At 50.9% G+C, this 139653-nt stretch overlaps 5 protein-coding genes across 8 annotated transcripts; 1 reads left to right on the top strand and 4 right to left on the bottom strand.

Moving 5' to 3' along the window:
* Positions 1-31047: 31047 nt before the first annotated feature.
* TNFSF14 (TNF superfamily member 14) lies at positions 31048-38182 on the bottom strand. Of its 2 annotated transcripts, none has more exons than XM_010367162.2 (4): positions 37852-38182; positions 35383-35419; positions 35084-35125; positions 31048-33326 (listed from the first exon to the last, which is right to left on the bottom strand). In XM_010367162.2, the coding sequence occupies exons 1-4, from the start codon at positions 38068-38070 to the stop codon at positions 32902-32904; spliced, it is 723 nt and encodes a 240-aa protein (XP_010365464.1). In that variant the 5' UTR covers positions 38071-38182; the 3' UTR covers positions 31048-32901. The 2 variants fall into 2 exon arrangements, with proteins under 2 accessions (XP_010365464.1, XP_010365465.1); XM_010367163.2 differs by having other exon boundaries at positions 37960-38182.
* A 9185-nt stretch (positions 38183-47367) lies between these two features.
* Positions 47368-89557, bottom strand: C3 (complement C3). The gene is made up of 41 exons (XM_010367161.2): positions 89398-89557; positions 88245-88437; positions 86878-87043; positions 86725-86795; positions 82694-82788; positions 82508-82590; positions 82335-82425; positions 81603-81705; positions 81382-81508; positions 80705-80820; positions 80455-80604; positions 78952-79161; positions 78605-78811; positions 77615-77773; positions 75069-75198; positions 74733-74804; positions 74348-74545; positions 72589-72697; positions 72244-72329; positions 65930-66072; positions 65622-65834; positions 64452-64518; positions 64238-64324; positions 63246-63449; positions 62550-62625; positions 62060-62219; positions 59686-59784; positions 56206-56362; positions 55584-55747; positions 54390-54548; positions 54179-54238; positions 53964-54054; positions 53793-53844; positions 51903-51990; positions 51702-51791; positions 49584-49689; positions 48956-49045; positions 48673-48756; positions 47908-47991; positions 47687-47822; positions 47368-47556 (listed from the first exon to the last, which is right to left on the bottom strand). The coding sequence occupies exons 1-41, from the start codon at positions 89469-89471 to the stop codon at positions 47415-47417; spliced, it is 4992 nt and encodes a 1663-aa protein (XP_010365463.1). The 5' UTR covers positions 89472-89557; the 3' UTR covers positions 47368-47414.
* A 9990-nt stretch (positions 89558-99547) lies between these two features.
* Positions 99548-107126, bottom strand: GPR108 (G protein-coupled receptor 108). Its single transcript, XM_010367159.2, has 18 exons — positions 106959-107126; positions 106100-106219; positions 105413-105463; positions 105131-105213; positions 103700-103824; positions 103527-103576; positions 103366-103434; positions 103043-103147; positions 102648-102781; positions 102468-102543; positions 101937-102010; positions 101724-101841; positions 101486-101616; positions 101353-101396; positions 100935-100984; positions 100598-100681; positions 100387-100511; positions 99548-99877 (listed from the first exon to the last, which is right to left on the bottom strand). Exons 1-18 carry the CDS (start codon positions 107076-107078, stop codon positions 99805-99807), a joined length of 1632 nt encoding a protein of 543 aa, XP_010365461.2. The 5' UTR covers positions 107079-107126; the 3' UTR covers positions 99548-99804.
* A 2038-nt stretch (positions 107127-109164) lies between these two features.
* On the top strand, positions 109165-121843 carry TRIP10 (thyroid hormone receptor interactor 10). 3 transcript variants are annotated; one of them, XM_030936291.1, is made up of 15 exons: positions 109165-109293; positions 110504-110619; positions 110719-110775; positions 112734-112881; positions 112961-113023; positions 113262-113366; positions 113463-113591; positions 114306-114452; positions 114552-114746; positions 115779-115946; positions 116202-116311; positions 119940-120072; positions 120307-120446; positions 120526-120647; positions 121389-121843. In XM_030936291.1, the coding sequence occupies exons 1-15, from the start codon at positions 109270-109272 to the stop codon at positions 121535-121537; spliced, it is 1806 nt and encodes a 601-aa protein (XP_030792151.1). In that variant the 5' UTR covers positions 109165-109269; the 3' UTR covers positions 121538-121843. The 3 variants fall into 3 exon arrangements, with proteins under 3 accessions (XP_030792151.1, XP_010365458.1, XP_010365460.1); XM_010367156.2 differs by lacking the exon at positions 115779-115946; XM_010367158.2 differs by lacking the exon at positions 115779-115946 and having other exon boundaries at positions 121360-121837.
* Positions 121844-122492: 649 nt separating this feature from the next.
* On the bottom strand, positions 122493-138131 carry SH2D3A (SH2 domain containing 3A). Its single transcript, XM_010367154.2, is given in 11 exon segments — positions 122493-123088; positions 123785-123970; positions 124641-124752; positions 124840-125014; positions 125206-125321; positions 125421-125899; positions 129970-130046; positions 130896-131166; positions 131169-131244; positions 134212-134348; positions 137988-138131. Coding segments are annotated over 10 exon segments (1722 nt in total). The 5' UTR covers positions 134281-134348; positions 137988-138131; the 3' UTR covers positions 122493-122927.
* Between the last annotated feature and the right edge of the window lie 1522 nt (positions 138132-139653).

Genomic DNA, 139653 nt, shown 5'->3' with positions numbered 1-139653 from the left:
AAACGTATTTACAAAAACGATAGAAAAATTCTGGGGTCAGGCGTGATGGCTCATGCTCATAATTCCAGCACTTTGCAGGGTCGAGATGGGTGGGTCACTTGCGGTCAGGAGTTTGAGACCAGCCTGGCCAACATGGTGAAACCCCATCTCTACCAAAAATACAGAAATGAGCTGGGAGTCGTGGTGCACACCAATGGTCCCAGGTACTTGGGAGACTGAGGCATAAGAATCACTTGAACTTGGGAGGTGGAGGTTGCAGTGAGCCAAGATTGTTCCACTGCACTCCAGCCTGAGCAACAGAATGAAACTCTATCTCAAACAAAAACAACAACAAGCCCCCCAAAATTTCCAAATCTGGAAAGGAAAAAATGAATATGAAGATCCATGAAGCCCCAAAAACCCCAAATAGGGTTAAGGTAAAAGAACTTCATTGAGACACATTATAACAAACTTCTCAAAAATCAGAGATAAAAAGAATTTGAAAGCAGCAAGAGAAAAGCAACTCATCATATACAAGAGAACCTCCATTAGGGTATCAGATGTTTCTCAGCAGAAACATTCCAGGCCAGGAGAAAGGGGGGTGATGTATTCAAAGTGCCAAAAGAAAACAACAACAACAACGACAACTGTCAATCAAGAACACTATAACAGCAAAGCTATCCTTTAGAAATAAAAATAAATAAATAAAAACTTTCCCTGATAAACAAAAACTGAGGGAGTTCATCACCACTTAACCTGCATGACAAGAAATGCTAAAGGGGTCGGGTGCAGTGGCTCACGCCTGTAATCCCAGCACTTTGGGAGGCCTAGACGGACATGTCACTTAAGGTCGGGAGTTCAGGACCAGCCTGACCAACAAGGAGAAACTCGGCGGGGCGCGGTGGCTCAAGCCTGTAATCCCAGCACTTTGGGAGGCCGGGACGGGCGGATCACGAGGTCAGCAGATCGAGACCATCCTGGCTAACACAGTGAAACCCCGTCTCTACTAAAAAGTATACAAAAAACTAGCCGGGCGAGGTGGCGGGCACCTGTAGTCCCAGCTACTCGGCAGGAGACTACAGGAGAATGTAGTCTGAGGCAGGAGAATGGTGTAAACCCAGGAGGCGGAGCTTGCAGTGAGCTGAGATCCGGCCACTGCACTCCAGCCTGGGCGACAGAGCAAGACTCCATCTCAAAAAACAAAACAAAACAAAACAAAACAAAACAAAAAAAAACAAGGAGAAACTCCGTCTCTACTAAAAATACAAAATTAGCCAGGAGTGGTGGTGCATGCCTGTAATCCCAGCTACTCCGGAGGCTGAGGCAGGAGAATTGCTTGAACCTGGGAGGCAGAGGTTGTGGTGAGCCGAGATCCCACCATTGCACTCCAGCCTGGGTAACAAGAGCAAAACTCTGTCTCAAAAAAAAAAAAAAAAAAAGAAAACATGTAAAAGTATAAAACTCACTGTAAAGGTAAGTATAGAATCAAATTCAGAATGCTTTAATACTGTAATTGTGTGTATAGATCATTTTAAACTATAGAATAAAAACAAAAATATTTAAAAACTATACAGTAATTTGTTAATGGAAACAAAATATTAAAAGCTATAAAATGTGACACTAATAAGCTAACATATAAGAGGGAAGTAAAAGTGTAGAGTTTTTTATGTGATCAAAAATTAAGTTGCTAGCAGCTTAAGATGAGTGTTATAAGATGCTTATGTAAACCTCATGGTAACCACAGAGAAAAAACCTGCAGTAGATACACAAAAGAGAGGAAGAAAGAAATCAAAGCTAATCACTACCCCAAATCATAAAATCACAAAAGACAGTAAGAGAGGAAGAAATGAAGGAACTACAGAAACAGAAAATGATAAGGAAAACAGAAATAGTAAGTTCTTACCTATCAATAATTATTTTAAATGTATGTGGATTAAATTCTCCAATCAAAATATGTAAAGTGGTTGAATGGATTAAAAAACAAGAACCATCTATATGCTGCCCACAAGAGACTAATTTTACTTTTAAGGACATATATGGGCTGAAAGTAAAAGAATGGAAAAAAGATATACCATGCAAATGGTAACCAAAAGAGAGAAGAGGTAACTGTATTTATATCAGACAAAATAAACTTTTAGTTAAAAACTGTCACAAGAGACAAAGGAGGCCATTACGTAGTAATAAAGAGGCCAATTCATAAAGATGATTTGCCAATTATAAATATATTTACATCAACATTGGAGTTTCTCTTATATAAGAAATAGGAAAACAATTCTAAAATTTCACCACAAAATACTTTGAATAATAAACGCAATTGAGCAAGAAAAACAAAGCTGAAGGCATCAGTTCTGGATTTCAAACTGTATTATAAATGTATGGTAATCAAGATAGTATGTTACTGGAATAAAAGCAGACACACAGACCAATGGAACAGAATCAAGAGTCCAGAAGTAAACTCACGCATCATGCATGTACGGTCAATGAATCTCAGACAAAAGTGCTGAGAACTCACAACGGGGAAAGGAGAGCACTTTAATAAATGGTGCTGGGAGAAATAGATACCCACACACAGAAGAATGAAATTAGACCGTCATCTTGTTACTGAAACACCAGGGATATGGTCTGGGTCTGCTGCTTGCCACACAGAAAGCCAATGACTGAGGTGATGAGTATTGCTGGGGAAGAAGGCTTTAATTGGGTGCTGCAGCTGAGGAGATGGGAGATAAGTCTTGAATCCATCCCCTTGACTGACTAAAATTAGGGGTTTATACAGCTGGGAAGAAATGTAACTATGTGTGTGAGAATGGGAACTTGGGAGGCATAAGGAAGCAATCATGATGAATGAGGGGTCTGGATGTGATGATCTGGTGAGTTTCAGTTCTTTGATATTTTTTGAGATGCCTGGGTGGGGGTGGGGGGATTCTTTCTTGAGGAAGAAGAAATTCAGATAAAACAAACCTAAGTTTCAAGGTTTAAGACCGCAAGTGTCAATTTCTATTTATCAAAAACAACCAACCAAAAAAGCCAAAATAGTCTATGGGACTATTGAGTCAGTTTTGGTCCCCTCTTTCGAATTTTTTTAAATCATGGGAAATCAGGCCATCGATCTTTCTGGCTGCTCCATGCTGAGGAGGGGCGTCATGGGCAGTTCCATACCATGGGTGACCGTATGGCCATCTTCTGAAACACATTCTCTCTCCAGCCACTGCTGCCCCCACCAAAGACAAGTCACAGCAGGATGAACCTACCTGCAAAATAAGCTTTGGTCCATGGCTGGGCATGGTGACTCTTGTCTGTAATCTCAGCGCTTTGGGAGGCCAAGGCAGGTGGATCACTTGAGGCCGGGAGTTCGAGACCCAGGAGACAGAGGTTGCAGTGAGCCAAGAACATGCACTGCACTTCAGCCTGGGTGACAGAGTGAGACTCTGTCTAAAAAAAACAAGAAAAAAGAAAAAGGCCAGGCACAGTGGCTCACACCTGTAATCCCAGCACTTTGGGAGGCTGAGGCGGGCAGATCATGAGGTCAGGAGATCAAGACCAGCCTGGTTAACACGGTGAAACCTCATCTCTACTAAAAAATACAAAAAAAGTAGCCAGGCATGGTGGTGGGCGCCTGTAGTCCCAGCTACTTGGGAGGCTGAGGCAGGAGAATGGTGTGAACCCGGGAGGTGGAGCTTGCAGTGAGCCGAGATTGTGCCACTGCACTCCAGCCTGGGCGATAGAGCGAGACTCTGTCTTAAAAAAAAAAAATTCAGTCCCATATACTTGGCCTGATTACCCACACAAAATGCAGCAAAAATCGTTGTCCACATAAATTCTTCTAAATTGGCCTTGCTGGAACCTCTCACTGTGTTCCATTATAAAAGAAAATTTTTTTTATTGAAACTATGCCAACAAACACATTGACATATCAGAATTGTAGGACTCTCATACAATCCTAGAACATATATTAACAACTCATCCATATAAATTTAACCCTAAGGGCTGGGTGTGGTGGTTCATGCCTATAATCCTAGCACTTTGGGAGGCCGAGGTGGGCAGACCACGAGGTCAGGAGTTCGAGACCAGCCTGCCCAATATGGTGAAACCCCGTCTCTACTAAAAATACAAAAATTAGTCAGGCAAGGTGGCACGCACCTGTAATCTTAGCTACTCGGGAGGCTGAGGCAGAAGAATCACTTGAAACTGGGAGGCAGAGGTTGCAGTGAGCCAAGACTGAGCCACTATACTCCAGCCTGGGCGACAGAGCGAGACTCCGTCTCAAAAATAAAATATAACCCGAAGGAAGCTAAATACCACCTTGGATCTGACAATGTTTCCTGCCTAATTCCAACATAACAAATAAGCCTAATATGTCTCTCTTGGACTTTAGGGAACCTAATATCCAAAAAAAGTTAGTTTGAGGTCAAAAAGACTGAATTTAGACCTTTAAATTGTGCTCCTGGAAATTTTGCCAATTATAAAAATTTTAAAACACTTGAAGTCACAAAACACGATCACAGGTCACAATAAAATAGTCATTTACTACCAGGTGCAGTGGCTCATGCCTGTAATCCCAGCACTTTGGGAGGCCGAGGCAGACAGATCACCTTAGGTCAGGTGTTCAAGACCAGCCTGGGCAACACTGTAAAACCTCATCTCTACTAAAAATACAGAAATTAGCTGGGTGTGGAGGCACATGCCTATTAATCCCAGCTACTTGAGAGGCTGAGGCAGGAGAATCACTTGAACCTGGGAGGCAGAAGTTGCAGTGAGCCGAGATCGGGCCACCGCACTTCAGCCTGGGTGACAAGAATGACATTCTGTCTCAAAAAAAAAAAAAAAAAAAAAGTCATTTATTTAGCCAAAATGATAAAACAAAAATGCTTACGTTTTAATAGGAGATGTAGTTTCTCAAACAATAAGACGGCATGAGACCAAACAAATCTCTCTCCACTCCATTTTTTCCCTCCAGTTTACTTAAAAGGTAAACAAAACTACTTGATCTCTTATTAATATTACACAAATTTTGTTCAAAAGAGAAAACCCAAATTTTACCTTTATATGGTGTATTTATTAATGTTAAAGCTAATTTTAATAAAACCTTATGAATAAATCTATCTAATTTTCATTGGCTTGACCACATGCCTTGGCCTCCCAAAGTTCTGGGATTACAGGCATGAGCCTCCACGCCCAGCCTTGGTGATGATTTTTTGGATTTGACAACAAAAGCACAGATAACAAAAGCAAAAATCAGTGGAACTGCAACAGACTAAAGAGGTTCTGCCAAGCAAAGGAAGCAATCGAGGAAATTAAAAGGTAACTTATGGATGGGAAGAAAATATTTGTAAGCCATATATCTGGTAAAGGGTTGATGTCCAAAATATATAAAGAACTCATATAACTCAACAGGAACATAACAAATAACTCAATTTAAAAATGGGCAAATGGTCTGAATAGACATTCCTCAAAAGAAGACATACGAATGGTTAACAGGTGTATGAAAACATGCTCAACATCATTAATCATCAGGGAAATGCAAATTAAAACCACAGTGAGATATGATTGTGCTGATCATTTCAGTGTATAGGTGTATCAAAGCATCACTTTTTTTGGTTGTTGTTTTGAGACAGAGTCTCGCTCTGTCACCCAGGCTGGAGTGCATCGGCGCGATCTTGGCTCACTGCAACCTCCACCTCCCGGGTTCACGCTGTTCTCCTGCCTCAGCCTCCTGAGTAGCTGGGACTGCAGGCACCCACCACCACACCCAGCTAAGTTTTTGTATTTTTAGTAGAGACAGGGTTTCACCATGTTAGCCAGGATGGTCTTGATCTCCTGACCTCATGATCTACCCGCGTCAGCCTCCCAAAGTGCTGGGATTACAGGCGTGAGCCACCATGCCCGGCAAAGCATCACATTTTCACCTTAATTAAATATGCACAATTTTTATTTGCCAGTGATGCCTAAATAAAACCGGGGAAAATATGGGAAATAATAAGAGTTGGCAGAATGAGAAACAACAGAAATTCTCACATATGGCTGGTGGAGATTTTTTTTTTCTTTTTCTTTCTTTTCTTTTCTTATTCCTTTTTTTTTTTTTTTTTTTTTTTTTTGTGGAGACCGGGTCTTGCTGTGTTGCCCAGGCTGGAGCGGAGTGGCACCATCATAGCTCACTGCAGCCTCAAACTCCCAGGCTCAAACCATCCTCCCTCCTCAGCCTCCTGAGCAGCTAGGACTACAAGTCCATGCCTCCATGCTAGGCTATTTTTTTGTAATTTTTTGTAGAGATGAGGTTTTGCCATGTTGCCCAGGCTGGTCTTGAACTCCTGGCCTCAAGTGATCCTCCTGCCTCGGCCTCCCAAAGTATTGGAATTACAGGCATGAGCCATCGCATCCAGCCATGATTTCTTAATAAGAGTTTCTTTCCTCTAGCTTACTTTATTGTAAGAATACAATATATAATATATGTAACATACAAAATATGTGATAATCAACAGTTTATGTTATCAGCAAGACTTCTGGTTAACAATAGGCTGAGTTAGGTCTTTGGGGAGTCAAAAGTTGTATGTGGCCGTTCGACTGCTCAGGGACTGGTGCACCTAAGACCCCACGTTGTTCGAATTTCAACTGTCTATGGAATAAAACGTTTACAAAACATCTCACTTTGGCTGTTGTATGAAGAATGGCCTGTAGGGGGAGCCAGTGGCTACAGGGAGACAGGGTAGGAGGCTTTTTGCAGAAAGAGATTTAGACTCTGATAGATTAAATATGTAAATTAAAATCTTTAAAAGTATAGGAATAAAATGTATAATTTCTGAACGCAAAAGAAAAAACTGGAATGAGAAAAAAATCTGAAACAAGGCAAAGAAGGAGAGAAACAGAAATACAGAAGAGGCAAATAATTCCTCCAAAAAATTCAAAATGTATGAAGAATTGCAATTAATGCAGATGGTCCAAATCTGTGCTAGTCAATACCATGATATTCCATGTCAATAGCCATATTTTACTATACGGCACTTGGAATGTGGATCTGAAATGAAATGTGTTGTTGTGGCCGGGCATGGTGGCTCATGCCTATAATCCCAGCATTTTGAGAGGCCAAGGCGGGTGGACCACTTGAGGTCAGGAGTTTGAGACCAGCTTGGCCAACATGGTGAAATGTGGTCTCTACTAAAACTACAAAAATTAGCCAGGGTATGGTGGCGCGCACCTGTAATCCCAGCTACTTGGGAGGCTGAGGCAGGAGAATCTCTTGAACCTGGGAGGTGGAGGTTGCAGTGAGCCGAGATGGAGCCACTGCACTCCAGCCTGGGCGACAGAGCGAGACTCCATCTCAAACAAACAAACAGATGAACAGCAACAATAACAACAAACAAAACACACATTAAGAAATGCTTATGGACCAGGCGCGGTGGCTCGTGCCTGTAATCTCAGCTCTTTGGGAGGCTGGGGCAGGTGGATCACTTGAGGTCAGGAGCTTGAGACAAGTCTGACCAGCATGGTGAAACCCCATCTCTACTAAAAATACAAAATTAGCCTGGTGTGGTGGCAGGTGCCTGTCATCCCAGCTACTCGGGAGGCTGAGGCAGGGGAATTGCTTGAACCCAAGATGGCAGCATTGCACTCCATCCAGGGCAACAGAGCAAGACTCCATCTCAAAAAAAAAAAAAAAAAAAAAAGAAAAGAAAGAAAGAAAGAAAAAGAAAAAAGAAACACTTAGGGATCTGGTAGGAATGTAAATGGGACAGCTGTTATGGAAAACAATACGGCACTTCCTCCCAACATAAGAATACAATTACTATGATCCAGCAATTCTACTTCTATGTATATACCCAACAGAATTCAGAGCAGGGATGAGAACAGATATTGTTACATCTGTGGCCATAGGAGCAGTATTCACAGTAACCAAGATGTAGAAACAACCCAAATGTCTACTGATGGTTGAATGGATGAACAAAATGTGGTATATCCATACAATGGAATATTATTCAGCCCTGAAGAGGAATGAAGTTTTAATATAGCCTACAACATGGATGAAACTTGAAGACATTTTTCTAAGTGAAATGAGCCAGCCACAAAAGGGCAAATACTGTTATGATTCCACTTATATAAAGAAATCATGGAGCAAATTTATAGAGACAGAAAGGAGAAAGGTGGGTGTCAGGGGCTGGGGAGGAGGGAATGGGGAGTGAGTGTGTTTAATGAGTAGAGTTTCAGTTTTGTAAGAGAAAAAACGTTCTGGAAATGGACGGTGGTAATGGTTGCATAACAATGTGAGTATATTTCATATCAGCGAAGTGTACACTTAAAATTGTTAAAATAGTACATTTTTGTATTTTTAGTAGAGACAGGGTTTCGCCATGTTGGCCAGGCTGGTCTCGAACTCCTGACCTCAGGTGATCCACCCACCTCGGCCTCCCAAAGTGCTGGGATTACAGGTAAATTTTATCTTATATATGTTACCATAATTAAAAATAGATGCATTTAAAAAGCTTAGGGAATATTTAGAAAAATTGGTCTTATACTGGGTGATAAATCACATCTCTATCAAAGGAATTGATATGATATAGGCTCTCTAAGTTACTCACGGAGGATCAGAGGAGGAATAAAAATATAATTATGGCAATATCTAGGATCTTAATTTATTTTTATTTTTATTTTTTATTTTTTTGAGACAGAGTCTCGCTATGTGGCCCAGGCTGGAGTGCAGTGGTGCGATCTCAGCTCACTGCAACCTCCACCTCCCGGGTTTAAGTGATTCTCCTGCCTCAGCCTCCTGAGTAGCTGGGATTACAGGCACCTACCAACATGCCTGAATAATTTTGTATTTTTAGTAGAGGCAGGGATTCTCCATGTTGGCCAGGCTGGTCTCGAACTCCTGACCTCAGGTGATCTGCCTGTCTTGGCCTCCCAAAGTGCTGGGATTACAGGCGTGAGCTACCGCATCCAGCCTAGAATCTTAAACGAAGCAGAGCCTTTCAGACTCTTTAAATAGGCAAAAAATGTGCCTGTATTTATCATCTAATTCAGTAGTTCTCAACTGGGGTGATTCTGTCCCTCCAGGAAACATTTGGCAACATCTGGAGATTTTTTTGGTTATTACAACTGGGGGTGCTACTGGCATGGAGGCCAGGGACACTTCTCGGCACCTTGCAGTGCCCAGACGGCCCCACCAAAGAGGACAATCTGGCTCCAAATGTCCACAGAGCTGAGGCTGAGAAATCAAAACTGACAAGTATTTGCTTTTTTTTTTGAGACAGAGTCTCGCTCTGTCACCCAGGCTGTAGTGCAATGGCACCATCTCGGCTTACCACAGCCTCTTCCTCCTGGGTTCAAGTGATTCTCTTGCCTCAGCCTCCCGAGTAGCTAGGAGTACAGGCACCCGCCACCACACCCTGCTCATTTTGTATTTTTAGTGGAGACGGGGTTTCCCCATATTGGTCAGGCTGATCTCAAACTCCTGACCTCAGGTGATCTGCCCACCTCAGCCTTCCAAAACGCTGGGATTACAGGTGTGAGCCACCACGCCCGGCTGCCTTTTCTTAGAAACAGAGATTTTAGTTTCAATGGTGTTTCCAGGGCAACAAATTAAGAAAATCAAACAGAATTATAGAGATTTCAGAGACTGACAGTTACTTTACCAGAACACACCATCTGACTGTGAAGTTCAGGTGTATAGAATATAGAAATCTTCTTGTATAAAAGAATGTTTGCAAGTCTAGTTTCATGGTGCAGAATAATTGTTTTTTTGTCAGCTGTAGGGGAAGGAGAAACATGTTTTTCCCCTCTGCTGGGAGGAAAAATATGCTGCTTCCTTCCTTCCCTCCCTCCCTCCCCTTCCTCCCTCCCTCCTTTCCTCCCTCCCTCTCCTTCCTCCCTCCCTCCCTCCCTCCCTGTCTCCCTCCCTCCCTTTCCTTCCTTCCTCTCTCCCTCCCTCTCCTTCCTTCCTCTCCCTCCCTCTCCTTCTCCGTCCCCCCCCTTTCTTTCTTCCTTCCTTCCTCCTCTCCCCCCTCCCTCTCCTTCCTCCTCCCCCCTCGTCCTCCTCTCCTCCTTCCTCCTCCCTCCCTCCCTCCCTTCTCCTCCTCCCTTCCTTCCTTCCTTCCTCTCCCTCCCTCCCTCCTCTCCCTCCTCCCTCTTCCTTCCTCCTTCCTCCTTCCTCCTTCTCCTCCCCTTCCTCCCTCCTCCCTCCCTCCCTCCCCCTCCTCCTCCTCCTCCCTCCCCCACCTCCCTCCCCTTCCTTCCTTCCTTCCTTCCTTCCTTCCTTCCTTCCTTCCTTCTCCCTCCCTCCCTCCTTACTCCTATCCTCCTCCCTGCCCTCTCCTTCCTCCTTCCTCCCATCCCTCCACACCTCCCCCCCTGCCTTCGGCCTCCGTCCTTCTTCCTTCCTCCCTCCCTTCCTTCTCTCCTTCCTCCCGCCCTCTCACTACCTGCCTCCCTCTCCTCTCCTATCCTTCCTTCCTTCCTTCCTTCCTTCCTTCCTTCCTTCCTTCCTTCCTTCCTTCCTTCCTTCCTTCTTTCTTTCCTTCCTTCTTCCTTCCTTCCTTCCACTTTTTAAAATTTAAATTTATTGGCCAGGTGCGGTGGCTCATTCCCGTAATCCCAGAACTTTAGAAGGCTGAGGTGGGCGGATCACAGGGTCAGGAGTTCAAGATCAGCCTGACCAACATAGTGAAACCCTATCTCTACTAAAAAATACAAAAAATAAGCCAGGCGTGGTGGCGGGTGCCTGTAATCTCAGCTACTCAGGAAGCTGAGGCAGGAGAATCGCTTGAGCCCGGGAGGCGGAGGTTGCAGTGAGCCGAGATCATGCCGCTGCACTCCAGCCCAGGGAACAGTGTGAGACTGTCTCAAAACAATGATTTATTTATTTATTGAGACAGAGTCTCAGTCTGCCACCCAGGCTGGAGTGCAGTAGAGCAATATTGGTTCGCTGCAACCTCTGCCTCCCGGATTCAAGTGATTTCTTGCCTCAGCCTGTGGAGTACTGGGATTACAGGAGCCCGCCACCACGCCTGACTAATTTTTGTATTTTTACTAGAGATGGGGTTTCACTATGTTGGCCAGGTTGGTCTCGAACTCCTAACTCCAAGTGATCTGCCTCCCTCAGCCTTCCAAATTGCTGGGATTACAGGTGAGCCACCGCACCTGGCCTTAAAAATAATTTTAAATTAAATTTTATTTATTTTTTGAAACGAGGTCTTTCTTTGTTGCCCAGGCTGGAGTGCAGTGGTGCGATCACAGCTCACTTCAGCCTCAACTTCCCCAGGCTCAGGTGATCCTCCACCTCAGCCTCCTGAGTAGCTGGGACCACAGGTGGGTGCCACCATGTCCGGCTAATTTTTTAGTTTTAGTTTTTGTAGAGACAGGGTCTCGTTAGGTTGCCCAGGCTGCTCTTGAACTCCTGGGCTGAAGCAGTTCACCCGCCTCTGCCTCCCAAAGTGCTGGGATTACAGGCAGGTGCCACCATGCCTAGCTAGTGGCCGTTATTTATTGAGCACCTCGTTTGTGCCAAGAACTGCTAAACTAAGCACTTGTGGGCTGGGTGCGGTCACTTATGCCTGTAATCCCAGCACTTTGGGAGGCCAAGGCGGACTGATTATCTGAGGTTGGGAGTTCGAGACCAACCTGACCAACATGGAGAAACCCCGTTTGTACTAAAAATACAAAAAATTAGCCGGGCGTGATGGCGGGCGCCTGTAATCCCAGCTACTCGGGAGGCTGAGGCAGGAGAATCACTTGAACCCGGGAGGTGGAGGTTGCAGTGAGCCGAGATCGCACCATTGCACTCCAGCCTGGGCAACAAGAGCGAAACTCAGTCTTGAAAAACAACAACAAAAAACTAAACACTTGTGCTGTCTTAACCATACCCGAGTAGCAGGGGAAAATATTATGAGGTATGACATAGTGGGGATGCTTTTATTCCTTTTTACAGGTAAGGAAACTGAGGCACAGCAAGGTTAAGTCAGCTGCTTAAGGTCACCCAACCAGTAAGTGAGAGAGTGGAGATTTGGATCAGAAGGAAGAATGGAAAAAAAAAAATCTTAAATTATTTCAAAATCATTATCCTTCCATGCAGGATCTCTTTGAATCTTCCCAGTGACTTAGTGAGGAATGAGCTATTTTTTTTTTCTGTATTGTACAGATGGGGAAACTGAGGCTCAGTGAGGTGAAGGGACTTGACCAGAGTGATATAGGAGCCCCCAAACTGTGGCAATTCAGTTTTCAGGGCCAAGTTTTAGTGAGAGTGTCCTGAAGTAGGGCGTGGGCGGGGTAAAGAGGAACATGGAGAAGAAAGCATGGGAGGGCCGGGCACAGTGGCTCATGCCTGTAATCCCAGAACTTTGGGAGGCCAAGGTGGGTGGATCACTTGAGGTCGGGAGTTCAAGACCAGCCTGGCCAATATGACGAAAACCCATCTCTACCAGAAATACAAAAATTAGCCAGACGTGGTGCTGGGCACCTGTAATCTCAGCTACTTGGGAGACTGAGGCAAGAGAATCACTTGAACCTGGGAGGCGGGGATTGCAATGAGCCAAGATTGCACCACTCACTCTCGCCTGGGTGACAGAAACTCTGTCTAAAAATAAATAAATAAATAAAGCAAACAGCTAGGCACAGTGGCTCACTCCTGTAATCTCAGTACTTTGGGAGGCCGAGGCGGGCGGGTCACCTGAGGTTGAGAGCTGGAGACCAGCCTGACCAACATGGAGAAACCTCGTCTCTACTAAAAATACAAAACGAGCCAGGCGTGGTGGCGAGTGCCTGTAATCCCAGCTACTCGGGAGGCTGAGGCAGGAGAAGAATCACTTGAATCTGGGAGACAGAGGTTGCAGTGAGCCAAGATTGTGCCACTGCACTCCAGCCTGGGCGACAGAGATAAACTATCTAAAAAAAATAAAAATTAAAACAAACCAACAAAAACAACAACAACAACAAAGAAAGGGTAGGAAATGAAGGGAAGCAGGTGCAAAGGGCTGGATTTGAAGTCCTGGGATGATACGCCCAAAGGCTCAAAATCCTTCTGCAAACCCTCATCTGAGGTCACCCAGGACCTATGACGACGGGCCCACCTGCACAGAAAGCATAACACTGTGAAGCAGGCTATGTGCCCATCAGTAGGAGAGCAGATAATAAAATGGGGTCTATGCATAGGCTGGTACCAGTCCATATATCTACCCAGAAGATATAGGTGAGATCCTTCTGAAGCCAGAAGGATCTACCACTTCCTAGATGAAGAACCTTGCACTAGTTAACCTCACCCCCTCGTGTCCCCGTTTCCTCATCTGTAGTTAGGGGACAATCAGAGTATCAGCATCGTGGGGTGATGGTGAGATGATCTGGGTCAAGCGCTGAGCATACGGAAGTGACTCAGTAGATAAGGTGTCAGCAAACTTTTCCTGTGGATAAGACCAATGGAAACCCCTAAAATCGCTTTCCTTGTCACCTCTCACCGACCAAGACAGTAAATCAAATGCAAGGTTGAGCTGGGCACGGTGGCTCACGCCTATAATCCCAGCACTTTGGGAGGCCAAGGTGGATGGATCACCCGAGGCCAGGAATTCGAGACCATCCTGGCCAATATGGTGAAACCCCGTCTCTACTAAAAATACAAAAATTAGCGGGACGTGGCGGCAGGTGCCTGCGGTCCCAGTCACTAGGGAGGCTGAGGCAGGAGGGTCACTTGAATCCGGAAGCTGGAGGTTGCAGTGAGCTAAGACTGCGCCACTGCACTCCAGCCTGTGCTATAGAGTGAGACTCTGTCTCAAAAAAAGCAAAAGCACAAACAAACACAAACAAAAACATAAACAAATGCAAGGTTGCATCACAGTGGAACAGCAGAGATTCATGTCGCCCTTAAAAGCCTAAAGACGTGGTGAGCAAGGTCTCAGATCCCTCAGGGATGAGGATCTAGGTGACTCCACCAGGTGAGCCACCTACACTAGCAGAAGGGTCCCTGAAGATGAAGGGACTTTAGAAGGGACAGTGGGAGAGGGGAAGAGTGAACACTCACGGAGGCTGCTAGATTCCGCTCCTGCAGTGTAGACTGTGGCTCATCCCACCAACCTTCATTTTCTGGCTGGCATAGAGACCAAGAATGCTAAGTAGCTGTTCTCAAATGTAGTCAGTCTCTTTTTTTTTTTTTTTTTTTTTTTTAAGACGGAGTCTCGCTCTGTCGCCCAGGCTGGAGTGCAGTGGCGCGATCTCGGCTGCAGTGAGTCTCTTTATAAAACAAATGAATCCGGGCCGGGGGCGGGGGATCACACCTGTAATCTCAGCACTTTGGGAGGCCGGGTTGGGCACATCACCTGAGGCCGGGAGTTGGAGACCAGCCTGGCCAACATGGTGAAACCCCATCTCTACTAAAAATACAAAAAATTAGCTGGATGTGGTGATGGGCGCCTATAATCCCAGCTACTCAGGAGGCTGAGACAGGAGAGTCGTTTGAACCCGGGAGGAGGAGGTTGCAGCTAGCCGAGATCGTGACACTGCACTCCAGTCAAAAAACAAACGAACACACACACACACACACACACACACACACATGAATCTGCGTGGCATGAAGGGTGGGCTATGGTGGATGCTGTGGTGTGCTACCCAATCCCCACCATTTTCCTATTGCTATCGTAACAAATTACCACACACTTAATGGCTTAAAACAACACAAACTGGTTGAGTACAATGGCTCACATTTGCAGTCCCAGCACTTTGGGAGGCCAAGGTGGGAGTGTAGTGAAAAGCCAGGAGTTTGAGACCATCCTGGGCAACATAGTAATACCCCATCTCTACAGAAAAAAAAAAAATTAGCCAGGCATGGTGGTGCACGCCTGTAGCCCCAGCGCTTTGAGAAGCCAAGGTGGGAGGATGACTTGAGCCAGGAGTTCAAGACCAGCCAGGGCAACATAGCGTGACTCTGACTCTACAAAAAATTAAAAAAATTAGTCAGGTACAGTGTGGCATGGGCCTGTATTCCCAGCAACTTGGGAGGCTGAGGCAGGAGAATCATTTGAGCCCAAGGGTTTGAGGCTGCAGTGAGCTATGGTCACACCACTGCACTCCAGCCTGTCTGACAGCCTGTCTCTTAATAAAAACAACACCACAAGTCTATTGTCTTACAGTTCTGGAGCCCAGAGTCCAAAATCAGTTTCACCAGGCTTCTTCCTGTGATTTTTAAAAATTTTATTTGTCACCCAGGCTGCTGGAGTGCAGTGGTCTGATCATAGCTCACTACAGGCTCCAACCCCTGGGCTCAAGCAGTCCTCCTGCCTCGCACTCCCAAAGTGCTGGGATTACAGACATGAGCCACCATGCCCTGCCCTCCCTGTGTCTTTATAGGATGGTCCCTTTGTCTGTGTCCCTGTTCTAATCTCCTCCTAGTCTTTTTTTTTTTTTTTTGAGACAGAGTCTCGCTCTGTCGCCCAGGCTGGAGTGCAGTGGCTGGATCTCAGCTCATGGCAAGCTCCGCCTCCCAGGTTTACGCCATTCTCTTGCCTCAGCCTCCCGAGTAGCTGGGACTACAGGCGCCTGCCACCTCGCCTGGCTAGTTTTTTGTATTTTTTAGTAGAGACGGGGTTTCACCGTGTTAGCCAGGATGGTCTCGATCTCCTGACCTCGTGATCCGCCTGTAGAGACCCTAGTCTTATTGAATTGGAGCTCACCTTAAGGGCCTCATTTTAAGTTAATTACCTTTTCGAAGATCAAATCTTCAAATACAGTCAAATTCTGAGGTGCTGGGGGTGAGGACTTCAGTGTGTGAATTTCGGGGGAACACAGTGCAGCCCATAACATGGAGGAAAGTTCCTATACCCTGCTTTTTAGGTAGAGATCTCGAAACATGGAAAGTTCCCCAGGGGAGTTTTGGAGGAACCCAAAGATACAATGGGCTTGGACTCTGCGCCCCACAACAGAGACCAGAGAAGCAACTGGTCTGCAAAAAAGGAAGTGACTTAATAGTGGCTTTGGGCATTTGAAGCCACAGAAAGCCTCAGAGAGTTTCCTGTGCCTCAACTCAGCTGAAAATCGGCCTCACGAGAAAGGTATAGGAGTAGAAAAGAAAGTCCTGCTTGTCTTTCTTTTCTTTTCTTTTCTTTTCTTTTCTTTTCTTTATTTCCCTTTCCCTTTCCCTTTCCCTTCCCTTCCTTCCTTCCTTTCTTTCTTTCCTTCCTTCCTTCCTTCTCTCTCTCTTTCTTTTTTTTTCTTTTTTTTTTTTTTTTTTGAGATGGAGTCTTACTCTGTCGCCCAGGCTGGAGTGCAGTGGCGTGATCTTGGCTCACTGCAACCTCCGCCTCCCGGGTTCAAATAATTCTCCTGCCTCAGCCTCCTGAGTAGCTGGGACTACAGGCGCCCGCCACCTCGCCCGGCTAGTTTTTTGTATTTTTTAGTAGAGACAGGGTTTCACCGTGTTCGCCAGGATGGTCTCGATCTCCTGACCTCGTGATCCGCCCGCCTCGGCCTCCCAAAGTGCTGGGATTACAGGCTTGAGCCACCGTGCCCGGCCTTCTCTTTCTTTCTTTCCTTCTTTCCTTTCTTCCTCCCTCCCTCCCTCTCTTCCTTCCTTCCTTCCTTCCTTCCTTCCTTCCTTCCTTCTCTCTCTCTCTTTCTTTCTTTCCTTCTTTCCTTTCTTCTTCCCTCCCTCCCTCCCTCCCTCCCTCCGTCCCTCCCTCCCTCCCTCCTCCTCCTTCCTTCCTTCCTTCCTTCCTTCCTTCCTTCCTTCCTTCCTTCCTTCCTTCCTTCCTTCCTTCTTTCCTTCCTTCTTTCCTTCCCTCTCTCTCTCTTTCTTTCTTCTTTTTTTCTTTTTTTTTTGAGACAGAGTCCCACTCTGTCACCCAGGCTGGAGTGCAGTGACATGATCTCGGCTCACTGCCACCTCTGCCTCTTGGGTTCAAGCCATTCTCCTGCCTTAGCCTCCTAAGTAGCTGGGACTACAGGCATGCACAACCACGCCCAGCTAATATTTGTATTTTTAATAGAGGCGGGGTTTCACCGTGTTAGCCAGGATGGTCTACATCTCTTGATCTCGTGATCCGCCCGCCTCGGCCTCTCAAAGTGCTGGGATTACAGGCGTGAGCCACCGCGCCCAGCCAAGGCGCTGCCTTTCTAAGCAACAAGGACAAGAAAGAAGGTCTGATAGTCCAGGAGCAGACGGATGGTGGACGCTTTATGGACATGCATTTTGAGAATGAGTCTTTTCCTCACCCTTAATGCCTCTGCACTTCTAAAGCTTCCTGGAACTTTGAAAGTCTTGGGAAAGCAAGATGTAGGAAGAGATGGTTTCTGAGGGACTGATGGCAGGTTCTTGGCATTCTGGTACAAAAGGGTCTTGAAATATAAATAACGTTACATTAATGAAAAAAGAAAGTTAACTTTGCACTCCTTGTGGATTGAGATTTAATTTTTTTTCTTTTGAGACAGGGTCTCGCTTTGTCACCCAGGCTGGAGTGCAGTGGCACGATCTCGGCTCACTGCAACCTCCGCGTTCCAGGCTCACTGGATCCTCCCACCTCAGCTCCCCAAGTAGCTGGGACCACAGGCGTGTGTCCCCATGCCCAGCTAATTTTTGTGGAGATGGGGTTTCGCCATGTTGGCCAGGCTGGTCTCGAACTCCTAATCTCAGGTGATCCACCCGCCTCAACCTCCCAAAGTCTGGGATTACAGGCGTGAGCATCATGCCCGGCCTGGATTGAGATTTATATAAACTGCTTTTGTGCCTTAGTATGAATTCCCATAAAAGTAGACCCTGGGGGCCGGGCGCGGTGGCTCAAGCCTGTAATCCCAGCACTTTGGGAGGCCGAGACGGGTGGATCACGAGGTCAGGAGATCGAGACCATCCTAGCTAACATGGTGAAACCCCGTCTCTACTAAAAAAATACAAAAAAACTAGCTGGGCGAGTTGGCGGGCACCTGTAGTCCCAGCTACTTGGGAGGCTGAGGCAGGAGAATGGCGTAAACCCTGGGAGGCGGAGCTTGCAGTGAGCTGAGATCCGGCCACTGCACTCCAGCCTGGGCGACAGAGCTGAGACTCCGTCTCAAAAAAAAAAAAAAAAAAAAAAAAAAAAAAAAAAAAAGAAAAGAAGACCCTGGGAAAAAAATGTGAGTGCAAAAGGTTTATTAGCTAGCTATTGCTGTGTAAGAAATTAAATTATCACGAACTTCGCAGCTTAAAGCAACACATCTTTATCATTACGTCAGTGTCCTCAGTCAGAAGTGCAGGTACAGGCTCACTCCTGTAATCCCAGCACTTTGGGAGGCCGAGGAAGGTGAATCACCTGAGGTCGGGAGTTTGAGACCAGGCTGGCCAACATGGTGAAACCCCGTCTCTACTAAAAATACAAAAATTAGCCCTGCATGGTGGCAGGTGCCTGTACTACCAGGTACCAGGAGACCGAGGCGGGAGAATCGCTTGAACCTGGGTGGTGGAGGGTGCAGTGAGCCAAGATCGCGCCTTGCACTCCAGCCTGGACAACAAGAGGGAAGCTCCTTAAAAAAAAAAAAAAAAAAAAAAAAAAAAGGAAGGCCAGGCGCGGTGGCTCACGCCTGTAATCCCAGCACTTTGGGAGGCCGAGACAGGCGGATCACGAGGTCAGGAGATCGAGACCATCCTGGCTAACATGGTGAAACCCCATCTCTACTAAAAATACAAAAAAATTAGCCGGGTGCGGCGGCGGGCGCCTGTAGTCCCAGCTACACGGGAGGCTGAGGCAGGAGAATGGCGTGAAACCGGGAGGCGGAGCTTGCAGTGAGCCAAGATCGCACCACTGCACTCCAGCAGCCTGGGCGACAGAGCGAGACTCCGTCTCAAAAAAAAAAAAAAAAAAAAAAAAAAAAATGTCCAGGTCCAGGGACAGTTTAATTGTGCACTCTGCTGAGGGTCTCATAAGACTACAGTTCAGATGTCACCCGCACTACGTTCTTTCCTGGAGTCTGGAGTCTTTTTCCAAGCTCAGCTGCTTGTTGGCTGAATTCGGCTCCTTGTGGTGGTAGGATCGAGGCCCTCAGCTTTCAGAGGCTTCCTGCAGTTCTGTGCCGTATGACCCTTTCCATAGGCAGGTCACAATTGGCAATGTGTTTCTTCAAGGCCATCAGGGAGCTTCTCATTCTAGTCTGATAGTCCTATATAATGTGACCTGATCAAGGGAGTGACAGCCCATCACCTTTGCCATCTTTTAAATTTCTATTTTATTTCTTTAAAATTGAGACAGCATCTCGTTCTGTTGCCCAGACTGGAGTGCAGTGGTGCGATCATAGCTCACTGCAGCCTCAAACTTCCGGACTCAAGCAGTCCTTGCACCTCAGCCTCCTGAGTAGCTGGGACTACAGGCATGTGCCACCATGCCTGGCTAATTTTAAAAATTTTTTGTAGGCCAGGTGCAGTGGTTCACGCCTGTTATCCCAGCACTTTGGGAGGCCGAGGTGGACGGATCACCTGAGGTTAGGAGTTTGAGACCAGCCTGGACAACATGGCAAAACCCTGTCTCTACTAAAATTACAAAAATTCGCTGGGCGTGGTGGCACATGCCTGTAATCCCAGCTACTCGGGAGGTCGAAGCAGGAGAATTGCTTGAACCTGGGAGGCGGAGGTTGCAGTGAGCCGAAATCACGCCACTGCACTCCGGCCTGGGCAACAGAGTGAGACTCTGTCTCAAATAAAATAAAATAAAATATTTTGTAGAGCCAAGGTCTTGGAAACTGGAATTGGGCTATGTGGGAAAACAAGGATGAGGTTGAGGACATGGAGCACCTACATTCTGAGTCTTCTTTGCTGCTGGAAAGGCCTCTACCTTCCCCTCCTTGGTTCTTTTTCTCTGGAGAACCCTGACTAACATGGGTGATTTGAATCTGGCTCACATCTGTAATCCCAGCACTTTGGGAGGCTGGCACGGTGGCTCACATCTGTAATCCCAGCACTTTGGGAGGCTGGCACGGTAGCTCACATCTGTAACCCCAGCACTTTGGAAGGCTGGCACAGTGGCTCACATCTGTAATCCCAGAACTTTGGGAGGCAAAGGAGAGCAAATCACTTGAACCCAGGAGTTCAAGACCAGCCTGGGCAACATAGCAAAACCACATCTCTACAAAAAATACAAAAATAAGCTGGGTGTGGTGGCGCGTGCCTGTCATCCCAGCTACTCGGGAGACTGAGGCAGGAGAATCGCTTGAGGCAACGTGGTTTTATACATACACGGAGGAGATATACCTTCTACCCCTTGGAGATACATTCAAAATATTCAAGGGGGGATGTTAAATGGGATGATATCTAAAACCATATCAAATTTAGAAAGAGGGTAGTTTTTTATACATACATGGAGGAGATATACCTTCTACCCCTTGGATATTCAAGGGGGGATATGAAATGGGATGTTATCTGAAATAATATCAAATTTAGAAAGAGGGTAGTTGATAAAGTCAGTATGACAGGACATTGAAACTATTGAATCTAAGTGATGGATTTATGGGAGCTCCTTAGACGATTTTTCTCTGTTCATAAATTTCGTATGTTCATAATTTTGTGTATGTTCATAAATTGCCCTAGTAATTTTTTTTTTTTTTTTTGAGATAGGGTTTCACCCCCATTGCCCAGGCTGGAGTGCAATGGCACAACCTCAGCTCACTGCAACCTCTGTCCCTGCCAGGCTCAAGTGATTCTCCTGCCTCAGCCTCCCGAGTAGCTGGGATTACAGGTGCACGCCACCACACCCAGTTTATTTTTGTATTTTTTGTAGAGACGGGGTTTCGCTATGTTGCCCAGGCTGGTCTTGAACTCCTGGGCTCAAGTGATCCACCCTCCTTGGCCTCCCAAAGTGCTGGGATTACAGATGTGAACCACTGTGCCCAGCCCTAATTTTTTGTAAAAATCTCTAGGCATTAACAATTTTTTTTTTTTTTTTTTTTTTTTTTTAGACGGAGTCTCACTCTGTTGCCAGGCTGGAGTGCAGTGGCACAATCTTGGCTCACTGCAACCTCCACCTCCCGGGTTCAAGTGATTCTCCTGCCTCAGCCTCCTGAGTAGCTGGGACTACAGGTGCCAGCCACCACACCCGGCTAATTTTTTTGTATTTTTAGTAGAGGCGGAGTTTCACCATGTTGGCCAGGATGGTCTTGATCTCTTGACCTCGTGATCCACCCGCCTCGGCCTCCCAAAGGGAATTAACAATTTTTAAAAAGTATTCTAATGGTCTTCCATTAGAAGTCTTCCATTACACTTAGAATAAAATTCTAATGGCTTGTACAAAGTCCTTCACCTCCTATCTCCTCCACCCCTCCAGCCACTGCTCACTGCACCCCGCTCTCCTCCTCGCCCATCACCTCTGGACTCCAGAGACTCTGCATTTCCCTTGATTCCTGGATGTCTTCAAGCTCCTTCCTACTTCAGAGCCTCTGCACAAGCTGCTGCCTTCGCCTAGAGCCCTCTTACCTCCACTCTTTGTTTTACCAACTCAAAAATCAAATGCCGGAGCTCTTCGCATTCCCACATCCTGGTCACAAGCCATGTTATCTAACCATTCAAGGATTCCAAACTCAAATACTTACAGGGGCCAAGTAATTGATATAAACATGTAAAGCAAGCTGGATTCTGTTTTTAACACTCATAGGCACACGCCCTGATTATTTAACATATAGAAAACGTTCTTTATTTGCCACAAAGGACAGTTTCGGCCAGCAGAATAAGGCAATTTCTCCCCAACCCCACACCTCAAGATGTCCACATCCTCCTCCCTAGGATCTATGGATATGTTTGTTCCTTTATACAGCAAAAGGCATTTTGTAGATGTGATTAAGTTAAGGACCTTATCCTGGGATATGTGGGTAGGTCCAACGTAGTCAAAAGGATTTTTGTTTTTTGTCTTTTTTTAATTTTTTTTTTTTTTTTTTTTTTGGTAAGAGACAGTGTATAACTGTTGCCCAGGCTGGAGTGCAGTGGTGCAGTCATAGCTCACTGCAGCTTCGGGCTCCTAGGCTCAAGCAATCCTCCCATCTCAGCCTCCCAAGTAGCTGGAACTACAGGCATGCACCACCACACCTGGCTAATTTTTGATTTTTTATAGAGACATGGTCTCACTATGTTGCCCAGGCTGATCTTTAATTCCTGGAGTCCAAGTGATCCTCCTGCCTCAACTTCCCAACTAGCTGGGACTACAGGCATGCACTTTTTTTTATTGTTTGTTTGCTTGTTTGTTTTGAGGCAGTGTCTTGCTCTGTCACCCAGGCTGGAGTGTAGTGGTGTGATCTCAGCTCACTGCAGCCTCCACCTTCTGGGCTCAACTGATCCTCCCACCTCAGCCTCCTGGGCAACTGAGACTACAGATGCATACCAGTACGACTGGCTAATTAAAAAAAAAATTTTTTTTTGTAGAGATGGAGTCTCACTATGTTACCCAGGCTGGTCTCAAACTTCTGGCCTCAAGTGATCCTCCCAACTCAGTCTCCCAAAGTGCTGGAATTACAGGTGTGAACCACCACGCCTGTTCTAATTTTTTTTTTTTAATTTTAATGTTTGTAGAGATGAGGTATCACTATGTTGCCCATGCTGGTCTTGAACTCCTGGCCTCAAGTGAGCCTCCCCTCGTCGGCCTCCCAAAATGCTGAGATTATAGCAGTTCCCAGTCAGAGATTCCTATAAAATGGAGGCAGGAAGGGATCAGAGTCCAAGAAAGAGATGTGATAATGGGAGCAGTGGAGGGAGAGAAAGAGAGAGATTTTGAAGGTGTTACACTTCTGGCTTTGAAGACAGAGGAAAGCGGACATGAGCTAGGGATGGATGGTGGCCTCCGGAAGTTAAAAAAGGAAAGGCGGGCAGCGTGGTCAAGCGTAATCCCACATTGGCCCGGCGGTCCGTCGGAGATCGAGACACGCCATGTAACCCCTTCTACTAAAAAAATACAAAAACTAGCCGGGGCCGAGGTGGGCGCCTGTAGTCCCGCTAAGGTAGCAGGAGAATGCTAACCCGAGGCGGAGCTTGCACGTGAGATCCGGCCACTGCACCCGCCCGGCGACGAGCTACTCGTCTAAAAAAAAAAAAAAAAAAAAAAAAAAAAAAAAAAAAAAAAAAAAAAAAAAAAAAAAAAAGCCGGGCGTGGTGGCTCACGCCTGTATGCACTTGGGAGCCGAGGTGGGCGGATCCAAGTCAGGAGATCGAACTACGTGTCTCTACTAAATACAAAAAAAAGCCGGGCGCCTGGCGGGTAGTCCCAGCTACTCGGGAGGCTGAGGCAGGAGAATGGCGGGAACCCGGGAGGCGGAGCTTGCAGTGAGCCGAGATCGCGCCACTCACTCCAGCCTGGTGGACAGAGCGAGACTTCGTCAAAGGCAGGAAAAGGCGGGGCGCAGTGGCTCATGCCTGTAATCACAGCACTTTGGGAGGCCAAAGTGGGCGGATCACCTGAGGTCAGGAGTTCGAGACCAGCCTGACCGACATGGTGAAATTCATTCTGTACTAAAAATACAAAAATTAGCCGGGCGTGGTGGCGGACGCCTTTAGTCCCAGCTACTCAGGAGGCTGAGGCAGGAGAATCACTTGAACCCGGGAGGCGGAGGTTGCAGTGAGCCAAGACCGTGCCATTGCACTCCAGCCTGGATGACAGAGTGAAACTCTGTTTAAAAAAAAAAAAAAAAAAAAAAGAAAGAAAGAAAGAAAAGAAAAAGAAAAGGCAGAAAAATGAATTATTCCCTAGAACTCCCAGAAAACAATACAACTCTGCTGTTACTTTAATTTTAGCCTCATAAGACTCATTTTGGACTTCTGGCCTCTAGACCTGTAAGAAAATAAAACAGTGTTGTTTTAAGCCACTAAGTTTGTGATAATGTGTTTCAGCAGCAACAGGGAACTAATATAATGATGAACTCTCATTTTTCTTAAAACTTTTGGTCATGTCAGGCTGTTATATATTTTCTTACCTTTGATGGAGAAGTGACTTAACCTCTCTGTGCCTGGATGTCCCCATCTGTAAAACAGGAGTCAAAACAGTCCCTCCCTGCAGCGTTATTGTGATAATTAAATGAGTTAAAGTGAATGAATATCACTTCCCACGGTGCACAGCGAGTACTCCAGCAATGTGAAGTATAATTAACATTACTATAACTTAAAAACAACAGCATGAGTATGATGATGAAAGACCACTGGCCTTCAGCCTCTGTGAGAGGCAACTGGGAGTGGTGGGGACTGTGGTGAGCTGATGAGGCCTTGCTATATTCAAAGGAGACAGCCACTATCCAATCTGGGCTGTTGTCACAGCCTCCACCTCCCCAAGAAAACCCAGAAATCTGGATTTGTCCATCTCCATGTGCAAAATTTTCTTTAATTCATTAATTTATTTATTGGAGATGGAGTCTTGCTCTGTCTCCCTGTCTGGAGTGCAGTGGCGCGATCTTGGCTTATGGCAACCTCCACTTCCCGGGTTCAAGCAATCCTCTTGTCTCAGCCTCCTGAGTAGCTGGGACTACAGGCACGTACCAACACGCCTGGCTTGTGAGTGAAACACCAGTAGGGTTTCACCATATTGGTCAGGCTGATCTTGAACCCCTGACCTCAGGGGATCCACCTGCTTCAGCCTCCCAAAGTGCTGGGATTACAGGCATGAGCCACCCATGTGCAAAATGTTCGAATGTTTACATACTGGCTACCAATTCCCATTTGAAAAACACACTAGAAGCCTGGGCGCGGTGGCTCAAGCCTGTAATCCCAGCACTTTGGGAGGCCGAGACGGGCGGATCACGAGGTCAGGAGATCGAGACCATCCTGGCTAAGATGGTGAAACCCCGTCTCTACTAAAAAATACAAAAAACTAGCCGGGCGAGGTGGCTCAAGCCTGTAATCCCAGCACTTTGGGAGGCCGAGACGGGCGGATCACGAGGTCAGGAGATCGAGACCATCCTGGCTAAGATGGTGAAACCCCGTCTCTACCAAAAAATACAAAAAACTAGCCAGGCGAGGTGGCGGGTGCCTGTAGTCCCAGCTACACGGGAGGCTGAGGCAGGAGAATGGCGTGAACCCGGGAGGCGGAGCTTGCAGTGAGCTGAGATCCGGCCACTGCACTCCAGCCCGGGCGACAGAGCGAGACTCCGTCTCAAAAAAAAAAAAAGGCCGGGCGCGGTGGCTCAAGCCTGTAATCCCAGCACTTTGGGAGGCCGAGGCGGGTGGATCACGAGGTCAGGAGATCGAGACCCTCCTGGCTAACACGGTGAAACCCCGTCTCTACTAAAAATACAAAAAAAAACTAGCCGGGCGCGGTGGCGGGCGCCTGTAGTCCCAGCTACTCGGAGGCTGAGGCGGGAGAATGGCGGGAACCCGGGAGGCGGAGCTTGCAGTGAGCCGAGATCGCGCCACTGCACTCCAGCCTGGGCGACACAGCGAGACTCCGTCTCAAAAAAAAAAAAAAAAAAAAAAAAAACCACTAGATGTGGCCTGTGAGTGTGAGGCCACTTTTGATGTAATAACTGAAAAGAATCAGACATTTAAATGTGCGCATGATTATAACATGCTTACCAAAAGAATAGCTACTAAGGATTCAAGAGCTCACCGTGGGCCAAGCTCTGTAAAAGTACCTAAGGGTTCAAGCCATGTAATCTCACAATAACCAGGGTAAGGTAGAGGCCACTTTTCATCCTCTTTTACAGATGAGGAAACTGAGGCCCACAGCTGCCAAGGATGAATACTAAGGTCACCCATCTGGGAAGTGACAGAGTGGGGATTTGACCTCAGGGGATCTGGCTTGTAAAGGAAAATAAAAAATATCAGAACCCTCCACCTCTTTGTGCAAAAGGGAAGGCTAAGCTTGGAGGCTGAGTTATTGTCACACCCTTATCCAATGAATAGCTGTCACTGGTTCCATGTATCAACTATATCCCCCAGCCCCAAAAGTCAATTCCGCAGGCGTCTATGAAGGTCTAATCCCTACAGATCTTTCCTCAGGAAATTCTTTGCTGGCTTCCTACAAACAAGAACGTGAAAATGTTAACCATAGGTCTGTAATCTAAAGCTAAAGTCTGTTCCATTTCACAGTGACAATGTCAATTACAAGCTTATCTTCCCAGGTGAAGAGCACAGACAAGGCAAGATTAGTCATTCCTCCCTTCCCCTTCCAACATTCACCTTATCTTATGTAAAATGTAGATTTACTGGGTGCTAACTAAAGTCTCATAAGAACGTAAGGGTTTGCCTTACTGTCTACCTGCCTCTCTTCCTCAGTGCCATTCCCCTCTTTAAGGAAATGTGTAGGCCGGGCGGGGTGGCTGACGCCTGTAATCTCAGCACTTTGGGAGGCCGAGGCGGGTGGATCATCTGAGGTCAGGAGTTTGAGACCAGCCTGGCCCACATGGCAAAACCTCGTCTCTACTAAAAATACAAAAATTAACCGGGCATGGTGGCGGGCGCCTGTAATCCCAGCTACTCGGGAGGCTGAGGCAGGAGAATCACTTGAACCCAGGGGGTGGAGTTTGCAGTGAGCTGAGATCGCGCCACTTCACTCCAGCCTGGGCAAAAAAGCAAAACTCCGCCTCAAAAAAAAAAAAAAGAAAAGAAAAGAAAAAGAAAAAATGTGTAAATACGAAACCTCCTGAAACTTCTCTGGAAAAACAGCCAGAGAGGCATCTGTGGCTGGTGATTTTCTCAGATGTGTGCTAAAGCTGGTTTAGAAAACCTTGGTGAATTGACTCTTGCCTCTGTCTCACATTCTGGTCATCGGACCAGTATAAGAACCATCCTGATTCTCTGCAACGATGCATCTCAAATGTTCAAATGCCGTGGCATTCAGCAGGAGGAACATAACATCCTACTATGAGATGAATAATATGTTTTCTCGGCCGGGCACGGTGGCTCACTCCTGTAATCCCAGCACTTTGGGAGACCGAGGCAAGTGGATCACCTGAGGTCAGGAGTTTAAGACCAGCCTGGTGAATATGTTGAAACCCCATCTCTAATAAAACTACCAAAAAAAAAACAAAAAAAAAAATTAGCTGGACATGGTGGCGCGCGCCTGTAATCCCAGTGACTCAGGAGGCTGAGGCAGGGGTATTGCTTGAATCTGGGAGGCCTAGGTTGCAGTGAGCCGAGATCTCGCCACTGCACTCCAGCCTGGGCGACAGAGCGAGACTGAGTCTCAAAATAATAATAATAATTTGTTTTCTCATCATGGCCTTTTCACTTCTACCACCTCTTGGTCTTGGCAAGAGATGAAGAGGGGGGAGGATTTCCTGCCCAGGGGGTGGGGGGTAGGGTGAGGACGGTGGACTTCAGGTCCTGAGGAAGAGCTGACGGTGGTGGTGGGTTGGAGGGTGCAGTGAGGATGCAATCTGAAAAGACGCTGGAGCCCAGGAGGCGAGAAGCGGAAATGAGGTAGATAAACTTCTCAGAAGTCAAAAGTGGGTTAGCAGCCTGGTATAGGAGGTCTCTGTTCCTATACTTCATTGAAGGTCAAGTATGGGTGTAACATCTCTTGTTGCACCAATCATTGTGGGGTTTTTCCTTGTTCACCTCTCATCTTTTCCTCCCCTCCCTGACTTTCCTTTCCCTCCTCTCTTTCCCCTCCATCTCCTTCCACCCCCACTCTTCCTCTGACTCTCCCCCTTCTTTCCCTCTCCATCCTCCTCCTCCCTCCTTCCACCTCCTCCTCCTTCACCCTCTTTCTTCATCTGCCCTTCCCCATCTCTTTCTATCCTCTTCCTCACCCATGTCTCCTTCTTCCTCTTTCTCCTGCTCCTTCAGGTTGAGAGACCCCTCCCAGAATGATTTTTTGGAGGCTAAACTTAGCAAGAGGTTCCATCCCCAGGCGGAAGCTGGTAGCTGCTGGTGACTTTTATCAATACATGCTCTTCACACCTTGGTTTCCTCATCAAAGCCACAGAAACAGAAAGACCATAATGAGAGTGAAGGAAACTCCAGCAGGGGTTGGGGCCAGGTACTGGGGGCTCTCCTACCTCCCACCAGCCCAGCAAGGGCAGGGAGGCAGGAAACTGCCCTGAATCCACGGCCTACCCTTGGCAGAGGTAAAGAGCATCCCTGCCTCTCTCGGGCCACAGTTCTGCATCTAAAATGTGCAGACAGTAACAGCTCCTGCCCGAAGCCAAAGGATGTATATAAATGTATAACTCACACAAGATGCCTAGGCCTTGAATATGCCGGGCGCAGTGGCTCAAGCCTGTAATCCCAGCACTTTGGGAAGCTGAGGGGGTGGATCACCTGAGGTTGAGAGTTCGAGACCAGCCTGGCCAACATGATGAAAACCTGTCTCTATTAAAAAAAAAAAAAAAAAAATTAACCAGTTGTGGTGGGTGCCTGTAATCCCAGCTACTCGGGAGGCTGAGGCAGGAAAATCATTTGAACCCAGGAGGCAGAGGTTGCAGTGAGTCGAGATCACACCATTGCACCCCAGCCTGGGAGACAGAGGGAGACTCAGCCTCAAAAAGAAAAAAATTCGTTTATGTTTCATACATACCTTATACACATAGACTGAAGATTATTTCATACAATAGTTTTTTTTTTTTTTTTTTTTTGAGATGGAGTCTCGCTCTGTCACCCAAGCTGGAGTGCTGTGGCCGGATCTCAGCTCACTGCAAGCTCCGCCTCCCGGGTTTACGCCAACTCCTGCCTCAGCCTCCCGAGTAGCTGGGACTACAGGCGCCGCCACCTCGCCCGGCTAGTTTTTTGTAGTTTTTAGTAGAGACGGGGTTTCACCATGTTAGCCAGGATGGTCTCGATCCCCTGACCTCGTGATCCGCCCGTCTCGGCCTCCCAAAGTGCTGGGATTACAGGCTTGAGCCACCGTGCCCGGCCCATACAATAGTTTTAATAATTTTGTGCATGACGCAAAGTTGGTGTACACTGAACCGTTTGAAAGCAAAGGTCACTGTCTCAGCCACCCATGTGGACAATCTGTGGTTGCTTGGCATTGTCATCATTCCTTTTATTTATTTATTATTTGTATTTTTTTTTTTTTTTAGACAGAGTCCTGCTCTGTTGCCCAGGCTAGAGTGCAATGGCGCAATCTCAGCTCACTGCAACCTCCACCTCCTGGATTCAAGCAATTCTCCTGCCTTAGCCTCCCGAGTAGCTGGGATTACAGGCGCACGCCACCACGCCCAGCTGATTTTGTATTTTAGTAGGAATGGGGTTTCATCACATTGGCCAGGCTGGTCTCGAACTCCTGACCTTAGTTGATCCACCCCTTCGGCTGGAATCCCAAAGTGCTGGTGTTGTAACCGAGCGAATTATAGAGAAACGCCACACTCTTAGACTAATTCGGGAGTCCTTTATTAGCTGGCGGCGACCGAGAGACGGCTAGCGCTCAAAATTCTCTCGGCCCGAAGAGGCTAGGTTTCTTTTTATACCTTGGTTTAGAAGGGGAGGAGGGAGCCTAGCTGAAGCAATTTTGCAGAAGCAAAACAGGCAAGAAAGTGAAAAAGATGAATGGTAACAGGAAAACAAACAGTTCCGGGTGCAGGTGCTTTAAATCTATCACAAGGTGATAGACACGGGGGCTTTGGGTGCTATGAACCGGAGGAATTCCTGGCAACTGCGGATATAGCTTGCCACAGTATCTTATCAGTAATTGCATTCTTGGATGTGTTGGGAGTCAGCTTAAGTCCTTTAAGGAAGCGGGTAAGTAAGGGGCTGTCAGTGAAGGAGTCAGAATGGACCCTGTCTGGCTCTCTCTGCTAAGGGAGAGTCAATCAGGTTAAAAATAAGGTAGGGTATCACATCGGGATTACAGGCGTGAGCCACCGCACCTGGCCAACATCACCATCATTCCTGACTCTGAATTTATATACTACTAACCAACAATCGCTTTCCTCCACCTATTCACACATAAGCACTTAACAGTAAAAGATGTGAGATGCCTATCTGGCATGTGAGAAAATGATAATAGCTACTGACGGGGATTTCCCTTGAGGATGCTGAGTAAACTTCGTGGTATGTGCCTGCATTTCCACTGCAACCTGTTACATGTGATGAGTTGTGGAATTTCCCATTTGTGGCATCACATTGGAGCTCAAAAAGTTTCAGATTTTGGAGCATGTGTTTTTTTTTTTCTTTTTTCTTTTTTTTTGTTTTTGAGATGGGAGTCTTGCTCTGTCACCCAGGCTGGAATGTAGTGTTGTGATCTCGGCTCACTGCAACCTCAACCTCCCGGGTTCCTGCCTCAGCCTCCCGAGTAGCTGGGATTACAGGTGCCCCCCACCACACGCAGCTAATTTTTTGTATTTTTAGGAGGTGGGGTTTCATCATGTTGACCAGGTCTGGAACTCCTGATCTCAGGTTATCCATCCACTTGGACCTCCCAAAGTGCTAGGATTACAGGCACGAGCCACCACGCCCGGCCTAGATTTTGAATTTGGGATGGTGAATCTGTACGGTTGTTCCTCTCCCCCCACAACCACTTTGCCGATGGGGAAACTGAAGCACTGAGAGGTGACGGAACTCGCTCGAGGTCGCATAGCTAGTGAGTGGCAGAGTGGACTCAGAACCCAGGATCATCTGATTGCAAAGTCTGTTTCCTTCATCCCTGTACTGTGCAACAACAGCAAGAATACTATTGACAATAATAACAACAGCCCACAAATTTTGACTTGTCATTCACGACAACAACAAAACAATAATAACAATACATTCACCTCTGGGGTCGAAACCCATATCCTAGAGTCCTAGGAACTAACGAGTGCCTCCAGCCACACTGTGGCAATGCTCATTTGCATAGACCCTCTAATTTGCATACATATCATTATCTGCCCCCACCCAACCCACCAGCTCCCCGTGTTTTATGCTTCCAGCTGGCTTGGCGGATTGTCACTCTGTCCTGGATGTGTCTAATAAGGGCGTCTTGTGGGATGTAGCCTCTACTTCCTCAGGAATTGCAGATTGGAGAGGAAGCCAGATCCAGACGTGAGGTCTCTGGTTTCCCCCACATTTCCTGCATGGACTTGAGCCAACTGGGTTCAGGTGCCTTGTCTGTAAAATGACCTCCACGGGTCATTACCTCCATCCCTCTGCCTCTAGGAGCCACCCCCTGTTGCTGATGGTTGCCCCCCTCTGACTCCTGCCTTTCCCTATGGGGCTCTTTCCTCTCTACCCTTCTTCAGTTTCTTCCCCTAAGAATAGACAGATCCAGGTACAACTATTTGCCATTTATTTCAAAGATCAGTGGTTAAGAGGCCCAGGGTTATGGACAAGGTCTGGTCCTCACCCCGAGATGTGTTAGTCTGGGCTGAGGAAGGCCCTCAGGCTGTGTGCATATGTGTGTAATGCTGTGTGTTTGTCATTGTGATGTTGTGTGCATGTAATGTGTGTTTGTCACTGTGATGTATGTGTCATGTGTGTTTGTCATTGTGATGTGCGTGTGTCATGTGTGTTTGTCACTGTGATGTGTGTGTCATGTGTGTTTGTCACTGTGATGTGCGTGTGTCATTTGTGTTTGTCACTGTGATGTGTGTATAATGTGTGTTTGTCATTGGGATGTGTGTGTGTCATGTGTGTTTGCCATTGTGGTGTTGTGTGTGTGTATGTGTGTGTAACCAGGTCTGACTATAACTTGGTTTCTCTGTGTCTGATCTAATGAGTATTAATTACCAAGGGTGACGGTGACACCTCTGGGGGTGGCTGTGTGGCTGGGATGCTGTCTGAGTTTTGTGTGGTTGTGTTTTAATATACATACAGTGCTGGGACTGTCTGTGATGCCGTCTATGACTTCCATGTGATTGTGCGGTTGTGCATGAATCTGGCACTTCGTGTGTATGAGTCTATAGCTGTGAAAGAATGGCTGAGATTACATAGCCATGTGACAGATTTCGTGGGATGCCATAGGTGTGACTGTATAGTCATTCTTTCTTCCTTCCTTTCAATCAGCAAGCATTTCCCGAGGGCCTGCTTTGTGCCAGGTCCTGGGCTGGATGCCAGGGACAGATCTGTGGTGTCCTCTTAGGGATGTCTATGCTTGGCAGTGATGAAATCAGCCACGGTGGCAGCATTGGCACCATGGAAATTGGCAAACATTACAAAGCTGTCCCCCTCCGAGGACAGCTGGTTGTTAAACATTTATGAGCACACTGCTGTGCCCACGTATCCGAGTGTAACTCTTTGTGACCAGGCTGAGGTGTGGCCACCAGTCTGTGGGTGGGATCTGAGTATGTGACTCTGACTGTAGGTGGGGTGGGCTGGACTCTCCATGATGAGTCCTGATGATCAGTCTCCCGCCCACCCTGTCTGTACTCATGATGAGAGGAGGGAAGTGGAGGAAGTTTCCCACCCCCAGCCAAGTCCCTGGAGTCCCAAGTCCCACTTTCTTCTGAATCAAAAGCATAAATACCCACCCCTCACCCCTTCTTCCTGAATATCAGGCAAATCAACTTTACCCAATGTTTGGGAGCCCACAGACCCCAAGTCTCGGGTCTTTGTCCTTAGTATTGTCCATGGCAGGGTCTGCAGTCTACGTGGGTCTTCTGAAGGTGCCTGCTGGGTCCTCAGCCCCTCGAGATGGCTGAGTTCTTGGTCCCTGGTGGTGCCCACTGAACTCTCCGCCTTCGAGTTTTGGGTTCCCTAGCATGTGCTCCAAGATCTGTTTCCTGAGTTTTCTTTTTTCTTTCTTTTTTTGAGGCAAAGTCTCTCTCTGTTGCCCAGGTTGGAGTGCAGCGGTGCGATCTTGGCTCACTGCAACCTCCGCCTCCCGGGTTCAAGCAAAATTCTCCTGCCTCAGCCTCCCGCGTAGCTGGGATTACAGGCAGGCACCACCACGTCCGGCTAATTTTTGTATTTTTAGTAGACATGGGGTTTTGCCATGTTGGCCAGGCTGGTCTCGAACTCCCGACTTCAGGTGATCCGCCTGCCTAGGCCTCTCAAAGTGCTGGGATTACAGGCGTGAGCCACTGCGCCCCGCCTCTGCTTTGTGAGTTTTTTTTTCCACTGAGGCACCCTCTGAGTTCTCCATATGTCAGACCCATGTCCAATGCACCACGCTCCTTCCTTCACACCATGAAAGCCCCGAAGTAAGACCGGGTGCCATCACGCAGTCGGACCAGGCGCTCATCCAGCACACGGACGACCACCTCCTCCCCAACCTCCAGGTGCACCACACCACCCAGGAAGCTGCTGTCCCACCAGACGCGGGAGTTACTGGTGGCCCGTCCGCAGGGTGACTGCTGGCTGACCAACAGCTCCAGCTCCTCGGGGTAGCGGGGCGTGCGCTTGTAGAGGCCGTGGGTGATGGTGCTGGCCAGGTCCTGTGGGCAGCCCACACCGCCCAGCTGCACCTTGGAGTAGATGTAGTAGTAGCCAGCCTTGTTGGCCACAAGGGCCCCATTGTGGTAGTCGAGGCCCCTCAGGAAGGCCAGGCCCAGCTGGGTCTCCCATAGCAGCGGCCCCCCGCTGCCCGTCAAGCTGGAGTTGGCACCTGTTTGGGAGAGAGAGACAAAGGGGGCTGCCGGTCAGCACATGTGTTACTCTGTTTTTGTTTTGTTTTGGTTTGGTTTTTGACACAGAGTCTCACTCTGTCGCCCAGGCTGGAGTGCAGTGGCGTGATCTCGGCTCACTGCAACCTCTGCCTCCCAGGTTCAAGCGACTCTCCTGCTTCAGTCTCTTGAGTAGCTGGGACTACAGGTGCCCACCAGCACACCCAGTTACTTTTTGTAGTTTTAGTAGAGACAGGGTTTTGCCATGTTGCCCAGGCTGGTCTTGAACTCCTGACCTCAGGTCATCCACCCACCTCGGCCTCCCAGAGCGCTGGGATTACAGGTGTGAGCCACCACGTCTGGCCTCACGTGTCTTACTCTTGCTGTGTGACTCCAGGCCAGTCACCACTAGGCTGTGTGTGTGTGTGTGTGTGTGCACGCGCATATGTGTGTATTTGTAGAGACGGGGTCTCACAATGTTGCCCAGGCTGGTCTCAAATTCCTGGGCTCAACCGATCCTTCAGGCTCCCAAGTGCTGGGATTACAGCACTGCCTAGCCTGTTTGTATGTATTAATTAGCTTTATCCCTGCTTTGCAGATAAGGGAAACTGAGGCACAGAGAAGCAAATTAATTTGTTTAGTCTACATCTCAACTCTTTGCATCCCTCTTTTGCAGGTGGGGAAACTGAGGCATGGAAACGTTAAGTGACTTGCCAAAAGTGTCAAAACTTGGCTGGATGTGGCGTCTCACCCCTATAATCCCAGCACTTTGGGAGGCTGAGGCAGGAAGGTCCCTTAAACTCAGGAATTTGAGGCCAGGAGTTCCAGATGAAGTAACATAGGGAGACGCCATCTCTACAAAAAACAAAAAAATTAGCTGGGCATGGTGGCAGGTACCTGTAGTCCCCACTGCTGGGGAAGCTGAGGTGGGAGGATCGCTTGCACCTGGCAAGTTGAGGATGCAGTGAGCCATGATAGTGCCACTCCAGCCTGGGTGACAGAGTGGGACCCTGTCTCAAAAAAAAAAAAAAAAAAAAAAAGAAGTGTCCAAACATGCAAATTTGCAAAACCAAGAAACCAAGGCGGCATCTCGTACCTGCTGTGTGCTTCAGTTTCCCTCTCTGTTAAATGGACACATTAATAGCACCTGCTTAGAATGTAATGATTTAATATGTAGAAAGCATGTCATAGCACATAACACAGCATAAGTACTATATGAGAGTTCATTAAATGAATACAACTAGGCCGGGCGCGGTGGCTCACGCGTGTATTCCCAGCACTTTAGGAGGCCGAGGTGGGAGGATCACCTGAGATCAGGAGTTTGAGACCAGCCTGGCCAACATGGCAAAACTCTGTCTCTACTAAAAATACAAAAAAAAGTAACCGGGTGTGGTGGTGGGTGCCTGTAATCCCAGCTACTCGGGAGGCTGAGGCAGAAGAATCGCTTGAACCCTGGAGGTGGAGATTGCAGTGAGCCGAGATCATGCCACTGCACTCCAGCCTGGGCGACAGAGCGAGACTCTCTCAAAAATAAATAAATAAATAAATAAATAAATAAATAAATAAATAAATAAATAAATAAATAAAATAATAAAATAAATAAAACTGGAAACACGTAGCACTTGCGGCCTATGTTCTGAGCAACTCTGTGAGTAAATAAGGAATGAATGAATGAATACACTGGTATGTATGGCGTTTATCTGGTCTTCCCGAGACGCCCTGACCCCTGCCCCTGGCCAGGATCCGGGGTCCCTCTCACCTGTGAGATGCGCTGCTGGGTTGTTCTGGTGAGACCTTCGCTCTGGGGAGAGAGGGTCAGAGGTTAGAAACGAAGACAGTGGAGGTAAAAGCCAGCCTCCTACAGGGTCATCGTGTACACCTCCTGGATTCAACCCCACCCCTTCCGGAGTGACCCAAACTTCTGCTTCTCAGGCCTGGGGGAGGGGCACCTGTGAGGATTTGGCCAGTTGTGCAAATCATATTGGGCAATTGACCGAGGGGTGGGGGCAGCGTGGGAATCATCTCGCCTCCTTCCCTGGGACCAGGACCCTGACTCACCTTGTATCAGCTGCTCCCAGGAGCCTCCGTGTCCGTCCTGAAAATGCAGAAGGGGCCTCCGGTAAGAACCTGCAGTGGGGCCACGCCCTCGCATTGCTCACACACGGCTGTGAGACACGAGGACCATGGCCACCGACACCACCCTCAGACGCGTACACAGGGCCACATGCACTCACTTGCACACACACACACCCCCGCCCAGCAGCCTCACAACCACCTGGTGCCTCAGTTTCCCTCTATGCAAATAGAGTTATGAATAGTGTCTGCTTGGCATTGAATGAATTAATATATGTAAGGCATTATGACAGTGCTTGGCACATAGTATGCCCTAGAGAAGGGTTTAATAGGCCAGCTGCATTGGCTCACACCTCTAATCCCAGCACTTCCGGAGGCTGAGGCAGGCAGATTACCTGAGGTCAGGAGTTCGAGACCAGCCTGGCCAACACAGTAAAACCCTGTATCTACTAAAACTACAAAAATTAGCTGGGCGTGGTGATGGTGCACACCTGTAATCCCAGCTGCTCTGGAGGCTGAGGCAGGAGAATCGCTTGAACCCGGGAGGTTGCCGTAGGCCCAGATTGTGCCACTGCACTCTAGCCTGGGTGACAGAGTGAGATTCTATCTCAAAAATAAAATAAAATAAAATAAAATAAAATAAAATAAAATAAAATAAAATAAAATAAAATAAAATAAAATAAAAGGGTTTAATAAATAAGCAACATTGCCCAGTGCGGTGGCTTACACCTGTAATCCCAGCACTTTGGGGGGCCAAAGTGGGAGGATGGCTTGAGGCTAGGAGTTTAAGACCAGTCTGGACAACACAGCAAGACCTCATCTCTATAAAAAATTTTAAAGATTAGCTGGGTATCGTGGTGGGTGCCTGTAGTCCCAGCTGCTTATGAAGCTGGAGTAGGAGCCTTGCCTGAGCCCAGGAGTTTGAGGCTGCAGTGAGCTCTGATCATGCCACTCCACTGTAGCCTGGGCAGCCGACGAAGACCCAGTCTCTAAGATAAATAAATATGTAATTAATTAAATAAATAAGTAATATTTAAAAATACATGGACAAGGTTAGGCGTGGTGGCTCACACCTGTAATCCCAGCAATTTGGGAGGCTGAGGCAGGCAGATCACCTGAGGTCAGGAGTTCAAGACCAGCCTGGCCAACATGGTGAAACCCCGTCTCTACTAAAAATACAAAAATTAGCCAGGCACGGTGGCGGATGCCTGTAATTCCAGCTACTACTCAGGAGGCTGAGACAGGAGAATGGCTTGAACCCGGGAGGTGGGGTTGTAGTGAGCCAAGACTGCACCACTGCACTACAGCTTGGGCAATGGGAGAGAAACCTTGTCTCAAAAAACAGAAAATGCGGTCAGCGAGATGGCTGGACACACGGATGCCACCCTTGGGATATAGCACCTGCCACAGGGCACAGACCTCAACATCGTCATGATGCTGAGAAGACACATGTGGCCTCAGATGCGTGGACATGTGGTTTGTGGTTTATGGATTCATGTGTGTCTGTAGACACGGAGACCCAGAGACAAAGACACACAACACAAATACACCGGCTGCAGATAGGCGGGTGTGTGGACATGTGGGTACACACACATACGTCCACATGTTACATGGACAGGAATGTGTGGCCACTGGATCTAGACCCAGGACACAAAAGGGGCCAAGCCCACATGGGCATGGTGTTGGGCACACACAGACCCCCAGGTGAGGCACACAGACACGTGGACACATCCACAGCCAGCTGGAAGCAGCCCGAGAGATTTCCACAGATGGAAATGGTCAGAGGATTAATGACAATCTCAGTAGCAGTGATAAGAGTACAGAGAAGGCCGGACACAGTGGCTCACGCCTGTAATCCCAGCACTTTGGGAGGCTGAGGTGGGTGGATCTCCTGAGGTCTGGAGTTCGAGACCAGCCTGACCAACATGGAGAAACCCCATCTCTACTAAAAATACAAAATTAGCTGGGCATGGTGGTACCCGCATGTAATCCCAGCTACTGGGGAGGCTGAGGCAGGAGAATCGCTTGAACCTGGGAGGCGGAGGTTGTGGTGAGCAGAGATCACGCCATTGCACTCCAGCCTGGGCAACAAGAGTGAAACCCTGTCTCGAAAATAAAAAAGTACAGAAAAAATGCACGTGTATGTGCACAGGGGTGTGCATGGCAGTGTTGGGGTGTCAGTTCCGTCGGGTGGAGCCGGCACTGTCTGGTACCACACACGCCATAGCATACTTCGTCCCCTATGAAGAGGCTGCCTTTATTTTGTAGATGAAGACACTGAGGTTCAGAGAGGTGAATTCACTTGCCCGAGGCTGGGAGCAGCAACCAGTCAAGCCAGCTGCTCTCAGCCTGTGCCCTGTCCTGCACACACACACACAGACACGCAGTGACCCACAGTGACACAGGAGAGCCCCCCTCGCCTCCACCTACTGTCAGCCCCCTGGTCCCACTCACAGGCAGGCGGGTGACCATCTCTCCCAGACGCCAGTGCAGCTGCAGAAGGAACCAGCCTTGGATGGCCAGCCCGGCCCCCATCAGCAACAGCAAGAGACCCAGACCCACCCGGGCCACATTGCACGTCTGTCTCCGGCGGCTTCGTCCCAGCCTCGTGAATGGGATGTCAGTCTGTCCATCCACCACAAACACTGAGGGCCGTACGACACTATCCTCCATGCCCAAGGTGCCTGGAGCGGAGCTGGCACGCCTGGGTCCTTCAACCTCAGAGGAAACCAAAATTGCTCAACCCTCCTGGGCTGTGCACGCTGCGGACAGACACCCGAAGGCCGCCTTTAGAGCTGGGGTTCAGCCCCACCCCTTCCCCCACTCACCCTCCTCTTCTTCCTGTCCCCTCTGCCCCCGGCCTCGGCCCTGTCTCACTCTCACTCATGCAGACTCTCACACTTTCCAGAGGCTTCTGAAAATGTGACTCAAGTGGCAAGTGCAGTGGGGAGCCCCCAGCTTTCCCTTCCTGGTTGCTTCTTTTGCTTGGAGCCACCAAATATTTACTGAGGACTTTCTGTCCATGCCAGGCTCTGCTCTAGGTGTGGGGAATGCAGCAGTGAACAATGGCGACAAGGTTCCCTGCTTCGATGGTGCTCCTCTTCTGGTGAAGCCAGAGAGACAAAAAACCTCATGAACAAGAAAATAAAATGTTGTGGGTTTGTTTTTATTTTTGTTTTTGTTTACAATACACCCGCCTATTGCAGCTGGTGTATTTGTGTTGTGTGTCTTTGTCTCTGGGTCTCCGTGTCTATAGACACACATGAATCCATAAGCCACAAACCACATGTCCACGCATCTGAGTCTCGCTCTGTTGCCCAGGCTGGAGTGCAGTGGCACGATCTCAGCTTAGAACAACCTCCAACTCCTGGGTTCAAGTGATTCTCCTGCCTCAGCCTCCCAAGTAGCTGGGATTACAGGCACATGCCACTATGCCTGGCTGCTTTTTGTATTTTTAATAGAGACGGGGTTTCACCGTGATTGGTCAGACTGGTCTCAAACTCCTGACCTCAAGTGATCCACCCACCTCAGCCTCCCAAAGTGCTGGGATTACAAACATGAGCCACCGTGCCTGGCCTTCTGTTGTGTTTGGATGTGACAAGTGCAGTGAAAAATACAAAAGCGGAATAAAGGAGTGGATGCGTGCTCTGTGTGTGTGCCTGAGTCTGCATGCATATATGTGTGTGGTGTGTGCATGTGGAAGTGTGTATTCAGTTGTGTGCATGCAAGTGTGTTTTGTGTACACACTTGCACATGTGCATCCCTAGGTATGCATACATGTGCTGGCGTGTAAATGTGTGTGCTTATGTGGGCAGGTGCATGCATACATGTGTGTTGTGCATCTGTGTGCATGTGCATGTGGTCCATGTACCTGCATGCATGTGCACGTGTGTGTATGTGTGTACATGCATCACATGTGCAAGTCGGTGTGCATATATGTGCTGTGTGCAGGTGTGTGCAGGTGTGTACCTGTGCATTTGTGCGTGTGTGTGTGTGTGTGTGCGCTTGCACGGGTGTGTGGGGAGGTCCATGTATAAGTGTGCATGCATTCATGTGTGGATTTTAAAAACTGGAACTCAAAGTCAGGTGTTAGAACCACTGTTCACCCAGTGAGCCGAGCCTAAGACCTGGAAGTCCCTCCCTCTGTCTTGTCCTCACATTCTACCCTGCAGCGAGTCCTGTTCATTCAACCTCCAAACCAGATCTCAAATCCCGCCACCCGTTTCCATCCCTGCTGCTACCACCCTAGCTCAGTGCTGTGATTGAATGTTTGTGTCCGCCCCACCCCAACCTCCAATTTATATGTTGAAGCTGTAATCCCCAGTGTGATGGTGTTAGGTGATGGGACCTTTGGGAGGTGATCAGGTCATGGTGGTGGAGCCCCGTGATGGGATCTGTAACAATATAGGAAGAGACATGAGATGTTCACTGTCTCCTCCATGTGAAGATGCAGCAAGAAGGTGGCCGTCTGTAAATCAAGAAGAGAGCCCTCACCAGAACCTCACTGTGCCCTTGGACTTCCAGCCTCTAGAACTATGATAAATAAATGCTTGTCATCTAAGCCATGCAGTCTACAGTATCTTGAGAGCATCCCGAGCTGACTGAGACACTAAGGTACCCTTATCTCTCGCTTGGACTGTTGCAGTAGCTTCCTCATTAGATGCCTAGATGTCCTGCTTCATCTGTTGCCACTTTAAAATTCACTTTCTACCCTCTATCTACTGTGAGCTCACTTATTTATTTATTTATTTGGATTTTGTTTTGTTGGGGTGAAAAGTCACATAACAAACCCATTTAAAAAATGAGTAACTCGGCCGGGCATGATGGCTCACTCCTGTAATCCCAGCACAGTATGGGATGGTGGCCACCTACTTGCTGGAGCCTCCTCTGTTGATGACTGCTGGAAGCTGAGTGGTAGAATCTCCTGCCAAATTGTTGGTTGAATTGCAGAGATGAGAGCTAGGCTCTCTGCAGAGAAAAGTTCTCTGGGGTCTGGGTCCCTGGAGCAGAGAGAGAAACTGACTTTGGTGGTCATCCCTCATCCCTGCCAACCCAACCTGCCTGGACCTCCAGACAACACCCCCTCAGACGGGTCACTCTTTGTCCAGAGAACGTCTCCAGTGGCTGGGAGCAAAGCCTGCCCACCATCCCAGGCGGCCCATCCCAAGCAAACAGGGCATTCCACGCTGGAAATTTCCTCTTTGTTTGATTGATTGAGATAGAGTCTTGCTCTGTTGCCCAGGCTGGAGTGTAGCGATGTAATCACAGCTCATTGCAGCCTTGACCTCCTGGGCTCAAGCCATTCACCTGAGCCCCCAAGTAGCTGGGACCACAGCCACTCACCACCACACCTGGTTAATTAAAAAAAAAAAAGTTCGTATAATAGATACTGGATCTCACTATGTTGTCCAGGCTTGTCTAGAACTCCTGGGTTCAAGTGATTCTCCCACCTTGGCCTCTCAAAGTGCTGGGATTACAGGCATGAGCCACTGTGCCTAGATCCTGTCTTGTTTGTTTGTTTGTTTAAGACAGAGTCTTGCTCTGTCACCCAGGCTGGAGTGCAGTGGTGTGATCTCGGCTCACTGCAAGCTCCGCCTCCTGGGTTCACGCCATTCTCCTGCCTCAGCCTCCCGAGTAGCTGGGACTACAGATGACCACCACCATGCTTGGCTAATTTTTTTGTATTTTTAGTAGACACAGGGTTTCACCGTGTTAGCCAGGATAGTCTCGATCTCCTGACCTCGTGATCCGCCCACCTCGGCCTCCCACAGTGCTGGGATTACAGGTGTGAGCCACTGAGACCAGCCTCTTTCTTTCTTTCTTTCTTTCTTTTTTTTTTTTGAGGCAGAGTCTCGCTCTGTCACTCAGGCTGGAGTGCAGTGGTGCCATTTTGGCTCACTGCAACCTCTGCCTCCTGGATTCAAGCAATTTTCCTGCCTCAGCCTCTTGAGTAGCTGGGATTACAGGCACCCACCACCATGCATGGTTAACTTTTGTATTATATGTTGGCCATTACATATGTTGTAACATATATGTGGTATATATATTGGCCAGGCTGGTCTCGAACTCCTGACTTCAGCTGATCTGCCCACATCAGCCTCCCAAAGGCATGAGCCACTGCATCTGGCTCCTTTCTTGTTTCGTAAGTATCTTTGTAATATCCTGGATTTTACCTCTTAGCTCTGAAAGCCAAAAACACTTATCTGGCCCTTTATAGATACAGTTTGCTGCCAGCTTGCCCCTGACCTTAGGCTAAGACACCAAGTGACCTTCACTGGGGCCTCTGAGTTTGGGCCCTTGTGCTTTTGCTCACTCTGCCCCAGGCAGACGTCCTGGGTCTTTGCCCTTCCTCTTCCTGCTGCTGGGGACCATCTTCCCTAGATCTCCAAAGCCAGCTCCCCCTGGTCATCTGTGTCTTGACTCAAGAAACTTCTCCTCACAGGAGCCCTCCCGGTATTGGTCAGATGTCTCCTGAGAGACGGAACCAATAGAAGATAGACAGAGATAGAGATGGAGATCTATAGGCTGGGTGTGTTGGCTCATGCCTGTAATCCCAGCACTTCCGGGGCTGAGGCATGTGGATCGCCTGAGATCGGGAGTTCGAGACCAGCCTGGCCAATATGGGGAAACCCCGTCTCTATCAAAAATGCAAAAAAAAAAAAAAAAAAAAAAAAAATTAGCTGAATGTAGTGGCGCCCTCCTGTAATCCCAGCTACTCGGGAGGCTGAGGCAGGAGAATCACTTGAACCCGTGAGGCAGCAGTTGCAATGAACTGAGATTGCGCCACTGCACTTCAGACTGGGTAATGGAGTGAGACTCTCTCAAAAAAAAAAAAAAAAAGAGAAATCTGTAGAGACAGACAGAGGTACAGAGTCAGAGAAGAGACAGACATGGAAAGCTAGAGAGACAGGGACACAGAGATACAAAGACAGAGAAAAAGAGAGAGACAGAGAGAAGTATAGAGTCAGAGCAAGAGAGAGTGTGACACATTTATTTTAAGAAATTAGCTCACACAATCATGGGAGCTGGCAAGTCTGAAGTCCACAGGACAAGCCAGTTGGGCTGGAGGCTCGGGTAAGAGGTGACACTGCAGTCTTAAAGCCTAAAGGCTGGAAACTCAGGCAGAATTTCTAAGTTGCAACCTTGAGGCAGAATTCCTTCTTCAGGAAACTGCGGTGTTTACTGCTCAGACTTGCAACTAATCAGGTGTAACCTACTCACAATACCTAGGCTTTTCTCCTGTCCTGAAAGTCAACTGTGGTTGTTGATGTGGTCTGAAAAATACCTTTCTAGCCAGGTGTTGTGGCTCACACCTGTAATCCCAGCACTCAGGGAGGCAGAGGTGGGAGGATTGCTTGAGCCCAGGAGTTTGAGACCTGCCTGGGGAATATAGTGAGACTCTGTTCTCAACAAAAAGGTGGGGGGGGGGGGGGGGGGGGGAAGACCAAAAAAATAAAGAAATATAAAATGCCTTTCTAGCAACATTTAGACTAGTGTTTTACCAAACAATTGGTCACATAGCCTGGCTATGTTATCACATACGTTAGCCCTCAGGCCACTCAATCTAAGAGATCTTCTTAACTGCTGGACCCATCGCGTGGGTGAACTTTCCTTTTTGGACTTCCTCACCATCCAAAATCCATTCCACACTGTCTTCTTTTTTGGGGAGCAGGTGTTGGGGATGGAGTCTCACTTTGTTGTCCAGGCTGGAGTGCAGTGGTGCCATCTCAGCTCACTGCAACTTCCACCTCCTGGGTTCACGTGATTCTCCTGCCTCAGCCTCCCGAGTAGTTGGGATTACAGGTGCCTGTATTTTCAGTACAGACGAGGTTTCACCATGTTGGCCAGGCTGGTCTCAAACTCCTGACCTCAAATGATCTGCTCACCTCGGCCTCCCAAAGTGCTGGGCTTACAGGCGTGAGCCACCATGCCCGGCCCCATGCAGCCTTCAAGGGTCCTTTCCTGCTTCCCCTTTTAGAATGTAAGATTCATAAGATCCTATCTGCACCCTTCACAGTCTCAAGTGGTAAGTTTTAGTTCAAAAGAAAAGCAAACACAAACAAAAGCCCCAAACACCCCTATATGTTGAAGAAATGAATCAAATGAATCCCAAACAGGAGAAAGCGGGAGGGAGTGAAGGCTGGGTGCAGTGGCTCATGCCCGTAACCCCAGCACTTTGGGAGGCCAAGGCGGGTGGATGACTTGAGATCAGCAGTTTGAGACCAGCCTGGCAACATGGCGAAACCCCACCTGTACTAAAAATACAAAAAAATTAGCTGGGCATGTTGGCACACACCTGTAATCTCAGCTACTTGGGAGGCTGAGGCAGGAGAATTGCTTGAACCTCGAGGCGGAGGTTGCAGTGAGCTGAGACCGTGCCACTGCACGGTAGCCTGGGGGACAGAGCAAGACTCCTGAAAAAAAAAAAGAAAGGAGGAATGAATAAGAAAAGAAAAAAGAAATGAGAGGAAGGATGTGAAGTAGAGTGGCGGTCTTGGCAGATGTCAGCCGGGCTACGCACTGAGTTGCAGGAGGCTTTGGCATTTGGGAGCTTGAGGGAGTAGGGTAGGCTATGCATCTATTTCCCCCATACCCCTGGAGCTGTGGGGTGTCTTAGGGAAAGAGGCTGCGGAGGCATGACTTTCAGTCTCAGTGGGTGTTTCTTGATGACTTGGTGCAGAGCTGGGAGGCTGCATCCCACTCTCCATACACACACCCTCCCAGTCCCCAGGGGACCAGAGGTGTAGTGAGAGGAGGCGCTCGGGGCCCCAGTCCCCTCTAGCAACAGTGTCCCCGCTCCCCACACTCAAGGCTGCTGCTCCCCACGCAGTGCTGGTGATGCTGTGACCACAGAGCCCCCACACGCCCTCCCTAACCGCTGACTCATGTCTTCCCTCCCTGAGGCTCCAGCCGGAAACACTGCCCTGCCCACCAGCCCCCTGCTGCCCCCTCTCGGGTGCAGTCATCAGACATGGCTCACCCCAAAGCATTGACTCCTGGCTCAGGCCCATCTAGAAACGGGGTCTGGGAGAGTGAGGTGAGGCTGGAGGAGGGCAGAAGGGATGCAAATGAGGACAGGTGAGGATGCAGGTGAGAGGGCAGAGCAGGACTGTGGGTCAATGGGTCTGGCGAAGCTACAGGGATAGATGCCGGGGGAGGTGCATGGCAGAAACGAAACCAATTCTGCAAAATCATAACTGAGGAAATGGTGACGGTGAAAGATCAGACCTAACCGGCCCCATCTTGCTTCTAAGCTTCAACTGGCCTTGTTCCTTCCTGGGCATAGGCCGAACTAACTGTGGGAAGGAATTTAGTTCATGGTTTGGCTCTGAAACAAAATTGATAACAGCCCTTTCCCGAAAAGATCCCCTTTTTGCCTGGGGACCAGTCTGCCTTTGCAGGACTAACAAATTAGCTACAAGATTAGAAATTACAGTTTAGGGGTCATGTAGACTCTGGCTCCAAGAGTCTGAACCTCCCCACATTGCTCCTGGGGATAACATCACTATTGTAAAACCTAAGTTCAGTGCTGGAGATATTTTACAGACCCTGAACTCAGTGGATCAGCTGACAGCACCCAGACCAGAAATGTGACCCCTCCAGTTCTGTGATCCCACCCAGGAACGGAAGACAGAAAACCTCACCTCGACCCCGTATGATTCCAACCTCCACCTCACCAATCAACACTCCTCACTTTCCAAACCCCTACCTGCCAAACTATTATTATTATTATTATTATTATTTTGAGATGACGTCTCGCTCTGTCACCCAGGCTGGAGTACAGTGGCGCGATCTCAGCTCACTGCAACCTCCACCTCCCGGATTCAAGCGATTCTTCTGCCTCAGCCTCTCAAGTAGCTGGGATTACAGGTGTGCACCACCATGCCTGGCTAATTTTTGTATTTGCAGTAGAGACGGGGTTTCATCATATTGGCCAGGCTGGTCTCGAACTGCTGACCTCAGGTGATCCACCTGCCTCAGCCTCCCAAAGTGTTGGGATTACAGGCGTGAGCCACTGCATCTGGCCCACCAAACTATCTGTAAAAACTCTGATCCCCAAATATTTGGGTAGACTGATTTGAGTAATAATAAAACTCCGGTCTCCTACACAGCTGGCTCTGCGTGAATTACTCTTTCTCCACTGCAACCCGCGTCTGATAAATCGGTTCTGTCTAGGCAGGGGGCAAAGTGATCCCACTGGGTAATGACAGTAAGAAGACAGGTAAATCTGCAGGTGAGAGTGTAGGTGAGAATGCTGGCGAGAACACAAGAAAATACCTAGAAAAGCATGCAGGTGAAGATGCAGGTGAGGACCCAGATGAAGATACAGAGAAAATACACTCGACGGAGAGGATGTAGGGGTAAAAAGGTGAAAATATAGGTAAGAGTGCTGTGAAGGTAAAGATACAGGTAAGCTTATAGATAGAGATGTAGGTGTTGGGGCCAGGGGAGGATGCCAGCAAAAACAAAACAAAACAAAGCCCTGGTGGGGCGCAGTGGCTCATGCCTGTAATCCCAGCACTTTGGGAGGCTGAGGTGGGCATGTCACCTGAGGTCAGGAGTTTGAGACCAGTCTGGCGGACATGGTGAAACCCCATCTCTAATAAAAATGCAAAAATGAGCCAGGCGTGGTGGCGTGGGCCTGTAACCAAAGCTATTCGGGAGGCTGAGGCAGGAGAATCCCTTGAACCCAGGAGGCGGGGTCACAGTGAGCTGAGATCGCACCATTGCACTCAGCCTGGGCGACATGAATGAAACTCCATCACAGAAAAGAAAAAAAGAAACGGCTGGGCGCGGTGGCTGAAGCCTGTAATCCCAGCACTTTGGGAGGCCGAGACGGGCGGATCACGAGGTCAGGAGATCGAGACCATCCTGGCTAACACGGTGAAACCCCGTCTCTACTAAAAAAATACAAAAAACTAGCCGGGCGACGTGGCGGGCGCCTGTAGTCCCAGCTACTCGGGAGGCTGAGGCAGGAGAATGGCGTAAGCCCAGGAGGCGGAGCTTGCAGTGAGCTGAGATCCGGCCACTGCACTCCAGCCTGGGCGACAGAGCGAGACTCCGTCTCAAAAAAAAAAAAAAAACCCACAGAAACAACAACAAAAACCCATACATGGATACAGCTGAGGGTGCAGAGGAGCGAGCAGGTAAAGATTCAGATGAAAATATTGGTAACATTGGGAGCGGGGAGAACGTTAGGGAAAAGACCTAACGCATCCTGGACTTAGTAACTAGGTAATGGGGGGCTGGGTGTGGTGGCTCATGCCTGTCATCCCAGCACTTTGGGAGGCCGAGGCAGGCAGATCACTTGAGATCAGGAGTTCAAACCAGCCTGGCCGACATAGTGAAATCTCTACCAAAAATACAAAAATTAGCCAGGCAAGGTGGCAGGTGCCTGTAATCCCAGCTACTCAGAAGGCTGAGGCAGGAGAATCACTTGAACCCGGGAGGTAAAGGTTAAAGTGAGCCGAGGTCGTGTCACTGCACTCCAGCCTGGGCGACAGAGCAAGACTCTGCCTCAAAACACACAAACACACACAAACACAAAACCTAGATGAGGGGTTGATAGGTGCAGGAAAGCGGCATGGCACACTTCACCTATGTAACAAATCTGCACATCCTGCACATGTACCCTGGAACTTAAAATAGTAATAATAATAAAAGAAAAAAAATACATTGGTAAGATTATCAGGCGAGGATGCCGGTAAGCGAAGAGGTGAGAACTCAGGTGAAGACGTTGTGAGTTGCCGGTGAATGTGCAGCTGAAATGGAGGTGAGGTGCAGGTGCACGCTATGTGCAGGTGAGGCAGGTCCATGGTGCTTGGATAAAGAAGTCAGCACACTCGCAGGTGAACGCCCGCAGAAAATGCAGTGGGAACAGGTGAGGTTTCAGGTAGGATGGAGCTGAGCTGCAGGTGAGGCGGCTGGGGATTTCAGCCTCTTGCTCTCTGGCAAAGAACTCCAGACACGTGAAATATAACTGAAGCTTTATTGGGAGTAGGGGAATGGGGGTGTGGTCAGTTAGGGCACCCAAAGACAACCATGTTCTCGGTGAAGGCGCCGAGGTCCTGGCATTGTTTCTGGTTCTCTTCGTCTTGGCATTCGTCCTCCTCGGGCCAGTGCTCCACCCAGGTGTCCTTCCCAATGATGTAGCTGAGGCTGGAGGGAGGAATGGCAGGTCAGGAAGGGGCGTGGCGTGGGCGTGGTGCACGGGGGCGTGGCCGTGGTGTGAGCGGGGCATGGGCGGGGCAGTCGGACGGTCGCGCGCACGCGCAGGGCGAGTACTCACTTGGGTTTCTCTCCCCAGAAATCCGAGGAGAGACCCCACATGAGGTAGTGTTTCCTCTCCTCCAGCTTCAGGGCTTCCCTGCACTTGATGGGGCTGACGAACGTGCGCTGTTGCCCAACCTGCACCTCATCCGAGCCTGGAGTGGAGGGGAGAGGGAAGAAACTGAGCCGTGGGGAGGAAGCCAGGGAGAAAACCGCGGGAGGCAGCGTGCTGAACCTGACCTGACTTGATGATCTGCTCAATGGCCATGATGTACTCGTCAAAGTCATTGGACAGCTGGGCCTTGACCAGTCGGGTCTTGTACACTGTGGGGGAGAGGCGGTGAACAGGGTGGGTAGTGGGCTGGGTTGACCATGAGGGGCACCCTGGTTTGCAGGTGCACCCGGGCACGTGGCTCTCTCCCCCAAGGGAAAGTTGCAGAATCACAGCCAGTCACACTATGGCCCACCCCTCATTACACACACAACCATAGAGGGTCACATGTCACCATCCACACACAGTTGTGCTCATAGACATGCACAGAGGTCACAGCCACCCACAAAGTATAACAGTAACATACTATTCATACTATGCAATGACAGCGACTCATGTGCACAAAATATTGCAGCCTCATGGCCACAGGCATAACCATGTACACAATCATAGCCACCGAAAACTACGGTCATCTACAGAACTTCAGGACCTCACACTCACTGCCATCCACAACCACAGCCTCACACAACCACGGCCACACACAACTACAGCCTCACAGCCACCCACGCAATGATGCACACAACCACATCCACCTTTCCTTACATAGGCATACCCAGGCCACTCACAGCCATGATTCCCCACACAATCACGGCCCCTCACAATACCTGCTCACACACACAACACCGTCACCCACGCCCACAGCCTGAAGCCACACCGTGACAACCACACCTACCACCCACCACACAGTTGGACACACAGCCAAACATGCGTGACCCCGCCCATCACCCACTCACCATAGTCCACTCCTGGCTCACAGGCCTTGTCCAGCCGTTCTTCCAGGGTGACCTTGTCATCCAACTTTTGTATGAAGCAATTCTCTGCAAGGTGGGGGTGGAGACAGGGTCTAAGTCCCACTCCTTATCTGGGGCCTACTGCCCATGGGTGTGGCCAACCCTGGGAGCCTACCCCTCTTGGTATCCCCTGGGTACGACTTTGGGGGTCCCTGGTCATGGGATGGATGACCTGGGGAAGTGTGTCTTGCTCAGGCCCACCTGTTCCCAGCTCCAGGGAACTCACCCTCAGCACAGCGGCACAGTTCATCACGACAGAGCTTGTTCAGCTTTCCATCCTCCTTTTCCGGGTGGTAGAACCGGGTACAGCTTTCCGCTGCAGGCAGATGTGACGCGAAGATGAGAGGATAAGGGTCTCCCTCCCAAGACCATGCCTGGGAGGCCCAGATCCCCAATTCTCAGTCTTCAGACCTGGAGATGCTAGGTCTTCAACCCCTCAGATCCCTCGGACCCCGAGACCCCCTCTACTTTCTGATCTTTGGGATTCTCAGACCCTTGAGTCTCTTAGACTCTCAACTCACAGAAGGCTGGGACCCTCGGACCCCAAATTCATAGTTTCCTGGGACACTCAGACCTCCAACCCTCATATTCCTGGAATCCTTAGACCCTTATTTTGTAACTCACATATTCCCAGGACCCTGAGACTCCTGAACCCATCAGACCTCCAACTCTCAGATCCCTAGAACCAACTCATAGATCCTTGGGACCCTCAGACCCCTGGGACCTCCAGACTACTAATCCTCAAATCCCTGGACTCCTTAGACCTTCATTCTCAGATCCCCACAATTCATCTATACCTGGGACTCTCAGGCCCATGGAACCATCAGACCCTAGGCCCTAGTTTGGCTGCTTACCCAGGTTGTAATAGGCGTAGACCTTGACTGCACCAGGCTGGATAAGCTCTACATTAAAATATTGGTGAACTTTGAAAGCTATACACTCATCCTCAGAGTGTGAGACCTGAGGGGGAAGGAGGAGCTTGGTCAGCGGGGTGATGTGGGAGGGAGTCCAGCATTGGGTCTTGGGAGCTGAGGCAGTGGTGGAGAAACTGAAGGATAGAGGAGGAGTGGAGGAAGTGGCGAAGATAAATGAACAATTCAGCAAATCCATTTACTCTTCTTCCTACACTCACAGCGAGACTACATTTCTCAGCTCCTCTTTCAATTAGGTGTGGCCAGGTGGCTGAACTCTGGCCAACAAATTGCTATCTATACCCATAAAAAAAACCCATACACAATCTTATTTTCATCTAGAATGAAGGAATCCTGCAGAGAACTACAAAGGATCCGAAGCATTGCAGAGTAACAGGATGGAAGGTGCTTGGATCCCTGAGTGACTACATGAAGCAAAGGGACCCTTCCTTACCTCCCATGCCAACTGGACTTCACATGAGTAAGAAATACAAGTCTGTTGTGTTAAGACCCTATATTCTTAGTGGTTTTGTTTTAGTAGCTATTGTTACCTAAGCTGACTAAAATGGGATTGAGGGGCCCTGTGGGTATCAGGAGTTAGCAGGGAGGACATGGGGATAGGAGAATGGGAAGAAATAGCGAAGGGAGAGGAGAAAGCCCAAATCGTGATTGAGATGAAAGAGTAAGAGAATGCCAGATGGAGAGAAAATAACAGAAGAGAGGGCAGGTGTGGTGGCTCATGTCTGGAATCCCAGCCTTTTGGGAGGCTGAGGCAGGAAGATCGCTTGAGGCCAGTAGTTTGAGACCAGCTTGAGCAACATATCAAGAACCCCATCTCTACAAAGAATAAAACAATCAGCTGGGTACTTACACAGAATATTTATGAAGAAACAAGAACAAAAATTCAGCTGGGACCAGGCACCAGGGGCTTATGCCTTTAGTAATGTCAGCACTTTGGGAGGCGGAGGTGGGAGGATCACTTCAGTTCAGGAGTTTAAGACCAGCCTGGGCAGTATAGTGGGACCCCATATCTACAAACTTTTTTTTTTTTTTAATTCACCGAGCATGGTGGCATGCACCTGTAATCCCAGCTACTCAGGAGGCAGAGGCGGGAGGATCATATAAGCCTGGGAGATCAAAGTTGGAGTAAAAAAAAAAAAAAAAAAAAAAGAAGCTGGGTACAAAAGCATAATATTTATTTAAAAAAAATTAGCTGGGTGCAGTGTCGCAGGCCTGCAATCCCAGCAACTCAGGAGGCTGAGGCAGGAGGATCCCTTGAGCCCAGGAATTTGACTTTGCAGTGAGCCAGTTTCAAGACACTGCACCCGAGCCTGGGTGACAGAGTGAGACCCTGTCTCTTGAAAGAAAGAAAGCAATGGAAGAGAGAAATAGATGCAAAAAAAGAAACAAAGGTCAGGATTGGGCAAGGGAACAAGGCAAGACCTTTCTGTCTACAAAGCACTAAAAAAAAAAAAAATCCGAAGGGGCTCTTTTTCATTGGTTAAGACTCTGATAAGAAGCTGGAGGAGGGCCGGGCGCGGTGGCTCAAGCCTGTAATCCCAGCACTTTGGGAGGCCGAGACGGGCGGATCACGAGGTCAGGAGATCGAGACCATCCTGGCTAACACGGTGAAACCCCGTCTCTACAAAAAATACAAAAATCTAGCCGGGCGAGGTGGCGGCGCCTGTAGTCCCAGCTACCCGGAAGGCTGAGGCAGGAGAATGGTGTGAACCCGGGAGGCGGAGCTTGCAGTGAGCTGAGATCCGGCCACAGCACTCCAGCCTGGGTGACGGAGCGAGACTCCGTCTCAAAAAAAAAAAAAAAAAAAAAAGAAGCTGGAGGAGGTCAATGGTCAGAAGATGAGATGTTTATAGAAGATGCTGGGTTGACCCCCTTATTTTGCAAGCTCCTTCCCCTGTCGCCCAGCAACACAGATCTTGTCTCCTCTAGCCTAGGGCTAGTGTGACCCAGAGACAAAAGCAGAAAGGAAAAGAAAAGACCAGCCAGATAGAGGTCAAGATGCCCATGGAAGCCTCCCAGGGAAGGATGATGCAGTCTTACCTTGTCCAGGTAGATGATGAGGGTGTTCCTATCGGAGAAGGCTTTGTCCAGCTCATACTTGGCGATGTATCTGTCAACGCTGTTTGCCAGCTGGGGAAAGGTGGAGCCTGTGAAAAATCCCTCCTGGATCCCTCTCTCCCTGCAGCCTCTTCCATACCCCAGGCTCCTTTCCACTTGTCCCAGCTCCTGAGCCCTTCATACCTGCTTGAGGTCATCTGTGTCTGGAACGAAGCCAGTCATCATGGATATGTCCAGTATAGACATAGTGGCATCCTGGTCTCCCCGGTACCTGGATAGTGCAGAAAGAAGGGCATTGGGTCCCAAGATAGGGTCAGCCCCAACGGTCTGTTCCTGGACAAGGAGGTCTGGTCAGGCACTGAGGCCTCCGATTCCCCCACAACAGCACAGAGGGGCATTACAGTTTTGAGGAAACATTTCTCCAAAGGAAATAAAAAGTAAGGTAATGTAATGGTCAAGGTGATTGATTAAGAGCTCAGACTCTGAACCCAACTGCAGGGATTCAAATTCCAGCTCTAAGCAACATTGGGTGCATGGTTTGACCCCCTCCATGCTTCAGTTCTAGAAAACAAAGGCAAGAATACAGGTGGCCCTCACTTTGCACGATTCAGTTTAGTAACACTAGTAGCCCAGTGACATGGTTCACTTTCAGCACATTGGTATATCGGTCATGAGTAGTTGCACATGGTATAAACTTTGTGAACCTCTTCAGTCTAGAAATCACTACGTAAATAAAAGATGAGCATCGTAATTGAGGGCCAGTTACTGTCACTCCTTTCGAAGTCCATCAGTGATTGGTCACTGAGCTTCTGCTCTTCAATTTATGTACAGACAGCAAACTGTGTAGTGCTGTCTCCCTGTCTCCAGGTGGCTAACTCCCATGAGATTTTACAACAATGTATCACCAAAAGAGGGAACTGGCCAACAAAGATAAAAATGCAGCAAAGAAATGAAAAGTGACAATACCAGAAGTGAACTTCAAAGAAGGCATAAGTGGAGTTATCGAAGAATAGCAGACTATGGGGATGTTGACCCTGCTGCCATTTGAGAGATAGGTGGCGTAGAGGAACTCAGTGAAGGCAAAACATATTAGCATAAATAAGGAAGGTCATGGGGACAAAAAGGATGAAGATGTCCCAGAGGAAGGTTCGTTATAGAATAAAAAGTCACTTTAAGGGAACTCTTGGAGGAATTTTGTGACATGGAAAGCTCAAAGGATAAAATAGTGGAAGCTGATCCAAACTTAGAAAGGAGCAAGACAATGTACCAAGGCATAGAAAAGATGTTTACTCCATGTTGTAAATTATACAGAGAAGAAAGCAAGCATTTTTTGAACTAAAGCACTCTCTGTGTCATACAAAAAAAAAAATACACCTTGCATCTCAATGTTCTGATGTTTTAAATTACAGTGTAGTCAAATACTCATCTTACTATGTCTTTCATTTTCCTGTATCTTTATAACTGGCAGTATGATAATTTTAAATGTTAGAAACATTTAGGCTGGGCATAGTGGCTCATGCCTGTAATCCCAAAACCTTGGGAGGCCAAGGCAGAGGAATGCTCAAGGTCAGGAGTTCAAGACCAGCCTGGGCAACACAGTGAGGCCCCGCCTCTAGAAAGAATAAAAAATAAAAATTAGCCAGGTGTCATGGCACACGCTTGTAGTCCCAGCTACTTGAGTGGCTGAGGTGGGAGGATCGCTTGAGCCAGGGAGTTTGAGGTTACAGTGAGCTATGATTGTGCCACTGCACTCCAGCCTAGCTGACAGAGCAAGACCCTATCTCTCTCAAAAGAAAACAAGAAAACTTTAAAGGTCATGGAATGATAGTGTACTTTTCTCCATTGATTGCTAAGACGCTTTGACAGTCTCAACTTACATGGTCATTGCTGTGGTCTCACATTGACATGCAAAGCAAGGACTGTCTGTGTTCTCTACCTTATGGTGGATACATAGAACAGTATCAGATACACAGTGTACTTGGAAAGTATTGAATATCATGGATATTATTTGCAAGAATTCTTGCTAGAGATAGAGGGATGGCCAAGATGAACCCCGGTGACCTAGCTTCTTACCTGGTACAGATCTCAAGGATCATAGTGTTCTTGGCATCCTGAGGCCTCTTTTCTAGAAACACAGAAGACAGAAAGATGGGAGAGGGTATACCTGTGTGTTGATTCAGGAGGGGGAAGAAATTAGAAGAGGGGTAGGAGGAAGGTGACAGATAAGGCCTTGATTCCTTTTACCTGTTTCCGGTGCTGGTTTTATGGTGACCTTGAGGTCGAATTTATTACAGGTGAGTTGACCTTTGGCCTTAGCATGGTACATTGTCACCACCTGGTAAGATGGGAGAGGAGACATAATGTCAGGCCACAGGACTAGGAATACTGAGGACAAGAGGAGATGGTCCCTCTGGGGCAGAGGGGCGTGGGCCGGGCAGGTGTGGGTTTCTGTTCCTTACCGACAAGGTGCCTTGGCCTTTTCCTTCAGCTGTGACTGTGAAACCCTCATTTTCCTTGGTCTGCAGAGTGAAAAGAGAGACGACAGCATGTTGGGAATGAAGCCTTCTACTGCCTGTGATGGTCACCTCCCTCCCTCTTGCTTCCCAGGAAATCCTGGCTGGTGTAGAGGGCGACAGCAAGAGTGAGGAGGGCTTGGCTGGGTGACTATACCTCTTCTGATCGCAGGAGGCTGGCAGATTCCCAGTGGATACGGTGGGTGATCTTGGAGCTGCGACTGGGCAGTTGGAGGGACACATCCAGGTTCAGTTCCTTATGGTCAGGGACATCCTTTTGGTATTGAGCCAAGGCTTGGAACACCATGAAGGTGGCCTAGAACCCACGAGAGAGAAAGATGGTGACCTAGGAGCCTGGGAAAGTGTCTAGAATCCAGTGGGGGATAAAGAGGTTCAAATCAGAGCTGGGACATCAAAAAGTTGCCTAAAACCTACTAGCGAGTGCAGGAGTAATAATTGCAGGTTATTGAACTCTGAGGACATGTTCAGAACTCTCCAAGGGACAGAAACTTACACCAGGATTCGGAGATGCTGAGAACATGTCTAGAATCCACCAGAAAGTCCAGATGTGAGACTGAAGGTCTAGCAACCCTGAGGATGTGGTCTAGACCCATCAAGAGGATAGAGTCAGGCCAGGGCTTGGAGACACTGAGAATATGTCTAGAACCCACTCATGAAAAAGAGAATAAAACTGTAGCCAGAGGATACTGAGCATATAATCTACAACCCAAAAATGACACTGTAACACTGAGAACGTGATTGACAGACCACCAGAAAGAAAGGAGGTCAACTGGAGCCTGAAGTTGCTGAAGCCTGAAGTTACTGAAACCATGGCCTAGAACAGGGTTTGCATAATACCCTAGGGTAACTGGGAACATAGTATAGAGCCTACCAGTGGGACACTATGACGTTGGGAGTCTGGTAGACCTGGGAACATGGTCTAGAACCCACCAGCAAGACAGGATAAGATTGTGAGATAGTACAACTGGGAACCTGGTCTAGAGCCCACCAGTGATACAGAGTAACATTGTGAGCCTAGTGGAATTGGAAACCTGGTCTAGAACCCACCAGGTGGAGAGAGAGGCTTAGACCTGAACCTGGGCCCTGAGAACATGATCTAGACACCTGGGGCAAGAAGAAGGCTCAACACACAGCTTGGAGTATCCAGATTGTATTCTAGAACCTATAGATGGGTTTGCAACTAAGAAAACTGATTCTCAATTCCACTCCAATCACACTGGCTCGTGGGAAAGAAGAACTGCCTCGCGGGGCCTCAATGTGTTCTCTAGGAGGCCGGTGGGAAGCCACAGGAGACAGGGATGCATGTGCCTGGGGGCTGTAGGCCACTTGCCTGGGTAGAGCCATAGCCACCACCATAGTATCTCTGTTCATTGAGCCAACGCACGACGGGAGGCACAAAGTCAAAGTCTTTTAGCTGCAGTAGGGCCAAGAGGGCATAGGATGTGGCCTCCACATTGTAGAGCTGCTGACCAGGCTCCTCCCAGCGGTTCTTATCTGCAAAGAGGACACCCCATCCCCAGTGCTCACTGCTCTGTCCAGCCTGGGGATGGCTCAGAGAAAGCTCAGAAAGAGATGCATGTTAGACTTCCTGGTGTTCGGGTGTCCTGGCTGATATTCAAGGCTCTCAGTTATTTGGCTCCTGCCTTGCCTTTCTCGTTTCATCAACTCTCACTTCTCCCTTTGAAATGAATGCTGAATACCCATTTGTTGAATGAATGATGCAACAAACCTTCTTGTGTGGTTTACAATGAGGACCTGCTAAACCTTAGAACCATGCATCCCAGCTCAGCTCAGGGTTATGCATCCCAGCTTGATACCTTAGGACTATCCATCCCAGCTTGGCTTAGGGTCATCCATCCCAGCTCAGCTAAAAGCCATGCATCCCAGCTCAGTATCTCCTGCCCTAAGCTTCAGCCATGCATCTCCCTTCACCCCTCCAGGCCATCCCTCACCTTTGGCTGTGGTCAGAAATTTGTTGAGGAGAGGTCCCTTTAGCCTGCCCATCTGGGCCAGGGCATAGGCAGCAATGGCCACAGTGTAGGATCTCTGTAGGTTCATGTAGTTGGCTTCAAGGAAGTCTCCTGCCTTAGTGATGCTGCCTGGCAGGCTCTATGAGAAAGAGGATCAGATTCTCTGGTCACGTGGGCATTACTGTCACATTAGTAAGGATCATACGAGCAGCACTTCCTGAGAATCAGGGATTTCTATCCTTGGGATATATCTGTCTTAGATTTGTCCATTTCTGAGGATTTCCCAGATATTTTAGCCACCATGAGCTGCCTTGTTGCTGAATATCTATTATGTATCTGGAGAAATCCATGTACCCCATGGTGTGCTGGTGAATGTTTAACAACCAGCTCTCCAGTGGGAGGGGTGACAGATCCTTGGTTTATAATGATTGACAATTTCTGTCGTGTACATACCCCCACCAGGACCAATTTCACAGTGTCGATGTGACATCACTGAACAAAGTGTTGGGGAGATATTCTCCAAATTGTTACTCATAAACTAGTATGGGCCAGATTTGGTACACCACTGTGAACACATCATCCAGTCATTATCATCATCTTCTTCATCATCATAGCTCACACTTACTCTGTGTCATTCAGATAGCCGCACATTTAATCTCATAAAAACCTGTTGAGAATACTGAGCCCTGAGAGATGCAGTAATTTTGCAAAGACCACCTAGGAAGTAAGTGGCAGAGTTAGGATCCAAAGCCAGCCTTCTGGGGATGAAGGAAGACATGAGGTGTACTGTTTCCTCGTTTCCATGGTGTAAATACTTCCATCACTGATTTCAAGCTACCAATATGGCAACATTGAATGTACAGTTGGGAAGAGCTTTGCAGTAGCACAGTATTATATAGTATTTTCACTATACAGATCCAATACACATAAATAACCCCAAGAGTATAGATTATGGGAGTAAGGCGTAAGAAGTGATGAGTTGGAGTGTTTCTAACCTTTGTGTTTAATAGAATTTATTTAACTGTAAGTTTTATAACTTAGGTTTTTTGTTTGTTTCGTTGGTTGGCTGGGTTTGGTTTTGTTTTGTTTTGTTTTCTTTTGTTTTGTTTTGAGACGGAGTCTCGCTCTGGTCCAGGCTGGAATGCAGTGGGGCTATCTCGGCTCATTGCAACCTCTGCCTCCCGGGTTCAAGTGATTCTTGTGCCTTAGCCTCCTGCGTAGCTGGGATTACAGGCGCCCCTCCACCACGCCCGGTTAATTTTTAGTAGAGAAGGGTTTTTGCCATGTTGGCCAGGCTGGTTTTGAACTCCTGACTTCCGATGATCTGCAGGCCTTGGCCTCCCAAAGTGCTGGGATTACAGGCTCACTGTGCCCAGCCTGATACTTAGTTTTTAATAATGGTTGTATTTAATGACCAGCTTGAAAAATTTCTGTAAATTTAACTTTTTTTTTTTTTAAGATGGAGTCTTGCTCTGTTGCCCAGGCTGGAGTGTAGTGGTGTGATCTCGGCTCACTGCAACCTCTGCCTCCCTAGTTCAAGTGATTCTCCTGCCTCAGCCTCTTGAGTAGTTGGGATTACAGCATAATCTTGACCCCAGGAGTCCGGTTTCACAGCCTGTGCTATACTCTACTACAATGCTGCCATGCTGTAGCAGAAACAAATGTTTTTTTCCTGCCCACTTCCCTCTCTGACATCCACTCCTTTTGTAAGAACTTCTCCCTTTCCATTCAGGTGGCCACAGTGGAAGCAGCCATGTCTGCCCACTGAGACCTACTTTCTGTCCTTAGCTGATTGGTCCAGATGTAGTCATCTGACCCAGGCTGAGCCAATCAGAGTCCTTCCCTGGGAATATGGAGGCCCTAACCTTGATCTGGTATTTTCTCTAATCATTGGCCAAGAACAGAATGAGGGAGATGGGAGAGAGGAGCAAAGCATCCTGGCAGAGTCCCTGAGGCTGCCTTCATCTCTGTATTTGATATCTTTGGACCCTGAACATAAATTCCCCATCAATTTTTGTATAATCTAGGTCACATGTGTGTTATATCTGGGACAACTCAGAGGCCTAAAAATACAGAGATCATTATTTATTACCGCCATTTTACAGATGCACATACTGAGTGAGGCTCAAGGGTGGAAGTGCCCGTGAGTCAGGATTTGAAGTCAGACTTGGCTGACCCCAGAGTCCCCCACCCCCATGCTACTTTCTCTCTCTCTCTCTCTCTTTCTCTCTCTCTTTCTCTCTCTCTCAAGGCCTTGGTCCCTCTTGGGTGTTAGAGGCAACAGCCCCTGTGTTTGTTTTTCTCTTCACTGGCCCCTCCCCTCTATCTCTTTTCCTAAGAGGGGAGAAGCCACTCGCTAGGGGTGTAATCCTCGGCTTCCCACTTTGAAAGCTAAAGGTTAAAAAACTCACTCAAAACCCCACGATCAGCTAGGCGCAGTGGCTCACGCCTGTAATCCCAGCACTTTGGGAGGCTGAGGCAGGTGGATCACTTTAGATCAGGAGTTCGAGACCAGCCTGGCCAACATGGCAAAACCCTGTCTCTACTAAAAATACACGACTTAGGCCTGGTGCAGTGGCTCTTGCCTGTAATCCCAGCACTTTGGGATGCCAAGCTGGGCAGATCACCTGAGGTCAGGAGTTCGAGACGAGCCTGTCCAACATGGTGAAACCTCATGTCTACTAAAAAGACAAAAAATAGCCAGGCATGGTGGTGGGTGCCTGTAATTCCAGCTGCTCTGGAGATTGAAGCAGGACAGTCCCTTGAACCCGGGAGGCGAAGGGTGCAGGAGCCGAGATCATGCCACTGCATGGCAGCCTGGGTGACAGAGACTCCATCACAACACAACAAAACAAAACAAACACAATAAAGCCGACAAAGGCATTCCAGACTCTCGGGGGCCCATCTTTCCAAGCTTCTCTGCTTCAGAATCAAAACCAGAGGAAAAAGAGACAGTGATGAGCCAACGGTTTTCACCATTTCCTGTTTGGAGTCATGGATCCCTTTGAAAATCACCTGAAAGATCCTCTGGACTAAGGAAACAGTCTCAGCTCTGTATCCCAAGTTTTCTTTAAAGAAGCAGCAAGGATGCAACCGTACTGATTGTGTAGCAATGATGTAGAAAGCACTTTTGGAAATGGGCGGAAAACCCTCTGAAAATGTTAAAGCAGACAGAAAGAATCCCCACCTTTGATCTCTTTGTGCCTCAGTTCTCTCATCTGCAAACTGGGGATAATAAGAGTAACCTACCTTTCAGGCTGCTAAAAGGATTATGAGACTTAACATGTGAAACTATTAGACGGGGTCTGTATTAGATGAGTTAAGTGCTCAATACATGTTAGGTATTAACATGATTGCACTGGGAGAGCTGCAAATTCCCCGAAGGCAACCTCTCATTCTCCAAGGTGGCTGTGCTCTGCATAGGGTAAGGTAGGGTAGGGTAGGAAGATGGGGGGCACTTACGTTGACCTGCTCCTCACAAATCTCTTTAGCCTCTTGCAGCGAGATGAGAACAAAGGCCGTGAGGGCCATGTCTTTCTCGTTGGTGTTCCGGAATCCACCCTGGGATGGAGAGCAGAAAGCAAGGATGGGGTCACCGGTATGTCCACACATGCCAGTCATCCCCCCTGCAGATTCAGAATCAGGGGGTCTGGGCAGGGCTGAGTGTCTTCTAGGTGTCACCCCGCTACCCCATGAAGGTCAGACTTCTTAGTATTAATTCATGCAATCATTTATCCTTCTGCAAATGTCAATGAAGGGCCTCTGTGCTGGCACAATGGGTCCAGTGGTTTGATCCATTATAAAACCAGACATAGGCTGTAGCCTTCACAGAGCATTTCTCTAGTAGGGAAGATGGATATAGTCCACCCAGATCCTCAATATATATATATATATATACACACACACACACACACACACACACACACACACACACACATACACACACACACACACACACATATATGTGTATATATATACATATATATATATATATATTTTTGAGACAGAGTTTTACTCTTGTTGCCCAGGCTGGAGTGCAATGGCGCAATCTTGGCTCCCTGCAACCTCTGCCTCCTGGGTTCAAGCAATTTTCCTGCCTCAGCCTCCCAAGTAGCTGGGATTACAGGCATGCACCACCATACCTGGCTAATTTTTTGTATTTAGTAGAGATGGGGTTTCCCATGTTGGTCAGGCTGGTCTCGAACTCCTGACCTCAGGTGATCCACCTGCCTCAGTCTCCCACAGTGCTGGGATTACAGGTGTGAGCCACTGCACCCGGCCAAGAGGTATATACTTATAAAGTGGATGAGTTGTGTGCAGGGGAAGAGGACATAGCAGTGAGAATGAAGTGTGGGAGTGTGACCCAGTTGGGGAGGTCGGAAAAAGTGTCCCTGAGGGAGTTAACTGTCACAGAGGGCAGGGATTAGCATACTAGGTGGCAGAAACAGCATGTGCAAAGGCCCTATAGCACAATAGAGCAAGGCTCCTATCAATGGATGGAGCCTGGAAAGAAAAGAAAGGCTGGAAGGCTGGAAGCCTGAAAGGTGAGACTGAGGCAGTGATTCTCCATCTCAAGCACACATTTGCATCACCTGGAGGAATGGGGGCACTTTTAAAGACTCAGATTCCTAGGCTGGGTGCAGTGGCTCATGCCTGAAATTCCAGCACTTTGGGAGGCCAAGGTGGGCAGATCACCTGAGGCCAGGAGTTTGAGACCATCCTTGCCAACATGGTGAAACCCGGTCTCTACTAAAAATACAAAAATTAGCCAGGCATGGTGGACAGGGCACCTGTAATCCCAGCTACTCAGGAGGCTGAGGCAGGAGAATTGCTTGAACTCGGGAGGTGGAGGTTGCAGTTAGCCGAGATCAGGCCATTGCACTCCAGTCTGGGTGACAAGAGCAAAACTCCATCTCAAACACACATACACACACACATATAAACACACACCCCTCAGATTCCTGGGTCTTGCCCCTAGAATTTCTGATTCAGTGAGTCTGGGGTCCGGTCTCAGAATATGTTTTGTTTTTGAGACAGGGTCTTGCTCTGTTACCAGCCTGGAGTGCAGTGGCATGATCATGGCTCACTGCAGCCTCGACCTCCTGGGCTCAAGCCATCCTCCTGCCTCGGCCTCCCAAAGCGCTGGGATTATAGGCATGGGCTGTCGAGCCCAGCCACAAAGTGTGCATTTCTAGTAAGTCATGGGTGCTGCTGCTGCTGCTGCTGCTGCTGGTCTGAGGATCACACTTGGAGAACCAGTGCTTGAAGGAGTTTTGTGTTTAAGAGCTATAGAGGGAGCCACAGGACTTTCTAAGGACTGATCCAACTGGATTTGAAAAAATCACCCCAGCTGCTATGTGATGAGTGTCTGAGAGCCCACAAAAGTGGGGGCCACCAGGATGATGCCCAGGAGGTGGCTGCTACACGGTCTCCAAATAAGGAGGGGCGGGGAGAGTGTTACTTGGACCAGGGGCTGGCCATGAGGATGGAGAGAAGGGGGTGATTCCTGTAACACCATGGGAGAATGCAGGTGTTGCTGGATTGAGTGTGAGAAAGGGATTCCCAGGCAGGACCCCTGCACTTGGTTTAATGAAATGCTTAATAATTTCTGAGCAAGGGGCCATGCATCTTCATTTTGCACTGGGCTTCGCAGGTCTCTGGTGTTTGCAACGCTGGAGTGACGCCTCTGGCTCATTTATCTCCCTGCCCCCACCCCCACCCCAATATTTGCAGAGAATTGGGCGGTGGGCACATGGAGGTAGGATCTCTCTCGCGTTCATCCTGTGAGACTCAGGAGCCCCTCTCTTCCATTTTGCCTTAAATCCCAGCCTCTTACAGTCATTTCTTGATGTATCACGGGCGCATCCTCCTGGAAGACTCCATCCGGCTTCTGCTTCTCCAGGATCAGCCATTTAACAGCCCCGCAGAGGACCTGGGAGTCTATGGCAATGAGGTTGACAGCCAGAGAGAAGACCTTGACCACGTAGGCGGTCAGCCTGGGGGTGGGCACAGAGCGTGAGCCAATCGGCTCTGAGATCCAGAGACTGCCATGCCACCCAGCCAATGAGCAGGTGGGGAGGGACCAGGGCCTGGCCCAGTTTGCCTCGTTTGCTTTCCCAGGTCCCAGGACCCAGCTGTTGCATGCGGTCCGTGCTTAAGGTTGCTAAATGACCGCTGGTCATTCAGCCAGCGCCTGCCTGGACTCTGCAAGTCCAGGGCTGTTTAGGCAAGGCTGGCCTAGGGGACCACCCCTGGCCAGGGTCCAGGCCCTGCTGGGGGTTGAGGGTGGAGGGTCTGCACGGCCTGAGCTGGCTGTTGGGACTCACCAGGTGCTGGGTGCCCGGTTCAGGAAGGCCGCATAGGCAGAGCTGGGTTGTCTGAAGGCCAGCTGCTGGGTATACCCTGTAGGGAAGAGAGAGTAACCCCCAAAAGAGCCGAGGCTGAGCAGAGGGGGCACGCCAGAAAGGGCAGCGGCGGGGTGCAGAGAGGGGACGGGGCTCAGGGTCGGGCAGGGATTCTGGGAGGAGGGGACCTTAAAGAGAGAAGGACTGAAAGGCGGTGGGGGATCAGAGCGAGGAGGGGGAAGAGTTCTCAGAGGACAAGGGATTCAGAGAGGGGAAGGATCTTGAGGGTGGGGGGCTTTCAGGGCGGTGAGGGGTCTCAGACATGGGGTGGAGTCTCAGGGAAGAGGCATGGCCTGGAGAGGACGTAGGGCCTCAGATGAAAGTGGCTGGGAGAGGAGGTGGGACCTCACAGGAGGGTTTGGTCTTGAGAAGAGGTGGGGCCTCAGGGGATGGGCTTGGTCTTGAAAAGAGGCAAGGTCTCATGAGCCCGGCCTGGGAGGAGGCAGGGCCTCAGAGGGCGTGGCCTTGAGAAGAGGTGGGGCCTCAAATGTGGGGAGTGGCTAGGAGAGGAGGTGGAGCCTCAGGGGAGGGCGTGGTCTTGAAATGAGGTGGGGTCTTAAGGGAGCGGGGCGCTCGGAAAGGGGTCCCTGGGGTCTCCAAGAGGGGCAGGGAGCCCACCCTTCTTGATGAGCTCCAAGGCCCCCTGCCGCTTCTCTAGGCCGAACTTCTCCCACTGTTCCGTTTCATCCAGATAATGCACAGCGATGACTGTGGGCGTCATGCTGATCATGTTCTGTTCCCCGCAGCCCGAGGGGGTCACGATGAGATGTTTCAGCCGTTCCGCATCGATGGCATCCTCTGTCATCTGGGCCACGGGGGTCCCTGCAGCAGGTGGGAAGAGGACGTCGCTCAAGCCGGGTAGGTGACCCACCTTGGGGTGGGGGATTCCAGCCTCCCAACCAGCCAGGTCGAAGGGGTCAGGGACAGGAGAGTGCTGGGAGGATGTGACTGCGGGGAGGGGAGGCTGCATGGCTGAGTGGCTGTTCGGGGGTCTGCACTGTTCGGAGTGGGACATGCTTCACGCGATCACCCTGGTCCCTGGGTCTCGTTTCACCAGCAGTAAAATAATTCCAGTAATAATATTCAGGAATATTTATATTGCACTTAATGTTACTTCCCAGACTGTTCTAAGAGAACACCATAGAGTATCTCATTTAATCGTCACACCAGGCTGGGCGTGGTGGCTCAAGTCTGTAATCCCACACTTTGGGAGGCCAGGATGGGTGGATCACCTGAAGTCAAGAGGTCGAGACCGGCCTGACCAATATGATGAAACCCTGTCTCTACTAAAAGTACAAAAATTAGCTAGGTATGGTGGTGGGTGCCTGTAGTCCCAGCTACTCGGGAGGCTGAGCCAGGAGAATGGTGTGAACCTGGGAGGCGGAGCTTGCAGCGAGCCAAGATCGCACCACTCCAGTCCACAGTCCATCCTGGGTGACAGAGTAAGACTCCGTCTCCAAAAAAAAAAAAGGGGAAAACAGATCACAGATGGGCTGTTCTAGCTGAAGGGGAAGAGAAAGATATGGGTTAAACACTTCCAGAATGAGACGGAATTTGACTCCCTCCATGCCCTACTGAGACCCATGGGGTCAGGGTCAAGGGCAGCTCACCTTGCAGGAGAATTCTGGTCTCAGACTCCGTGTCCGGGACTTGGTCACTGAGGTCTGCAGGTGGGACGTCCTCTCTCTGCACTCCTTCTGCAGGGTGAGTGAGAGACACCGATGGCTCTAGCTCCCTCCTGCCCTATCCTACCTCACTAAACCCAGGTCGCTTCCCCCCCTCACCCCGCCAGCCCCTCAGCCCCTACCCCTGCAGCTGGCTCACCTTGGCCCAGGCGTTCTGGATCCAGCGTGCGAACAGCCACAGTTTTGTTCATTCTGATGCCTTCCGGCTACACAGTGTTGGAGGTGGGGGGAGTCATTGGATGAATAAAAGAACAGGACAGACACACAGATGGTCAGCAGGGCACTGTCCTTAGAATTACCCTGGCATAGCCAGGCACAGTGGCTCATGCCTGTAATCCCAGAACTTTGGGAGGCCAAGGTGGGTGAATCACGAGGTCAGGAGATCAAGACCATCCTGGCTAACACAGTGAAACCTCGTCTCTACTAAAAATACAAAAAAATTAGCCGGGCATGGTGGCGGGCGCCTGTAGTCCCAGCTACTCGGGAGGCTGAGGCAGGAGAATGGCGTGAACCCGGGAGGCAGAGCTTGCAGTGAGCCGAGATCTTGCCACTGCACTCTAGCCTGGGCGACAGAGCGAGATTCCGTCTCAAAAAAAAAAAAAAGATTTACCCTAGCATAGGTGTCAAAGCATCTGACCCCAGCCCCTTGCCCCCAGCTGTGTGATTAGGGGCCAGTTACTTAACCTCTCTGTGCCTCAGCTTCCCTCCGTAGAAGGAGGAGGCCATATAAACACCTACCTATTGTGTTGTGGTGTGAATTTATCAGAAAGTTATAAATCAATAAGGAAATAACATAATCTTTTGAATTCTTTTTTGAGACAGGGTCTCAATACAATAAAATAGAAAAATTAGCCGGGCGTGGTGGCAAATGCCTGTTATCCCAGCTACTCAGGAGGCTGAGGCATGAAAATCGCTTGCACCCAGGAGGCAGAGGTTGCAGTGAGCCGAGATCACACCACTGCACTCCAGCCTGGGCAACAGAGTGACACTCTGTCTCAAAATAATAAATAAATAAATAAATAAATAAATAAATAAATAAATAATCTTTTGAATTGAGTACAAAAAAATTATTGATTGGTGATGGTTGATGAGCTTTTCAGCACCCCCTAAAATTCTATGCCTGGGGTTATCTCACTCACTTTACCACAATCCTGGCTCTGCTTCTGAAATTCTGGGACTGCCAAATTTCCTAAGCCAGACACTATGATTCTTACTGTCTCAGAGCCTGGATCTGCGACCTGAGTCAATAGTAGGAAGACCAGGAACCCTCTCTGAAGGACAAGGGTTTGTGGGTGCCCCAAGCACTCACCACGACCTTCAGGGACTTCCTGACACCGTCACTGATGAAAAAATGGTAGACGGCAGCCTTGACTTCTACTTCCTGCAGGCCGGTCTTTAGGGGCACGATGACATAAGGAACGGACAGCGAGGACTTGGGGGGGATGGTTACGGTCTGCTGGTGACGCCTCTTGGCGGTGGCCAGGCTGCAGAAGGCTGGATTGTGGAGTAGTTCCACCCTCACCTGCCAGGGAGAGAAAGTATCAGGGCAAGTGTGTGTGCAACAGGCTACCTACCCCCTTGCAGGCTCCATGAAGCTTCTGCCATGCTAGGACCCACCTTGAGCTCTTCGTTCTGCCGGTAATTGTAGAGAACGGCTCGGATTTCCACCTGCTCGTTTCGAACAACAGAGTAGGGTAGCCGCAGGTCGATGAAGAAGTCCTGCATTACTGTGACCTCGAAGGGGTCTGCCACACAGATCCCTTCCCGCGCAGAGACAGAACATGGAGCGTTAAGGTCGGGGAGTGGACAAGACGAGACTCCTGGATCTCAGCTCTTAGTCCTCACTGCAGGAGCTCTCCCTAACTCAGCCTGTCTTTGCAAAAGCCTATGAACTAAACGCTGTCAATGGTGATAAATGACAGATGATCGTGGTGGTTGGGAGTTACCATATTTTGTTATTATTATTATTATTATTTGAGACAGAGCAAGACTCTGTGACTAGGATGGAGTGCAGTAGCGCCATCTCGGCTCAACGCACCCTCCGCCTCCTGGGTTCAAGCGACTCTCCTGTCTAAGCCTCTCGAGCAGCTGGGACTACAGGCATGCACCACCATGCCCAGCTAATTTTTATATATTTAGTAGAGATGAGGTTTCACCACGTTGGCCAGGATGATCTCGATCTCTTGACCTCGTGGTCCACCCACCTCGGCTTCCCAAGTGCTGAGATTACAGGCGTGAGTCACTGCGCCTGGCCGGAGTTACCATTATTTAATGATTTGCATTCTGTTTGTAGTTTGACTCAGAGATCTACATGTAGGAAGAGAAATCTCCAAAACATATCCGCATCTCTGAAATGGTAGCCCCAAGCCGTGGGTGAGAGCTGAGCACTCAAAATGGGGTTTGCTCAAGTGAGAAACTGGATTTGTACTTTTATTTGAATTACTTGTTTTAAAATATATTTAATTTCATTCAGATGTAAACTTTAAACCTGATGATCTAGCTATGTGTGGTGGCTCATGCCTGTAATCACAGCACTTTGGGAGGCTGAGGCGGGAGGATTGCTTGAGCCCAGGAGTTCAAGGCTGCAGTGAGCTATGATCACACCACTGCACTCCAGCTTAGGCAACAGAGTGAGATCCTGTCTCTAAAACCAAACCCAGTGAAACAAAACACACAAACAACCGATGCTCATTGTAAATATATGAAACACCATTGAATTGTATATTTTATTATTATTGCTATTTTTTTTTTTTTTTTTTTTGAGACAGGGTCTCGCTCTGTCACCCAGAGTGCGGTAGCGTGATCTTGGCTCACTACAACCTCCGTATCCTGGGTTCAAGCAATTCTCCTGCCTCAGCCTCCTGAGTAGCTGTGATTACAGGCACCCACCACCATGCCCTGCTAATTTTTTGTATTTTCAATAGAGATAGTGTTCACCATGTTGGCCAGGCTGGTCTCAACCTCCTGACCTCAGGTGATCTGCCTGCCTCGGCCTCCCAAAGTACTGGGATTACAGGCGTGAGCCACCACGCCCGACCTGAATTGTACATTTTAAAAAGGTGACATATAGAATGTGAATTAAATCTTAATTTTATTAAAATGATGATTGATTGAGTGGAAAACATTTAAGCATGTTTGCAACAACTTGAGTATGAGGATCTACCTTTTCTTTTTCTTTCTTTTTTTTGTAGAGATGGGGCTTTGCCATGTTGCCCAGGCTGATCTCAAACTCCTGACCTCAAATGATTTGCCAGCCTCAGCCTCTCAAAGTAATGGGATTACAGCCGTGAGCCATCACACCTGGCCTGAGAATCTACCTTTTTGAACTATAAATGTTATGAAACCTAAAATACAGATCAAAGTATTTCCAACGAAAACCTAGCATCCTGGGCTGGGCGTGGTGGCTCACACCTGTAATCCCAGCACTTCGGGAGGCTGAGGAAGGCAGATCCCTTGAGGTCAGGAGTTTGAGACCGGCCTGGCCAACATGGCGACACCCAGTCTCTACTAAAAAAAGGAGACTTAGCATCCTATTTACGCCACTGAACTCCAGCATAGGTGACAGAGCAAGATCCTGTCTCAAAAAAAGAAGGAAAATCTAGTATCCTAAATGAGATGTACTGAATTGTAAACTACATGCTAGATTTTGAAGACAGTGCAAATGGAAGTAAAATATATCATCAGTAATTTTGATATACTAGTAGATTATTATCAAATCTTAAAAGATTATAGTCACATTATTAGTGTGATGTGGTTTTGCAACTTTTTACAAAATGTTGAAATGATACTATTTTGGGTATATTTAAATTAAATAGAATGTTTTGTAATAAGTTATGATATGGCATAATTATAAATATGTAATCAATAATAAATATCTCATTTATATTATATAACATCTAATAAAATATACATTATATATGTTAATATGTCAATAATAACAAATGACATAATAGTAGTACATTATAATTATAGATTATAACAAAATTAAATTATGGTAAATTATAATTATTTATTTATAAATAAATAAATAAATTTATTACATAAATTATATATTATGTAATATAATTATATTGTTATGTAATATACAATTATATATCATGTTATGTAATATATAATTATATAATATATAATTATATATCATGTTATGTAATATATAATTATATACAATATATAATATATAATTATATATTATATAATTAAATATAAACACATTACAATTAAATATATAAATAAATATTGTAATTAAATTTATTATAAATTATTATAAATTATAATAAACCATATAAATTATGGCTTGGGTATAAAGAGAATATTTACACTTAATGTAAATTTTAATATATCTACTTTCTAATGATTTGATCTTTTTTCTTTCTCTTTATCAATATATATTTCCTCTCTTGTATCCACTCTTTGACTCAATCTTTTTTCAATTACTTAAAAGTTCTGGGAAAAATAAACCTTTCAAATATACATAAAACTTGCATGTAGGTGCACATTTTTCCTCTTGGGGCAGACTCCCATATGGCTTGACATAGTGCCGATGTCTACTTAAAATGTGGATTGTTTGTCATCCTGGATTTTATTTTTTTGTTTGCATTCCCTTTGATGTTTAAAAAGTATCATATTGGCCAGGTGCAGTGGCTCACGTCTGTAATCCCAGCATTTCAAGAGGCTGAGGCAGGAGTATCACTTGAGCCCAGGAATTGGAGACCAACCTGGGCATCAAAGCAAGACCCCATCTCAAATTAAAATAAATAAATAAATATATATATATGTACACACACACACACACACACACACACACATTGCACTAATTGCTACCAAGTGGCAGTTTGGACAAAGAAAATTTTTTAAAGAAAATAATATTGCATTAAAATACTATTTTTGGCGGGGTACGCTGGCTCACACCTGTAATCCTAGCACTTTGGGAGGCCAAGGTGGGTGGATTGCTTGAGGTTAGGAGTTTGAGACCAGCCTGGGCAACATGGTGAGACCCCATCTCTACTAAACATACAAAAAATGAGCTGGGTGTGTTAGTGCTTGCCTGTAGTCCCAGCTACTTGGGAGGCTGAGGCAAGATAATTGGTTGAACCCAGGAGGCAGAGGTTGTAGCAAGGCAAGATGGCACCACTGCACTCCAGCCTGGGCGACAGAGCGAGACTCCATCTCAAAAACAAAAAAAAAAAACACGAAAATTTCCCACACTACACTAATGTAATTTTTTTGGGGGGTGGGCGGTTACTGTTTTGGCATGCTCTTAAATTTTGTGCCTGAGGACAGTGCCTCATCTCTTCACTTGCCTTGCTGTCAACCATCTGTATCTGACCAGAGCTAGCCAGGGTCTCACATTAGGCTGTAGATGGCGGGGGGAGGACAAGTACCTAGGAATGGGACCACCCCTTGTCCCCAGTTTTGTCATGTTGCACAGTCTGACCACCAATGTGTTAATCACGTGTTTCATCCTGCTTCCTTTTGTGTTTGTATCTTTTCTTATTTTCCTTTTTGAGATAGTCTTGCTCTGTCACCCAGGCATGAGTGCAGTGGTGCGATCTCGGCTCACCGCAATCTCTGCCTCCTGGGTTCAAGCGATTCTCCTGAATCAGCCTCCCGAGTAGCTGGGACTACAGGTGCCCGCCACCACACCCGGCTAATTTATTGCATTTTCAGTAGCGATGGGGTTTTGCCACGTTACCCAGGCTGGTCTCAAACTCCTGACCTCAGGTGATCTGCCCATCTCGGCCTCCCGAAGTGCTGAGATTACAGGGGTGAGCCACCGTGCCCGGCCCCTCATATATCTTTTCTGAATCACTTTGCCCTCTCTCATGTCCACATCACCTCTGAAAGCTTTCTCTTGTAACTGCCTCTGTAACACTGTCACGGCATGGTGGACTCGTATCTTCATCCATTGATCCAAACCCACAGAATGTACAACACTCTCATGTGAAACTTGGAACTTAGGGTGAAAGTGCTGTGTGTCTGGAGGTTCACTGATTGCAACCAATGCACTGCTCCACTGGGGGTGCTGGTAATGGGGGAGGTTGTCAATGTGTGGGGACTAGGGGTGTGTGGGGAGTCTGTACTTTCCCCTGAATTATGCTGTGAACTGAAAAGACTCTAAACAATAAAGTGCACTAAAAAAAAATCACCACAGTGGCTCACGCCTGTAATCCCGGCACTTTGGGAGGCCGAGGTCGGTGGATCACTTGAGGTCAGGAGTGTGAGACCAGCCTGACCAACATGGTGAAACCCCATCTTTACTAAAATTACAAAAATTAGCCGGGCATGGTGGTGGGTGCCTGTAATCCCAGCTATTGGGGAGGCTGAGACAGGAGAATCGCTTAACCTGGGAGGAGGAGGTTGCAGTGAGCTGAGATCGCGCCATTGCACTCCAGCCTGGGTGACAGAGCGAGACTCCTTCAAAAAAAAAAAAGAAAGAAGAAAAGCATCAATGTTAGAGACTGTACCCCCACCCTGTCCAGCTTTTGACAGTGTTAGAGTAGACAGATAGGTGGAAATGAGCAGGCAGGGGAGCTTCCTGGGAAAAGAAGTCCCAGACAGGCTGCCTACTGATAGCGCTGCTCACTGGCAGTCAGCGAAAGGACGACGGCTGCATTAGCTACGTGTGGCCTGGTGGTTGGGGTCCTCCAACGCTGAAGGGGACTTATCAGGTCCTCGCTGGAAATAACCCTGCTAGAGATTTTCCCTGATGACGAGCATGTACACTGCTCCAAAAACCCACCCTAGAGTCGTCTTTTGCTATTATCATAGGAAAAAACACACCCTGGGTGGAGATTTTAGACGCTAATGAGACATGCCGTGTGCGTGCTAGCACGTACAGTCACAGAGCCTGCTCGCCCAAAGAGACCTCCCAAAACATGCCTGCAAGTGACACGCCCTCATGCCCCTTCATGAAAAATCATGTAGGCCGGGCGCGGTGGCTCACGCCTGTAATCCCAGCACTTTGGGAGGCCGAGACGGGCGGATCACGAGGTCAGGAGATCGAGACCATCCTGGCTAACCCGGTGAAACCCCGTCTCTACTAAAAAATACAAAAAACTAGCCGGGCGAGGTGGCGGGCGCCTGTAGTCCCAGCTACTCGGGAGGCTGAGGCAGGAGAATGGCGTAAACCCAGGAGGCGGAGCTTGCAGTGAGCTGAGATCCGGCCACTGCACTCCAGCCCGGGCGACAGAGCGAGACTCCGCCTCAAAAAAAAAAAAAAAAAAAAAAAATCATGTAAGAGTCTCATAAAAAGAGTCCACCCGCAGTATCTGCTGCTGGCTCATTCTCTTGAGCAGCCGTGTCTGTCATCTTTCAGAGCACACTGTCACTTTCTATTTATTAAGAGAAGGCGTTTCCCTCTCGTTGCCCAGGCTAGAGCACAGTGGCACAATCTCGGCTCACCGCAACCTCCACCTCCCAGATTCAAGCGAATCTCCTGCCTCAGCCTCCTGAGTAGCTGGGATTACAGGTGCTCACCACCCCCTGCCTGGCTAATTGTTTAGTATTTTTAGTAGAGACGGGGTTTCACCGTGTTGGCCAGGCTGGTCTTGAACTCCTGACCTGAGGTGATTCCCCTGCCTCGGCCTCCCAAATTGCTGGGATTACAGGTGTGAGCCACCGAGCCTGGCCCTGTCTCTTTAAATAAGCATTGTGACTACTATTTTTCCAGGGGGACGAGACCAGAGCTGTTTCTTCCTTCAATAAACTCTGCTACTTAACCCTTGCTATGCATCTCTTGGTTGAATTCTTTCTTCCAAGTTAGACGAGAACTAAGGATTCCCGCAGTTCCTGATAACAACACCTCTGTGGTAACCAGGGCAGAGAATAAAGTGCCAAGAACCATAGGGTTCCTTGACTTTGGATAAAATGAGATGACACTCAGACACCCTGGGGTCTCTGCCTGCCTGGGACCAGCCAGCACCCTCGCTCACCTTTCTTGTCTGACAAGCTCACAGCCAGAATCTCCCACGTGGTGATGGAATCTTTCAAAAATATATTCATGAGCTTCGTGGAGATTCTGGATGGAGAAGAGGTTGGGGCATTAGGAAACGTCATGTAGCAGGGTGGTAGAGGGAGAGAGCTGGTGCAGAGGGATCCTGAGGAACAGGGTGGAAGGGTCTGGGGGTGCCTCCATGTAGGTAACCCAACAAATGATTTTTCTAGGTTGGGCTGTGGGGCTGCACTATGATTCCAGAGAAGACAAGAGATAGCAGGTGCATGCAAATTAAATGGTCTGGCTATGGGGTGGGTTGCATGGGGGATTACCCCGGCCTTACCCATTTTTCGGTGGCTCTTTCAACTCTTCAATCTTCCACAGCCAGCTCTCTGGGAACTCACTTCGGGAAACAATATTCTCCTCTGCGATGATGTCCTCATCCAGGTTACCTGCAGGGGGTTTAGATCTGCATTCAGAACAGACCAGGCCAGGCGCCATGGCTCACGCCTGCAATCCCAGCACTTTGGGTGGCTGAGGTGGGTGGATCACTTGAGGCCAGGAGTTGGAGACCAGCCTGGACAACGTGGTGAAACCCCGTCTCTACTAAAAATACAAAAATTAGCTAGGCATGGTGACACATGCCTGTGATCCCAGCTACTCTGGAGGCTGAGGCAGGAGAATCGCTTGAACCCAGGAGGTGGAGGTTGCAGTGAGCCGAGATCGCACGACTGCACTCCAGCCTGAGCAACAGAGACAGACTCCATCTCAAAACAGCAACAACAACAACAAAAAACCCAAACCAAACCAAACAAACAAAAGAGGCCACCTACTTCCTCAGCAGTCACACCTTTAGATCCTACCTCTGCCCAGGAGGGATACCTAGCAGCGAAATACATCCCGGACACGGAGGACTGTAGGATGAATTCTCATGAGCCCCAGACACATCTGCCCTGGGAATTACTTCTCCATTAAAAAAAAAACTAAAAATTATATCCCACAAATGTACTGGTATAAGGACATATACAATGCAGACTGGATCATATTCATTCCTTTCCCTCTGATTTTTAAAGAAATGAAAGCATTTGGCCAGGCACAGTGGCTCACATCTGTAATCCCAGCACTTTGGGAGGCCGAGGCGGGTGGATCACTTCAGGTCAGAAGTTTGAGACCAGCCTGGCCAACATGGCAAAACCGTGCCTCTATTAAAAATATGAAAATTAGCCAGGCATGGCAGCGGGTACCTGTAGTCCCAGATACTTGGGAGGCTGAGGCAGGAGAATCACTTGAACCCGGGAGGCGGAGGTTGTAGTGAGCCAAGACTGTGCCACCGCACTGCAGCCTCGGTGACAGAGTGAGACTCCGTCTCGAAAAAAGATAATAATAAAAGAAGGAAAGCATGTGCACGTGCCTCGAAAGGATCATGGTCCTGAGAAACCATGTCTGCTTCCTCTGAGGGATTTGTCCATTCTGAACATGACTAGGTGAGCTGAGAACATTCCCAGACCTGGTGCAGAACATGGAAGAAGCAGTAGCCTTTAAAAACCATCTAATACAAAAATTAGCCAGGTGCGATGGCATGCGCCTGTAATCCCAGCTACTGGGGAGGCTGAGGGAACGAGAATCGCTTGAACCCAGGAGGCGGAGGTTACAGTGAGCTGAGATTGCATAACTGCACTCCAGCCTGGCAACACAGCAAGACTCGGTCTCAAAAAAAAATCTCAATAGGCTGAATGTGGTGCTATGATCCCAGCGCTCTGAGAAGCGAAGTGGGAGGATGGCTTGAGCCCAGAAGTTTGAGACCAGCCTGGGCAACACACTGAGACTCTCTCTCTAGAAATAATAATTTAAAAATTAGCTGGGCATGGTGGCATGCACCTGTAGTCCTAGCTACACAGAAGGCTGAGGCTGAGACAGAAGGACCCCTTGAGCCCAAGAGGTTGACGCTGCAGTGAGCTGTGACTGCACCACTGCACTCCAGCCTGGGCGAAAGAGCGAGACCCTGCCTCTAAATAAATATATAAATCAACAAAAGCAGCTTGACACTACCAGCAAGTAAAAGCAATTGGACTCCTCCCCCTGCCCCACCCCATGGGACCTACTCCTGGCCAGGCCCAGGTGACTGGCCCGCGCGTGCTGCCGCCGCAGCTCTGTGATGTAGTTGCAGCAGTCCAGGAAGGCCTTCTTGCACGCCTCGTCCAGGGTGATGTAACGGGTCCGGCGCTGGCACGAGAACCTCATGGGGTTCTCCCGCATGCCATGCTCGCAGCACTTGCGCAGCTCCTTGGGGTACTTGCCCACTGCGGGAGCACATTCCCCCAGGCCACACCCTCAGCTGGGGACCCGCAGCAGGGGGGACTCGGGTCGGAATCCAGGGAGGCATTTCCCGCCAGGACCTCCCTTCCTCCCTCTCTGGCTCCTGCACAGCCAGGCTCGGGGCTCACAGGGTGGGGTTCAGGGGCAGGAGTGGGTAGGAAAGGCACCCACCTTTGTCCATTCTCTTCTCCGCGAGCTGCACGGAACGGCGTCGGCGGGCGGCTGGCTGGGGGCACTGAAGTTCTGCGGGGCAGGCGGCCGAGAAGAAGATGGCTGAGGCACCTACTAGGTGTCCTCGGTTCACCCCTCACGATCGTGGGAGGTGGGGGTGCTCCTGCTCTCATTTGATGGAAGAGCAAACTGAGGCTCAGAGGGGAGGGGTTTACTTGGTGGTGGTGGTGGAGGCGGGGCTTGAACCCAGGGCCCCGGATTCCAGAGCTCTGCTCCCAGCATCTGGGAAGTGGAGGTGCTGTCCGTCCCTGCACCAGCCCCTGGTGGCGACCTCACCTGCCCTCTGGGCGGTCTGCTGGCCACTGCTGCTGGCAAAGGTCAGGCCTGCATCCGAGAAGACACCGGCGTAGTCCTTCCCACTGCCTGGGGTGCAGCCGATGTCTGCCTTCTCCACCACGTCCCAGATCTGCGGGGGGCATAGGGGTGGCAGGACGCAGGGAGGCTAGGCTGGCAGTTGGGATCCCCCACATATGCACCTGTGTATCTCTTCCTGAATGAGTCCACCCCGTCCTGCTTTCATCCCCCCCCATTCCTGCTTCTGCCCTTCCTTTCTCTCTCCTTCCTTCCTTCCTTCCTTCCTTCCTTCCTTCCTTCCTTCCTTCCTTCCTTCCTTCCTTCCTTCCTTCCTTCCTTCCTTCCTTCCTTCTCTTTCTTTCTCTCTCTCTCTCTCTCTCGCTCTCTTTCTTTCAAGACAGAGTTTGCTCTGTCACCCAGGCTGGAGTGCAGTGCTGTGATCTCAGCTCACTGTAACCTCCAACTCCCAGGTTCAGGCGATTTTCCTGCCTCCGGCTCCCGAGTAGCTGAGACTACAGGTGCACGCCACGATGCCCAGCTAATTTTTGTATTTTTATTAGAGACAGGGTTTCACCATGTTGGCCAGGCTGGTCTCATACTCCTGACCTGAAATGATTCCCCTGTCTTGGCCTCTCAAAGTGCTGGGAGTGAGCCACCATGCCTGGGCTTCTCTTTTCTTTCTCTCTTTCTTCTTTCCCTTCCCTTCCCTCCCCTCCCCTCCCCTCCCCTCCCCTCCCCTCCCCTCCCCTCCCCTCCCCTCTCCTCCCCTCCCCTCCATCCCTCCCTCCCTCCCTCCCTTCCTTCCTTCCTTCTTTCCTTCGTTCTTCCCTCCCTCCCTTTCTCTTTCTCTCCTTTCCTTTTCTTTCTCTCTGTTTCTCTCTCTCTCTTCTTTTTTCTCCTTTCTTTCCATTCTTTTTTTTTTTTTTTTTTTTTTTAAAGTTGGGATCTCGCACTGTCACCCAGGCTGGAGTGCAGTGGTGCAATCACAGCTCACTGCAGCCTCAAATTCCTGGGCTCAAGCAATCCTCACACCTCAGCCTCCTGAGCAGATGGGACTGCAGGCATGCGCCATCATGCCCAGCTATTTTTAAATTTTTCTGTAGAGATGGGGTCTTGCCATGTTGCCCAAGATGGTCTGGAACTCCTGGCCTCAAGTGATCCTACCACCGTGACCTCCCAAAGTGCTGGGATTCCAGGCGTAAGCCACCACACCCGGCCTCCATTCCAAATCTTATCTCCATTCCCTCTCTGATTCCATCTGCTTTCCCATCCTCACTCCTGATCCCAGGCCAATGCCACCTCCATCTTCGTCCCTACTCCGGAAGCCTTCCCCACTGGATGCCCCTGGGCGTACTGCCACCAGCCTCTCAGAGCCCCAGTTGAACGTGTCCAAGGGCCGGGTGCGGTGGCTCAGGCCTGTAATCCCAGCACTTTGGGAGGCTGAGACGGGTGGATCATGAGGTCAGGAGATCGAGACCATCCTGGCTAACATGGTGAAACCCCGTCTCTACTAAAAATACAAAAAATTAGCCGGGCAAGGTGGCGGGCGCCTGTAGTCCCAGCTACTCGGGAGGCTGAGGCAGGAGAATGGCGTTAACCCGGGAGGCGGAGCTTGCAGTGAGCCGAGATAGCACCACCGCACTCCAGCCTGGGCAACAGAGCAAGACTCCGTCTCAAAATAATAATAATAATAAAATAAAAATTAAAAATTAAAAAAAAAAAAAGAAAGTGTCCAAGTCTCAGCCGGCCACGGTGGCTCACGCCTGTAATACCAGCACCTTGGGAGGTCAAGGCAGGTGAATCACAAGGTCAAGAGATCGAGACCATCCTGGTCAACATGGTGAAACCCTGTCTTCACTAAAAATACAAAAATTAGCCACGCATGGTGGTGGGCACCTGTAGTCCCAGCTACTTGGGAAGCTGAGGCCAGAGAATCGCTTGAACCTGGGAGGCAGAGGTTGCAGTGAGCCGAGACTGCGCCACTGCACTCCAGCCTGGTGATAGAGTGACTCCATCTCAAAAAAAAAAAAAAAAAAAAGGAGGAAGAAGAAGAGGAAGAAGAAGAAAGAAGGAGGAGAAGGAGGAGAAGGAGGAGAAGGAGGAGAAGGAGGAGGAGGAGGAGAGAAGGGGAGGAGGGGAGGAGGAGGAGGAGGAGGAGGAGGAGGAGAAGAGAAAGAAGAAGAAAAGAAGAAAGAAAGGAAAGAAAGAAAAAGAGAAAGAAAAAGAAATAAGCAGAAAGAAAGAAGCAAAGAAAAGCAATCAAAGAACAAGAAAAGAAAATAACGAAAAGCAAACAAAGAACAGAAAGGAAGGAAGAATAGTTCAGTTTCTTTTTGACCATCCCCAACTGGAACCCATGTCCAACCTCATTCCCATCTTCAGCTTCCGCCATCTGTGTCTGGTCTGCTCTGATCTCTGCTTTTAGCCCATGCCCCCACTGTACTGCCCTCTCCAATCCCATCCATCTCCCCCAGCCCCAGCTCTGTGCCTCCGCCTCTTCTCAGCAGCCTTGGGACACTGATCCTTACCTTACTCTGCGTCAGCTTGTTCTTCTTATTCAGCACAAACACGCCCTTGTCCACAGCCACCAGTCCCACCCGGGCCCCGTGGTCACCCTCTATCTTCAGGGTCATCTGCTGCCCAGGTGAAGGCTGCCTGTCTTCTGACTGGCCGCTTTTTACCACCAGCTGTGGGGAGGGCGGAGATGCAGAAAGAAGTCAGCCCTGGGAGAGAGGAGTGCCCGGGATGGAGGGGGTGCTGGGCTAGAGTGGAACGACAGAAAGGTTGGGGGGAGCCGTGGGGGTGGCGGGGGAGAGAGAGAGAGAGAGAGAAAGGGAAAGAGGGAGGGAGAGAGAGGGAAAGAGAGAAAGGGACAGAGAGAAAAAGAAAGGGAGAGACAGGAAGAGAGGGAGAGAGAGACGGAGAGACAGAGAGAGGGATAGTGAGGGGGGAGAGGAGAGGGAAAGAGAGAGGGAGAGAGAAAATGAGAGAGAGAGAAAGAGAGAGAAAGTGAGAGAGAGAGAGAGAGAAAGGGAGAGAGAGAGAGAGAAAGGGAGAGGGAGAGAGAGGGAAAGAGAGAGAAAGAGAGAGGGAGAGAAAGAGGGAAAGAAAGAGAAGGAGAGAGGGGGAGAGAGAGAGAGAAAGGGAGAGAGAGAGGGAGAGAAAGAAGGGAGAGGGAGGGAAAGGGAAAGAGAGACAGGGAGAGAAAAAAGGAGAGAGAGAGGCAGAGAGAAAAGGAGAGAGATAGAGAAAGAGGGAGAGAGGGGAGAAAGAGAAGGAGAGAGAAGGAAACAGAAATGAAGAGAGAGGGAAAGAGAGATAAAGAGAGAGGGAAAGAGAAATAAAAGGAGAGACAGTTGAGAGACAGAGAGGGAGGAGAGAAAGGGAGAGGAAGAGGAGAGAGAGAAAGGACAGAGAAAAGGAGAAAGGGAGAGAGAGAGAAAGAGGAGACAGGGAGACAGAGAGAGAAGGAGTGGGGAGAGGGAAAGAGGGAGGGAGGGAGTCCAGGGCACACTTACCGAGCCCACGCAAGTGTCCTTGACGTCCACCCACACGGAATCGGCCACCACCTCCCTCTGGCCGCTGGCGCCGATCAGCGTGTAGTACGCCACCAGGCGGAAGGAAGGGATGAAGTCGGTGGTGATGGACAGGGGCAGCACCACCAGGTCCTGGCCGGGCTCTCGCACCTGGCGTCCCACCTTCAACAGCTTGCCCTTGTTCATGATCTAGGGGGACAGGCTGGCATCAGGCTGGGGAGGGCAAGTGGGAGGGAATGCAGGGAGGGATCGGGATGGGGGAAGGGGCCCCGGGGGTGCAGAAGAAGCAAGGAGGGGCGGGGGGCTGAGGTTTCCAGGTGGCCACGGACCAGGTAGGTGTAGTAGCGGATCTTGGCCTGGTGGGCGCGGTCCATTCGCAGGAGGAAGTTGACGTTGAGGGTCTCCCCGGGTCTGAGCTCTGCACGTGGCACTGAGAGATGCAGGTAATTGTTGGAGTTGCCCACGGTGCTGTAGGGCTGAGCCTCCATGGTCCTGGTAGCCTGCTCTGCCTCCGAGAGCTCCCGCTTCTTCGTGCGCACCTGGGTGCGGATTAGGATGTATGCTGGTCCCCGCCCAAGGATGCCCACACCCGAATCCCTGAGACCTGGGAATTGGTGGCCTTTCTTGACAAAAGGGACTTGGCAGATGGGATTAAGTGAGGGATCTGGAGATGGAATCATTATCCTGGATGATGTAAGTGGAGCTAATATAATCATAAGGGTCTTTATTAAGGGGGGGCAGGGGAGAGAGGAAAGGAGAGAGAGACAAAGAGGGAGAGAAAGAGGAGAGAGAGAGAGAGGGAGAGAGAGAGGAGGGAGGAGAAGAAGAGGAGGAGAGAGGAAAATGTAAGAGGAGAGAGGGAGGGAGGGAGATAAAGGAAAAGGAGGGGGAAGAGGATGAGGAGAGAAGGGAGGAAGAGGAGAAAAGAGAGAGGGAGAAAGAGGGAGAGAAGGAGAGCCAGGAGAGAAGGGGAGAGGAAGGGGAAAGAGATACAGAGACAGAGAGAAAGGGAGAGGCGCTGGAAGATGCTCTGCTGCTGCCGTTAAAGGCGGAGGAAGGGGCCATGAGCCAGCCTTTAGGGTGCCCTCTCCACACTGCAAAAAGCAAGGGAGCAAACTTTCCCCCAGAGCCAGGACTTCTGACCTCCCAAACTGTAGACCCAAAAATGTATGTTGCTTCAGATCACTAGGCTGCAGCCATTTGTCACGGCAGCCACAGGAAATTCACATGCTGAGCACAGTGAGGGGTAAGTGGGGTGCCCAGCCTGGGAGCTGCAGAGGCACCGGGAGGCCATCTGCAACCTCCACAGCTGTCATGAGACTTGTTTCCCTCCCAGTGAGGGGCAACAGGGCCACTTCCACAGAAGCCAGGAGAACTGAGACCACCTTACAACAATGGGCCTGTCCTGAACACTGCACAACCCTCCTTGTGCGATTCAGGCTCCTTCCCCCGTGGGAGTGGAAACACTGTGCGTGGATGGAGCGCTTCTCCGTGTGAGTGGAAGGAGCAGGGCATGCAAGAGGAAGAGTCTTGTTTCCTGGAACTGTGGACCCCTCTATGCAGACAGCAGGACCCCACTGTGCAGGAGAGAACTCCTCCATGCAGATGAGAATATCTCTATGCAAATGGCAGGACCCCATTGTGTGGGAGAGAACCCCTCTATACAGATGAGAATATCTCTATGCAAATGGCAGGACCCCACTGTGCAGTAGAGAACCCCTCTATGCAAATGAGAATATGTCTATGCAAATGGCAGAACCCCACTGTGCAAACACCAGGATCCCTGTACTGTCTTCCCAGTGGTGGGGTTCTGAGGCTGGGCCCAGACGCACCGTGATGCTCAAAGGCTTCTGGCTGGGGTGTGTGTTGATGCTGAGTTTGGCCACGCCGTCTCCCTGGGTTAGAGACTGCACAGCGTCCTCACCCTGGACTGCCACGGGGACTCGGTAGGCTGGAGAGCCATCGGGGTTCGTCACGAACACCTGTGATGGGGGGTGAGGTGGGGGAAGTTCAGGCAGGCTCAGGGGTGTGGCCGGTGTTCCTGAAGGGAGGAGTGGGACCCCTTTCCGCCCTGGGTCTCACCATGAGGTCAAAGGGCATTCCTGGTTTGAAGTACTTGGGCGTCTTGGTGAAGTGGATCTGGTAGGGAGAGGTCACGATGGGGATCCCGCTGCGCTCCGCCTGCACCATGTCACTTCCTGAGGGGACCAGCTGTGAGTGTAGGCTCCTGGGCCACCCCTCAGGATAGGAACTCCTCCCTCCGAATGGACCCCACCTTCAGACTAGGCCTCCTCCCTCGGAGTGGAGTCCACTTTCATACTGGGCCTATGCCCCCCATCAGACTGGACCCCACCTTTATACTGGCCTTGCCTCCTCCATCAGACTGGGCACAGACTTCATACTGGGCCTGTGCCCCCATCAACCCGGACCCCACCTTTATACTGGCCCTACCTCCTCCATCAGACTGGACCCATCTTTATACTGGCCCTGCCTCCCTCATCAGAGTGGACACAGACTTCATACTGGGCCTTCCCCATCAGACTGGACCCCATGTTTATACTGACCCTGCCTCCCCCATCAGACTGGATTCCACCTTCATACTTGGCCTCCCCTCTCAGAGTGGGCCTACCCCATCAGACTGGACCCTACTTTCACTCTGAGCCTCCCTCCTTAGACTAGGCTTTCTCTTCTGACCTGGCCTCCCCTCTCAGACCGGCCCACTTGATGGTCCTGAGCCTGGCCTTCAGACTGGGCCTCACCTGAGTGCAAGATAACGGTGACAGACACATACAAAGACTTCCCCACCAGGTCTTCCGGTCGGGGGTTCTGCACCCCGTCCAGCAGTACCTTCCGGCTCAGCACGGCGTCCCCTGAGCCATCCTCAATCTGGGAAGGGAGAGGAGGACTCAGAGAGGGGAGCGGGCTCAGAGGAAGCAGGGACTGGGGGAGGGATCAAAGAGGCCTCTGTCAGTGGTGCTACCGGGATGCGCTTGAGGGATTCAGGCAGGGAAATCCTCTGCTCGCCATCCTGGATCCCGAAGATGACAAAGGCAGTTCCCTCCACTTTCTTCCCATAGAGGAACCTACGGGGCAGACAAAGAGGGCTTCAGGTTCGTCCCTCCTAGAGAATGGGATCTCCTCCAGCTTCTCCTGCCAGTGCTAAAGACTGGAGCCCCCGACCCACTGCTGGCCTCTCACTTAGCCCCATCTCTAGCCCCTCATCTGGCTCCATCCCCAGCCCCTCACCTTGCCACACTCCCAGGCCCATGTCTTGCCCCACTTCCAGCCCCCCACATGGTCCCACCCCCAGCCCCTCACCTTGCCCCACCCCCAGGCCCCCACCTGACTCCACCCCAGTCCCCCACCTGGTCCCACACCCAGCCCCCCACCTGACTCCACCCCCAGCTCCTCACCTAACCCCACCTGCAGCCTCCCACCTGGTTTCACCCCCCGCCCCCCACCTGGTCCCACCCCCAGCCCCTTACCTTACCCCACCTGCAGCCTCCCACCTGGTCCCACACCCAGTCCCTCACCTGACTCCACCCCCAGCTCCTCACCTAACCCCACCTGCAGCCTCCCACCTGGTCCCACCCCCAGCCCCTTACCTTACCCCACCTGCAGCCTCCCACCTGGTCCCACACCCCAGTCCCCCACCTGGTCTTCACCTGGTCCCTCACCCAGCCCTTACCTGGCTCCACCCCCAGTCCCTCACCTGGCGGTGATGGTGACCTCCAGGCCCTTCTCATTATAGATGTAGTAGAATTTCTCTGTAGGCTCCACTATGACCTCGAAACTGGGCAGCACTGGGGGAGAGACGGTGTTGGTGGGGGCGGCGCTGGGCCAGGCGTTCTGGGCGCTGCCTCCCCCAGCCCCTCCTCCTCTTACCATACTCCTTCACCTCAAACTCAGCGGAGAAGACCTGTTGCGGTGAATTTTCATAGTAGGCTCGGATCTTCCACTGGCCCATGCTGTGAGGAGGGTGGATGAGTGGTCTGCTCAGGCCTCGGAGCCCCCCGCTCCCTCTCCTGGGATAGGGGAGCCCTGAACCCCTTCCTCAAGAGCCCAACATACTTGACGAGTTCTGGAATGTCCCAAGACAAGGGCAAGATGCCAAATTGGTTCTGAGAAGACAAGGAGTCCTGCTTGACCGGGATGCCTTCCGGGTTCTGTGGGAGGCAGAAGGGAAGGATACGGGATAAAATGACTCTTCAGAGGCTGGGCTTAGCCTCTCAGCTCTCCCTGACCTCTCTGTGTCTGGACATTCTCTGTGCAGTGTCTACTGTGGTTAAGAACAGGGACCTGGGCAGGCATGGCGGCTCACACCTGTCATCCCAGCACTCTGGGAAGCTGAGGTGGGCAGATCACCTGAGGTCAGGAGTTCAAGACCAGCCTGGCCAACATGGTGAAACCCTGTCTCTACTACAAATACACAAATTAACCGGGCATGGTGGCGGGCACCTGTAATCCCAGCTACTCAGGAGGCTGAGGCAGGAGAATCGCTTGAACCTGGGAGGCGGAGATTGCAGTGAGCCAAGATTGCTCCATGACACTCCAGCCTGGGAGACACAGTTAGACTCCATCGCAAAAAAAGAAAAAAAAGAACAACTACCCGAGTCAGTCAACCTTAAGTTTGAATCTGTACTGTGCCACTTACAAGCTGTGTGATCCTGGGCAAGTTACCTAACCTCTCTGTGCTCAATGTGAAACTCTAGAAACAGGAGATAATAATGGCACCTACTGTATTAGTTTGGGACATAGTTCGTATGCGTAGGGGCTCATTTCTTCAGTGTCTCTCTGAATACTAATAACTAGTAGTATCATTTCATTTGCTGCCAACATTTAAACAACATGAGACATCATCGCACCACTGCACTTCAGCCTGGGTGAAGGAGCGAGACCCCATCTCAAAAAATAATTTATTAGCGCGAGTGCGATGGCTCAAGCCTGTAATCCCAGCACTTTGAGAGGCAGAGGTGAGAGGACTGCTCAAGGTCAAGGGTTCAAGATCAGCCTGGGAAACATAGGGAGACTCCATCTCTACAAAAAATTTTAGAAATTAGCTGGATGTGGTGGTGCACGTCTGTGGTCCCAGCTACCCAGGAGGCTGAGACAGGAGGATCGCTTGAGCCCAGGAGGTCAATGCTGCAGTGAGCTGTGATTGTGCCACTGCACTCCAGCCTGGGCAACAGAATGAGACCCTGTCTCAAAATAATAACAATGAAATGAATGAATAAATAAATTTAAAAGAAATTGTACAGAGGTAACAGGGATCAGGCAAGTGGCATGTCTGAAGGCCGTGACCTGGCTTTAGGTATTGAAACACATAAAAGTCTGTTTTTGTGTTTTTTTTTTTTTTGAGACAGAGTCTCGCTCTGTCGCCCAGGCTGGAGTGCAGTGGCGCGATCTTGGCTCACTGCAGGCTCTGCCTCCCGGGTTCACACCATTCTCCTGACTCACCCTCCCGAGTAGCTGGGATGACGGGTGCCCGCCACCACGTCCAGCTAATTTTTTGTATTTTTAGTAGAGACGGGGTTTCACCGTGTTAGCCAGGATGGTCTCGATCTCCTGACCTCGTGATCTGCCTGCCTCGGCCTCCCAAAGTGCTGGGATCACAGGCGTGAACCACCGCGCCCGGCCAAAAGTTTGTTTTTCCAGCTTCTGTTGGAAACAAGGAAATTTCTGTGGATAGTGTACTCTGGTTAGCAGGAGACATCTAATCGGAGCTGGGCAACTGTTGTGCCTTTAAAAGAGGTGTGTGGTCTCTGTTCCCCCACAGACCGTACCAATCCCTAAATCTAGATAATTTTTAATTTTTTTCTGTGGAGATGGAGTCTCCCTACCTTTCCCAGGCTGGTCTTGAACCCCTGGCCTCAAGCAGTCTTCCCATCTCTGCCTCCCAAAGTGTTGGAATTACAGGCTTGAGCCATTGCATTTGCCCCAATTATTTTTTGAGACAGGGTCTCACTCTGTCACCCAGGCTGGAGTGCAGTGGCGCGATCATGACTCACTGCAGCCTGGAATTCCTGGGCTCACGTGATCCTCCTGCCTCAGCCTCCTGGGGCAGCTGTGACCACAGGCGCGCACTACCACACACAGCTTTTTTTTTTTTTTTTTTTTTTTAACTTTTATTTTTTGTAGAGACAGGGTCTGCTCTGTTGCCCAGGCTGGTCTCAGACTCTTGGGCTCAAGCGATCCTCCTGCCTTGGCCTCCCAAAGAGCTGGGATTACAAGTGTGCGGCCAGGCACGGTGGCTCAAGCCTGTAATCCCAGCACTTTGGGAGGCCAAGACGGGCGGATCATGAGGTCAGGAGATCGAGACTATCCTGGTGAACACGGTGAAACCCCGTCTCTACTAAAAAAAATACAAAAAACTAGCCGGGCGAGGTGGTGGGCGCCTGTAGTCCCAGCTACTCGGGAGGCTGAGGCAGGAGAATGGCGTAAACCCAGGAGGCGGAGTTTGCAGTGAGCTGAGATCCGGCCACTGCACTCCAGCCTGGGCGACAGAGCGAGACTCCGTCTCAAAAAAAAAAAAAAAAACAAGTGTGAGCCACTGCCCAAGCCTTGTATGATTTCAATACATCCTCATGATAATTCTATGAGAACACCCTCCTTCCCCTTCTCTCCTCCCATCCTTCTCGCTTGTTCCGGTAAGTTTTTTATTAAACCAAGCTATATACCAGCTTTGTGCTGAGTTCAGGTGACAAAACCCTGAACAAACATAAAAATTCCTTCCTGGATGGATTTAGGTTCAACAGAGGGTGAGACGAGGGAAGAAGCAATTATCAAATGAATAAATCTTATTTGCAGGACATGGCGAGAAGGAGGAGTGTGTGTGTGTGTTTGTGTGGGGCGTTGGGGGGCGTGGTCAGGGTGGGCATTTGCAACTTTACTGCTTACTCAGAGAGACTTCATTGTAAAATTGAGACATTATTGACATTGAGCTAAGACTTAGAGGAGGAGAGAGGAGGAGCTGTGTGGATATTTGGAAGAAGAGGGTTTTCTTGAGAAGAGGGCACAGCCCGTGCCAAGGCCCCAAGGCAGGACTGCACCTGGGTGTTGGAGGAACAGGGAGGAGGCCCGTGTGGCTGGAGCAGAATGAGCGAGGGGGAGACAGGGAGGAGAGGAGGGCAGGGAAGGGACAGGGCAGTGTGTGCAGGGCCTTGTGGACTGCAGGGAGGACTTAGGCTTTGACCCATAGGAAGGTGGGAGCCATGGAGGGCTGTAGGAAGAGGAGGGATGGGCCCTGAGGCAGGTGCTCACAGGCGTCCTCTGGCTGTCATCGGTAGAATAGATGACAGAATTATCTGTCATGATCCCAATATTCAGATGAGGTAACTGAGGCTCAGGGAGGTGAAGTGACCAGGGGGGTTATCTGAAAGCAGAATCCACGGACACCTGCACTGCTCCCTGGGGTCTCCCTGGATGTCCACCTTGTCTCTCGGCCTGTGTGTGTGTGTGCCATATGGTGTATTGTGTGGTTGTGTGTTGGGCTGTATGTTGTGTGTGTTATGTTGTGTGCATTGTGTTGTGTGTGGTTGTGTGTTGTGTGGTTATGTTCTGTGCTGTGTTTTGTGTGTGTTGTGTGTGTTGTATGATTGTCTTGTGTGGTTGTGTGTTGTGTGTGGTGTGGTTATGTATGTTGTGTTGTGTGTGTTTTGTGTGTATTGTGTGCTTGTGTATGTTGTGTGCATTGTGTTGTGTTTTGTGTGTTGTGTGGGTATGCACGTTGTGTTGTGTGTATTGTGTTGTGTGTTATGTTGTGTGGTCATGTATGTTTGTGTGTGTGTTGCGTTGTGTGTGTGCATTGTGTGTGCACATGTGTGCATATCTCTTTGCCTCTGTGTGTGCTGTGTGCTGTATGTGTGTGTGTGTGTGCTGTATGTGTGTGTGTTGTGTGGGTGTGTGTCTGTATATCTCTTTGCCTCTGTGTGTGCTGTGTGCTGTATGTGTGTGTGTTGTGTGGGTGTGTGTCTGTATATCTCTTTGCCTCTGTATCTCTGCCACTGCACCTCTTCCGGTGTGTCTTTCTCTGTCTCTCTCGATCTCTTTGCCTCTCCTGAGCCTGTGCCCCTGCTGCCCCTGGGGCCCCCTCTGGCTGGTACCTCAATGTTGACCATGACCGTCCGGCCCACGGGTAGCAGCTTGTGGTTGACGGTGAAGATCCGACAGAGAACTGGGGATAGACAAGGAGGCCTGGTGAGACCCTGGCCGGCCCACGCCGGTGCACCGCCCTCTCCAGCCGCCCGCAGCCTCACCTGTGGAGCCAGGGGTGTAGATGGTCTTGTCTGTCTGGATGAAGAGGTACCCGCTCTGAAGGCTGACTAGTACCACCTTCTCCACCACTTGGGCCCCGAAGGTGGCCTGCACTGTCACGAACTTGTTGTGCCCCTTTTCTGACTTGAACTCCTTGTTGGCTGGGATCTAGGTGTGGGCAGGGCATTGTCAGGGGTCTGTTCCAAGGCCCCGTGCCCACGGTTCAGCTTCCGGATCTTGGGCTGGGTCCCTCTTTGCCTGCCCATTATTCTTGGTCTCCCAGGGTGGCCCAGTTTTGGGGAGGGAGGGGCATGTGAAGGAGGTGCCAGCGGAGAGGGGGGACCAGGGAGGGGACTCAGAAGGAAGAGCTCACAAGGAAGAGAGAGCTTATAGGAGGAGGGGCTCAGAAGGGGCGGGAACTCAGAAAAGGGGAGGGGCTGACATGGGGAGCTCAGAAAGGGGGAGGGACTCAGGTGAGGGAACTTAGAAAGCGGTGAAGACTAAGAGGGGAGGAGTTCAGAAGAGGAGACCTTTGAAGGGGCGGGGCTTAGAAAAGGAAGCGATTCAGTGGGAGGGACTTAGAAGGGGTGGAGTCTCAGAGAAGGGAGGGGCTTAGAATGGGAGAAGCCTCATAAGGGGTGGGGTGTCAGGTAAGGACAGGGCTTAGAAGGGGAGGAGACTCAGAAGGGGTGGAGTCTCAGAGAAGGGAGGGGCTTAGAAGGAGAGGCGCCTCCGAAGGGGTGGAGTCCTCAGGGAAGGGCAGGGCTTAGAAAGGAAGGAATCTCAAAAAAGGTGGAGACTCAGGGAATGGAAGGGCTTAGCAGGGGAGGAGACAGAAGGGGGAGGGCTCAGAGAAGGGAGGTTCTTAGAAGGGACGGAGCCTCAAAAGGAGTGGAAACTCAGGGAAGGGCAGGGCTTAGAAAGGTAGAAGACAGGTGCCGGGCGTGGGGTCTCACGCCTGTAATCCCAGCACTTTGGGAGACCGAGGCGGGCGGATCACGAGGTCAGGAGATTGAGACCATCCTGGCTAACACGGTAAAACCCCGTCTCCACTAAAAGTACAAAACAATTAGCCGGGCGTAGAGGCAGGCGCCTGTAGTCCCAGCTACTCGGGAGACTGAGGCAGGAGAATAACATGAACCCAGGAGGCAGAGCTTGCAGTGAGCCGAGATTGCGCCACTGCACTCCAGTCTGGGTGATAGAGTGAGACTCTGCCTCAAAAATAAATAAATAAATAAATAAATAAATAAATAAATAAATAAATAAATAAATATAAAGAAAGGGAGAAGACAGAAGGGGAGGGCTCAGAAAGAGGGAGAGTGGGCGTGGCTGTGGGTGTCAGCAGGGTCCTGCACCAGTCTGCACCCACCCTGATGGTGACGTTGCCCATGTGGCTGGTGGCAGGGGTCAGCACGGTCTTCTCACTGGACAGCACCAGTTTTTTGCCTGGGAAGTCGTGGACAGTGACAGTGACCGGAACATCCCCTTTCGCGTCGTGGGCCTCCAGCACCACGGTCTCCTCACTCTCCAGCCGCAAGACGTTGGGGGTGATCATAGAGTACCTGTCAGAGTGGGGCACGGGAGTGGGGCTGTCATTTCCGGGGTGTGAGGCGCCAGTCCTCACTGGAGTCAGCGCCTGGCAGGCTGTGTGCCCCAGCCCCTGGTCCTGGAGAGGATCCAGGGACTGCTGGCGCACTGCCAGTGCCAATATCTGGATCTGAATTCTCTGGGCACTGCCACCGTCTCAACCACATGGGCAGGACAGCAGCCACCATGACTCCCACTCTCAGCCAGCTGGGCCTGGACTTTGAAAGCCTGGGCAACGAGGGGCCATGCATCCCACCAACCCCTGAACCTCCAAACCAGCGTCAGCAACTCCTCCACGTCTCTGGACTTCCAGACCCACAATGGCCTAAACCCACACATGCCCCAAACCCTAAACCTCTACATCTCTAAACACTACAAATACGTAAACACTCAAACCCCAGACAGCCTAAACTCTACATACCCAAACCCACATACACCCAAACCTCTAAACCTCAAATCTTAGAGTACCCCAAACCCAGCCTAAACCTCCAACACCCCGGTCCTAATAAATACAACCAATTCCAAACGCCCCAACCATACATGAACCCAAAGTAGCCAATCTTGAAACCCACACTGAAACTTCTAAGTCGCCAAGCTGCAAACTCCCAAATCTTGCAAAGTCCAAACCTCCGCGTCTCCAAGTCATCCCCAACCACACCGTCACTAAACACCACATACACCCTAAACCAACAGATGACCTCAATTCCAGAAACATCCCAAATTCCAATTCCACAATACCTGGATTCCACAAACACCCAACCCAGAAACACCCAAACTCACAGGCAGCACACATTTATATAAACATTCCCAACCCGCTAACCCCAGAATCCACAAACACCCAAATGCACCCTGAATTCTACAGGGACCTGGACCCCCAAATGGCGGATTCCACCCCAGAAGCAGCCTTGTTTCTGTGTAGAGTTGTAACCACTCACATGGGAGTCCCCAGAGCCAGGGGGAGGTGGATTAGTAGCAGGAGCAGCAGGCTGGGACCTGAGGTGGGTCCCATGGTGCTGGGACAGTGCAGGGACAGAGGGACAGAGGGACAGAGGGAGAGGATGGGGAGGAGTGAGCAGTGCCTGCTGGAGTTGGCTTTTTATCCAGCTCCTGCCTTTCCCCCGCCTCCTCAGTCCCCCCTTCTCCCCATGGCCTCTCCCCTTTCGGGAGCTGCCCCAGATTTCTCAATACCATTTCCTAAGTTTTTCAGTCCCTGGGGCCAACATGTCTGTGGGGTGAGTAACCTGAAGGCATGTTCCCCAGCAGCATGAATGTAGCTGCACCCTGCCCTGAACTCTCCCAGGGTCAGGGCCAGCTGGTGAACACAGACCTTTCTCTGTTGGACCCACTTTGTAGTGGAAGAAGACGAAGGTCTGGAGAACCCCCCACCGCGGACGTCTTGGACCTCATCCCCAGTTCACTTTTGGCCATGCATTTATCAGTCGAACCCTTCCTAGGAATCTCTCTGTAGGCTGGGAGTTGGAGCTCTACTTCTAGAGGCTTCCATGCTGAGGGAGGGGAAGTAGGATGGTGGAGGGACAGAGCCCAGCACAGAAACTCCTAGTCTCATGAAATGTTTTCTAGCTCATGTGCAGAGCAGGGGGGAAAAAAAAGAAGAAGAAGAAGAAATGTTTTCCCCAGTGAAACAGAACTCTGCTTCTTGGAGGGTCAGGGAAAACTTCCTGTAGGAGGGGACATTTCAGATGGGCTTTGAGGTATGTGTAGGAGTTCACTATCTAGGTAAGCTTATTTTCCAAGGAAGCTCTCCGCACTTACCCTTGTCAGGATGCCTGAGTGACTTTGGTGGTGAGAAAAGTCATCACTGAGGAAAGTCTTCATTTCTAGAACTTTTGTACCTGTCTTATGTCAACATCCTCTTCAGATATTAAATTGTATTGTGTATGTGTGTGTGTGTGTGTGTGTGTCTGTGTGTATAATATATTCATATTGATCACCATCTAAAAGGTAGAAATGTGTATAGAGGGAAAGGTAGTCTTCCTCCCACCCCTGTTGACAGCATATTCTTTTTGTTTTTTCCTTTTTAAATTTTTTTCTCATTCTGTCACTCAGGCTAAATTGCAGTGGTGCAATCACAGCTCGCTGCAGCCTCAACCTCCTGGGGTCAAGTAATCATCCTGACTCAACCTTCTGAGTAGCCGAGACTACAGGTGGCTGCTACCATGCCCGGATAATTTCTTTATTTTTGTGGAGATGGGGGTCCCACGATGTTGCCCAGTCCAGTCTTGGACTCTTGGGCTCAAGTGATCCTCCTGTAGCAGCCTCACAAAGTGCTGGTGTGAACCACTGTGCCCTGTGAACAGCACATATTACATATTATTCTTCCCGGTCTCTTCAGTTAAATCTTGGGTTTCATTTTGCTTTGTTTTTTTTTCATGAACAATATACCTCAGAGGCTATTTCACCTCAGTGCGCAAAGAACTTCCTCATTCTTGCAGGTTACAGGCCTCTTGTTATATTGTGAGAAAGTAACCAGCCTGCTATTTGTTGGGGGATATTTCATTTGTTTTTGAGGGGTTTTTTTAGACAGAGTAGGCTGGAGGGTAGTGGCGCTATCTCAGCTCACTGCACCCGCCACCTCCCGGGTTCAAACAATTCTCCTGCCTCAGCCTCCGGAATGGCTTAAATTATAGGTACACGCCACCCCGTCCGACAATTTTTGTATTTTTAGTGGACACGGGGTTTCACCATGTTGGCCAGGCTGCTCTCGAACTCCTGACTTCAAGCGATCCACCCACCTCGGCCTCCCAAAGTGTTGGAATTACAGGCATGAGCCGCTGTGTCCAGCCACCAGCCTCTTATTGATGGACAGACCGACATCTGCGGTTTCACACCAGGCTCTCTGCAGTGAATAAGCTTGAACCTGCATTACTTTCTAGCTCTGAAACTAGCTGTAATCTTTGGGCAAGCTACTGTTTACCGCCTGATCCTCAGTTTGTTCATAGGGCTGTTGTTGCAATGAAAGGAAATACGTTGGGTCAATCTCTGAATGCATTGGTAATCTTGCTACATATTGCCAAATTCCCCTGCACAGAAGTTGTATTGATTTACACACTTACGAGCCCTGCGTGAAAAGAACTGTCAGTTTCTCCCACTGCCTCATCACAGGGGCACACTTGAGGATTTTTGCCAGCCTTGTGGGTGACAGCTGGTACCCTGGTGTCATTTTTGTTTGTTTGTTTGTTTGTTTCTTTTGAGATGGAGTCTTGCTCTGTCGCCCAGGCTGGAGTGCGGTGGCACCATCTCGGCTCACTGCAACCTCTGCTTCCCAGGTTCAAGCGATTCTCCCGCCTCAACCTCCCAAAGAGCTGGGATCACAGGCCTGCGCCGCCACACGTGGCTTATTTATTTATTTATTTTGTATTTTTAGTAGAAACAGGGTTTCACCATGTTGGCCAGGCTGGTCTCAAACTCCTGACCTCAGGTGATCCACCCACCTTGGCCTCCCAGAGTGCTGGGATTACAGGTGTGAGCCACCACACCCCTGCGGGCGGTGTCATCTTAACTGGCATTCCTCTGATGGTCAGCAGCATTGCTGTCCAGGCATAGGAGGTGGATGGTGAAGGCAGGAGAAGGGTCTGTGGGTAGGGCCCCCTTATCCCTAGAGAGGTGGTTTCTGAAACCCCATTGAAGGGGTTAATGGGGAGTTTTCTCTGATTTCCTGTAAACCACGTTCCTTTCCGTGCCAGGGGTAGGGGGAGGCGTGGAGCATGAGAACAAACCTGGCGTCTGTCTGCACTGATTGCAACACACTCTTTGGAAGAGGAGGAGGAGGAGAAAGAGAGAGTATGAAAACACCTGCTTGCTCTCCAGAATTGGGGTTCAGCTTTTGAAACTGCATCCCCTTGCCAGACGCAGTGGCTCACGCCTGTCATCCCAGCACTTTGGGTGGCTGAGGCAGGCGGATCACTTGAGGCCAGGAGTTGGAGACCAGCCTGGCCAACATGGCGAAACCCCGTCTTTACTAAAAATACAAAACTTAGCTGGGTATGGTGGTGGGTGCCTATAATCCTAGTTACTGGGGAGGCTGAGACAGGAGAATCTTTTGAACCCGGGAGGTAGAGTTTGCAGTGAGCTGAGATTGCACCACTGCACTCCAGCCTGGGTGACAGAGAGAGACCCTATTGCCAAAAAATAAAAAATAAAAATAAAAATAAAAAAAGAAAGAAACTGCATCTTCCAATTGCCCCATTTCATCTTCTATCCCCCACTTTCTTCTCAAGCCACCCCGTTTCCTGGTTTCATTCTAGACTCAAGCATTTGGCCCTGTGGTTTGACAACCTTGAGAAGGAATTCCTGTCTGGCCGCTGTCTAGCTGCAAACCTGGGTTCCTCTTTTCTCTGAGGAGGAACCTTGGTTAATCCAACTAAACAATGGGACTGAAGATAGTTCTGGTAGTCGTGACAATTAAAGAAGCCAGGATGCCTAGAAGCCACCAGGCTCAGAGGGGCAGATGTGGTGGTTCATGCCTGTAATGCCAGCACTTTGGGAGGCTGAGGCTGGGGGATCACTGGAGGTCAGGGGTTCGAGACCAGCCTGGCCAACATGGTGAAACCCTGTTTCTACTAAAAAATACAAAAATTAGCTGGCTAGGCCCGGTGGCTCATGCCTGTCATCCCAGCATTTTGGGAGGCCAAGGCGGATGGATCACCTGAGGTCAGGAGTTCAAGACCAGCCTGGGCAACATGGTGAAACCCCATCTCTACTAAAAATACAAAAACCAACCAGGCATGGTGGCGGGCACCTGTAATCCCAGCTACTGGAGAGGCTGAGACAGAAGAATCACTTGAACCTGGAAGGTGGAGGTTGCAGTGAGCCGAGATCATGCCACTGCACTCCATCCTGGGTGACAAGAGCGAGACTCCGTCTCTAAACAAACAAACGACAACAACCAAAAATTAGCTGGGCATGATGGCAGGTGCCCGTAATCCCAGCTACTCGGGGGGGCTGAGCCAGGAGGATCACTTGAACCTGGGAAGGGTCTGGCCCTACCCTGACCTCCAAGAAGTGACCAGAGGGGAGGGGCAGGATGAGAAGTGAGGGGGTTGGAGGCTGGAGCAGATGGTTGCCTGCTGGGAGGGAGGGAGGGAGATGAGATGGGGAATTCTTCAGAACCTCGTGACTTTTTCTGGGAGACGTGCATTTGTGTCCAGAGTTTGATAGGGGGATAGTGCACAAAGATGAGCCCGCAGGGGAGGGAGAGAAGGAGGTCTGGGTGTGCATCAGGGTACTTTCCATTTGCATGTCCACCCAGCCCAGCATTCCGGGAATCAAGGAGGGGAGTTCGGCCACCCGGGCTAAACATTCATGGGTTATCTGGAAGCTACATATACTGAAAAAGTGTTTGTTATTTATCTGAAATTCAAATGTAACTAAGCGTCCTGTATTCTGTTTGGCAATGCCAGCCGGGGTGCAAGGGGAAAATGAGACGAGCCAGGGTACGGTGACTCATGCTTGTAATCCAGCACTTTCGGGAGACTGAGGTGAGAGCATCATTTGAGCCCAGGAGTTCGAGACCAGCCTGAGACATATAGTGAGACTTTGTCTCTACAACTGAAAAAAAAAAAAAAAAATTAGCAGGGCATATTGGCGTGCCTGCAGTCCCAGCTCCTCAGGAGGCTGAGGCAGGAGGAGTTAGAGGTTGCAGTGAGTTATGACTGCACCACTGCCCCCCAGCCTGGATGACAGAGCAAGACTCTGTCTCCAAAAAGAAAAAAAAGGAAAGACAAAGAAGAAAGAAAATGAGAGGAAGGAAGTGGGAATGATTTCTGGGTGGCAGACCCAGGTGCCCCCGCCTCACACCTGCCTGAGTTCACTTACTGCCCACTATACCCCATCCCTCTCCTTCCCCCAACAAAGGGGCAGCCAGGCCTGGGAGCAGCTGGGAAACCCGCTATCCCACCGTCTAATTCTGGGTTGAGGTGACTGCTTTCCTGGAATTTTTCTCCAGGACCCACAGCCAGGCCATCCCCTTCTCCCACTCTATTACTGATTAATTCAAGTTAACCTTGACCTGGCTGAATCAATCTATCTGCCTGGCAACAATGGCTCTTTCCCTCCTCTCCGTCTCATACTCAGCAGAAACTAGCTGGGGGCCTATGGACTCCAGCCCTGGGAAAATGGAGAGCAGTGGGTTTTGATTCCAGCTCTGCAGGGCCCCTGGGAAGGTCCAACCCCTCCTCCCAGCCTCGGTTCCTAATCTGTCAACTGGAGATCCACAGCCTAGAGCCTCCTTTCTAGTCTTGGAATGAAAGTCCTGAGTGGCACGCGGGCAACAAACCTTAGCCCAGTGCCCTGCACGTACTGAGCGCTCAGTACACTTGAATTGTATTTTTTTTTTTTTTTTTTGAGACAGAGTCTCGCTGTCATTGGTTGGGGCAGGAATGTAATGGCGCGATCTCGGCTCGCTGCAACTTCTGCCGCCCGGATTCCAGCAATTCTCCTGCCTCAGCCTCCCAAGTAGCTGAGATGACAGACACCTGCCACCACACCCGGCTGGTTTTTGTATTTTTTTTTTTTTTTTTTTGAGACGGAGTCTTGCTCTGTCGCCCAGGCTGGAGTGCAGTGGCCGGATCTCAGCTCACTGCAAGCTCCATCTCCCGGGTTCACGCCATTCTCCTGCCTCAGCCTCCCGAGTAGCTGGGACTACAGGTGCCCACCACCACGCCCGGCTAGTTTTTTGTATTTTTTAGTAGAGACGGGGTTTCACCATGTTAGCCAGGATGGTCTCGATCTCCTCACCTCATGATCCGCCCGTCTCAGCCTCCCAAAGTGCTGGGATTACAGGCTTGAGCCACCGCGCCCGACCTCGTTTTTGTATTTTTAGTAGAGACGGGGTTCCACCATGTTGGCCAGGCTGGTCTTGAACTCCTGATGAACTGTATTTTTATTTTTGCTAACACCCGCATCTTCTACCCCAGCCTTGCTTGGGTGATGGTCCCACCAGGTCTCCAAGCTGGACTCCTCGCCTCTTCTCATTCCCAGAATTCACCTGCTGGCCAAGCCTTTGCCTGGAATCTCCCAGTTCATCCTCCCTCTCCACACCTGTGATATCTGCCCTAACTGCTGCCCCAGGTTCCTCCCTACCAGCCCATTTAATCTGCAGCAGCTAGGGACTCTTTACTTTTATTTATTTATTTATTTATTTATTTTATTTTTGGTGAGACGGAGGCTCGCTCTGTCGCCCAGTCTGGAGTGCAATGGTGCAATCTCGGCTCACTGCAACCTCCACCTCCCTGGTTCAAGCAATTCTGCTGCCTCAGCCTCCTGAGTAGCTGGGATTACAGGCACCAGCCACCACGCCCGGCTCATTTTTTGTATTTTTAGTAGGGATGGGGTTTCACTATGTTGGCCAGGCTGGTCTTGAACTCCTGACCTCAAATGATCTGCCCACCTGGGCCTCCCAAAGTGTTGGGATTACAGGCGTGAGCCACCGCGCCCAGCCATATTTTATTCTTTTAAAAACAGGGTCTGGCCCTGTCACTCAGGCTGGAGTCTTGCAATTATAGCTCACTCTGGCCTCAAACTCCTGGGCTGAAGCAGTCCTCCCGCCTCAGCCTCCTGAGTAGCTGGGACAAGGTGCATGTCACCATGCCTGGCTTGGGGACTCCTTCCTTTCTAAAATCCACCTTTTAGGCTGGGTGTGGTGGCTCATGCCTATAATTCTGGCACTTTGGGAGGCCAAGATGGGTGGATAGCTTGTGACCAGGATTTTGAGACCAGCCTGGCCAACATGGTGAAACCCCATCTCTACTAAAAATACAAAATTAGCCAGGCATGGTGGCACATGCCTGTAATCCCAGCTACTAGGGAGGCTGAGTCAGGAGAATTAATTGAACCCAGGAGGTGAAGGTTGCAGTGAGCCGAGATCACACTATTGCACTCTAACCTGGGAGACAGGGCAAGACTGTCTCAAACAACAACAAAAACCCTACCTTTGTATTCCTTTGACCAATCATGATGTATAACACAGGAATGCACACTAATGTTCACAAACGCCTATGAGATGCGCGTGGTGGCAACTTATCTATTTCATGTATTTTAACCCTTGTTTACACCACATGCTGTAGGTACTATCATTGCACCATTTTACAGATGAAGAAACAGAGGCTTCGGCCGCTTGCCCGAGATCCTGCAGCTGGTAAGTGTCGGAATCTGAACTCAGACAGCTGGGCTGTATGAAGAGCGTGCTCTTAAACTGTGTGAGTTCTTAACTGCTGCAGCAAAAGATGACTGCAATCTCGGTGGGTTAAAACAACATGTTTATTTTCTTACAGTTCTGGAGGTCAGACGTCTAAAATCAAGGTGTCAACAGGACTGCGTTCCTTTCTGGAGGAAACAGGTGAACCCATTTCCTTGCCTTTTTCAGCGTCTAGGAACCGCCTACATTCCTTGGCTTGTGGCCCCTTCCTTGGAATCACTGCAGCCTCTGCCTCTGTCACTGTGTCTCCTTCTCTAACTCTGACCCTCCCACCTGGCTCTTATTTATTATTTATTTTTTATTTTTTGAGACAGAGTTTCACTCTTGTTGCCCAGGCTGGAGTACAATGGCGTGATCTCGCTCACTGCAACCTCCGCCTCCCAGGTTCAAGCGATTATCCTGCCTCAGCCTCCCAAGTAGCTGGGATTACAGGCGTGTACCACCATGCCCAGCTAATTTTTGTATTTTTAGTAGAGACAGGGTTTTACCATGTTGGCCAGCCTGGTTTCAAACTCGCGACCTCAGGTGATCCCTGGCCTCCCAAAATGCTGGGATTACAGGCGTAAGCCATCACACCTGGCCTCCACCTCCCTCTTATAAAGACCCTTGTGACGACATTGGGCATATCCAGATAATCTGAGATACCACCGCCCCCCCCCCCCACCCCGCACACACACACACACATTTTAATAGCCTTAATCCCACGCACAAAGTCCCTTTTGCTGCGTGACAGAACATATATCCACAGGCCTTGGGGATTTGGACATGCACATCTTTTTTTTTTTTTTGAGACAGGTCTCTCACTCTGTCACCCAGGCTGGAGTGCAGTGGTGCGATTTCAACTCACTACAACCTCTGCCTCCTGGATTTAGGTGGTTGTCCTGCCTCAGCCTCCCGAGTAGCTGGGATTACAGGTGCCCACCACCATGCCCAGCTAATTTTTGTATTTTTAGTAGAGATAGGGTTTCACCATGTTGGCCAGGCTGGTCTTGAACTCCTGACATGTGATCCATCTGCCTAGGCCTCCCAAAGTGCTGGGATTACAGGTATGAGCCACCGCGCCGGCTGGATGTGCCCATCTTTGAGGGGACGTATGACTCAGCCGACTGCAGCTTGCACATGCTGTCTCTCCGGCCATGCTCCTCCCTGCTTTAAATTCCTCCATGGCTCCTGTGGACCCCTGGATGAAGCCCCTTGTGCCTGCCTGTCCTTAGGCCTCTGCCAGCTTCTCTCACCCTCCTCCTGCCCCCTCCAGCCTTGTGGGCCATCCCAGCCTTCCCCGCTGTGTTCATGTAACTTCCCCAGTCTGCAATGCCTCCCACTTCCTTCTTTGTCTGACCGGGCTATTTATTCATCTGGGCCCCAGCTATATTTGTTTCTGCTTACAGGAAGCCTTCACCCCAGCCCTGTTCCCTGCCGCCGTCCCATGCTTGTGGTCTCCAGTGAGGAAGGCTTCTCTGAGCTTCAAAAGGCGTTCTGGGTGCTCTAGTTGAAGGGCAGGTGGGTGGGGGGTGGAGACCCATCTTGGGAGCCTGCCCTTAAGTGTGTGCACAAGTGGATCTCTAATTCCACGGTTGCCCCTCAAGATTCAGGGCTGGTTCCCTAGAAGTCAGGCCGAGGCTGTGCAACTGGGCGCTGTGCCAAGCCAGACACCTCTTATTGTATGTGATACTCAACAAACTTAGGAGGCCCCATGTTATATGTGAGGAAACAGAGAGGGTAAGCCAGTGATCTAGAGTCACACAGCAAATGCTAACAGGCTGAGAGGTTTGGTCCCAGGGAGTCTAGCTCAGAGCAGCAATGCACACAGTCGGTGTCTGGCTTTGAGCCCCGAGTCTCCCACTCATTAGCTGTGTGACCTCAAGCTTTCTTATCCTCTCTGTGCCTCACGGGCTTTTTAACACATTAAAATCCACAGAAGGCTTAATATACAGTGTGGCATAGCAATCACTCTGTGTTACCTCATATTATTTTTTCTTTTCTTGAGATGGGGTCTTGCTTGTTGCCCCAGCTGGGCTTTAACTCCTGGGCTTGAGTGATACTCCTGCATTGCCCTCCCCAGTAGCTGGAACTACTACAGGCACTTGTCACTGTGCCCGGTTAGCTTCTAGCATTACTGTTTTTGAGATGGAGTCTCGCTCTGTTGCCCAGGCTGGAGTGCAGTGGTGCGATCTCTGCTCATTGCAACCTCTGCCTCCCTGGCTCAAGTGATTCTCCCATTTCAGGCTCCTGAGTAGCTGGAATTACAGGCGCCTGCCACCAGGCCTGGCTAATTTTTGTATTTTTAGTAGAGACGGGGTTTCATCATGTTGATCAGGCTGGTCTCGAACTCCTGACCTCAAACGATCTGTCTGCCTTGGCCTCCGAAAGTGCTGGGATTACAGGCGTAAGCCACCACACCCGGCCTATCCTTCTTTTCCTCTGTAGCCTGAGCCACTTGGGTGTCTTCGAATCCCCGTTTTCCCCTCGCCCCTGGCTTTCATGCCTGCGGTTCCCTCATCGGGGCATGAGCTCTTCCACCATGTTTCTACTGAACTTTCCTGACCCCCACGGCTGGGTCAGGGCCCTGTGCAGTCCCCGACACAGCGCTGATGGCCCAGTGATGGTACTGCCAGGTGACATGTCCCTCTGCCTGACCCCCACCCTGGGCACTGGGAGCCCCTCAAGGGCTGGGACCAGGTGGGTCTTGGTGACTGCTCCATCCCAATGCCTGACTTTGGGCCCTGCATGCAGCTGTTACTGAATGAATATTTATTGAATGTGCAAAGACACGGACCCTCTGCCCCCCGACACACAGCGAAAACAGGTTTCTACATTGTAAACACAACCTCTGTGTAGACCCCAACCCCCAAAAAGGCAAGACACCGGCCTAGCCAAACAGACTGGTCATTATTGTACATATAGCTGGAAGGGAGGGGTGGTCCCGGAGTGAGGACAGGGCTGCCCAATACTTGGAGGGAGGAAGGGGCTCTTCTTCCAAATGGGCTTGTCCGGGAACCGGGGTCCCGGGGAGCTGGGCGCCTGGTCCACATGGACCCCCTCCACCTCCCCACATACGCTGTGGAAGAAGGGCAGGAGTGAGGAATGCTGGCGGAGAAGGATCCTTTGGTCTGAGATGTGGAGGTGATCATAACAGTTCCCGCCCGCTGGCTGTTTTGTTGACTTTGGAGAGGCCTTCCCGGAACCCAGAGTTGGTCATTCTGTGGGCAGACAGCAAGGAGGCGTCCAGCGCTGCAGGGCAGCAGGGTCCGCCCACCCGCCCCCTACAGCAGCCCAGGCCCTATTCTTCTACCCCAACCACCTAGGCCCCGCCCCCGCCACAGCAGCCCGGGCCCCGCCCACTCTACCCGGAACCACTCAGGCCCCACCCACCTCACCCCCACGGTAGCCCAGGCCCCACCCATTCTACCCCAACTACCTAGGCCCCGCCCACCCCCGCCCCCAGAGCAGCCTTGGGTGTCGCCCTAGCGGCCCTAACCCCACCCCCAGCTCAGCCCGGCCTTAGGCACTCCACAGCTGTCCAGTCCCCACCTGCACAGCTGCCCTGGCTGCCCCCATCTCCCCTCCATCCCTCCTCAACAGCAGGCTCTGCCCTAACACTGTCCCTAGGGCTGCTACAGTCCCTCCCCCGTGCCCACCCTGCCCTGAGAGCTGCCCGCCCCCTACTCCACCCCCAGAGCCGCCAGCCCTGCCATGGTGCCCGGCTCACACTTGCTCCATCTGAACATCCTCCTCGTCCTCCTGGGGCAGCTGCAGGTACGGGTTGTCCCCTGTGGGCTGGAACTTGTAGCCCGTGAGCACAAAGAAGGCCAGGGTGGAGCCTTCCACCAAGAGCTGGGGGACAGGACAGAGTGGGGGTGTCAGGCTCATGCCCCCCTCACCGCGGCCGCCCTCCTGTCCTACCCGGGCCTCAGGCTCACCTGGTACAGCCACTGCCACTGAAAGGGGACAGCCACCTGCAGCAGGATGGCGATGATGCGGGTGAAGTAGACGTAGCAGATGACCTGCAGGGGCGCAAGCAGGCATGGGGCCAGGACTGCAGGGGCGCAGGCAGGTGTGGGGCTAGGACTGTGGGGGCGCAGGCAGGTGTGGGGCCAGGACTGTGGGTGCGCGGGCAGGCATGGGGCTGGACTGATGGACCGCAGGCTGGGGCGCCTGGGTGGGGGCCTTGGGATGGGGCAGCGGCCGAGGGGCTGGGGTGGGCGTGCAGCAGGTCGGTAATCCTCCCAACCCCCCGTGAGCGAGGCGGGCTCCTACCATGACATAGTAATGCCGGAACAGCTTCAGCTTGGCCAGGTTCACTGCCACTGAGGGTGGGCACAGAGAAGGGGGTCAGGGGAGACTGAAGGTGGGAGGGAGGCAAGGGGGCTGGGGGCTGGGAGAGGGGGCAAACAGAACATCTGAGGGAGTGTCCAACGAGCAGAAAGTCTGGAGGGACATTAGGTGGGGCAGAAAGGCCGAAGGGGGAGATCAGAGAGGAGGGAAGGGCCACCCAATGGGGCAGAGAGGCCAGAGAGAGGCATTCGGGGGGAAGAGAGGCCAGACTGGGGTATGCAGGGAGGCAGAGGCCTGGGGGCTGGGCAGAGAGGCCAGGAAGGGCATCCAAGAGGCAGAAAGAAGGGCCTGGGGCAAGAAGAGGGCCATGAGCAGAGGGCCCACAGGTGCAGGGCCTCACCCTTCCCGTCTGTGCCAGACGCATCCTGGAGATGCCGGATGGACCTGGGACAAGTGGAGGACACAGGGTGCAGTCAGCGCGGACATCGCCCATGTGCACAGGGCAGGGCCTCAGCCGGGGGCAGGGTCCTCACCAGACTACGGGGAACAGGATGGCGCCGCAGCAGATGAGATCCACCAGGAACAAAATCTCCTTCCACAGCGTGTAGTCGCTGGCACCCTCCTCGCGGGACTGGATGACGATGTAGGCCACGTTGGCCAGGACCTGCGCAGGTGGCGGGGGTGGGTGGGCACTGCCCGGCGCGCTCCCCTCTGCCCCGACTGCCCCGTGCAGCCCTCCCCACCCTGCTCTGGAGGCCGCTCCGTCGGCACCTGCATGGAGATCACGATTCCAAAGACCTTCTTCTCCTTATCCGACAGGACGCACTTGATGAAGGCCCAGCCTGAGCCGATCAGGGCGATGGTGATGAAGAGAAGGGCACCCTTCAGCCTGGTGGGGGCAGGGGAGGGCGTGATGATGAGGTGGGGGGCCCGCCCTCCCCTGCCCGCCTCCCGCCAGCTGCCAGGCAGAGCGGGCGCACTCACAGGTGTGCGATGTAGTACATGACGGCAAGGCCTTCGATGGGGTGGCCCTGGCTGTTGATGAAGTAGTAGTTGATCTGGGGGTGGACGGACAGACGGACAGTGAGGCACACGGAGTGGTGGGAGGCTGGTGGTGGTGGTGGTGGTGGTGGGGGCGGGATTAGGAACACAGACCATCACCATCAGATGGGTGGTCAGAAAGTTGAATAATGAGGACGGTGGGTGGGACTCAAAACTGGTAATTGGGGCTGAAAAGATGGAGGGAACGGTCACAGTTGGAAGGGTGAACGGTTGGACAATCAGTGAGACGGACAGTCACAGATGAACCAAGGGACGGTGACGGACAGAGCTGCCCAGCGGGACTGGCAGACAGAGGGGACGGGCGGCTGGCCACACTGGTAAAATGGGTGGACACGTGGAGAGCTGGTGGATGGCCCTCCCACAAGCCCAGGGCCTGCAGAGATTTGGGGGATGGCCCAGATGGTCTCTTCCTCCCAGCCCACCCCCAGCTGCCCCCCAGTCCAAGGCTCTCACGCTGTGGAAGAGGAGAGAGATGCTCTTGGTGAAGGCCAAGGCCGCCATGAGCCAGTGGATCTTGAAGACGCTGTACCTGGTGGGAGGGTCAGGGAGAGATGGGGTGGGGGGCATCAGCAGGGCATAGGGATAGGGGTCTGGTGAAGGGACATGGGGGACCCCCCAGAGCAGGGGCATTACATGTTCCTGCAGAGGATGGACACCCAGAAGATGCCGGCGGCCAGGAAGCAGGCGGCCATGACCATGTAGAGCTTGAAAAGGGGCATCTCCGCGGCCGACAGGAAGCCATCGGGGTTCTTCTCCCGGATCATCACCTGGGGAGGGGACAGTGGTGGGCGGCGGCGGCAGCGGCACAGCTTGACCTCTGGCCTGGGAGAGCAGCGAGTGGGGGTCTCCCGCTCTCCCACTTTCTACGGGGCCACTTACCCACTCTGAGCCTCAGGTGGCCCCATCTCCCAAATGGGTATAACAGCTCCTACTCCACACCCAGGAGGGCTGGGAGAAGCTAAGCGGGGCGTGGCGCTCCGGGCCCCCACTGGGTGCTCCCTGGCCCTGCTGCCCTCCCCTCCACTCACCGTGATGTCGAATGGATGCTCCTTTCCCGGCACTGAATTGTTGCAGTTGTGGAAGTTCAGGCTGTACTGGCCTTCTTCTGCCTGAGAGCCAATCACCACGTGGAACTGGGCGGGGGGAGAGGGGAGGGCTCAGCCTGGGGATCCTGTGGTCTGGGGCGACAGTCGGCTTGGGGGTCCCATGGTCTGGAGTGATGGTAGGGCTGCAGAAGGGCTCAGCCTGGGGGTCCCGTGCTCTGGGGTGACGGTAGGATTGCAGGAGGGCTCAGCTTGGGGGTCCCATGCTCTGGGGTGACAGTAGGGTCGCAGGCGCTGCAGACACTCACACTGAAGTTGTAGGAGTTGTTGAGGTGGCTCAGACCCAACACCAGCTCCTTGTCCTTCCCGCTAGGACCCTGAAGGGACAGAGCCCCTCCATCAGCTGGCTCTGGGTCCCCACAGGGCCCTCGGGTGTGCCATCTTCCCTTCTGCCCCACCTCCCTGAAACCTGAGGCACTGCGGGTGTTGACTTGGGCTTGCTGGCTGCAGAGGTCCCTCCTGTAAGAGACCAGGCAGTGATTTTAAGAGATGGATGGATAGAGGGGCGGCAGGAAAATGGGATGAGGTTGCACGGGGCAGACCTGCTCATCCACCCCTGATGGCACAGCCAGCCTGACTCACCGCCATCCACCCTGCGGGGGACTGTGGCCTGTGGCTTTGGGAGCCCTGGTTCGGAGGGCGCTTTGGGGAGAAGCCCAGGAAAGATAAACAACTTCTTCTGCTCTCCATACTTCCGCACCTGGACCCTGCGTGGAGGGTGGGGTGCGGCATGAGGCTGGGGGGCCGAACCTGGCTCAGGCACACAAGCCCAGGCAAAGGACTCAGTGGCCTCTGGCATCCTCTTGCAGGGCGGGGGTCCAGCCGAGTCAATTATTACTGAGTTTCAGCCTTTGGTTTCCAGTGGTCAAGATGGCTACCGCCTTCCTGTGCTGCCTGCACCAGCAATTATTTGTCATTTCCCATGACATCAATCTACTCTTTTTCTCTTTTCTTTAGAGACAGGGTCTTGCTCTGTCACCCAAGCTGGAGCACTGTGTGTGTCGCAGCTCACTGCAGCCTCAGATTCCTAGCATCAGGCAATTCTCCCACGTCAGCCTCCGGAGTAGATGGGACCACAGGCACCACCACCATGCTTGGCTAATTTTTAAATTTTCTCTAGAGACGGGGTCTCCCTATGTTGCCCAGGCTGGTCTTGTTTTCCTGGCTTCAAGTGATCCTCCTGGCTCAGCCAGCCTCCCAAAGCACTAGAATTAATGGTATGAACCACTGTGGCCAACCCTACTTTATAATAATATTAATATTAATAATAATAATAATAATAGGCTCTTGATCTGTCATCAAGGCTGGAGTGTAGCAGTGCAATCTTGGCTCACCGCAACCTCCACCTCCCCAGCTCAGGCGATCCTCTCACCTCAGCTTCCAGAGTAGCTGGGACTACAGGCGTGCACCACCATACCTGGCTAATTCCTGTATATTTTTTGTTGGTAAAGACAACGTTTTGCCATGTTGCCTAGGCTGGTCTACAATTCTGGGCCCAAGCAATCCGTTTACCTTGGCCTCCCAAAGTGCTGGGATTATACGCATGAGCCATTGCCCGGCCCTAAGTATATTATTTAAAAATAAAACATTTTATCTACAGAAAAGCAACATGGTTTTGTCAGACCCTGGCCCCAGGCTGCCTGGTTCCAAATCCCAGTTCCTGGGACTCAGTTTTCTCACCTGAAGAGCAGAGATGATCACAGGATAAGGAATCGATGAGTTAATGTGTTAAAGCTCCAGGACACAGCCTGGCAAACCAGAAGCACTCAACATGTGCGAACAATTGTTATTCCTTCTCACAGCAGCCCTCTGTATCCCGGCCTTCTGCCCTGAGACACCAACCCGCTGAGTCCCTCTCTCCTTCCTTCCAATAATCAGAAGACTTGAAGGCAAAAGTAAAAAGTGGCTTTCTCTCACTGCTTCTCATCCCACCTGATCAGCCCAGGTGCCTGTGGGCATCACACAGGGAAACGCAGAGGAAGGATCTGAACGAGCCCCCGGTCCCCAACTCACTGCAGATCCTTGGTGTTGATGAGGAACAGGACCAGGAAGCTGCTACTGTTTTTCTGGAGAGGGCAGTCCTGGAAATCCCGGGTCTAGGGGGTGGGCAGGAGGGAGTCTTGGTTACTCCTCCCCTGGCCCAGCTCCACCCTGTCTCCCTCCCTGTCCACCCAGGGGCTCTTCCTGCTCCTGCCTCTGAAAAAGAACAGGGGCCTTTGGGTTACAGGTGCAGAGGACAGACCCCACCCCCTCCCTCCAGCCCCTTCTCCCATCTTCCCCATTCCCTCCACTCACTGAATAGGAGTGAACTCTGCCAGATCGAACCCGGCTGAGACTGAATCCCACCTGGTGGATGGAAAAAAAAGGGGGAGGGTGTGAGGGACAGTAGAGACCTCCCAGATATCCCTTTCAGTAGCAATAGAAACCTAACCTCACATTTACTGAACACCTAGTGTGTGCTAGATCCCACACACACTCTCTTTTTTTTTCAGAGTTGGGGTGGTGGGTGGACCTCATTCTGTTTCTCAAGCTGGAATACAGTGGCAGGATCATAGCTCACTGCAGCCTCGAACTCCCAGGTCCAAACGATCCTCTCACCTCAGCCTCCCGACTGGCTGGGACTACAGGCACACCTCACCATGCCTGGCTAATTTTAAAATCTTTCTGTAGAGACAGGGGTTTTCACTATGTTGCCCAGGCTGGTCTTGAACTCCTGGCCTCAGGCAATCCTCCCACCTTGGCCTCCCAAAGTGCTAGGACTACAAAGCCCGAGCCACCGCGTCCTGCCTGTCCCCCAAGTCTTAAGAAAAGTGCCTAGCACATCCTGTTTAAGACGTCAGTATTCCCAGTTACAGATGAGGAAACAGGCTCAGAGAGATCACGGGACTTTCACAAGATTACATGGGTAGAGGCAGAGCTGGGAACCCAGAACCAGGCGATTGCATCCTGCTCTCCTTTAGCAAACTCCTCAAGGTCCCTCACCAGCAGGGACTTCTCTTCTGCCTCCCGGAGGCCCAGCCGCAGGAGGCTCAACTCCACCTCCAGGGAGCCGTTGGTGTAGAAACCGAAGTTGTTCAGCTGGATGTCTGCTCGCTTCTCCCCCTGCCGGAGACCAAGGAGGCAGAGGCAGTTCAGACCTCTTTCCGCTTGCCCAGCCCCAGGAGTCTGGCACGAGGATCCCCCGAAGGGCCTCCTGGTACCCCTCTGTTTAGGAAAGGCCCAGAGGATGACAAGAGAAAGTTGAGAGGGACTTCCTCCCTGCAGGGAAAGGGTGGTCCTGCATTCTCCGACCTCTCTTCTGAGAGCCCACGAACAGAGATCCTGCGGCACCTGGAAGTCTCCCCACTGGGATGAACACCACCCAGAGAACAGTTATTCACCTCGGAGGGCCTGGCCACCTTCCGGAAGAACTTTTAGATTCCAGTTGAGCTCCCAGCAACATTTCAACGGAACCCCCCCAAATCCCATTAAGTGCCCCAAGGACCCCACTCTATAGCCCCCCCAGGACCCCGCTGTGCGGCTTCAGGGTCTTTAGCGCCCCAAAAGTGATTCCTATAATTTAAAGGACTAAGACCCAACGGGGGGGGGGTGGTCCCCAAGAGATGGAGCCACGCCCCCAAAGGGAGGGGCCCGACCCCAGCGAGGCGGGCCCGGCAACTCCATCCGGAGGACGGAAGGGGATCCCGGGAAGAGACCACTCCGGGCCCGGAAACGGGGGGCGCCGGACCACTCCATCCCGCGTCGGGGGCGGGGGAGGGCGGACGAGACCACTGCAAGCCAGGGGGCTTCTCCGAGACAAAGTTGCGCCCCCGACCCCAGACCCTCACGCGGCGGGCCTCACCGTCAGCGCCAGCCGGTGGATGCGCCCGGAGCAGCCGCCCAACAGCAACAGCAGAAGTAGCCGCTGCCCCCACTCCGCGGGGCTCCCGCTGCCGAGCCCCCTCCTCTCGCTCACTGCCATCTCTGGAGCCACCGCCTCCCCGACTCCGCCTCTGGCGCCCAAGCCCGCCCACCGATGAGCCAATGGTCGCACGGCGGGACCCGGCGCTTCGGAATTTCCAGTCCGCCAACCAATCAGCAATTGCCTCTCCGCAAGCCCGCCTACTTACGACACCCGATGGACAGCACCGGTTCCGAATGGGAGTGCCGACAACCCTTAACCCCGCTCACTCTCACCAATCGCTATAAAGATTGTCCAGGATGTGATTTAATGAGCAGTTTATCTAACCAATTGTCATGGATCTGATATCCGGTCCCTTGAAGCGGAATTTCTCCACCCAGTCTTAACGGTCCCGGACTACATTACCCAGAATGCAGCGGGAGCAGACAAGTGCAACAAGGCATTAAATAAACTACATTTCCCAGTATCGCCAAGGACGGACTTCCTCTTCTTGCCCCAGGGATATGGCTCCCAGCCAGAGCTCAGGCTTTTGGTAAACACACGCATCTGTTCAGGCCTGACCTGTTTTCCTAATCTTCCTGGCCACAGAGAGGCCTAAAGCTGGCCTCTGGTTAAAGTTTGACCCTAGGATGACCTATGACCTCAGGCTGAGACCCCAGCCTTAGGTTAAGCCTTTTATTCCAGAGTGAGGCAATTGGAGCTCCACCCCCAGATTACAGGCTAGACCGGACTCCGGGCTGAACTCTGACCCCAGGTGAACTCCCCCTGCAAGTTGAGTCCCAACTTCAGCCTGAAATTCTGACATCCCCTCGTCCCCCACACCACACACTGAGGCGTAATCTCTGGTTTAGGCCACCGATCTGGACTAGCCCTGACTCCAGATTGGACCTGACCCCTTACTGGGTTTCTAATCCTTCTGGTTAAGCCTCTGGCCTCAGTTTGAGACCCTATCCCCACCGTGGTGCTGACCTGGGTTGAACCCCAATTCCAATTTGTGTCTCTGAGCAGAGGTGAACTGAAAACTTTGCTAGGCTGAGCCCCCATTTCAGACGAGCCACTAAACTCACTGGGTTCAGTTGCCCAACTGCAATTAGACATTTTCTAGCTCAGAAGCCACCAGCAGGTGGGGCCAGGTCCCAGCAGAGACATCAGTCCCAGTGTGGGCTCTCAAAGCTCTCCTGGGCTCACCTGTATCTCTCTGTCCTGGGAGCCTGGGTGCTCTGTGTAAGGGGAACGTATCCCCAAGGGCCCCCCTGCAAGATGCCCCGTCTTCTCTGTAGCTACAGAGAAAGCGCCAAAGGCCGGAGAGAATGGGGGTGGGAATCCTCGGTGCCTCCTCTTCTCTTTCATCCCAGCACCTCAAAGGGATTTACAAGGTGTGAACAGACTTTTATGGGAGAGGTGACAGACTTCCCTTCTCCAGGGCCCAGATGTCCCAGATGTCTGGGGGAGGGGCGGAGTCGGAATCTCAGGGGCGGTACTGAGAATTAAACCAGATTAAACTTTCATGGATGGGACTGGAAAATGGGCAGATGCAGGAGCTAACTGGAAGGCAGCTGGGGAAGGGCCTGGGCCTGGCGCCCCAAGGACAGCCCGTCCTCAGTTTCCCAGCGGAGACTGGGGGAGGGAAGGCAGGATGCGGTGCGGGAGCTAATGGACCCGGCCTTGGCGGAGGCGCGTCCTGGGTTGGATCGAAGCCCTCTCATCCGCCCTGTGGCCGGAGGGACCAGACCATTAGTGGGACGAACCTAGACGCCTGGAGCCGGGCCGGCTCGCAAGAACGGGGTGACCTCAGGTTGCCCCTGCAACGGAGTTGAGGAAGGACTTCTTGAGTTTGGGGTTTTAGTATCTTGGCCCTTTAAGGAATAATTGCGGGGAAAGGGGAAAAGGAGATAGAACCGTTTGGAGTGGGGAAGGAAGATGAGAGGACGAGAGGGACCCCGGGGATTTGGAAAAATGGGTGGGGGTTCTTTAAGGGGTACAGCGGCGTCGAGTGGCAACGTTTCTTTAAAAGGGGGCGGAGCGTCCGTTGGGCCCCGCCCCCGAAGCGCAAGACTAGGGCTCCGCGCGGGTGGGGGCGTGGCATAGCGTGCGGGGGGCGTGGAAGAGTCTGGGGTGGGCCGGGCCGGGCGGGGTGGGGCGGGGCCAGGCGCACCGCCCTCGGCTGAGTCTCTCCGGGGAGGGCGGAGGGCGGCGGGCGGCGGGGACCGGGTGCGGTGGTGGCTGCGGCGGCGGCGGCGGCGGGAGCAGCATGGATTGGGGCACTGAGTTGTGGGTAAGTCCAATCGGCCCGCCTCTAAGTTCCCCTTTGCTGGGGTCCAGGTACCCCCCTTTTGTCCCCAATGTATCTTAGAGGGGGCTCCGCTCATTTCCCTTCCACCAACCCCTGGGTCCCCGCCCTCCACCCTCCGCCCTCTCCCGGAGTGTATCTGGGAGTCTCAGCACGCTCAGGGGCGAAGGGCAACTTTGCCGAACCGGCATGGGGAAACTGAGGCACAGAGTTGCGAGTGAGGCGGGCAGAAGGAATCCTGGGGCCCGGCCGGGGCGGCTGGGAGAGGTCACCTATTTTGGGCGCCCTGGCCGGGCAGGCGGCTTATCTTACGGCCCCTGGGTCCCTGCCCGTCGTCCGCCTGTCCGGCTGGGAGGGGGGAGGGGACCCTCTGGTCACCCTCATCCCCACCCACGTGGGACCTAGAAGTCCTGACCGCCCTTTCCCTCGCCTTTAATCAACACCTAGGGGCTGGGGACACTCATGGAGGGGAACGGGGATGCTAAGCTCGGCCTAATCCCCCTCCCTGGCTTCCCCAGGCCCAGGGCGGGATCGCCCCCTGGTCGCCTATAACCTCAGCCCTAGAAGCCCCAGAAATTTCCCCCTATCCTAGCCGGACCTCTGACCCCTCCCCTTCCTGGGGGTGGTGGAATCCCTGAGTTCTCAGTGCAGCGAGGGTAACCAGACCGCCACTCCCTCCTCCAACTCTGCGATTTCTTTTGGATGTGTAGTGGGGTCAGTGGGGGAAATTGAGTCACCCATTGGGGGATCCCGGGAAGCAAGGAGATTCAGGGAACCTGGTGCCTGCCCCCTGGCCACTCAGGGGCCCCCAATCTGCGAGGAACCCTGCCCCTCTGGCCTTGACTCACGCCGGGCCGGCCGGATTTTCCGGAATCCGGGGGGATTAGGGGAGCCCGAGCTGGGGGAGTGGCCCTGTCCCCTTCCACGCCCCTCTTGGCGGTCCTATGTCGGAGACCCCTATCTCCCGGCCGGGGTGGCTGGGGCCTGGGCGCTGTTCTCTGGCCCTTCCCGGGAAGGGGAGGGGGTTCCCGCCAGTTTCCTGCCTCCCCCCGCGCCACGCCGGGGCGGCGCTGGGAAGCCACTCCTAGGAGGGCAGAGACTTGGAGCTCCCTGGGAGTCTGGTCGGCGGGTTGTGGGGTCCCAAGATCGTGACCCCAGCTCCTCTCTCCTCCTCCCCCACCATGTCCCCTGTCAGGATCAGTTCGAGGTGCTCGAGCGCCACACGCAGTGGGGGCTGGACCTGTTGGACAGATATGTAAAGTTCGTGAAAGAACGCACCGAAGTGGAACAGGCTTACGCCAAACAACTGCGGTGAGACCCTGGGGTGGACGCTACGGAGGACGCGCCTGGGGCGAGGGGGAGCGGAGGGAGGACTGCGGGCTCAGCCCTCCTACCTCTGTCTCCCCTTAGGAGCCTGGTGAAAAAATATCTGCCCAAGAGACCTGCCAAGGATGATCCCGAGTCCAAGTAAGGTTGGAGAGGGGCTGCAGGGCTAGATTTGTGGGGAAGGGCCGTGCGTGGGTCTCACTTCCCCTCCCTCAGCTGGGGACACCCCACGCCGCCCCTCTCACTTCCCCCTCTAGAGGTGAGAACAAGGATGCAAGACGCGGGATTATCTGGGTTGGAATCCTGAGCCCACTACTGTGTAGATGAATTGCCTTGGGCTTGTGATTCAGGTTTTCTGCCACTCTTTTCCTTAACTGTTAAATACAAAGGCCCCAGCAGTTACAAAACCAGTAAGTTTGGGCAGATGACTTAAAGTTTTGCGCCTCTGTTTTTCTCATCTGTGAAATGGGATGATGACGATTCCTCCAGGTTTGTAGGTCTTGCATGAACATGAGCTGAGTTAATGTGTTAAAATGGTGTGCAGTCCATATTAAATGCTATAAGGAGCATTTGACTTTACTTTGAGTCCCCAATTCCAACATCCAAAAAGCCCTGGAAATCAAGTTGCTTTGGTCACTTGTTTGGCGGCAGTCTCTGACCTGAACTTTTTGTTAGTTGTAGTTTTCTTTTCTTTTCTTTTTTTTTTTAAGACAGAGTCTCACTCTGTCACCCAGGCTGGAGTGCAGTGGCGCCATCTCAGCTCACTGAAACTTCCGCCTCCCAGGTTCAAGTGATTCTCCTGCCTCAGCCTCCCTAGTAGCTGGGATTACAGTCACCTGCCACCATGCCCAGCTAATTTTAATATTTTCAGTAGAGACAGGGTTTCACCATGTTAGCCAGGCTGGTAATTGTAGTTTTGACTTTTATCCCACTTAGTATGAATGTTAACACCTCTCATTGTAAAAAAAAAAAAAAAAAAAAAGTGCTGAGCGCAGTATCCCAGCACCTTGGGAGGCCTAGGTGGGTGGATCACTTGAGGTCAGGAGTTCGAGACCAGCCTGGCCAATGTGGTGAAACCTTATCTCTTCTAAAAATACAAACATTGGCCAGGTGTTGTGGTGGGTGCCTGTAATCCCAGCTACTCGGGAGGCTAAGGCATGAGAATCCCTTGAACCCGGGAGGCGGAGGTTGCAGTGAGCCGAGATCGCACCACTGCACTCCATTGTGGGCAACAGAGTGAGACTGTCAAAAAAAAAAAAAATAGATATGGTGTTTGATTATAAAATGATGTCCCCAACCCCACTGAAATGATGCATAAAAGATGGTATAAGCCTTGTACACCATCTTTATTTTATTTATTTTTTTTTTTGAGACGGAGTCTCGCTCCGTCACCCAGGCTGGAGTGCAGTGGCACAATCTCAGCTCACTGCAACCTCCGCCTCTCAGGTTCAAGCAGTTCTCCTGCCTCAGCCTCCTGAGTAGCTGGGACTAAGGCACATGCCACCATACCCGGCTAATTTTTTGTAGTTTTAGTAGAGGCAGGGTTTCACCGTGTTAGCCAGGATTGTCTTGATCTCTTGACCTCAGTATACCATCTTTAAAAACTGGAAAATTCTGTGTTCCAAAATACATTCGAGGTCCAGCGCAGTGGCTCACACCTGTACTCCCAGCATTTTGGGAGGGTGAGGCGGGAAGAGGTGGAGTTCGGGGGGATTGGAGTTTGAGACCTCATCTCAAAAAAAAAAAAAAAAAAAATTAGCCAGGTATGGTGGCGTGTGCCTGTGGTCCCAGCTATTTGGGAGCCTGAGGTGGGAGGATCACTTGAGCCCAGGAGTTTGAGGCTGCAGTGAGACGTGATCATGCCACTGCACTGCAGCCTGGGTGACAGCAAGACCCTGTCTCAAAAAAAAAAAAAAAAAAAAGATACATTCTACTCAAAGGTTGGGGTTAAGGAACATGGGAACATGGACCACAACTTGTCATTGCTTCAAGGATTAAATTCTTGGGGCTTAACCCTTTTCCACCTGGAGGTGCGTCCTGGGGCATCAACCTATTTGGGGGGCCTGACTCCCTGTTCCCCGATTCTCATCCTACCCCAGATTCAGCCAGCAACAGTCCTTCGTACAGATTCTCCAGGAGGTGAATGACTTTGCAGGCCAGCGGGAGTTGGTGGCCGAGAACCTCAGTGTCCGTGTGTGTCTTGAGCTGACCAAGTACTCACAAGAGATGAAACAGGAGAGGAAGATGGTGAGGACCGCCCCCATTCAGGTTTTGCAAAGGGCTCCTGCTGGAACCCTGGCTAGCCTTATCGCTCTTCTTTCTGTAGCACTTCCAAGAAGGGCGGCGGGCCCAGCAGCAGCTGGAAAACGGCTTCAAACAGCTGGAGAATGTGAGTTTGCAGAGGTGGCAGTGACTGTGGCCCGGAGGCACGGAGTCAGGGTTGCGGATCCCGGAGTCAGGGACCTGTCCTCTTTGTCAGACCTGGACCTTCCCTGCCCCATAGGCTTCCAATACGCCCTTGTCCCCTACTTACTGGTTGACATCCCAACAATCCCTGAAACCTTGGTTTCCCACCCTGCTGTCTTTGGGAGGGTGGCTCCCTCACTCTGGTTCTGTCCCCTACACAGAGTAAGCGTAAATTTGAGCGGGACTGCCGGGAGGCAGAGAAGGCAGCCCAGACTGCTGAACGGCTAGACCAGGATATCAACGCCACCAAGGCTGACGTGGAGAAGGTGTGTGGGGGGGTGGCGGGGTCTGGGACAAGCTTAGGGGGTCCGGGTCGGACATGACCAGAACCTGGCAGTACCTTCCACCTCCTCATTCCTCAGGCCAAGCAGCAAGCCCACCTTCGGAGTCATATGGCCGAAGAAAGCAAAAACGAATATGCAGCTCAACTGCAGCGCTTCAACCGAGACCAAGCCCACTTCTATTTTTCACAGATGCCCCAGATATTCGATGTGAGTGCTCCCGGTTCTCAGACCTACCTTCCCGAAAGCCCCCAAATGTTAGCCAACTCCTACACATTCGTCAAAACCCCAGCCGCAATGTCCCAGTCCCTAGATTGAAAGGGAATCAGAAACCTATCATAACAGTGAGCTGTGCTTTCAGTCAGCTGTTCTTCCTGCTGGGCATGCTTTTTACTTGTTTGTTTACTTACTTCTATAGAGAGATGGGGCCTGGCTCTGTCACCCAGGCAGTGCAGTGGCACAATCACAGCTCACTGCAGCCTGGAACCCCTGGGCTCAAGCAAGGTTTCTTTCCTTTTGAAATTCCTACTTATGATTTTAAGCTCCACCTCTAACAACCTCTCTGAAAGGTCTCGAATTTCCCCTCTCCTGTTTTCAATCTAGCACTCCATTCTCTGTCCCATCCCTGGCCCTGGGAGTATCAGGGCTGGTTCTGCTTTTTCTTCAAATCCCTGCTCCCTTGTCTCCTCCTTTGAGAAGCCTTTGCTGACCCCCTAGGCAGGCGTCCCCCTCTGAGATCCCCCTGGCACTGTGTCTCTCCCCAACCACACTGGGCTGGAGCCTCTCTTCCTGAGTCCGTCTTCCCCTCCAGACTGGCTTGGGGCTGGGGCCAGCGTGGAGTGCGATCATATTTGCAGAGTGAATCACTGTGCTTCTCGTCCCTCCGTTAGCACCCCTGAGCCACCCTTGTCCCCGTCCCTACAGAAGCTCCAAGACATGGATGAACGCAGGGCCACCCGCCTGGGTGCCGGGTATGGGCTCCTGTCGGAGGCCGAGCTGGAGGTGGTGCCCATCATCGCCAAGTGCTTGGAGGGCATGAAGGTGGCTGCAAATGCTGTGGATCCCAAGAACGTGGGTGCCTGGTCTGGGTCCAGTGGGCCATGGGAAGGGCGGAGGGAAGTCCCCATATGCTAGTCACTTGACTGCTCATCCACTGTCCCCCTCCCCCAGGACTCCCAAGTCCTTATAGAGCTGCACAAGTCAGGTTTTGCCCGCCCGGGCGACGTGGAATTCGAGGACTTCAGCCAGCCCATGAACCGTGCACCCTCGGACAGCAGTCTGGGCACCCCCTCGGAAGGACGTCCTGAGCTCCGAGGCCCAGGCCGCATCCGCACCAAGCGCTGGCCCTTTGGCAAGAAGAACAAGGTGGGGGCCGGGACCCTTGGGATGGTGGGGGAGAAGGACAGTGAGGTGGGGACAGTGGGGCCCCTATTGAGTCAGCCCCAGCTGCCTGAACGCCGAGTCCCGGGCAGGAATTTTCCTCTTGGCTGCCAGCCCGGGCTGGAGGGAAGGAAGGCGGGCGGGCCGCTTGGCCTGGGAGTCCCCCGAGGCGAAGGCGGGGGCAGGGTGGGGAGGTCTGTGGCGTTTGTCTGCTGCTTCTTGGGATGCTGGGAGAAAACCTGCTGGTGGAATTCAGGGCTGGCCTGAGGGCTGGTGATACCATCCCTGGGGACTCCCCGAGTTTCTCTCTCCATCCTGCTGATGGGACTCCGGGAGCCACCCTGCACGTCCTGTTTTCTTGGGTTTTTGGATTTTAATATACCTTAGCACCCTTGGTTTATACCTTTGATTTATACTCTGGGTCCCTCTTGACTTACACTCTCATACCTCTCCTTGACTTACACCTGTGATCCCCGAGCTTAAACCTCTGACGCCCCTAACCCCTCTCATTTTCCTGCCTTCCACTCCCTCTCAGCTTGTGGTTTTATTTTTGTTTATTTATCTTTTGTGTCCTCTGTGGCCTCACACCTGTCTGAGACCTGGATTCCTGCATGCGTCTTCTAGACTGTCAGCCCAGAAAGCTAAGTGGACAGAGAGACATGGGCCTCCCTGCCTCCTGGACCCATGCTTGCTCCCGGACATAACATTCCAAAGACCTAGGAGATACCGGGGGTGTGAGAGTTCTGGCTTTCGGGCTTACAGTTCAACATCCTCCCCGCCACCTTCCAGATTTTTTTGTGTCGCTCCTGCATGCGTTTTCTCTGTGTGATTGTGTATCTTGAGTTGTGGTTTTCTTACCGTTTTTTTCTTTTCTCCATTTTGTTTTTCCTTTTTTCTTTTCGCGTCCATCCGTCCATCCGTGCATCCATCCCTCTGTTCATTCGTCCTCATTCTCTACATCCTCCTCCACCCCCCCCACCCCTTCAACCTATCCCCCTCCCCGGCCCCCGCCGGTAGCCTCGCCCCCCACCCCTCTCCCCCCTGGGGGGTCCCGTACCCTCGGCATTGCCTAACGGACCCCCGTCCCCCCGCTCCGGCCGTGACCCCTTGGCCATACTGAGCGAGATCAGTAAGTCGGTCAAACCGAGGCTAGCATCCTTCCGCAGCCTTCGAGGCAGCCGTGGGGTAAGTGAGGCCTCGGGGCAGGAGAAGGTGGTGGCCCTAGCCTGCCCAGCGGCGGGTGGCGGGACCCTGGGCTCGCTTCCTGCCGCTGGCTGGGCCCCTCTTCCCTGGTTGCCCAACCCAGACCCGCTTTGCTCTGTGCATGGCCTTGCTACCAAGAACCATGGCTGGGGAAGGAAGTGAAATATCTCAGAAGGGTGCAGAGTCCGGCAGCCTAGACTCCTTGATCCCAAATTCAGCCCTCTACCCACCTTGCAGACAGTGGTGACCGAGGATTTTAGCCATTTGCCCCCAGAGCAGCAGCGAAAGCGGCTTCAACAGCAGTTAGAAGAACGCAGTCGTGAACTTCAGAAGGAGATTGACCAGAGGTAAGGTGGTGGGGTGGGGAAGGGCAGGCAAGGAACATGATAAAATAGTAGATGATTTCCATTTATTTATTTATTTATTTATTTTTATTTATTTTATTCTATTTTATTTTGTGACAGGGTCTTACCCTGTTACCCAGGCTGGAGTGCAGTGCCATGATCTCAGCACACTGCAGTCTCCATATCCCAGGTTCAAGCAATTCTTGTGTCTCAGCCTGCTGATTAGCTAGGACCACAGGCATGCACCACCACGCCTAGCTAATTTTTATGTTTTTAGTAGAGGCGGGGGTTTCCCCATATTGGCCAGGCTGGTCTTGAACTCCTGGCCTCAGTTGATCTGCCTGCCTCGGCCTCCCATAGTGCTGGGATTATAGGCACGAGCCACTGCCCTGGTCTGTAAATGAATGACATTTAAGTGGTACTCAAAGATCTCCCCAACAATCCCAAGGCCCCGACAGTTTTACAGGTGATTCCTACCACACTTAGAGAGACAGTTACTTCTTGGCCAGATGCAGTGGCTCACGACTGCAATCCCAGCATTTTGGGAGGTTGAGGCAGGAAGATCACCGGAGCCTAGGAGTTTGAGACCTGCCTGGGTAACAGAGTGAGACCCCATTTCTAGCAAAAATAAAAAAATTAGCTGGATGTGGTGGTTTGTGTCTATAGTCCCAGCCACTTGGGAGTCTGAGGTGGGAGGATGGCTTAAGCCTGGGAAATTGAGACTGCAGTGAGCTGTGATTGCACCACTTGCACCTCAGCCTGGGTGTCAGAGTGAGACCCTGTCTCAAAAAGAAAAAAAGAAACAGTTACTTCTTATCTTATACAAGTCATCCCAGCAAACAGAAAAAGAGTGAAAGCTGTTAGCCTCTTTAGGCTGACGAATCCTGATTCCCAAATCAATGGCCAAGAATTCAAGAAGATAAAATCGAGGGCTCATTTTACCTTATTTATGATAATAGATGCAAAATCCTAGCCAAGCAAATCCAGTGTTTACAAAATAATACATCACTTTAGGAGGCCAAGGTGGGTGGATCACATGAGGTCAGGAGTTTGAGACCAGCCTGACCAACATGGTAAAACCCTGTCTCTACTAAAAATACAAAAACTAGATCGAGACCATCCTGGCCAATATGGTGAAACCCCGTCTCTACTAAAAATACAAAAATTAGCCGGGCGTGGTGGCGAACACCTGTAGTCCCAGCTACTCAGGAGGCTGAGGCAGGAGAATGTTGTGAACCTGGGAGGCAGAGCTTGCAGTGAGCCAAGATTGCGCCACTGCACTCCAGCCTGGGCAACAGAGCGAGACTCCGTCTCAAAAAACCAAACAAACAAACAAAATACAAAAACTATCTGGGCATTGTGGCACGTGCCTGTAATTCCAGCTACTTGGGAGGCTGAGGTGGAGAATTTCTTGAACCTGGGAGGTGGAGGTTGCAGTGAGTTAAGATTGCGCCACTGCACTCCAGCCTGGGCGATACAGCAAGTCTCCACCTCAAATAATAATAGTAATAATACATTAGCCGAGCGTGGTGGCTCATGCCTATAAGCCCAGCATTTTGGGAGGCTGGGTAGAAGGATCGCTTGAGCTTAGGAGTTCAAGGCCAGCCTGGGCAACACAGTAAGACCCCATCTCTTAAAAAAAAGAAGAAGAAAAACCTAAATAAATTTTTTTAAAAACTAAAAAAAAAAAAAAAAAAAAAAAAAGAAAACTACCATTCATTGAGTTTTATCACAATAATGCAAAGATGGTTCAATATCAAAAAATGTATCCATCTAGCTCACCACATTAACTGGCTAAAAGAAAAAAAAAAGCAGCATATGGTTATCTAACAGCTCAAACACGTAAAATATTAACAATAAAAAAACTGCCAGATTAAAAAAAAGAATCTTTACTCACTCTTTCCAAGCAACAAAATCCTCTTCCCAGTCCTGTTACATAATAGGAATGACGTTTACCACTTGCAAACAGGCAGCCAAATTATATTTTGCCATTTGCATGTAACCTCTTAGACAGAATGGTTTTTATCGGTGTAAAGTTCCATTCAGAACTCTCTAGTTCCTGGGTTTCTCTGGTGGAGGGATTAAGGGTGCATGTTCTAGAGTCACGACAAACTGAACTTGATTTCCAGCTTCATCTCTGAGGTGTTGGGCAGCTTGTTTCATCTTTTAATTCCTCAGTTTCTTCATCTGTAAAGTGGGTCAGGTATTAGAACCGGAATGAAGCTGGCCAGGTGCAGCAGCTTACACGTGTAATCCAAGCACTTTGGGAGGCCAAGGCAGGCAGATGGCTTGAGACCAGGAGTTTGAGGCCAGCTTGGCCAACGTATGGAAATCCTGTCTCTACTAAAAATATAAAAATTAGCCAGGCATGGTGGCGTGCGCCTGTAGTCCCAGCTACTCTGGAGGCCGAGGCACAAGAGTCCCAGGAGGCAGTGAGCCGAGATTGCGCCACTGCACTCCATCCTGGGGGACAGAGTGAGACTGTGTCTCAGAAAAAGATAAAAAATAACTGGAAGGAAGTTGAGCTCAGATCTGGTCTTTTCCAAAGGTCTATTATAGTTGTGACTACCTGTATGTACAGACATAGAGGAGGCAGGGATGAGAAACTAATGATAATGATAACAGTATTTATTATCACTTACTGTATGCTAGGCACTATTCTAAACAGTGTACATGGATTTATTCGAATTCTCAAGTTTTCCTGAGAGATTGCATGCAGACTTAAGATCCTGTCTTGTTTAGTGTTATATTTATTTATTTTTTCCCCACCCCCTCCTTCCCCTCATTTTTTTTAATTGTTTAAAAATTGTTTTAATTTTTTACTAGAGACAGGTCTCACACTGTTGCCCAGGCTGGTCTTGAACTCCTGGCCTCAAGTGATCCTTCCACTTCAGCCTCCCAAAATAATGCTGGAATTACAGATGTGAGCCACCGCGGCCAGCCCAGTGTTATATTTCTGATGCTTAGAATAGTACCTGTATGCAGTAGGTACTCAATATGTTTATCAGTAATAGTGAGGACTTACTAGGTATCAGGCATTATATTAATCCTCACCATGACCCACATGAGATAGTTGGATCATTATCTCCATTTCCAAGATAAGCAAACAGCAGCAGGGGTTCAATGATTTAAGCCAAACTCACACAACTAGGAAATACTCAAACTGAGATTCGAACCCAGGCAGTCAGGCACTAGTATTTGCATCCTTAACCGTTGTCCTGCCTTGCTATTTGCTCCTTGATGCAAAACCCCTGTATTTTGCTTGTTAAATCACATGGAACCTGGTGACTCATGCCTCTAATCGCAGCACTTTGGGAGGCTGAGGCAGGAGGATCCCTTGAACTCAGAAGTTTGAGACCAGCCTGGGCAACATATCCAGACCCCATCTCTACTAAAAATTTTTGAAAAAAATCAGGCGAGTGTGGTGATGCAGGCCTGTAGTCCCAGTTACTCAGGAGACTGAGGCAGGAGTATCACTTGAGCCCGGGAGGTCAAGGTTGCAGTGAGCCATGATTGCACCACTGCACACAAGCCTGGGGGAGGAGTCAGAGCAAGACCCTGACTCAAACAAAACAAAACAGCAACAAGAAATCTCACACGGAACTATGTTTTCCTGTCTCCCTTGTCGTAGGGAAGCCCTAAAGAAAATGAAGGATGTCTATGAGAAGACACCCCAGATGGGAGACCCCGCCAGCTTGGAGCCCCAGATCGCTGAAACCCTGAGCAACATCGAACGGCTGAAATTGGAAGTGCAGAAGTATGAGGTCAGAAAAGACCCTGGGGAGGGGTGGGAGCCAGCGTGCCTGGCTGAGTCACTGCCGGTTGGGGCGGGGGTTGGGGGGTCGGGGAGAGGGGAGGTGTTCGGAGCTGGGGGGGTCTCCAACTGTTTTCCATCACAGCCTTGGCTGTGCGTGGGTGATCTCAGGGAACCTCTGAGTCCAGAGTGAGCTGACCCCAGAGCTCTGCCCTGGAACGATTTTGCCGTCCCCTCCTCCCAGGCGTGGCTGGCAGAAGCTGAAAGTCGAGTCCTTAGCAACCGGGGAGACAGCCTGAGCCGGCACGCCCGGCCTCCCGACCCCCCTGCTAGCGCCCCACCAGACAGCAGCAGGAACAGCGGATCACAGGACACCAAGGAGAGGTGAGGGGTGACGCCACAGTGAGTCTGTTCCCAGGGTCCCAGGGGGGCTGTCTTTATCTGCCGAATTCTCCCCAAACAGCTCTGAAGAGCCTCCCTTGGAAGAGAGCCAGGATACCCCCATTTACACGGAGTTTGATGAGGATTTCGAGGAGGAACCCACATCGCCCATAGGTCACTGTGTGGCCATCTACCACTTTGAAGGTGAGAATGGCCAGAGTGGGCTTGGAGGGGGATGGGCGGCAGTGTCTCTGGCTAGGTTCAGTTTAAATTCGCCTAAAGCAGGGCTGGGCGGGTGGCTCAGGCTTGTAATCCCAGCACTTTGGGAGGCTGAGGCAGGCAGATCACTTGAGGTCAAGCATTCCAGACCAGCCTGGCGAACATGTTGAAACCCCATCTCTACTAAAAATACAAAAATTAGCCAGGTGCGGTGGCACACACCTGTGATCCCAACTACTTGGGAGGCTGAGGCAGGAGAATCCCTTGAACCCAGGAGGCGGAGGTTGCAGGGAGCTGAGATCGTGCCACTGCACTCCAGCCTGGGCGACAGAACGAGACTCAGTCTCAAAAATAAAAAATAGCGGCCGGGCGCGGTGGCTCAAGTCTGTAATCCCAGCACTTTGGGAGGCCGAGGCAGGCGGATCACGAGGTCAGGAGATCGAGACCATCCTGGCTAACACGGTGAAACCCCGTCTCTACTAAAAATACAAAAAACTAGCCGGGCGAGGTGGCGGGCGCCTGTAGTCCCAGCTACTCGGGAGGCTGAGGCAGGAGAGTGGTGTAAACCCAGGAGGCGGAGCTTGCAGTGAGCCGAGATCACGCCACTGCACTCCAGCCTGGGTGACAGAGCAAGACTCCGTCTCAAAAAAAAATAAATAAAAATAAAAAATAAAAATAATACATTTGCCTAAAGCAGATCTGGGCCCACCCCCACCCCCATCACAGGGTCCAGCGAGGGCACCATCTCTATGGCCGAGGGTGAAGACCTCAGTCTTATGGAAGAAGACAAAGGGGATGGCTGGACCCGGGTCAGGCGGAAAGAGGGAGGCGAGGGCTACGTGCCCACCTCCTACCTGCGAGTCACACTCAATTGAACCCTGCCAGAGGCGGGAAGAGGGGGGCTGTCGGCTGCTGCTTCTGGGCCACGGGGGGCCCCAGGACCTATGCACTTTATTTCTGACCCCGTGGCTTCGGCTGAGACCTGTGTAACTTGCTGCCCCCTCCATCCCCAACCAAATCCCACCTGTCACTCCGGACGGACCCGCTGTGCCTTCTACCATCGTTCCACCATTGATGTACATACTCATGTTTTACATCTTTTCTTCCTGCCGCTCGGCTCCGGCCATTTTGTTTTATACAAAAATGGAAAAAAAAAAAAAAGAAATTACATAAAAGTTCCTGGAGTCGGTGCCTTATTAGAGGATTTAGATACTGGGACTGGAAGTATCTAACACCACGTTTCTTACAGGCCACGCAGGGAATGAGGAAGGGAAGGTGATCTTGGGCACACCTTGGGTCAACCCTGCCCCTTTCTGGAAGTTGGCCTATATCATTGTCAGTGGGTGTCTGCTTGTGACTCAGGTAGGGAGAAGGATACCAAGTTTCCTTTTCTTTTTCTTTTTTCTTTCTGAGACAGCCTTACGCAGTTGCCCAGGCTGGAGTGCAGTGGCGTAATCTCAGCTCACTGCAGACTCCATCTCCCGGGTTCAAGCAATTCTGTCTCAACCTCCCAAGTAGCTGGGATTACAGGTGCACACCATCACGCCCAGCTAATTTTTTGTATTTTCTGTAGAGGCAGGGTTTTGCCATGTTGGCCAGGCTGGTCTCGAACTGCTGGACCTCAAGTGATCCATCCACCTCGGCCTCCCAAAGTGCTGGGATTATGGGTGTGAGCTACCGCGCCCAGCCAGGACACCAAGTTTCATCCCTTCTGAATGCACTGCAGCTTCTGAGAATGGGTGGCACTTATTGAGGACCTACTGTGTGCAGGCATTCTCCACCTGCGGTCTCATTCCCAGCCACAATTCTTAGAAAGTACACAGCCTCAACTTTTACATTTTGTAAAAGTTTTTATTTTTCAGTTTTTGTAGAGATGAGGGCTCACCATGTTGCCCTGGCTGGTCTTGAACTCCTGGCCTCAAGCCTTCCTTCCGCCTCAGCCTCCCAAAGTGCTGAGATTACAGGCCTGAGCTGCTGCACAGCCATGATTTTGTTAAAGGCAGACACAGAGAGATGAAGTGATCTGCTAGAAATCACAGCTTTTAAGAAGTGGAGTCACGTTTGAACTCTGGCCTCTGATGCCAGATCTGCAGGTCACATGTTCACCATGACCCGGATGACCTTGACTGCCCTCCCCACCTCTGCTGTGAGGCACAGGGCAGGTTTCCACCTGAGGACGTGAGGAGCATGGGACGACTCCTTTGGTCTCTTCCGGGGTCTGCAAAAACCTGGGGGTCCCGGGTGTGAAGAAAGGGGTCTGCGCTCTCAGCTGTCAGGCTCCAGGCGCTGTGACAGGACGCCGAGGACGCGCTGGAACTTCCCAAAGCGTTCAGCGCGCGGAGCTCCCGCGCCCCGGCTACCCCAGAGCAGCCTCCGCAGGAAGCCGGTGGTCAGGGCCTCCCTCAGCTCTGGGTTAGGCCGGAATCCTGGAAAAAAGGTCAGGTGGGCTGGGGGCGGGGCCCAGGCGCCCGCCTCGCCCCTCCCAACCTCCCGCACCTGCCTTTCCCCTGAGGACTTTGACCCAACAGCGGCCCGGGAGGGACTTGCCCCACCTGCGGGATGACTAGGCGGGGTCAGAGGGGAGGGAACTTCCAACCCTCTGCAGGAATGGGGGTGGGGTGTCTGAGGGGCTCTACTAGAGTGCAAGGGGGTGGCCTGTTCCAGGTGCCAGATCCTGGGGGTCCCGCCTTAGGGGCTGTGCCTGGACGTGGGGCTGCACCGGTGGCGGGATCCCAGGTTGTCGGGGAAGGTGGGGGATGTTGTCGGCTAGGCTGCCCTAGGATAGGAGGGAGGAATCATTTGGAGGGAGCAGGGCGTTCCTCGAGATCGAGATCCCTGGGGTACGGGATCGTTCTAGGTGGGAAGGGGGAGTGGGGACCCGCGGAGGTGGCTCTGGGGGCAGGACAGCCCGTTTTGAGGTGGACGGCCCTGTTCCTATCAATACCGCTGGAAGCAGCGTTTGCTTGGGGTGAGAACCTTCCCGCAGTGGAGACGTCCCAGTTTGGGTGGGGCTCCGGGAGGCGTGGCGAGAGGTTCCCTTCCTGGGACAGGTTGGGTTTGGGGGATCCGGCCAGAACTTGCCGGATCTGAAGTCTGCAGTACAGAGCAGAGGGAACTTTCACCTCGCAGGCGCTGGGCTGCCACCTTGCGGAATTTGGGTGCGTCCCGGGCCATGTGACGGGCCCCGTGCAGGGTGCGCAACAGCCGCTCGCAGCTCTCATCCAGCGGCCCCGCGACTTCCTCGCCCTCCAGCAAGCGCACCATGGGTGCCACGTGCGGCAGCGTCACCTCGCCGGGGTCGCAGGGTCCTGCGGAGGGGGAGGGTCTGATCTGGGTTTGGGGCTGTAGATAGGGCATGGGGCAGAGGTGGAACCTAGGACCGATGCAAGGGCGGGGCTTAGGATTGAGCGACAGCGGGGTCTGTGGACAGGGGCCAGGATCACAAGCCCCGTATGGGGGGCGGGGGTCTATGGCGAAGGGGCGGGGCCTAGGGAAAGGGGCTGGGATCAAGGCTGGTAAGGGGGCGTGGCCTAGGAACAAGTCTCGTGTGGAGGGCGGGGCCTAGAACTGACGTAGGAACAGGGCATAGGACTAGATTAAGATTTCTGTTAGCCGGGCGCGGTGGCTCAAGCCTGTAATCCCAGCACTTTGGGAGGCCGAGACGGCGGATCACGAGGTCAGGAGATCGAGACCATCCTGGCTAACATGGTGAAACCCCGTCTCTACTAAAAAATACAAAAACTAGCCGGGCGAGGTGGCGGGCGCCTGTAGTCCCAGCTACACGGGAGGCTGAGGCAGGAGAATGGCGTGAACCCGGGAGGCGGAGCTTGCAGTGAGCTGAGATCCGGCCACTGGACCACTGCACTCCAGTCCGGGCGACAGAGCCAGAGCCAGACTCCGTCTCAAAAAAAAAAAAAAGATTTCTGTTACATTTGGTCTGGGTCCCCGGAGGATGCCAAGCCCCAGACCTTCACTCACCAGCGCCCTCATCCAGAGCCCGCATCAGCGGCTTCAGCTCCTGCTCAAAGGCCAGCGCAGCCTCCGTGTGGCTCCTTCGGAGCTGGCGCCACGTGTGCTCCAACCGGGACACCTGGGAGAAGAGACCTGCGCATGCCTCCTCTCCCGTATTCCCAGTCACCCGCACTCCAGCTTCCTCCACTCCGTGCTCCCCACGAACCTGGGGCATGAGCAGGGCGCCCATGACCGCAGCCAGCCCGGGCAGGTCCCCCGCTGCCCCTGGCCGCAGCGCCAGCGCCAGCTCTACCAGGCCCCTCAGTGCGGCTGCGCGCTCCTCCAGCGGCCCGGAGCAGCCCAGCACCGCCAGTGCCCCGGCCAGCGCCAGTGTCTCATGCCTGCAGAAGCGGAGGGCAAGGGTCTGGGGGCAGTGGGGAGGTTTGTAATGCAGGGGTGAGGTGGGACAGGATGTGGCATTGCCCCATCTCCCTTCTTCCCTGGGGAACCATGAGTGGGGAGCTGTTTGGAGACCTTGGGAAGTCGGGGGGAATTGGCCTCCCCCAGCCAAGATTCCAAGCGGCTGGCTCACCTCTCCAGCAGTTCCAACCTCAAGCGACGTCCATGGGGAAGAGTGAGCAGCTCCAGGCCAGATGAGACCCCCATGTTGCCCCGCTGATCCTTGGTCACTCCCAGGAGGCCTGTGGCCTGGGGAAGGGAATGGGGAAGTCAGGTGAAGTGTGATTATGTAGGTATGGTGGGGTCTTGCCCTGGGCCTGGGGAGGAGCATCTCAGCAGGTGACCCACCTGGCAGTCTACCAATAGCAGGTGAAGGGCAGTGCTCCCAGGATGGTGCTCCAGGAACAGGCCACGGAGAGTATGCAGGACTTGGGGTTCCAGGGGCCGATTCTGGGGGCCCAGGAGGCAGGAGGAGGTATCAGGGGGGCAGAAAGAGATCTCAGCCTGTGGTCTTGTAAAACATCTGTTCTCTTCCTCCTCATCCTCCTCGGCTTCCCACCATGGGGCCTCTGGGCAGCTTTGGCTCAGGGATGTTCCCTGGACACGGGGTACTCGGGGCACCAGCTCGCAGTACGTTGGGGGACGTTCAGAGGCATCAGGCAGTTCAAAGGAGGGTGTCCGGGGAGGCTTCGCTGGTGCCTTGGCTTGAAGCTGCCCATCGGAGGCTCTGAGACTGTTGGCAATAGTTCCCAGGGGAGCAGGGGCCTTCAGCAACAAGGGGTCACTGCCCGTTCGGGGCAAGGCAGATACGGGCATGGCGAAGGCTTCTGGGGATCATACAAGAGAGGTCAATGGGAATACACAGAGAAGATTGCTGAATGAGCGGGGGTGAGAGCTTCATGGGCTACTACCCACCTGATCCATCCACTCATTCCAATAATGGTGTACCCCAACCTATCCAGGGGCAGTTTTGAATTTCAACAACCTCAACAGTAGAAATGCTAACATACTTACACATGGTTGGAAAACTTTGGCATCTCTCTCGTTCTGTAAATTCTTTTTTTTAATTTTAATTTTATTTTATAGAGATGGGATCTCACTGTGTTGCCCAGACTGGTGGACTGGTGTGGAATTTCTAGTCTCAAGCAATGTCCTCCCTCCTTGGCCTCCCAAAGTGCTGGGATCACAGGCATGAGCCACCTTGCCTGACCCTATGAATTCTGAATACTACATTTTAAATTTGAATTCTTTGTTTTTGCCCCTCTGACTGAAAGATGGTAAGCAGTGACCCCACGAAATTAAATTTTTTTTTTTTTAAAAAAAGGATGAGTGTGGTGGTTGATGCCTGTAATCTCAGCATTTTGGGAGGAGCCAAGGTGAGAGAATCGCTTGAGGCTAGGGATTCCAGACCAGTCTGGGCAACATAACAAGATCTTGTCTCTACAAAAAGTTAGAAAATTAGCTGGTATGATAGCATGCACCTGTGGTCTCAGCTACTTGGGAGGCTGAGGTGGGAGGATCACTTGAGCCAGAGGCTGCAGTGAGGTATGACTGCACCACTGCACTCCAGCTTGGATGACAGAGTGAGACCCTATCTCGAAAAAAAAAAAAGATATCTATGTATCTAGAATTAAGTATAGATATATCTCTCTATATCATATCTATACAGATAGATATCTATATATTATATAAATATATAATATATATTTAAATTAAGTATATCTTAAATAAAATTAACATTAAATGTATAATGTTGCCCTATATATTATATATAATTACATTTATATATGATAGACATTTTACTTTTCTTTTTTATGATTATATGTATCTCTCCATAGATGTATCTATATAAATATATATAATTAATACAGATATCTATAGAGAGACAGAAAGTATAAAAAATTCATGACTGGCCGGGCGCGGTGGCTCAAGCCTGTAATCCCAGCACTTTGGGAGGCCGAGACAGGCGGATCACGAGGTCAGGAGATCGAGACCATCCTGGCGAACACGGTGAAACCCCGTCTCTACTAAAAAATACAAAAAACTAGCCGGGCGAGATGGCGGGCGCCTGTAGTCCCAGCTACTCGGGAGGCTGAGGCAGGAGAATGGTGTGAACCCAGGAGGCGGAGCTTGCAGTGAGCTGAGATCTGGCCACTGCACTCCAACCTGGGCGACAGAGCGAGACTCCGTCTCAAAAAAAAAAAAAAAAATTCATGACCAAACCATGTATGGTATGACACTCAGATAAGTATCAAAGAAACCAAGCTTATTAAACTTTCTTTTTCTTTTTTTTCTTTTTTATTTCTTCTAAACAAAAAAAAAGAAACCAAAAAAAACAACAACAAAAAAAATAGGATACACGTACAGAATGTGCAGGTTGGTTACACGAGTATCCATGTGCCATGGTGGATTTTGCTGCACCTACTGGATTCCTCCTCTAAGTCCCCTCCCCTCACCCTAAACTTTCAAATGATGTCATTTGTAAGTTGGTGGCATGTTGACCTCCTGGACTATTAGTACTTAAAACTGTACTAAGACTTCTGGGAGACTGTATTTACCATGCCTTTGAATAGGTTCCTTTCTAGGAACTTGAAACCATCCAACAGTGCCCGGCTCACTCTGAGTTAAGGTCCCAAGTGCTCACTGTAGCTGAAAAATCCTCACAATCTGAGCCCCAGGGTCTCTCTCTCTGACTCTCCCCTCATTCCCTCTGCTTCAGCTACACTCATCTGTCCCTCCTTCCCTCCCTCCCTTCATTCCTTCCTTCCTTTCTTTTCTTTCTTGACGGAGTCTCACTCTGTCACCAGGCTGGAGTGCAGTGGCGCCATCTCAGCTTATTGCAACCTCTGCCTCCCAGGTTCAAGTGATTCTCCTGCTTCAGCCTCCCAAGTAGCTGGGACTACAGGCACCACCACATCCAGTTAATTTTTGTATTTTTAGTAGAGATGGGGTTTCACCATGTTGACCAGGATGGTCTTGATCTCGACCTTGTGATCCCCCTGCCTCGGCCTCCCAAAGTGCTGGGATTACAGGCATGAGCCACTGCACCTGGCCCTTTCTTTTGTTCGTTTTTTTTTTTTTTTTTTTAATTTGAGACAGGGTCTCACCCTCTGTGGCCCAGCCTGAGTGCAATGGTGCGATCACGGCTCACTGCAGCCTTGACTTCCTGGGCTCAAGTATCCTCCTGCTTCAGCCTTCCAAGTAGCTAGGACCACAGGGGTGCAACACTACACCCAGCTACCCACTTGTTTTTTGGTTGAATGAACAGCTTAAATTCTTTTTTTTTTTTTTTTTTTTTGAGACGGAGTCTCACTCTGTCGCCCAGGCTGGAGTGCGGTGGCACAATCTCGGCTCACTGCAACCTCCGCCTCCCAGGTTCAAGCAATTCTCCTGCCTCAGCCTCCTGAGTAGCTGGGATTATAGGCATATGCCACCATACATGGCTAATTTTTTTTTTTTTTTTAAGTAGAGATGCATTTTCACCATGTTGGTCAGGCTGGTCTCGAACTCCTGACCTCAAGTGATCCGCCCACCTCGGCCTCCCAAAGTGCTAGGATTACAGACCTGAGCCACCTCACCCTTCCCTTGCTGCTTTATTATTATTTTTTATTTTTTATTTTTTTGAGACAGAGTCTCACTCTGTTGTCCAGGCTGGAGTGCAATGGCGTGATCTTGGCTCATGGCAACCTCCGCCTCCTGGGTTCAAGCAATTCTCCTGCCTCAGCCTCCTGACTAGCTGGGATTACAGGCGTGCACCACCATGCCGGGCTAATTTTTGTAGTTTTAGTAGAGACAGAGTTTCTCCATATTGGCCAGGCTGGTCTCAAACGCCTGACTTCAGGTGATCCATCCTCCTCAGCCTCCCAAAGTGCTGGGGATTACAGGCCTGAGCCACTGTGCCCGGCCTTCCCTTACTGTGTTTTAATTTTCAACTTGAAGCGAACAAAATCGCCTTATTTCTGTGGTCCATAGTTTATTGTCTTTTCATAGACTGTTGGCTTCCACCGGGCAGGGATCTTTGTCTCTTTCTGGTTCACTGATGTATCCTAGCGATCTGTGCAGGGCCTGGGATGCAGGAAGGGCTCTTGTTGAATGCGGATGGGAGAAGGATGGGAAAAAAGGAGCATGAGGGGGCATTCAGGAGTCCTCCTTTAGGTAAGACTGTCAGACTCAACTGCTTTGCGGAACTTACCCTGGATGGAGAGGAGCCATTCAGGAAAAAATTAGGGGAATGAGAATGTTCGTGTCACTGGTGGAAATGTAAAGCGCAAAGGCCCCAAGGCAGGAATAAAAGCCTGAGGGTTCGAACAACTACAAGGAGAGTTGTGTGACTAGCATGAGGAGGGTATGTAGCAGAAGTTGTTAGCAAGGTAAGCTGTGGTCAAAACAGGTACAGCTCCTTGGAATAATTGTAAACACACTTTTTTTTTTTTTGAGATGGAGTTTTGTTCTGTCACCCAGGCTGGAGTGCAGTGGCGTCATCTCGGCTCACTGCAACCTTCGCCTCCTGGGTTCAAGCGATTCTCCTGTTGCAGCCTCCCGAATAGCTGGGATTACAGGTGCATGCCACCACGCTCGGCTAATTTTGTGTTTTTAGTGGAGATGGGGTTTCACCACGTTGACCAGGCCAGTCTCGAACTCCTGACCTCAAATGATCCACCAGCCTCGGCCTCCCAAAGTGCTGGGATGACAGGCATGAGCTACCGCGCTCAGCCTTGTAAACACACATTTTAAGCACCCACAAAGTCCCTGAGTGTTTTTAAGTCATCGCGATTGTCATCATTTTCTAAAGCAAGAAATTGAGGCTCCAACAGGTTCCTGCATCTGACCAAGGTCTCTTAGGTGGTGAGTGGCAAAGCCAATTTCTGAGCCACAGGCTGTTCTGGTAGACACTCACCTATCCCAGCGGGGTCTTCTCTTGACCGTCCCATATGTGCCAAATCTGCAGGTTGACTGTTGCTCCACTTCCTTGCCCTGGGGGACAGAGTGGGAGAGACCTGTAGTCCCCACCTAAGCAGAGTATCCCTCAACAATATCTGGAAAACCCTGTGTCCAGTTACTCTGTACCAGTGAGTCTCAACCAACCAAGGTGACCTACGTCCAGGGGACTCTTAGCAACGTGTGGAGACATCTTTAGTTGTCACGACTAGCAGCATCTAGTTGGATGGAGCTCAGGAATGCTGCTCAACATCCTACGATGCACACGACATCTCCACCTCCTCCCCCACAACTAAAAATGTTCAGGCCTCAAAAGTCAACCAAGGTTGGGCACAGTGGCTCACACCTGTAATCCCAGCACTATGGGAGGCTGAGGCGGGTGGATCACTTGAGGTCAGGCGTTTGAGACCAGCCTGGCCAACATGGTGAAACCCTGTCTCTACTAAAAATACAAAAAATTAGCCAGGCATGGTGATGCACCCTCGTAATCTCAGCTACTCGGGAAGCTGAGACAGGAGAATCGCTTAAACCCGGGAGGCGGAGGATGCAGTGAGCTGAGATTGTGCCATTGCACTCCAGCCTGGGCAACAGAGTGAGACTTCAACTCAAGAAAGAAATAAAAAATAAAAAAATAAAAAAATTAGCTGGGCGTGGTGGTGCACTCCTGTAATCCCAGCTACTTGGGAGGCTGAGGCAGGAGAATCGCTTGAACCTGAGAGGTGGAGGTTGCAGTGGGCTGAGATCACACTACTGCACTCCAGCCTGGGCAACAGAGTGAGACTCAGTCTTAAAAAAAAAAAAAAAAAAAAAAAAAAAGTCAACCATTGAGTTGGAAAACCCTGAGAGTGCTGGGTGTTCTCAAGGAGGCGGGGAGACTGTGAGTACCTGAGAGGCTCTGTCCGAGCTGGGCCATCCATCAGGGTGTCCTCGCTAAAGCTGCGTCGCAGAGGCCCCTGCCAAGTCACAGGCCTAGAGACCACAGCCCCTGTGGCCTGGGACAGTGGACGCCTGCCTGTCACGTAACTGTGAACCAGAGCGGGCATGCTGGGGAATTGCTCATCCTCCAGTTGAAAGAGGGCTGTGGGTCGGCCTGGCCGGGGACGCAGGGCCACACGGAACACCTCAAAATGGAGGGCTGAGCCCCGCCAGCGGCAGAGATCACGGGGCGGCCCCCTCGAGACCCAGAGGCACGAACCAGGAAGTCGCCATCTTGCTGAAGAAGAGCTTCAGCCTTCTGTGGATGGAGGTCAGGGGGCAGAGGAATTAGGAATGAGCCCAGAGCAGTGGTTAATGGTGTCTCCCCCCATCATCACCCCCACCATCCAAGAAAAGCTACCCCAGTGAAACTTCTCTGGCAGGCAAAGACTGGGAAATTTTACACCAAGCTCTGTCCCCTATTCGGCTGGCACCTAAGTAGACTACATTTCCCAGGCTCCCTTGCAGCTAGGGTTGTCATCTGATAACTGGCCAATGGGATGTGGGGTAGAAGGGCTATGGGAAATATCCAGACCTGGTCCATAAAACCTTCCTGCACAGTCTTGTAGGTTCTGTCCCCTGTCAGCTGATAGCCCCAAAGCCCTGAGGGATGACAGAGCTACATGATGCACTTGGCTCCTGATTTATGGAGCTTTGCATCTCCACTTCTCAACCACCTTGGACTATGACATTAACATGTTGACTGTGTTTAGCTGGCGATATATTGGGAATGTTTGTTACAGCCACTAGGTGATGCTGACGGATGCAACATCCAATTTGGTAAATGCACTGGGCTTGTTATGCAAATATGGCTTCAAGAGAAGCCATTAGCTGGATGCTTCCAGATTGGGGCCCCCTCTTTTATAAACATTTGCAAGCAGTCTTATGCTAGCTGTGGTGGCTGGTGTCAAAATAGGGTAGGAAGGGTGGGGCACAGTGGTTCACGCCTGTAATCTCAGCACTTTGGGAGGCTGAGGCGGGCAGATCACTTGAGATCAGGAGTTTGAGACCAACCTGGGCAACATGGCGAAACCCTGTCTTTACTAAAAAATATAAAAAATAGCTGGGCGTGGTGGTGTGCACCTGTCATTTCAGCTACTCAGGAGGCTGAGGTGGGAGAATCGCTTGAACCCAGGAGGCAGAGGTTGCAGTGAACCGAGATGGAGCCATTGCATTCCAGCATGGGTGACAGAGCGAGATCATGTCTTAAAAAAAAAAAAAATGGTGTGGGGCAGCAGGTAGAAAGGCCAGGACCCCAGAGAGAGGCAAAGTAGAGGTGAACGTGGGGTCTGGGGACTGAATAATAGATGTAGCAGACACATGTGTAACCCTTACTATATGTCAAGCACTGCTTTAAATGTAAAGGGTATTAACTCCTGTAATTCCTGTAACAGGGGTGGTAGGTATTATTATACCTTTTTTCTTTTTTTTCTTTGAGACGGAGTTTCACTCTTGGTGCCCAGGCTGGAGTGCAATGGCATGATCTCGGCTCACTGCAACCTCCACTTCCTGGGTTCAAGCGATTCTCCTGTCTCACCCTCCCGAGTAGCTGGGATTACAGGCACGTGCCACCACGCCCGGCTAATTTTTTGTATTTTTAGTAGAGATGGGGTTTCATAATATTGGTCAGGCTGGTCTCGAACTGCTGACCTCAGGTGATCCACCCGCCTTGGCCTCCCAAAGGGCTGGGATTACGGGCATGAGTTATCGTGCCTGGCCCATTTTTTTTTACGGCCTTTTTTTTTTTTTTTTTTTTTTTGAGTCAAGGTCTCTCTCGATTGCCCAGGCTGAGTGCAGTGGAGAAATCATGGCTCACCCACAGACTTGACCTCCTGGGCTTAAGCAATCCTCCCATCTCAGCCTCCCGAGTAGTTGGGACAACAGTTACATGCCACCCATGCCCGGCAAATTTTTGTATTTTTTCTTTTTTTTGTAGAGACAGAGTTCTGCTATGTTGCCCAGACTGGTTTGGAACTCCTAACCTCAAGTGATCCTCCTGCCTCAGCCTCCCAAAGTGCTGGGATTACAGGCATGAGCCAACATGCCTGGCCTGCTATCCCTATGTTAAAGATGGGGAGACTGAGGCCCAGAGAAGTCAAATACCCTGCCCAAGGTCACACACAATATGAGTTGTAGGGTTTGGATTTGAACGTAGGGTGTCTGGGTCTAGATTATGGGCTTTTAATTTTTTTTTTTTTTTTTTTTTTTTGAGACGGAGTCTCTGTCTGTCGCCCAGGCTGGAGTGCAGTGGCCGGATCTCGGCTCACTGCAAGCTCCACCTCCCAGGTTCACGCCATTCTCCTGCCTCAGCCTCCCGAGCAGCTGGGACTATAGGCGCCCGCCACCACGCCCGGCTAGTTTTTTCTATTTTTAGTAGAGACGGGGGTTTCACTGTGTTAGCCAGGATGGTCTCGATCTCCTGACCTCATGATCCGCCCGTCTCGGTCTCCCAAAGTGCTGGGATTACAGGCTTGAGCCACCGCGCCCAGCCTGGGCTTTTAACTATTAAGCTATACTGCCTCTCATGATTTCATTAGATGCTCAGGGTCCCAGAATTTTTGGGGATGACAACTGAGTTTCAGATGGAGGTGGGAGCCTCAGATTTATTTGTTTGTTTATTTATGTTTTTGACAGACTCTCACTCTGTCACCCAGTCTGGAGTGCAGTGGCACAATTTTAGCTCACTACAACCTCTGCCTCCTGGGTTCAAGAGATTCTCCTGCCTCAGCCTCCCAAGTAGCTGGGACTACAGGCGCATACCACCACGTCCGGTTAATTTTTGTATTTTTAGTAGAGATGTGGTTTCACTGTGTTGTCCAGGCTGGTCTTGAACTCCTGACTTCAAGTGATCCACCTGCCTCAGCCTCTCAAAGTGTTAGGATTACAGGCGTGAGCCACTGTGCCTGGCTCGGGAGCCTCAGATTTAGAGGGAGATACCAGAAGGTAGATGGAGTTCAGAGGGAGAGACAGCCTGAGCCAAGAGTAGTTTGGGGGGCATTAGGACTCTCCTTAAGCTCCATCACCAATCTCATCATCCCAAAGAAAGTGATAATTTAAATATAGTGACAGTCCCCAACCAGCCAACCTTCAAGACAGTCCCCAGCCCTCTGCCATCTGTCCCAATAGACCTTGGCACTAAGTCCCTCATCCAGGGACCCAGGAGTCCTCAGCAAGGGTGGGAGAGACTCCCAACCAGATGGTGCTGAGGCCCTGCTGTGGGTGGTACCTGGCGGGACAGGAGGCCGTGGTACCAGGGTTGGCCAGCAAGGTCTTCTCCATCCTGTGGCACCTGCATGGAGCTCTTGGGGACAGAGGGTTCAAGGGCTGAGCTCTGCACTTACAACGGGCCTCAGTCTTCCACATCTGTAAAATGGGAATAATTAGCTCTGCTTGAGTGTCTGGGTCAGCTTCCTCCATCCTTTTCTTACTTTTGGAGACAGCTCCATCAAATCTTTTTTTTTTTTTGAGACAGAGTTTCATTCTGTCACCCAGGCTGGAGTGCAATGGTATGATCTTGGCTCGCTGCAACCTCTGCCTCCCAGGTTCAAGCAATTCTCCTGCCTCAGCCTCCCAAGTAGCTGGGATTACAAGCGTGCACCACCACACCCAGCTAATTTATTTTTATTTTATTTTTTGTATTTTTGTTGGCCAGGCTGGTCTTGAACTCCTGACCTCAGGTGATCCACCTGCCTCAGCCTCCCCAAAGTGCTGGAATTACAGGCACAAGCCACCGCACCTAGACTTTTTTTTTGCATTTAAAGAGAGAGGTCTCACTGTGGTGCCCAGGCTGGAGTGCAGTGCCTATTCACAGGTGTGATCATAGCACACTTTAGCCTTGAATTCCTGGGCTCAAGGAATCCTCTAGCCTCAGCCTCCCAAGTAGTGGGGATGACAGATGTCACCATCGTGCCTGTTCCAAATATAATGCAATTTTTATGAAGAAAAAAACATGACTGGTGATGACATCGTGCACTCCATCTTGCAGAAATGTAATTAATGAATTCACTGAACCCCCATTTATTGAGCACCTATGGGGTCCCAGGCTCTGTTCTAGTCCCTAGAGACATAGCATTGAACAAAACTGATGGGAAATCTCCGGCCTTGGGAGCTGACATTCTACTGGGGAGAGGCACCTCAGAAATGAACTAGATGATGGTGTACTGGGGAGAGGCACCTCAGAATTGAACTAGATGATGGTGTACTGGGGAGAGGCACCTCAGAAATGAACTAGATGATGGTGTACATGAGTGAGTTCTAGACAAAAAACTCAACCATGGATGGGATATAATGAGAGTACAGGTAATGGGGTGAACACTTTTTTTTTTCTTTTTGAGACAGGGTCTTGCTTTGTTGCCCAGGCTGGAGTGCAGTGGTACAATCACAGCTCATTGCAGCCTTGACCTCCTGGGCTCAAGTGATCCTCCTACTCATCCTTCTGAGTAGCTGGGACTACGAGCATGGGCCACTGTACCTGGCTAATTTTTTTTTTTTTTTTTTTTTTTGAGACTGAGTCTCACTCTGTTGCCCAGGCTGGAGTGCAGTGGCGTGATCTCAACTCACTGCAACTTCCGCCTCCCGGGTTCAAGCAATTCTCGTGCCTCAGCCTCCTGAGTAGCTGGGACTACAGGAGTGTGACACCATGCCTGGCTAATTTTAAAATATTTTTAATAGAGATGGGGTTTCTCCATGTTGGCCAGGCTGGTCTCGAACTCCTGACCTCAGGTGATCCACCTGCCTCAACCTCCCAAAGCACTGGGATTACCAGCATAAGCCACTGCGCCTGGCCATGCCTGGCTTATATATATATATGTATTGGGTGTTGCCCAGGCTGATATGTTGCCCAGGCTGGGTGAACATTTTTGATTATGTGGCCAGGGAAGGTCTCATTGAATAAGGTCTGGAAGGAATTCTGGGGAGTGTGTCAGGTGACTCTCTGGGTGAAAAAATATCCCAATCAGGGGGAATTTAACTTACAAACATCCATGGCTTCTCGGCAACCTATGCGCACACTCAGAGGTTCTCAGGATAGGTGCAAATCTAACCCCTATTTTTTGCTTTAGAATGCAACACTGGGGGCCAGGCGCGGTGGCTCACTCTTGTAATCCTAGTACTTTGGGAGGTAGAGGTGGGTGGATCATCTGAGGTCAAGAGTTTGAGACCAGCCTGGCCAACACAGTGAAACCCCGTCTCTACTAAAAATACAAAAATTAGTCAGGCATGGTGGCGTGTGCCTGTAGTCCCAGCTACTCAGGAGGCTGAGGCGAGAGAATCGCTTGAACCCGGGAGGTGGATCCTGCAGTAAGCCGAGATCACACCACTGTACTCCAACCTGGGCAACCGAGCAAGACTCCATCTAGGGAAAAAAAAAAAAAAATGTAACCCAGGGTTAAGATTTTTAGAAGGTCACATTTTGTAGCAATGTCAGCAAACAGCAATGTTGCCTTTGCAGGTCCTTGTATTTCAGAGCCCATACATTTGGTTATCATGATGATCGAATTTAGATCTCAGACATTTTGGTAGTTTCCTGATAATCTCACAGGCCTCAGGGCCAGTGTGTCTCAGGTGTCTGTCTGGTGGGGGAGATTTCTCTGGATGGTCCAGAAGAAGATAATCTGCTTCTTACTCTCCTGCAAGCTGTCCCCACAGCCCTGCAAAGTCTTCTGGGTCTGGTAGGGTCTGCAGAGAAATTCCTGCCTCCTGAGTCAGCAGGAAGTTCCCAGACTAGCCCTAGGTGGCTTTAGGGGAGGAGCTCTGGGCAGGGAGCTAGCTGCCCGTGCGGCATACCTGAAGCCAGGTGTGTCTTTGGAATGCCTTTGCACTTCCTGTTTGTCACCTGGACCAGGGCTAGCCTCGGTCTCAGAGTCTCCCAACCCCAAGTTCCTGTCTTGTGTCTCCCTTAGTGAGAGTGAAGTTGAGTCAATGGCAAGGTTCTGGTTAGTTTGGGGATGGAGGGTGGCCGCAGGTCAGCCAAAGGCCTACTAAGTCATTCTCCTGCCTCTGAGTCCTTTGGGATCATTTATTCGGGCATGGAAGAGAAGAAGGGGGCAGAGTCAGGCATCAGACCAAGCATGGGAAGAGGAGAGAGGGAATTATTCATGTTCCAGTTGGATCATAAACATGTGTCCACGTGTGGGGAGGGATGTGGAGGGTGGGAACCACCAGCACAGGCAATACAAACACAGATGTATGCAGGACTCGCTTTTGACATTGGACGAACATTGCTGGAGCACTTGCTGTGCACCAGGCTCTGTTCTAGAACCTAGAGATACAGTGACTAAGGAGATTAAAGCCCGGCACCGCCCTACCCTCCAGAGCTTGCAGTCGGCTGGGCAAGACAGACCACAAACAAGCACAAGATGAATGGAGAAGACAGACCATTTCTAAGAGTTATCAATGAAAGTGATAAGCCAGGGAGATATGATAAAGGAGGAGGGACAGGACAGCTTCTCCTATAAAGTGACATTGGAACTGAGACCTCAGTACAGAAGGAGGCAGTTAGGCAAAGATTTCGAGGAGTCGTCTGGGTGACGGGTACAGTAAGGGCAAAGGCCTGGAGGTGAGATGGACCTGCTTTTTTATGTTTTACATCATCAAGGCGGCTGGTGTAGCCGGAATACTATGAGCAAGGAGCAGATAGGAGGGCAGCGATGTTCGAGAGATCAGGAGGAGAGACGGGGCAGAAACTGGTGGACTTTGAATTTTAATCTCTATGGCCCAAGGGTTTTAAGTAAAGGAGGGGCCCGATCTGATTCGCCTTTTAAAAGGATCACTCAGGCAAAAATGGAAACAATGGCTTTCTGTGCTGCACAGGAAATACACTTAGGGGGGCACGCCCAGGTGAGCCCGGGCACACCGACACGCGTAACGCACAGCGACCCACTCATTCGCGAGGCGACCTCTTCTACCCCAGATCCTCCCTGCGAGCCGGTGGCCCCACCTGGAAAGAGAGGACTCCCCATCCCAATAATCTTGGTTCTGGATCTGCCCTGGGGCTCCACTCACCTAGGCAGGACCCGCGGGGCTCCCACGAGGCTGGGACCAGGCGGAAGCTGAGGCTCTGCGGCTCGGGGCTGCTGTCACCCCCGCCCTCCACGTTGCCACCGCCCCAGCCTTCCGAGACCACACCTAGTAGGAACCCAGCCCAGTTACCTGACCACGGCTCCTGCAGGCCCCGCCCCCTGCAGGCCCCGCCTCAAACTAACTTCCCAGGCTCTTGCTCCGCCCCCTTGAAACAATTTTTTTACTACTAGCCACGCCCCTGTGCATCGCACCGCTTTCTCCATAGACCCTGCCCACTAGGGGAGCACCGCGCATCTTTTCCTGTCAATGGCCCCGCCCCTTGTACATAGCCACGCCCACCCCGGGTGACTACGCCCACCCGCAACCACCTCCTTCTTAGCCCCGCCCCTTAGGGAAATAGAACAAATTTCATCCCAACGTTCCCGCCCGTTAAAACCCGGCCCCTCCCTTCCACCCAGGCGGCCCCAAGCACCCATGGTCCTTTGGTACCAGGGTGGGGTGGGGTGTCTCTCTCCCCTCCCCGCCAAGGCTCTGGGTTAGGGCAGGGCAACTCCCTCCGGCTCTTACGCCAGGCTGGGGTAGCTGTGGCAGCTGTGACGTAAGGAGGGGTGCGCTTCCTCCAGACCGCCCTCCTGGATTTTCCGGAAAGAAGCCCCATTTGGGTGGCGGGTTTTGTGGAGAGACATCCGGGAAAACGCGACAGCTTCCTTCAGTGACAGCACGCTGGAGCGGGGCGAGACTTTGGGGGAGGTGGAAGGCAAATCATTCAGGTGGTTTCCTAGGTGGGAGGAAGGGTAGGGGGGACTTCCATCATGATGCCTGGAGATGAACAAGAGAAAAGGTGACAGGGACCTAGTGCAAGAGAGAGGACGCTTTGGCCACGTTTATTGATAAGTTCCTCATATTAACATCAGTCTTGTCTTGTAGAGACAGTGTCTTGCTATATTGCCCAGACCGGAGCACAGTGGCCTGATCATAGCTCACTGTAGCCTCAACTTCCTGGGCTCAAGCGATTCTCCCGCTTTAGACTTCCAAGCAACTGAGACTAAAGGTGCACACCACCACGCTCAGCTAATTTTATTTTATTTTTTGTAGAGATGGGGTCTTACTATGCTGCCCAGGCTCTGGGACTCCTGGGCTCATGCGATCTTCCTGCCTTGGCCTCCCAGAGTGCTGGGATTACAGACATGAGCCACTGTGCTTGGCCCCAGTAACCACAGTCTGAAAAGCAGTAGCAGCAGCTAACATTTATTGAGCACTTACTGTATACCAGGGCTGTTCTGTCAACTTGCCTTTTTTTTTTTTTTCTTTTTGAGACGGAGTTTCACTCTCATTGCCCAGACTGGAGTGCAGTGGTAGCAATCTCAGCTCACTGCAACCTCCACCTCCCGGGTTCAAGCGATCCTCCTGCTGCAGCCTCCCGAGTAGCTGGGATTACAGGCTAATTTTTGTATTTTTAGTAGAGACGGGGTTTCACCATGTTGGCCAGAGCGGTCTCAAACTCTTGACCTCATGTGATTCACTTGCCTCGGCCTCCCAAAGTGCTGGGGTTACAAGTGTGAGGCCTCTATTTTAATTTTCAAACAGACCACCTGGGTGATAGGCAGTATTTTCATCACTTCTATTTTCCAGATGGAGAATCGGAGGC

Source organism: Rhinopithecus roxellana, chromosome 8 (genome assembly GCF_007565055.1).
Source record: "Rhinopithecus roxellana isolate Shanxi Qingling chromosome 8, ASM756505v1, whole genome shotgun sequence".
Lineage (NCBI taxonomy): Eukaryota > Metazoa > Chordata > Mammalia > Primates > Cercopithecidae > Rhinopithecus > Rhinopithecus roxellana.
The sequence above is the reverse complement of the archived record's forward strand: the minus strand, read 5'-3'. Positions and strand labels throughout refer to the sequence as shown.

Excerpts from the sequence above, each read along its gene's own strand:
- TRIP10 (XM_030936291.1), top strand. The coding sequence starts at position 109,270 with ATGGATTGGGGCACTGAGTTGTGG. Across the intron at positions 110,776-112,733 it reads AAGGATGATCCCGAGTCCAA|ATTCAGCCAGCAACAGTCCT; the intron begins GTAAGGTTGGAG and ends ATCCTACCCCAG. Across the intron at positions 120,648-121,388 it reads GGCCATCTACCACTTTGAAG|GGTCCAGCGAGGGCACCATC; the intron begins GTGAGAATGGCC and ends CCCCCATCACAG.
- C3 (XM_010367161.2), bottom strand. The coding sequence starts at position 89,471 with ATGGGACCCACCTCAGGTCCCAGCCTGCTGCTCCTGCTACTAATCCAC. Across the intron at positions 88,438-89,397 it reads CTGGCTCTGGGGACTCCCAT|GTACTCTATGATCACCCCCA; the intron begins GTGAGTGGTTAC and ends CCACTCTGACAG. Across the intron at positions 64,519-65,621 it reads GGAAGTCCCTGAAGGTCGTG|CCGGAAGGCATCAGAATGAA; the intron begins GTGAGTGCTTGG and ends AACACTGTGTAG.
- GPR108 (XM_010367159.2), bottom strand. The coding sequence starts at position 107,078 with ATGGCAGTGAGCGAGAGGAGGGGGCTCGGCAGCGGGAGCCCCGCGGAG. Across the intron at positions 102,011-102,467 it reads TCTCTCTCCTCTTCCACAGC|ATCAACTACTACTTCATCAA; the intron begins GTGAGAGCCTTG and ends GTCCACCCCCAG. Across the intron at positions 100,682-100,934 it reads TCCGGCATTACTATGTCATG|GTCATCTGCTACGTCTACTT; the intron begins GTAGGAGCCCGC and ends GCGCCCCTGCAG.
- TNFSF14 (XM_010367162.2), bottom strand. The coding sequence starts at position 38,070 with ATGGAGGATAGTGTCGTACGGCCCTCAGTGTTTGTGGTGGATGGACAG. Across the intron at positions 35,420-37,851 it reads AGATGGTCACCCGCCTGCCT|GACGGACACGGAGGCTCCTG; the intron begins GTGAGTGGGACC and ends CTGCATTTTCAG. Across the intron at positions 35,126-35,382 it reads CTGGGAGCAGCTGATACAAG|AGCGAAGGTCTCACCAGAAC; the intron begins GTGAGTCAGGGT and ends CTCTCTCCCCAG.